General features: G+C 39.7%; 6 protein-coding genes across 8 annotated transcripts in view; 5 read left to right on the top strand and 1 right to left on the bottom strand.

The window, feature by feature from the left end:
* ube2ia (ubiquitin-conjugating enzyme E2Ia) overlaps positions 1 to 4,204 on the bottom strand; it is a 19,056-nt gene extending 14,852 nt beyond the window's left edge. The window contains exon 1 of the mRNA XM_017454866.3: positions 4,048 to 4,204. The gene's annotated coding sequence lies outside the window, so the exon portion shown is untranslated. The remainder of the gene's footprint in view (positions 1 to 4,047) is intronic.
* A 3,830-nt stretch (positions 4,205 to 8,034) lies between these two features.
* il21r.1 (interleukin 21 receptor, tandem duplicate 1) lies at positions 8,035 to 17,808 on the top strand. Its single transcript, XM_017455066.3, has 10 exons — positions 8,035 to 8,103; positions 8,993 to 9,229; positions 9,540 to 9,683; positions 9,822 to 9,930; positions 10,157 to 10,344; positions 10,490 to 10,644; positions 10,995 to 11,178; positions 11,976 to 12,048; positions 12,691 to 12,790; positions 15,151 to 17,808. The coding sequence occupies exons 3-10, from the start codon at positions 9,626 to 9,628 to the stop codon at positions 15,823 to 15,825; spliced, it is 1,542 nt and encodes a 513-aa protein (XP_017310555.1). The 5' UTR covers positions 8,035 to 8,103; positions 8,993 to 9,229; positions 9,540 to 9,625; the 3' UTR covers positions 15,826 to 17,808.
* Positions 17,809 to 17,988: 180 nt separating this feature from the next.
* il21r.2 (interleukin 21 receptor, tandem duplicate 2) lies at positions 17,989 to 25,410 on the top strand. Of its 2 annotated transcripts, XM_047150508.2 has the most exons (7): positions 17,989 to 18,212; positions 18,536 to 18,962; positions 19,749 to 19,900; positions 22,383 to 22,548; positions 22,737 to 22,815; positions 23,490 to 23,574; positions 23,672 to 25,410. In XM_047150508.2, the coding sequence occupies exons 4-7, from the start codon at positions 22,395 to 22,397 to the stop codon at positions 24,248 to 24,250; spliced, it is 897 nt and encodes a 298-aa protein (XP_047006464.1). In that variant the 5' UTR covers positions 17,989 to 18,212; positions 18,536 to 18,962; positions 19,749 to 19,900; positions 22,383 to 22,394; the 3' UTR covers positions 24,251 to 25,410. The 2 variants fall into 2 exon arrangements, with proteins under 2 accessions (XP_047006464.1, XP_053531399.1); XM_053675424.1 differs by lacking the exons at positions 17,989 to 18,212; positions 18,536 to 18,962 and having other exon boundaries at positions 19,011 to 19,900.
* Positions 25,411 to 28,521: 3,111 nt separating this feature from the next.
* On the top strand, positions 28,522 to 43,069 carry pdpk1a (3-phosphoinositide dependent protein kinase 1a). Of its 2 annotated transcripts, none has more exons than XM_047150442.2 (14): positions 28,522 to 28,710; positions 35,292 to 35,489; positions 35,598 to 35,640; positions 35,767 to 35,904; positions 36,029 to 36,173; positions 36,314 to 36,411; positions 36,776 to 36,851; positions 37,771 to 37,839; positions 38,594 to 38,690; positions 38,795 to 38,968; positions 41,172 to 41,389; positions 42,213 to 42,270; positions 42,450 to 42,602; positions 42,780 to 43,068. In XM_047150442.2, the coding sequence occupies exons 2-14, from the start codon at positions 35,343 to 35,345 to the stop codon at positions 42,891 to 42,893; spliced, it is 1,530 nt and encodes a 509-aa protein (XP_047006398.1). In that variant the 5' UTR covers positions 28,522 to 28,710; positions 35,292 to 35,342; the 3' UTR covers positions 42,894 to 43,068. The 2 variants fall into 2 exon arrangements, with proteins under 2 accessions (XP_047006398.1, XP_017310534.1); XM_017455045.3 differs by lacking the exon at positions 28,522 to 28,710 and adding an exon at positions 28,739 to 29,034 and having other exon boundaries at positions 42,780 to 43,069.
* Positions 43,070 to 52,699: 9,630 nt separating this feature from the next.
* On the top strand, positions 52,700 to 63,444 carry kctd5a (potassium channel tetramerization domain containing 5a). The gene is made up of 6 exons (XM_017455157.3): positions 52,700 to 53,007; positions 54,576 to 54,684; positions 54,830 to 54,921; positions 56,132 to 56,227; positions 59,472 to 59,597; positions 61,078 to 63,444. The coding sequence occupies exons 1-6, from the start codon at positions 52,783 to 52,785 to the stop codon at positions 61,105 to 61,107; spliced, it is 678 nt and encodes a 225-aa protein (XP_017310646.1). The 5' UTR covers positions 52,700 to 52,782; the 3' UTR covers positions 61,108 to 63,444.
* A 4,830-nt stretch (positions 63,445 to 68,274) lies between these two features.
* Positions 68,275 to 97,385, top strand: usp31 (ubiquitin specific peptidase 31). Its single transcript, XM_017454788.3, is given in 17 exon segments — positions 68,275 to 70,158; positions 71,966 to 72,097; positions 77,950 to 78,044; positions 78,132 to 78,224; positions 82,578 to 82,713; positions 86,015 to 86,162; positions 86,414 to 86,588; positions 88,245 to 88,356; positions 88,468 to 88,562; positions 89,965 to 90,042; positions 90,341 to 90,470; positions 90,950 to 91,069; positions 92,451 to 92,676; positions 92,786 to 92,944; positions 93,126 to 93,278; positions 94,028 to 95,467; positions 95,470 to 97,385. Coding segments are annotated over 17 exon segments (3,840 nt in total). The 5' UTR covers positions 68,275 to 69,636; the 3' UTR covers positions 95,496 to 97,385.
* Positions 97,386 to 144,179: the final 46,794 nt, after the last annotated feature.

Here is a 144,179-nt window from a genome sequence, read left to right as displayed (position 1 = left end):
TTTGTTTTAAAATAAAATAAAGTCAAAGATATTGAAAATTTGATATTCATAGGCGTCAGATTCATCCTGATATAATCTTGATACTTCCTGAAGTGTCACCTGGGACCAACCGGAAGGGTTGTTTGCGTGATACGTGAGCCGTTTAAATAAACACAAGCCGACTTTGCCTTCGTGTGCTGCTCGGACAGTCCAATTTCTGACTCGCGGAAGTGTTTTTATTCAAACATGAGCTCGTTAGTACAGAGAGTGTGTGCGCACCGGTGGGTCTCATTCAGTCCCTACAGGATTTTGTGATCGCAGAAATTAATGCAAAATCAAGCAAACTCAACAATATCAAAATTACCGCAGATTCGGGCCGAGACGCGTCGTGATGATGTCACATGACATTTCAATCAGCCTAAGACCTCTTCGATTCTCGTACATCGAACACGAGTACAGCTAAAAACTTTCATTTACCAACAAACATAACCGCAAACAACCATGCACAACAATTTACTGCGATTTCACCAATTCATGTAATTTTCTGAAAAAATAAAAACAACATTTGCATCACAAATTTTGAAAGAATCTGCAGCACAACTCGAGCATTTTTGGCCACAACAGTCACAAAAATAACCTCTGTGAAATCCTGTAGACTGGATAGTGAACTGAGAAAGTGTGTGTGCGCGCTGTAAGATGCCATTTACTCTGAAAAATATGATTCAGTTGGTCAGTAAACTTGACGATTACTGCACATTATTCTGTTTAGTGGCAAAGTTGAAATGAAATCAATTCGAATAAATAAATAAATCAGCCTGTAACGTTGTGGGCGTGGCTTTGAACTTGATTTGCATACGAGTCTGAGGAACTGTAAAATGATTTCAATTGGAGTGTTGATTTCAATATTTCTTGTAATGTTTTGAGAGTTTTCTTCTTGCGTTTCAGTATGTGTGTGTTGAATTCTTCACGTTATAAAGACCGAGGTACTGCTCATACACAGCATACTGATCATACGTGCAGTTTCATTGGATATAAATTAGACACAGTATTATCCGTCTGATTTTTCAAATCATTTATCGCTATTAATGCTAAACGGCCAAACACTCACACACACACGACTGAGAAAAACAATGAGCGTGCACTAGGAAAACTTTAATATTGTAAAGCATTTGAGTTTTATAGGAGTTAATATAAACATAAGCAGGGCTTGTGTGTGTAATAATTCACTCATTTCCCCACATGAAGTTTTTCTACCGTTGGTAATTGGTAAAGGTGCCAAGTTTGCAATTCTTCCGGCACTGATGGGGGCAGCAAATATGCGCAAGTGTTTTAGTCGGTCCACAAGTGGTGAAGAAGAAGAACGCCTACAAGCACATGGGAAAACTACAGAAGATGGCAACAAGTTTAACTCCGGCCCGACTCGTTGAGAGGAAAGGTAGCATTGGTTGCCGGTGTGCATCGGTTGCTATCGTTCATTTCAAACAAAGTGAGGAAACACCTGGAATGTGGCGAAGCACCTGAAAGACGGTCCTATATTATGTTTGTTTGAGGCAGCTGGCATTGTGTCCGTGAAACCAGCTAATGTTATGCTCCATGTAACGTTTGCGATAGCCAGTTATTTGTTAAAGATGCTAACACATTACGATGTTATAAACTACTTCCTAATGGGCCACCATGCATCACCATTCAGCCCCTGTCCTGTCAGCTCAATGCAGCCTAATGTCACTAATAATTATTCACATGTTCATGCTTTTAATAAATCGTTTTGGCCTGCCACCATATCAGTGAATTTAATCACATCACATCAGTGATGTCCTCCAGGAGAGTTTTTAATTATTTTTGTTTTGTTTTTTTAAACCACACCCTGGTATCGACTTTGGTATCGAGTATCGTGTACTTTTGGTGTTATCGGTACCGACTACTAGATTTTTTGTATCGTGACATCCCTAGTTCACACTAGGGATGCCACGAGAACCGATACTTCGGGACCAACATTCTTAAAACATGACGGTACTTGTTTTTCTGCATTTCCGTTGGTACCGATTGTTACGGAAGTACCAAGGTTGCGATTCTTCCAGACCTGATGGGGGCAGCAAATACACGCAAGTGTTTTAGACAGTCCACAAGTGGTGAAGAAGAAGAGGAACGCCTACAAGCAAACTGGAAAAACTACAGTAGATTAGCTTAGCTAACAAGTTTGGTTCCGTCCCGACTTGTTGAGAGGAAAAGAGAGGAAAGCTAGTATCGGTTTCCGGTGTGCAACCGATGCTATCGTTCATTTCAAACAAAGCGAGGAACCACCTGGAATTTGGTAAAGCACCTGAAAGACGGTTCTATATTATGTTTGTTTGAGGCAGCTGGCATTGTGTCCGTGAAACCAGCTAACGTTATGCTCCATGTAATGTTTGCGATAGCCAGTTATTAACGATCCTAACACATTGCGATGTTATAAACTACCTCCTAATGGGCCACCATGCATCGCCATTCAGCCCGTGTCCTGTCAGCTAAATGTAGCCTCATGTCACTAATAATTATTCAAATGTTCATGCTTTTAATAAATCTTTTTCGCCTGCCACCATATCAGTGAATTTAAACTAATGCTTGCATTCAGAGTATAAGGTGTGTGTGGGTACGTGCTTAGGATTGCACGTCCACGCATTATCAGACAGTGTTTGACAACTAAAATACCCCCCCCCTCTCTGGATGTCCTCCAGGAGTTATTTTATTTTTTAAATTTTATCACACTGTGGTATTGACTTTGCTATCGAGTACTTTTGGTAGTATCGGTACCGACTACTAGATTTTTGGTATCGTGACATCCCTAGTTCACACGTAACTGCTTTTTCATTTAACAAAAAATAATTACTAATGAATAAATACATACATACATACATACATACATAAATAAATAAATAAATGAATGACAATGTTCCACCCACAACCACCTAGGCCCCCTGACAATCCTGGTCTACTTCTAACAAACATAAGGAAGGGAGGAAGGATGTAAAAAGAAAGTAAATAAGGAGAAAGGAAGGAAGTACTTTATTGATCCTGAGGAACTTTGGGGGAAATAAAGCTGAACCCCAGGCAGTGGTCCAGGAGGTCCAGGATGAAGCCCAGGACCAGCCAGTAATGCTACAGCAGTTTTATTCTCATGCGTCAGTCTGATTAAAGTGAAAAGCGTTGATCCATGACATACAGCAGCACATTCCACTTATTCACACGTCTCATCATCATGAGGAGATTAAATAAGTGGTGAAGTGAGTTCCCGCGTTCACACAGAAATATAAGTAACTCCGAACTCTTCTGGACTTCTGCAGTAACCTGACCATGGGGTTTTAAATCTCTCAACACTGAAATAAAACCTCATCTTTAATCAGGCCAGTTCCAATCAAACTAATACAGATGTGTTTTATTTCCTTCATTTATTTTAATGTGTCTTTAAATATTATGATTTCACACGTTTTTAATTCTTATCTTTATGCCACTTTTATTTATTGGCTCTGTACTGTAACGACGATTTCACTCTGTCTGTGTGTGTGTGTGTGTGTGTGTGTGTGTGTGTGTGTGTGTGTGTGAGTGAGTGAGTGAGTGAGTGAGTGAGTGAGTGAGTGAGTGAGAGAGAGAGAGAGAGAGAGAGAGCGAGCGTGTGTGACAGTGTAAGTAATGGGATGTATGTAATTGTATGGACATTTTGGCCAGGGCTCTCTCACAAAAGAGAGATTTATCATCTGAAGAGATTTCCTGGTTAAATAAACAAGGAAACAAACAAAATAAATATATAAACAAATAAATATTTCTATCTTACACTGTGATCTCGTTCCTTCGCAGTAAACCGAAAGGTAATTGAACTGAAAAATGACATGAAAGAAAAAAGAGAATTTGTCTGTTTTTGTGTGTGTGGGTGTGTACGTGTAAACAGGTAGCTCACTAATGAAGATGCTCAAATACGGTTATTCCAGCGCTAACAGAGAGCTAGCATCCCGGCTAACGAAATTACAAACCAACCACAAGCACCCGTGAACTTATTATTATTTTCATTTTTTTAAACATCAGTTTCATGCTTACCTTTAATTAGATTTTTAAAACCACCGTATTTTCTCCTGACAACTGTTTTTAAAGAAATGTGAATCAAACTCCAAACAGTTTGTAGCTGTAGCCTACTGGATAGCGAAGTTTCCCTCCTGTAAAAACATAGGATCACTAGGACCCACGAGGAGACCTTCAAGTGCCTGAATAAAAATATTCGTTAATTGTCGGGATTTATCACCGCAAACTGGGTTTTAAAAATAATATTTATTTAAGTAAACCCTGACAGAAGTAAACTGTGGTATCTATTCATGCTAAAGAAAAAGAAAAGGAAAAAAAACAAACAAACAACGAGATCCTAAGGAACGATTTGGAGGGGGTGGTATAAATAGTGGGGAAACTCGTTTTTTTAATTAATTTGTTTAATTAAATATTTTATCCGTATAATATGGACTTTAATCAGGCAATAACTCGGGCCACACACGCAGCTCGCGCAGAAATCAAATCTGTTCAAAATGGCGCCCTGAAAGCCGTAAACCCCGCCCTTTAGTGGCGTCATCGACGTGCACGGAAGCGCGAAAACGTTCAGCATTTTTAACCGTCACTCACACAGTTAGCAGGGCGTTAGCTTGTGTGCTAGCTTATATGCTTAAGTTTGAAATCTTTGTCCATTTGAAGATGAAATAAAGTTCAGTGCAAATGATATAGCCTGTAGCCATTTTTATTGTTAGTGCTAAAACAGAAATACACAAGAAAATCTTAACAGCACATCATACACTGTTAATTTAAACCTCTGTTTTACATTTCAATTGGCTGTTTTCTTTCTTTTTTATGTCATGTAATTAAAGAGCAATTCCACTCAAATGACGACAGCAGAGTACTTTCACACCTATTAGTCTGACTTCAATACTTGTGGTCTGTGTGCTATTTGGTTTGGTTTCTCATTGCAGCTAATAATAAAACTAATATGTTTGTGTGTGTGTGTGTGTGTGTGTGTGTGTGTGTGTGTGTGTTTATTTGCTCTTTTTGGTTGTCAGTCCAAATCTCCAGCACTACAGCTCTGTCCTTTGGCTCAGTTTAGCAGCTCATAATTACATAAATGTCATCCACAACCCAAAACACACAGCATGTTCGGTTCACTTCCTGTATTTGGGCCGCTTCAGGATCAAATCTGCTTCTCACTGTTATTGAACCGTGCTAGAGTTCGATTCGAATCATATCTAAACTACCTCACAAAGATAGTCTTGGGCTGGTGCGATTGCTGTATTCTCACATGCACAACGGAACCACACTGAAGAGGAAAATGCACCAGGGTTCGATTCAAACAGACTAAACACTGCATATGCGAAAGCACCCACAGTTACTATGGGAAAACACAGTTGTGATCACAGGAACAAAATTACGTTTAATAAAATGTTGTTTGCTCATATTCCAATGTATTTCACTTCTCTGGTTAAATTCTACAGAGAAAATTGCATAGTTTATACATCAACTATATGGAGTACTGGTTCAGTTTCAGACACATTTTGTAGGAAATGTGTCGTCTCCCACAAAAGATGGTCTGTTTAATGTCACCGCGATAAATTGCTATGTATTTGAAACATGTTATGGTACAGTGCCCTCCACTAATATTGGCACCCTTGGTAAATATGAGCAAAGAAGGCTGTGAAAAATTATCTTTATTATTTACCCTTTTGATCTTTTGTTTAAAAAAATCACAAAAATACTCTGCTCTCATGGATGTCAAGCATCTGCAAACACAACACAGGTTTATCAAATAAAATAACTTTGTTGAATATGGGTGTGCAACAATTATTGGCACCCCTATGAATTCATATGAGAAAAATATACTTGAAGTATATTCCCACTGATATTTTACATTTTTAGTACACCTGGGTGACTAGGAACAGGAAACTGTTCAACCATGAATTCCTGTTTCACAGGGGTATAAATATGAGGTAACACATAGCTCAAAGTTTACACATGCAGTGCTGTCATGTAAAATACTCTTACTACTTTATACTTTGACCATTAGAGGCCTCTAATGGATACACTAGAGTGGGGTTTCACAATTTTTTTTGGCCAAATGACCCAGGTGGACAGCCTACAATATTTTTTTTATTCCCTATTTATAATTTAGGACTGCTGTAACATTTGAACATTTTACATGTAACGTAATTGACAAAATTAACCAAAGGAATATTTCTTGCACTGATTTACCAGTCTAATGGGAAGTGTTGTGTTGTTATAGGAAAATAATCCACACTGGGGTGGTGTGAAATGACCTGATGTGAAGCAGACAAGCCTGATTCAGGCCTATACGTAATCCATGAATTTACAAGGATGAATTTAGAAGCAGTATCAACACAACTGTTATCTTATGTACAGGCATAAGATTTAAAAGTGACATTCACTAGATTGCACGTCAGAGCCAAAACATCCCTGTCCATCAGGTTTCCAAGTCAAACTGTAAAAAGTTTAGCGATTTCATGCACAGCGATGTTAAACACAATGACCAGCTCTGTCTTTCTTAAAACTTTTCCCTGTCATCGTGATTGTTGTTATGGGCTGCATTTCAAATGGCTTCATGTCGGTAGGTTTGAAGGCTACATGTTGGTAGGTTTGGTAGGTTTGAATGCTTCATGTTGGTAGGTTTGAAGGCTTCATGTTGGTAGGTTTGGTAGGTTTGAAGGCTTCATGTTGGTAGGTTTGTTAGGTTTGAAGGCTTCATGTTGGTAAGTTTGGTAGGTTTGAAGGCTTTATGTTGATAGGTTTGGTAGGCTTGAAGGCTTCATGTTGGTAGGTTTGGTAGGCTTGAAGGCTTCATGTTGGTAGGTTTGGTAGGTTTGAAGGCTTCATGTTGGTAGGTTTAAAGGCTTCATGTTGGTAGATTTGAAGGCTTCATGTTGGTAAGTTTGGTAGGTTTGAAGGCTTTATGTTGATAGGTTTGGTAGGCTTGAAGGCTTCATGTTGGTAGGTTTAAAGGCTTCATGTTGGTAGATTTGAAGGCTTTATGTTGGTAGCTTTGGTAGGTTTGAAGGCTTCATGCTAGTAGGTTTGAAGGCTTCTTTGGGACCTGTTCCCATTAGCAGAGCAAAAATTAAACAAATTATTTGGCTATTTTTTATCTGAAATGTCAGTTGCTCCAAATAAATATTTCTATTTATTAAAAGGTTGTATATATACTCAGCAAAAAAGGAAGAAACATCCTCTCACATTCAACTGCTTTTATTTCCAGCAAATTTCTTAACATGTGTAAATATTTGTATAACATAAAAAGGTTCAACAACTGAGTCATAAACTGAACAAGTTTCACAGATGTTGCACGAACAGAAATGGAATAATGAGTCCCTGAACAAAGGGGGCTGGTTAGGGTTAGTGTTATCAAAAGTTAGTATCTGGTGTGGCCACCAGCTGCTTTAAGTACTACAGTGCATCTCACCCTCATGGACTGCACCAGATTTGTCAGTTCTTGCTGTGAGATGTTACCCCACTCTTTCACCAAGGCATTTACAAGTTCTTGATCATGTCCGGGGGGGGGTTAGCACACACATGGTTACATGTAATTTTCCACTGCAAGGAAGATCAGCTGTCCTTCCTGTCTCCCTGTAGCACCATCTTAGGTGTCTTACATTACATACATTACAGTTTATTGCTCTGGCCACATCTGCAGTCCTCATGCCTCCCTGCAGCAGGCCTATGGCATGTTCACGCAAGTGAGCAGGAACCCTAGGCAGCTTTCTTCTCTTGTTTTTCAGAGTCAGTAGAAAGGTCTCTTTAATAATAATAATAATAATAATAATAATAATAATAATAATAACAATAATAAAAATAATAATAATACATTTTATTTTAAATTATTTTAAAAGCGTCTTTCACTACACCCAAAGTCACTTCACAAATACAAAACTTATGTAAGGAGCAGGTGCTTGAGCAGCCTCTATCTGCACATGTGCGATTTAAACGGTTGATTGTATACTGTTCCCCTGGGAGAGGGAGGTCCTCTGGCGTGTGCCCCACTATAGAGGGAAACAGCCACAGAACTTTATACAGTCAATGGATACAGCAAAAACAAGCACAGTGTCATTAAACCCAGTAAGTATAAGCGGCTTTAGACAGATGTTGGAATTATAAGGCTGTAAATGTCATAAATCTGTTATTTACCTGTACACTAAATATATGCGACCAAAATGTATTAGAAGTATGAAGTTGAAAAGTTTCAACAGAGAAAGTGTTCATTTGCATACCTGTGGTCTGCCAATATGATGCATAATATTAATGTCCTGGATTTGTTTGATTTAATGTTTATTGTTGGCACAGAAATTAGTTGTGTTTGTGTCAGTTTACAGTATGTTTGATCTCTCCGTTCTCATAAAGCCCGGTGGCTTCTCATACCTCGCCTTAACCACCAAGCCCATGTTTGTGCAGTATGTGTGAATATACCAAAAAAAAGTGCACGTGCATTGTTTTATTGTCACTTCCTGAATGCAAATTTTTCTGTTAAACGTTAAATAATCGTTGGACAGGTGCATGCCTAAATCACGAAACACTCTAATGCCTAATGTTAAGTTATGTCAGTTAGACATGTCTTTAGTCTATAGTTACAGATATTGTATGACCTCTGCTCTACAAAAAATAAGCGACAGAAATACACTGCTCAGTTCAAAACTGGGACTGCACACTGAGCTGCAACTTAAAAGACGAGTGTGTAACATAGTTACATGATTCTACCTGAAGGACAAGCTTCCTTCACTATTATGACATTAATCTTATGTTCAGGGAAACTAATCTAGAAATATGATTTTTCTCTGAAATGTATTTTTTTTTTTAAATTTGAGAAAAGGAAGCAACTGTTGAACATCAGATGTTTAACTTGTTACCAGTTAACGATGAGGCTGCAATTTTTTGTGACCTTAGAAATAAAAAAAAAAATTAAAACGTAGCATATAGAAGGAGGTGCTTGACATTTCAGCTTTCATTGCAGGAGACCACAAAACCACATCCTTCATGTCATGATGCCCCAGACGTCATCTGTTGAATGAACCTGGCGGGGAATAGAACAGCATTGATAGCTCAGTATATGCAGTATAAACCATCTTTGAAAAGTAGAGAAAAAAAATGTTTGCTAAGACAAATATAGCGGCGGCCTGATCAAAGCCTCGTTTGAAGATTTGGATATGTTTGGTGTAAAAACGTCGCTAGGAGTATTAGAGCGGTTCAAGTAAGTCAGGAATTCTTTCTTCTTGCTTTTTCTTAACATGTTTACGAATTGCTTCTAGTGACATCAAAAGAACGTTGTTTGTTTCTTCTTCTTCTTCTTCTTCTTTTTCACTTTGTATTTTCCTCTTTTTTAACAGAAGTGAGATAGGTGAGAGAGAAAACGAACTAAAAGTGAATTCTGCTTCTTGTTCGTTTTCTGTTTCTGTCTTCTGGCTTTTTGATTACAACGAAAAATATCACTTCCTTTTTTTTACTGTACAGACAGTTATCATGAGGTTTATATCATTGGGGGTTTTTTTATTTATTTGCAGATTTTGTTTTTGTGCTGCCATATGAGCAACTGAGCTGAGCTGAGCTGATCTGAGCTGGACACTGAGTTTGTGTGTTCCTCTTTATAATGGCTACGTTATACCTGGACGTTTTGCTGCTCGTCTTCTGCGGGATTATTCGGCAGAGTAAGTCTGAGTTCTTCTAATGGATATAGGTTGTTGTTGTACCTATATTTTATGTTTATGTCAGCAGATATTATGCAGTGCTGGGCACTGAAACTACAGTAGGAACTGAAATGAAATGCCCATGTTGTCCTTTTGCAGTAGATGGTGTGGGCTATGTAAGCTGTACCACGGACTATATCTCAACACTGAACTGTACCTGTTCAGGCTCGGAAAACACACTGCTCTGTGAGATCCAGGCAAACTGCAGGTATCAGTTGATTATGTTTTTTTGGGGGTTTTTTTTCTTCATTGCGTCCATTTTGTCCTTTGAACACGTCTCGTAATTCTGTACTTCCACTCCTATGAAGATCATCCCATCAATGAACATTTCGTTGACAACTTTTACTTTCCAAGCGCATTGAAAGTGTCAGATGAAAGTACTCCTTGCACCTTGCCTGTTTATTTCTCACCATATTGTCCTTTCGTGTTTTCAGCGACGCGGCAGGTTCCACAGATGGTAGATGTGTCATCAGACCACCACATAAGTGGTGTACCATACAGCCAGACAACTTTTTCTTGATAGCAAACCCTGACACGTCTTGCACACTCAACGTAAGACATGTCAATCAACAAACCAACAGGGAAGAGTACGCTTCAAACGTCATGTCGTTGGACCAGATGAGTATGTGTCTGGATTGATTTTTGCTACAAACTCTTGATTCCCACTCAAAAGAGCTTTTCATGATCAAATGAGCTCATCTATATCCTCTTAATTGTCAATGTGTTTCTTCCATCTCTCTTTGTTTTTTTGTTGTTTTTTTTTGTAGTTAAGCCACAGCAGCCTGCAAATCTAACTCTTACTAAAAATAACAACGAATTCAACCTCTCCTGGGAGATGGCCTATAAAGACTATGAAAATGTCGACCTGTTTGGTTATTTGATGTACAGAGTGCGCTTAAGACCAAAAGGCATCATGGACGAGGTAAAGAAATTGCATTGCATTGCATTACATTACACCTCACAACATTATACATCACAGAGTCTGTGATGGAGCACCAGTTTATCATGTTACACCATTAATGTTATGGATGACGTTACAAATAAATAAATAAATAAACCCCAGTGTTGCACATTTGTATAACTGCAACAAGATTTAAAACAAGCAAGCCAATGGAAAATGTAATAAATAAATAAATAAATAATGATAAATAAATAAATAAAACCCCCTAACACTGTAAGATATTGAACACTATGAGCTGTATGCGACTTTCTTGTTTGTTAATTCGCACACAACAATCTTGTTTTCTGATGATTATTTTTTACGCCACGCAGAAGCACTTCAAGGTGTATAACGTTGGAGAGGACCGCAGGTACCAGGAAATCCAGTGTGACCTGCTCTCTCCAGGGAAGGTGTACACGGTTGATGTTCAGGCCTCAGTGAACTCCCAAATGAAGAACCTTGATGGTGAAACCGAATGGAGCGAGTGGAGCGCCAGCGTCGAGTGCACCTGCCCTGGTCCGTATATGATATTAAAAACAAACAAACCAAAAAAAAAAAAATCCTCATAGGCCCGGCTTTACTGGAATATTGTGTAAGACTTTAATAACGGAATTTTATTTTCAGTTCATGAAAATACCAGGTTGTGAAAGTTGTTTGAGTTCGAATGTCATGTTGTGCATGTTGTGGAACAAATCTCTGCTCGTGGAAGGTTGAATTATAAACAAGTCATGTGCTTCAGTCTCCTTTACTTTATTTTCGAAACAGCAGACCTGCACTGACTGATTAACTTATAAATACAGGAGTGTTTTGATTTTTTATTGATTTATTTTTAGCTGTTCAGCATTGAGACCTAACACTAATTAATTCTGCTGCAAACACAATCTGCATGAATACTGTACAACAGCAAAAAAAAATATAGCTATGTTGTATTTTAAGATTTTTTTTTTTAATTATGCATATTATACAGACTGTACAGATGTCCATAACTACTTTAAGAGTTTATATTTTAGACTAAACACCGTTTGAGCTTCGCATTACACAATTACTTAATTGTACCTCTGCATTTGTCACTTATGCAAATTATTTTGCAGAGTTATTATATTTTGGTATTGACCAATTGTTTCAACCACAAAGACTGAAGAATATTATAAACGTTGGGAATTTTTTTTTTTTTAAATGTGGTACGGGTTAATACGGATTAATTAAGACATGACTTTTCTATGTTTAATTGATTGCACCTTTTGAAAACTGTAGAGCAGTAAATTATGATTTGGATTTGTCACATCTTGCTTTCCATTTCACACACTTTACAGGGAACTATGATCCTTTATGGTACTTCTTGATGCTGCCTCTTGTTATTGGACTCATTGGGTTTTTTGGGATGTGGTGAGTATCTTTTTTACCTATGTACATTTAGAAAACATATTAACAAACGCTGACGATGCACTGACTGGGTTTTTTTTTTTACTGAGACAGTCAGAACACAACGAATCACATGTTAATCATAATACCATTATCTTTATTCTTTATTCCAGCGATTCTCTGCAAGTTATCTCTCATCGTTCTCATGATTAACCGAGGTCTTAGGTACTTAATAGACAATTGGGCTGATTTTAAACATCAATAGTGCCTCCTCCTTTTCCAGTAATTGATATCAGTCGTTTTACCGTATACGCACCGTCCTTTCGTGCCTCCTACATACATTCACACAAACCACAAAAGGCAGCAAGAGTTCTGCTTGCAGGCGGCCTTCGGTTCACATAGGCAAGAAAGCAGAGGAAGTCAGATGTGCAGTGCTGCTGCTGCATCAAACACTTCACCCCTTTTCAGTGCATCAGTTCTCTTCAAATCAAGAAGGCTCTTGTTTTCAGTTCATTAATAATTGGCACACTTCTCGTGTGTGTGTGTGTGTGTGTGTGTGTGTGTGTTTGTGTGTGTGTGTGTTGTTCAAATCCTGATATATCACCTGATCAGTTGATATGTTGAAAGAATGCAAATTCTTAAGGCTGCTCTGTCTGTGTTCCTCAGCTACAGGGGGTTGGTTAAGAAGCCATGTCTGTTTCAGTATATCCCGGACCCCTACGATTTCTTCAAACCCCTTTATCACACATACCAAGGGGACTTTAAGGTAAGAGACCAGGAAGGCTGTGTTTTGAACATGTTGAGGCAGATATTTCTGATTCAGAGCCCTTCCAGCTGCAAATGTTAACCAGGGAGACAAAGACGACTTGTGTCAGAGGGAATTTTATCTGTGAAATATAGCAATAAGTCTTCTAACCACATGCAAAAGGGGACCCGAATGAGTCAGTCTACAGGGGCTTCAAAAAAACACTGGGAGGTCCGTGGCACACACATCTGGGTGGACCTGAGCTACATGTGCAAAATGAAAGTAGCGCTTTTCCCCTCTAATGGAAAGTACTCTGATCTCAACCCTGAACTCAGATTAGGTGGGTAGTTATATATAGATGTTTGTATCTCAAAGGGAAATTTTATGAAGTTTCCACTGGATAAAGGAGGGGAGCCCTCAGTCTTGAGCTCACAGAATCTAGAAGATTTCAAAGCTAGGGTTATGTTTTGATCTCATGTCAGTGCGTAGCCGTGGTTTGCGGCTGTAGTGAGAAAAAGAAATGAAAAAAAAAAATTTCTCCCCTGGAGAAATGTTAACTAACTGTGTTGGAGGTTCTTCCATGCAATGATATATTTAGTGTAATAATTCCAGTGGAAATGGTCACGATAATGATGACAGTCTAGCACAAGAGAAAGATAATAAATGTATTAGATGTGTATTTGAGACAGAACATTGCCCTGTTGAGGGGATAAAATGAACGCAAAGTGTGAAATGTCTGTGTTCTGGGTGGCTCACTGATCTGATCTTCCAACTCAGCTCTTAGTTTGCACTCTATCTTAGTTTGAGAATGAGTCATTAGTGTTGCTAATGAGTCAGAAAGATGACATTTAAGACATTTAACCTGATATGACCCTTGATTTTATATCAAGAATTAAGCTGTTTAAAGATCAGTCTATTTTTGTTCATGTCTTAAGCAACATTAAATCCATCGTTTTATGTTAGACATTGGACGCAGTGTTCGCTTTTTTTTCTTCCTCATAACCCTTGCTGTGCCCTAGCTAAAACAAATACACATTTATGAGCGTTTTTTTCCGAAGTGATGAAATCATATTCTAGTTTCATAATTGGAGTACTGATGGAGGTTTAGATATTCATTCTTCATTTTACTAAGGTGAGAAGAAGGCTGAAAATGATACACTAAGTTTAAGGCTGTTCATAATCACTGCCACTGTGGATAGCCAAGATCAAAACACATGCATGTGAGCACTAGATGTTTCGGCAGGACTGTTGTTTTTTTTTTTTTTTTCCCTTTTATCCTGCTCTCAAAGAAATTCTGATCAATCCTTCTTTCTGCTGCAGTTATTAATTTTGCTTGCATTTGCCTGGACTATATACTCGGTTCTTAGATGGTTCTTCTCCTAAAAAACATACGCAATTTAAATTTTGTCAGTTTAAAATATTTGAGAAGGTGTCTGATTCCCGATGATGGCCAGGAAGCAAGGAAGTGAAACTTCACATGCTGTTTGTGTAATGTGGCAAATTCTCTCTCCCATGTGAATCACAGTGACAGTAGCCAATCACAGGTGCTTGTTAGCTCATCTATGCAGAAAGGGGTGAATACGCTTTCCTCCCAGTGTGCTACACGCACACGATACAGCATGAGTGGCAGTTCAAAAACATGTGGTTGACTGGCTTCACATGTCTTGGAGAAAGCACTTTATAATCTCCACCCTCCCCAGTTGGTACAGTTGCAATCAAAATTGCAATTCCTCATGATTGCAACTGTAGCTGTCACATGATAGGCAAGACCTAACTGGTGGGTGGGAATTGGCCAAAACTAATAACAGTAAATAAATATTAGGCATTTAATCCCCTTCCACCATGACCAGGAGAAAGCAGTTACCAAAGATGATTACACAAATTGTTTTAAATGTGTTACACTTCCATGTCAATCAAAATGTCCTTTCTTTATCTCGTATGCTTTATATCTGCATAAGGGTAAAAACCACCAGCTCCCGAGACCTTTTGTTGGGTCCCATGGGGTTCCAGTCCTGATGCACACCTGCATACCAATTGTAATGCTGTAACATTACAATTTCCCTTTACTGGAACTGAGACCTCAACCCCACTGAACATCTTTGGGATTAATTATAACATGAAGACCTCCTCACCCAACATTACTACCTGATCTCATTAAGAGTGGAAGAGTGGAGGTTATTATAACAGCAAAGGGGGAATTAATCCAGAATGGGATGTTCATCAAGCACATATGGGTCTGATGGTCAGGTGTCCACAAAATTTTGGCTATACAGTGTATGTCTGTGATACCCAAGATCAAAATACATTTTCCATTTTAGCTGCGGAAATGACTCAGGTTTGTCCACATCCTAAATATTCTATGTTTTATTATGTTTTTACAGAAATGGGTTGGACCAGTGTTTACGTTCAGCAGCTTTGACGTGCTGGAGAAGAGCGCTCCACTGCAGGTGCTGAGTGAGAAGCAGCAAGCTGCTGCGCCGCTCCAGATGCCTCTTCTCCGCGATCAAGGAAGTGGAGGCAGTAGTCTAGGAGACTGGAGTCTTCTCAGCTTGATGAACCCAGACTTCTCCAAGCGTTACTTCCTTGGAGGCAGCAGTCTTGGCCTTGCTCACTCTGGTGGCCACATTTCCATGGATACCGTGACCGTGTCTGGGCAAGAGGGCGCCATGTCAGATTTCCAAGAGACTAATCGGAACGCAGTTGAGGTTCCTGATGAGGATCCGGCGTCGGACAGCAGGGGGAGGTCAGAAGGACAGGGTTTCGATGATTGGCAGCTGCAGGCCAATGATGCAGAGAATGGTGAAGAGCTCTCACTGGATTCATTTAGCTCCAACGAACACTCCGATTACGGTTATCCTCAAATTGGCCTTGACTTGGACACCATTGACAGTGGATTCTTGGAATCAGACTGCTCGAGCCCAGTGGGCTCCGAATGCGAAGGAGGAGAACGAATGGATAGTGCTTTATTGGGCGGCCCTGTGGGGACCCATTCAAACTATGTCAAGCAGTGGGTGGCTTTTGTGCCAGGCTCAGGAGAAAATAGCAACTCTTTGTAGGAGACTTCTATTTCTGTGAACTGCTACACTGACAGACTGTCATGCAAAGGGTCTTGGGAACTGTCTAAAAAGTCCTCATTGCATGTTTAGCCATGAATGGCTACAGACAAAATGACTGTTACAGGAATGTCTAGCACAGTGGCACCTCTCCCATGCAGAATCAATAGACTTGGACATGATGTTGACTTAATTCTTGGTGTTTGCCTCTGCGTGAATCCTCAAAAAGAAACTTTGATGGTATAAATTTGTACAGATTTTGTTTAAAAAAAAAAAAAGAAGAAAGCAGAAATGTACTGGCAAAACAAGAGATGGTAAAGATTATTGCCAGCCCTCAGATAATGTCCCACATTGTAGTTTACTGAAGAGGAAACTGAGCATGCAGAGATAAAGCAACCAGGGCATTCTTCTAAAGCGGAAATAATCTGATAGTCACTGAAGTGCAAAATATATCAGATCATATAGGTGTACGACTAAAGTTGCTGATCTCAGCTACTGACCTTTATCCATCTTTGTTTAACGCTCAGGAGAAGTATAAAGTCACATTATAATGTCATATCCAGCTCACTTTTCGCAGCGGATTTGATGTTGTTTATCGAAGTTTAGTCCAAATGGTATTCATGGCACTTAAAAACAAAAGAACAACAACGTTGATTTATTTGCAGTAATCAGACAGTACCGAAGCTAAAACCGACAGAGTGTTTTTGTTTTATATGTACAGTATGTGCAGTATTAAGCTCAGCTCATGAGCTTCGACGCCCACGAAGTGCACTGGGCACATACTTTTACGTCACGGTAGAAGTGTCTGTCCTTTTTTATTTATTTCTTTTTGCATATCGGTGTACTAGCACTTTTTTTTTCCCGTAAACAAACTGACAAGAAAAGAAATGTTATCTTTCACCCATCACATTACGAAGCCCCATTTAAAGCTTTTTAATGGAAAAAAAAAGTACCAGAAAAGTCATACATATTTACACTGCGATGCATACAGATTTGTTTTTGATTATTGTTGAATTCACTAAGATAGAAAGTATGTATAAACTCTATTTTATTCATGTATGCAGAAGATCTTGACAACATCATCTCAGGATCTCTAATGGGCCCAGTGTAAGAATAACTAAAAGAAAGGGGACACTAAAGAGAAATGTGGAGCGTATTACTTAAAAAAAAAAAAAAAAATGAGTAGTACGTTGCCTACTCTCACGTCCTACGAGTTATTATTTCATGAATTACCTTTTTTTTTTTACATTACAAAGAAGAGATTTCCTTCCTGAAACTCATTTCTTTGGCTGAAATCAAATGCAGGTCAATGCACTCAAATCCAATCCAGTCTTTAATGTGCAATCAAGTGTGAGAAACTCTACAGAAGGCAGCTATACCGTTATAAAACAACATGACACATTGTACATGTCATGTCAGGGACAAGAACTTCACCTTCCCACAATGTTTTCAGTGTGTATGCAAATGATGTGTTCCATGTACCATGGTAAATGTCATGATGGATTTGAAGTTACACCAATATTTATGTCTCGTGTCAATTAGCACCTGTTTACTTTGGTTTTTATGACTAAGAGGACACTTTATAAAGTGTAGGCACAGAACAAAATGACTGAATACTCTGAAATGTTCAAAAGTGCAAAGCACCAAACCATATAAGATACCTTCTTCAATAACTGATGAAAGATCGGAGATAATTCTGAGGTTTAGGCCGGAACAGTCTGTGTATATAAAGCGAAGTACGCTTATCACAGAGAGCTTATTCATCTGCTAATGCTTTACCTCACAAGGTAAATACCATGCTTTATTTCTATCCTGTTTTGCAGTGAGCTTTTGTTACTCTTTTAACGTTTATGTGTGTATATGCAAAAGGAAAGCTTAGTATTACTAGTGCATACGTTTTTAATTCCATGTTTTATCTTGCTATTTTTGTCTTTTAACTCGACTGTTACAATGCTGATTAAACATTTGCCTGGAACAGTACAGTAATCATGTACTTTATCTTTGTTTTTTTGTTTTTTAATAAACCTATTCAGTGATTTTTTTGAGGGGGGGTGTTGGGGGGGGGGGTCTCTAAAAACACTTCTTAGAATGTAAGACTTTTACGTAGGATTACGAACATTATCCCTTGCGGCTGCGTCTTCGGATCTTCATCTACATATGAAATGATCCTACTGTTAATTTCTAGGGTTTCACATACTGCATCATGTCATGTAGATGTGTGTTTATGTATTTACTTTATCACAGGTTTACTGACTCTAAAGATCAAGGTTCTCCAATCTCCCCAGGCTAGTTTTTACTGAATGTACTGTGTCATGTGAAAATGGTGCTCCAGTTTGGATTTCTCTGTGCATTTCTGAGCTTTACGCAACTATGTATAGCTGAAGAGCGAGGTTTGTCATTCATAATTTATTCATTTTCTCCCCATAATCTGTTGATGAGTGTTAAGGAAGTGGTTGTGGGTTTTCTCAACTAGCTGAATTTGGAAACTATACATGAAAAGACATGAATAAGTTGGCTAAAAGTAAAAACAACCATTACAAATTCTTTATTGTTAAATACGTTATAATGTGGAAAGCAATGAACTGTGCAGCTCTGCTTTGGGCTCATCAGGACTGAAGTAATAGACTCTGTGATATCATATTGAGTGTCATTCCCCATATCAACTATGTTTCTTATTTTACAATTAACAAAGCCTTCCGTTTTCATTTTTCAGCTCTGAACAGCTCAAAGTTGCTCGTCTGTGAGACAGATTACTGGTTGAACATCAGCTGCTTTTTAGATTCCATACCCATTGCCAACAAGACAGAAAATATTACATACCATCTGGATTTTTACATGAATAATGAAAAGAAAGTATTTATTTATAAATATTCTGCACCATTTCCATAAACTATGTGATGATCAGTTTCTACACAAAGGTTAGCAGCGTTCATAATGTAACTTACAATCGTTCCTTTCTTTCCCAAACAGAAACGGTTTCTGTTCACTTTCAGTGGATAAGGATGGCTACAGCTGCACATTTACAGCAAAAGTGCATGCTTATCACTCCACATTTACGGATTACACTGAATTAGATATAAAGCTGTGTGAACTTAACCGGTGTACGCTTTTGAACTCCAATTACAAGCCAGCACACCACAGTGAGTGGCCATTGAAATATACTCATTTTCATAGCATACTTGATCGGTAATATGGTAACCAATGCTACTTTCATTTATATTACTTTACATTTATGGCATTTGGCAGACGCCCTTATGCAGAGTGACTTACATTTATCTCATTTATACATCTGAGTAGTTGAGGGTTAAGGGCCTTGCTCAAGGACCCAACTGTGGCAGCACTGGAGTTTGAATTCGTGACGTTCTGATCAGTAGCTCAATGTCTTAACCACTGAGCTACCACTGCTACCCTCCGACTTACCTCGGAAGTCGGTACTTCAACAATCCAAGCCAACAAAAAGTGGGAACAAACCATGGATGCCCCCATGTTTGTCTTTTGTTAGCAACATACTAGCCAGATAACTGTAACATATGATGTATATTTACCTCCTAAAAACAGGGAACTGTAGAGTTGGTGTTATAGATTTTAAATGTGAATATGCCTGTAGGTTGGCTGATCTAAAGTCTAACTACTATAACTCATTTAAAGGTATGACTGATCTACTACTACTGATCTGATTGTATATTTGCATTTACAATTATGTCATTTTTTATACAACTGAGCAATTGAGGATTAAGGGCCTTGCTCAAGGGCCCAGCAATGGCAGCTTGGCAGTGCTGGGATTTGACCTCATGACCAGAAGTCCAATGTCCTAATCACTGAGCTACCACTTCCATATATACAGTAGTGGCTCACGGTTAAGGCTCTGGGTTATTGATTTGTTTCTACAGCAGAGTAACAGTCTAAATAATATTTTCCTTTCACAGTCAAACCAATCACTCCATATAATGTGACAGTGCAGTATGAAAATGGGAACTATACCTTTGCATGGAGTAGTGGATATGAGAAACACAGCTATGTTTCAGTCTTGCCTTTTCAGTACATTTTGAGATACCACCAAGTGGGACAATCTACAAAGGTAAGTCTCAACCCAGTTAAAAAACAAACAAACAACAAAAACAAATACACACCTATATTTTGCAATTTATCTGCAGATAAATGTGTGGTGGAATGGGAAAACCCGTAAGACTCTGTCACTGCAGCTGAATTCTAGAAAGATTGGGGTTTGAACAAAGTTGCTCTGTCTTTAACATACATGTACTTTGGTATTTCTACTTTAATCACTCACTCACTCACTTTCAGCAAGCACTTTATCCTGGCCAAGTCATAGTCGATCCAAAGTCTAGCCCTGGAACACTGAGCGTGAGGTGGGAATATACTCCAGGGGGCGTATTACAGAAACGTTCTAGCTTAAGTCTTAAGTTCCGTTCTGATCAGTTAAATTAGATCTGATCGGTTAAATTAGGACTTTTCACAAAGTCGTATTACAGAAGCAAATCTTAACTTGATTTAGGATTCTTATCTTATCTTACAATTAAGAGCCCGAGTCATATCACCCTGCAGTTTGGTTGCTTCTGGAAGTGATATTAGTGAGGCCAGCAGGGGGGCGCTCACCCTGTGGCTCTAATGCCCCAGTATAGTGACATGGGCGCTATACTGTAAAATCAGCATGGTCTTTAGACCACTCTCTGTGGTCATTAGAAATCCCAGGACACTTACCATAGAAGAGTAGGGGTATAATCCTGGTGAAATTGGCACTTTTCTATCATGGGCCCCCTAATAATCCCTATCCCTGAATTGGCTACATCACTCTCCCCCATCCACTAATAGAAGGTGTGTAGTGGATGTTCTGGCACAATATGGCTGCGGTCCAGGTGGATGCTACACATTAGTAGTGGTTGAGAAGAAGCCACCCCCCACCCCCCCATTTACTATGTGAAGTGCTTTGTGTGTCTAGAAAAGCACGCAAAGTGTTAGTTACTTATATAAATGTAACTAACTAACTACAAAATCTTATCTTATGTCTAGTTAAGAAATCTTAAACTCAACTCTCAGGTCTGTTACCAAGCAACCAACTACAACCAAGAACTGTAAAGTAAACTTTCAATTAAAATGGAGTATGTTGAATAGTAAAATCCCTTGCACTAAGACTGGTGATGCTCCGTGACCCTTCGCTGGCTTCTGTAATGTTGGCCGCAATCCTTGTTCTAACTGCATTATAATATTTCAGGGAAGTCTGTAATTATTTATCAGTGTTTTGTTGTCAAAGCACAGAACATCATCTAGGTACTCCAAAAGTCTTTCCACCATCAAACATCACAGTTCTTGTATCATTAATACACATAACGCCATTCTCGGACATGGCTTTTGTAATGTGACTATTATTGTTGGCTTACAAATAGGTTTTAAGTTACGACACCAGTGAGGATTTTTTGTCATGTTAGGATGCTTCTGTAATACCCTTATCCTATCTGTAGTTAAGATTAGATAATGCACTTAGGAAATGTTATTCTGTTATTCTGTAAAAGCTTTTGTCCTAAAGTTAGGATCTTTGTATTACACCCTCAGACCACCATTCACTCACACACACACTTATTCACACCTAGGAGCTAGCTCTATTTGGTTTTTAAACCATAAATGTACAGTAGTTCACTAAAACAATATGGAAATGTATTTATTTACTGCATAATCTTGACACAGTGAATGTCAGACAAGTTGTAGATGCAGTTTTTCGCAGATTGGTGAACCTCTGCCCGTCTTTACTTCTGAAATGCTCTGTCTCTCTAGGATTCTCTTTTTATACCCAGTCATATTACTGACCTGTTCACAGTTAACCTCTAACTGTTTCCTTTTAGTAACACTTACTTTCCCAGCTTTTTGTTGCCCCGTCCCAACTTTTTTGAGACCTGTTCCGGCGATCAAATTCAAAATTACCTTGTAGTTTTCCTTAAAATGGTACATTCTATGTTCTATTGTGAATAACATAGGGGTTTACGAGATTTGCAACTCATTGCATTCTGTTACTATTAACATTTTACACAGCGTCCCAACCTGTTTTGGATACGAGGTTGTACTTTAAGCCGAAATGGACAATCAGCCGATGTGTTAGAGTGTCTCAGTGAAATCTTTCAATGTAGAGTTAAATCTTAGTTTCTTTAGTACTTGTGGTTGAGTTACAGGCAAAAGAGCAGCACATTTCAGTTCAGGAAATCATATCATTTTCAGAACTTCATATAATAGAAAATATCAGGATTTTACCATGTGAAGCCACACAAATGTTAAACTTCAAAAGTTGCCCCAACTTAAACTAAAACTACACCAAATCAACAGAAAAATCTTTTGTCACGACCTTTCAGTTGACCTTCTCCTTCAGAAAGGGGGATTCAAACTGGTGTCATTTTTTTGTTGTAATAACTTACCTTGATAGATTAACCTACACTGTCTGTTATCTAATCATTTCTGTTATTTGTGATCCTACATGAAACCAAACACTATAAATATCTTGTTGTCCCTAACTTCAGTGTCTAATATCATCTCTTTCGCCTGCTGTGCTTCTTCAGAAGGACCTGCATATGACAGAAACCGTGTACAGGATCTCAGAGACTCTTTTTGATCCAGGGACTGAATACATCGCTAGGGTTTATAATAAAATTATTCCAAATGATAATTATCATGGGACAATGAGTCACGGGAGCGCTGAGATCAGATGGAACACCCCACAAGCAGGTAAATCTGAAGTCAATGTCACAGCTGGAGATATGAATCATTATGTAATGCTTTTATTCGATAGAAATAACCCTTTGATATCTGGCTTGTGCTGATTATTGCTGGTGATTTTATAGTTTAACATAATTCCATGGAAGTGAACCATTCATTATCTTTTTATTGTTGGTGTTTTTTTTTTTTTCTTACAGCAACAACTATGCAGGGAATCATGGTTCTGATTTGTTCGGCAGTAGGACTAGTGTCTCTCTTGTTATTCCCTGTTGCAAGGTAACCCCTGTGTTTTCCCTCTTACAGTCTCAGAAACACTTTGCTTGCTCAGTTGATGACTTTAACTGTGGCATGGATGTTGGTGCCAGACAGGTTGGTTTGAGTATTTCAGAAACTGCTGTGAATCTCCTGGGATTTTCACACACAACAGTCTCTAGAGTTTGCACAGAGAATGGTGCGAAAATCAAAAAAAAAAAAAAAGAACTAAAATGAAATAAATCCAGTAAGTGTCATTTCTGTGGGCGGAAATGCCCTGTTGATGTTCAGGCTCACTGAAACCGGACAGCTGAAGATTGTAAAAAAGACCAGGTGATGTTTTTTTCCCGTCTTCAGAGGTGGGTCTGTGCCTACTGTAGTGTCAGATTCTCGATGCTGGCTGACAGGAATGAAACCTTCTGTTGTCGTAGCCCATCTGTTTTAAAGTTTGGTGTTACCTATTTAACTTCCAACCAGCATTGTCTGTAGGACACATCGAGAAAATGACGTGCCCATCAATAATCGATATATCGATGTTTCATGACATCCCTAGTCCTAAAACATCAGATAATTTGCAATATATTCCATTACTCATAGCGAGAAAGCACTGAAACAGTGGGTATGCCTGATTTTGCGTCTATGTGTGAGCTACCTTTACGATAAGAGAGAAGTGTTATCAATGCCATTTTGAATTCCAGAATGAAGATTAAAAAGATCGCGTGGGTAAAACCTCCAGCTCCATCCATCTCGCCACTGAACCAAACAGCTCAGGGCAGTTTACAGGTAGGATACCTCTCTTCAAAACAGGCAAACGTGTTTGAAAATGGTTTCAGTATATGCACACGAATGACTTTTTTTTTTTACATCTTGGTTTCTCCAGTTTTCGCTGTCCAAATCTCATGTGCATCAGATTTACAGTGAGGAAATTTCAACAATCGACATGATAATAGAGATCACAGCCAGACAGCAGCTTCAAGAACATTCCTCAGTCATTTATTCCCAATGTCACACGCCTTACGTGGGTCCTTTAATGGAAGTCTGGGCGCCCTGCCTGACGCCCGACTCGCGCAACACTGCTAACAATCCTTGTAACGATCCTGATTTCCTGCCTGACGACGGTGATGTTGAAGAAACTCTTCTTTGCTTGAGCACGCCCACAGGTGTTGAAGGTGGTTTTGTGTCTTTGGATGACCTGGAGCCCAGCCTTGAGATCCGCAAGGACTCGGAAACGTTCACTAATACACTGAACCCTGCGTGTTTCTCTCAGAATTATTGCACTTTAACCAACACAGCTGTTGGACTTATTCCTACATTTTGCACAGTGCAGTGTGTTCCTAATCTCGGTTTAGAGCTAAACGGTCATACTTCACCTGATCTGTTCAATATGCAGATAGAGGAGAGTACACCAGAATTGGACACAGTGACTCTTGACAATTTGCAGCTGTCTGTGGATGAATGACTATATACTGTACATGCAATATGACCTGAATGAAATGCAACTTTCTGTAAATACTGCATTCTCTTATTCTTCTTCAGTTTACGGCATATTCTTAAGAGTTTCAGCGGATCACAGCCTTGTGCCATCTGTTGTGCCATGGTTCTGTGTTTGTCTTTCAGTACGTTCGACTTTATACAAGGGAATGTGCTGCCCTCTGCTGCCTGACCATATTTTTGTGGCAGGATCCCTCAGTTTTCAGCACAGATTTAATTCATGGATGCCATCCGACTAAGGTATTACGCAAACGTGTACTTATCTAGAACCCTTAGGACTTCTATGGTTCATACAGTTGTGCCCAAAAGTTTGCGTACCCCTTGCAGAATCTGCTCAATCTTAACACTGCTAACAAAATAAGAGGATCATAAAAATCCCATATTGTTTTTTATTTAGTTCTGTCCTGAATAAGCTATTTCACATGTTTACATCTAATGCACAAGACAAGATTACAGCTGAATTTACACAAATGAACTAGTTGAAAAGTTTACACACGCTTGAATCTTAATACAGTGTGTTGTTACTTGGATGGGCACAACTGTATCTCTAAGCAAACCCCTAATTACTATATGTAGATCCCTACAAAGTGTTTGCCTATAAGAGAACCTTCTGAATAGACCTTCTGGGAAGCTTAACCATCCAAAGAACCTTTAGAGGACCATTTTTTATTTCTTTATTGATGCCAATAAGAGTCAAAGACCATGTCACAATGTAGAGCCAAAAAAAATTATATAAAAAAGGTGTACTATAATACTTCTCAGTCCCCTGTGTGTCTCTTCATCACGCTGTGAGTACCGCGGGTCGAAGGTAGAAGTGAGACTGTTGCATGTACATATTTTTCTCAGCTTTTCCTAGGCCTGACTGACCTGCGTGGTCATTTCTGTGTAACTGTGGCTCTAGAGCAGAACGCACAGACCTGCAGACACTTGATGAAGAAAAATATATTATTTTAGGTTCCACAGATATTACTGCATTATCATGTGGAAATAAAAATGGCTGAGTAGCACATAGTAACGTAACATATAGTAATGTGTTACTATGAAAAAATAATAAAAAATATCACTTCATATTTTTGGGGGGCATTTTCCTTTATGAATGTAATGTTTTTTGTTTTTGTTTTTTTAAATAAAAGGATAGAATAAAAAGGTGTCCACTGTTTGTTTGTGTAGCCTGTGTGGATTTTGGATTGTAATATCAGTTCAGAAGTTTGCATCTCTGTCAGATTATGTGTCCAAATCTTTATCTAATAAAGCTCTGTCTGATGCACCACCTTCTTCAAAAACAGATCCAGAGGCTGACAGGGTCAGCGCCAAACCCACTTCCTGCTCGTGATCCTTTTAAATGGATTGTTTGTATGGGTTTGTTTCTGCAGGACACACTCACGCCTTACAATTCTTCTTATCTGCACATACACTGTGAAAAAAATTCTATTAAAAAAACATTGCAGTTTCCGAAACATTTACATTCAGGTTTAAATGAGCTTTGAAGAGAAGATTTGGAGAACATTTTACAGATATTTATTTTGTCCTATTCTATTTCTGTTTAGTCAGTTTATAACTTCACAAAGGATAAGGAGCAGGCAGGAACTGGCTCCAGTGTAACATAAACTTTAATAATAAACCAAAGTCAAACAGAACAGAAAACACAGACGAAACACAAAATGCACGTGCATCCCTCTCTCTCACTCTCTTTCTTTCTCTCTCTCTCTCTCTCTCACTCACTCTCTCTCTCTCTCTCTCCCTCTCTCTCTTTCTTTCTCTCTCTCACTCTCTTTCTTTCTCTCTCTTTGTCTCGCTATCTCTTTCTTTCTCTTTCTCCCTCTCTCGTTTTCTCTCTCTCTTTCTCTCTCTCTCACACTCTCTCTCTATCTCTCTCTTTCTCTCTCTCTTTCTCTCACTCTCTCTATTTCTCGATCTCTCACTAGCGCTACCAGCTGCTCCATTACATCTCTCTCTCTCCCACTGATTAGCCCAATCAGTGCCAGGTGTGCATCATCACAACTTGGCTTCTCCCTCCTCCCCGTTACAGTATTCCATTCTATTCTATTCTATTTCAGTTCTATTCAGTTTGACTCTGTTCAGTTCTATTCTAATGTGATCTATTCTATTCTATTACATACTATTATTATTCTACTCGTTTCTGTTTATTTGGTCCATTCAATTTGGCTCTATTCTATTATATTGTACTCTATTCTATTCTCTTCTCTTCCATTATGTCTGCTTATTCAATTACATTTAATTCTATTCTATCACATCCTATCCTATTCTATTTCTTTATTCAGTTCTATTCAATTTGACTCTATTCTATTCTACTCTGTTTCTGTTCTATTGTGTTATATTTTTGTTTATTCCGCTCTATTTAATTTGACTCTATCTATAATATTCTATTATGTTATATTATATTTCTGTTTCTTGGTTTCCATTCAATTTTACTTTATTCTATTCTATTCTTTTCTATTCAGTTGTGCTATTTTTGTTGCATTTCTGTTCATTCAGTTATATTCAATTAGACTCTATTCTATTCTGTTCTAGTGTGTTCTATACTATTTCCATGTATTCAATTCCATTCTATTCTGTTTTGTTCCATTATATCATGCGCTTGTCTGTTTTATTGTATTCTGTTTTATTGTATTTTTGTTCTGAATAGAATAGAATGGAATAGAAGTGAATTCACCCTTGATACTGAAGCTCTGATTCATGAAGCTCTGAGGTGTGTCATAAAAAGAAACCCTTTGCTTCAAAACACTGAATTAGTGCTTGATTTGTCCTACTAAAATCACCTGACCAGTGATGTCACGAAACCACATGACTGCTTGGGAAATGATTCAAAAGAAGCTCAAATCCTTCCAAGCAGTAATCCAGAGCCTTAACTGCCCCCAGAGATGGTCTGAATTCAGTTGCACTGGAACTGTGCCGCGATTCCAGTGAATGTGAACGCAACTCGTACTCGGGTCCGCACTTGCTCAGGAAGTAAATAACCTGTGCATATATATTATCCAATGTATTTTAGCCACATCATTAGTTTCCAGAACACACGTGTACCGTGAGTGGCAGGGGAATGCTGTTGGACACAGAAGAGGTCCAATTCTGTGCATAATATCTTCTGTGTATAACAGCACCAAAATAATAACAAACAAAAAATATGGTGAGTTGCGTTGTGTTCTCCGTGCACGTTTGTGATGATGGACAGTGAACGCAAATTATTCGGGAATGCTAAAATCAAGTGAGTCTGAAACCAGACCAACACTGCTGGGGTGCCAGGAACCACCTGAGAGTACCAAACCTGCTCCAGCACAACGATGCCCCTGTGCACAAAGCAAGCTCCATGAAAACATGATGTATTAAGGTTGGAGTAGAAGAACTTGAGTGTCCTGCACAGAGTCCTGACCTCAACCCCAGTGAACATCTTTGTTTCAATGCTTCAAAATCTAGTGGAAAGCCTTTTCACAGAAGAGTGGAGGTTATTATTAACAGCAAAGGTGACGGTCAGGTGTTTAAACATATAGTGTTTAACCCCATAAAGTTTCAGTAAAATTATCCTAAAATGCCTATCCAATTCATAGCCAAATTAAGATTAAAGCTGTTCTTGGACCATTTAGACTACATGCATGGTTTGGGTGTCTTTTGAAATGGGACACTCTGACATTTTGTCTCCATGAGTGAGAATCACTGTAAGTGCTACTGGTATTGAGTAATGGAGTTTGGAACACACTGAAACAGTTTTTTTTTTTTTTTTTTTTTTTTTGCATACAGATGCCTGCAGATTCCCACAGTTGGAAGCTATCAACTGGAAAACACAATTTGACCACAGCACAAAGACTTTCCTAGTCCAAGCTCCATCCATCCATTCAGCTTCATGGGGTATGCCCATGAGGTTTTTATACCAAAACCTTTTGGAGACTCCAAAGGGCTGTTGGTAACCATGTCCACATAACTAGGATAAAAAAAATCCTGCTACTCTTGATTTTTCTTAGAATTATCATATCACATATCCAACAATCTACAAAATGTATATTTATATGTCTTTTCATATGTATACTCATTCATACTTGGAGAAATGCACAGATGGAACTTAACTATAGCACTTGGAACTGCACTTCATGGTTTTAACCAACAGATGCCACTAGAGCGCACTGCCTTGAGTACATTTTGGAAGAAAGCTTCATTTTAATTTTTTTTACCAGCACAATAGAGAAGTATATAGTTGGATAGAATTGCAGACGGTGGAACAGACCAGAACTGTTCGATTATATTCTGTAGTCAGACAGTGAGGTTGAATAAAAGTGCTGTAGTTGTGGTGTACGGTGCGTGACGTCAGAGGCAGGGGACGAGGGCGGGGAATGGAGGCAGGGAGTCAGTGCTCTCTCTATAACATTACTAACAACAAACGCTGAGAGCTCGCATGGATTAGACGGGCGGCGAAATACAGTGAGTACACCGTGGCTAAATTACTCTCCCTTCAGCAGGAAGTGTGAGTGTGAGTTCTCAGCTCTGTCTCCCCGGGACGGATTACAGCAGACGGGCTGTTTTTAGCTTTAGCCCGGCTTTAGGAGCTAATCAGCGTGGGGAGTGGCGCAGGGTTTCTGTTTTGTTTTGGTTTTATTTTTTACAACACCTCACACACGTTTCGGGTGCGAAGTATTCAGCTGAAACACTGATTGTGTCTACAGAGAATCTTCTGTGATGCTGCGACGAAAACCTGGAGTTTTATAACCAGGATAAACTCGCTTGTTGATGAAGTTCAAAGCTAGCGTGAGTTATAAGGGTTTCTGCTCATGCGCACTTCAATTCTGCCCGCCCATAAATGTTTGTTTATTTACTTATTTAAAAAAAAAAAAAAAAAACGCTGGAGGCGTTTTTCTGATTTTTGTTTTCTTTCTAGTTTTATGCAGGAAGTCAGAACTAAAACAAAAATAAATAATAATAAAAAAGAAAAGTCCATGTTTTAGTCGAATCACTGTTAAAGTATTAACTTGTGTTAGTATCAGCGTAACATCTGATAAGGCGGCGAGATGACGTGACACGGTGTTTGTAAACAAAGCGCGCGCAATGTAGCGTCACTTGTTTACCTCCAGTGTAAACTCAGTCATCTCCTTAAAGGTGCAGTAGTCGATTTTTTAAAATTCCTTACTTGTCCAAATAACTTGGAAGATATGTATAGAACATGGTAGAATGAATTAAGCTGCAGGCTTTTAGCCAAAGTTTATTAAGTCACTGAGAGAACTTGTTTGGAAAGCTGACTTCCGATCCGGAAGTATTGGAACGCGTTTGGTTTTTGGATGCGCCTCTTGTCAGTCATTTCATAGACATTTTATCTACGGGTCAGTTTTTTTTCCGACTATGGGTGGGGATGAGGGGGAAAAAATCATCTCACCTGATAATGCACCATGTCAGTGTTGAGTATAATCATGTAACTGGGGTAATTAGGGAATTTCCTGGGTAGTAAATGTTTAACAAACAGTCCTGACAGGTCTGGGATGGGTGTAGTACATTGTATGTGCACAGAATGATGTTTGTGCAACAATCCTCTTTATTTTTGACATGGAGTTTTCAATTATAAAATAAGCGTGTACTAATGAATATATTTAAATTAGGGCCGCTCAGCTATTTATTTCCTGATCAAACACAAGCGACCGAATCTGCGCTTATGCTTTCCAGACGGCTCAGAGTCGGTGTTGTGTACATCAAAACTCAATTTCAAAAGCATTGTGCCCCTAAAATTTACATTTGAATGCTTTAGATCTGATTATTTCATCCAAAAACAAACTCAAGCGTCTTCGGTTTGACACTACTGGAACTTCAAATGGGATCGGGTTCTGTGGTCAGATGAAACCAAAATAGAGCTTTTTGGTAATAAACACCAGAGGTGGTTTTGGCGCACACAGAGAGGTAGCCATATGGAAAAGTACCTCATGCCCATGTTTAAATATGGTGGTGGCTCTTTAATGTTTTGGGGCTGTTTTTCTGCCAGAGGACCTGAACATTTTGTTAGGTTACATGGCATCATGGACATGTCAAATATCAACAGATATTAAATGAAAACCTGACTGTCTCTGCCAGAAAGCTTCAAATGGGCCGTGGTTGGATCTTTCAGCAGGACATTGATCCAAAACATACATCAAAATCAACACAAAAATGGTTTACTGACCACAAAATCAAGGTCCTGCCATCCCAGTCCCCTGACTTGAAAACCATAGAAAACCTGTGGGGTGAACTGAAGAGGGGAGTTCACCAGCGTGGACCTCAAAATTTGAAGGATCTGGAGAGATTCTGTATGGAGGAACGGTCTCAGATCCCGTTCCATGTATTCTCCAACCTCATCAGGCATTATAGAAGAAGACAGAAGTTAGCACAGACTGAACAAAGAATTAACTTTGTTACAAAACTTCCATCTAAGGAGAGACAGACTTGGAAGTGAAAAAGAGAGGAAAAAAGGAGGTGTACAAGACCTGAGACTTCACGGCGACGTACGTATATTACAATCTTAACCGATCTGCTCCGATCTGTAGTGGAGTCAGACACGTCACTGTATCGTTGGCAGTGAGTACTGGACGCACAAACACAGCTGGGGTCTTTAGAGATGTCTAACAGCAAGTCAGAATTTGTTTTCTGGAACGTCATGATGTCCTGTCGGACATCACAATTTGAAAAGTGCTCATAAACACGCTTGTTTTTACCGCATATCATCGAATCGGACACATTTCCAAGCCCACAGAAGACGCCGGTCGTGGTTACAGACAGTTGGGAAGGATAATCGGTTCGAGGAGCTGCGTCTTAAAATGCAGTGTCCGTTTCACCTCAGCTAACTATCATATCAGTGATGTTGGCTTGCTAATGAAGTATTTAACAGGCTTAGCTTGCTAGTTAGCCAACATGCCTGATTTATATTGCGTTCACAAACCTACATAGCTCACCTACATGTTACAAGAAACTAGCTAGCTAAGACTAGATATCCAGGTCTCGTCATTTCACAGGAGTTGCCTATAACAGACACGTTTAGCTAGCTAAATCTTTTTTTGGGCATCATCTGAACTTCTGATTTTATAAATCCGTCAAACGTTACATCCTGAACGTGTGCACAAATTCGAAATTTGAATTCCCCTCAGGTCTAAACGCTCCCGAGTTACAGACCGCCAAGCTATAAGGATCTACAGTTACAGCATTTTAAAAGTGTTAATTTAGCCGAATAGCACTCCTCTTGAAACATAGAACATTAGTTAACCAATATCGATCTGATTTCTAAATAAAACTCTTTTTTTAGTTTTAAGTTCCAGTGAAGGGGAAATTGTAAAGCTACAAAAATACAAAGACGTTGTATACAGTTGTGTGCCTCCACAGTTTATGCTAACAGTTTGGGGAAGAACCACATCTGAGTGTGAAGGTCAGGTGTGTTTATTTAACAAAATACTTCAGTTACATTCAGGGGGAAAATCTACAGTATGTGCACTAGTCTATAATTTTAGTATCATTTATATTAGTATGTTCTTTTAAAGGGTCCGTATTGCATTAAGTTACATACATTAAACATTTTGCACCCTTTAGGTCCTTTAATTCCGTCCCTGCAGCGATTTAGCGATCGCAGAAATGAACGCAAAACCGAGGAAACGCCGCAGTATTCCTGAGGCGCTTGCGATTTTTCTAAATTACTGCAGATTTTCCACAGATTCTGGCCGAGACGCGTCAGGTGACGTGATCACGACACGCGTTCAGACAAAGACCTCTTCGATTCCCGTGCATCGAACACGAGTACAGCTGAATGCTCTTGTTTACCAACAAACATCACTGCGAAAGACCGCGCAAAACAATTTTGTGCGATTGCACGAAGCACAAAAATGCCGCATTGTAAATTTTTGTAAAAAAGTTACAAAAATCACTGTACGGACTGATTTTGTGAAATTATTTATAAACCTGCTGGATTTTCTGGTATTGAGGTTTGAATTAAAACTTCAAGTGAGCTTAAAAAGCATGTAAGAATGATCAGAACTCGGTGATTAAATGTAATAACTTTGGTAGTAGTAGGATGTGATTTCCACCTCTGTAATAAAAATTTAAAATGGCGGCTCCACCAGAAACCATAGACAGGTGGGGATTTATTTATTCATTTATTTATTTATCCATTTATTTATTTATTTTAACATAGTATTTTTCTACGGAGAGTGCGTATTGCAGCAGTTTGTGGACACAGCATTGCCACATGTTTCTGCTTGGTTGAAGCCACTTCCTCACCTCTTAACTTTGTTTAATACCGAATTTACATTTCTGTACACACACACACACACATGCACACAGACAATAAAAAAGAATAATAAGGGAAAAAAAACCCAGTTGTTGTGTGTAATATAATCGTATCATTCAGAGATCTGTAACAAGAACGATGGTGTGTAGAGAGGTTCACACGGTTTGTGTTTGTGGTTTTGTTTTAGGTTTTTGGCAGTGCTACTGTGCGTTATGACGTTTTGTTTATTGGTTCTGTGATTTTGTCGAGTTTGTCTTGTTTACACGTGTTTTTTTTTTTTAAATTTATTCATTTATTTATTTATTTATGTGTGTAACGTGTTTAAAGCCCACCTGCGCTGAACCCGAAAAAAACAAAGAAAAAACCCCTCCTGTCGCGTTTTCGATGTTATTGTGCACGAGTAGTCTTTATCAGCTGAAGTAAACATCTCTCACCATCTGTACTTTTTCTTCGAATCATTTCTAGCTCGTCGAAGTCATTCTGAAATTTCACAATACCAAGAGTGAAACAAGGTTGAATCCACTCAGCTCCTGTGAGAAGCGGCGTCTGTGTGTGTTTGGTTGGGAGTTACAGGCAAAAAAGGGGGGCACAGGCCTCTCTCATATCTGTGGTTAAGTATGTTCAACAGGTTATTGTTGTCAAGTGATGCTTTCTGTGGCAGGTGCTTGGAAAGTACCGAGTCACACCAATAACAGAACCTCTCTCTCGCGCGCTCTCTCGCTATCTCTCTCTCTCTCTCTCTCTCTCTCTCTCTCTCGCTCCCTCTGTGTGTGTGTGTGTGTGTGTGTGTGTGTGTGTGTGTGTTGTTTTGCTGTACTAACAAACAAATGAGGAATAGTCAAGTCAAGTTGGCTTTGTTGTCCTCGCTCTCACCACAGACAGGTGATGAAATGTTAGAAATGAAATTAAAGTTTCACCAAAATGACCAAAAAAAAAAAACGGATTACAAGTGCACGATAAATACGGTAATATTTAATATATATATATGTATTATAGTATTTCTTGTGTATATCTCATACTAAATAGTTTTAGATCTTCAAACGAAATACGACAAAGGCAACCTGAGTGAACACACAATGGTATTTATTTATTTATTTATTTATTTATTTATTTATTTGCTGGAGCAAAAAAAACAACAACAACAAAAAAAAAAACACCCATCACTCGTGTGAAAAACTAGCTAACTATCCCCTTAAACATAAAATCTGGTTGTGCCACCTTTAGCAGCAATAACTGCAACCAAACACTTCTGATAACTGGAGATCAGTCTTTCACTTACTTCTAGGACTAGGACGTACTCCTATGCTTTTGATCATTGTCTTACTGCAGAAACCAGTTACACTTGAGTTTCAACTTACAGACTGATGACTGGACATTCTCCTTTAGGATTTTCTGCTAGAGAGCAGAATTAATGTTTCCCTCAATTATTGCAAGTTGCCCAGACCCTGAAGCAGCAAAGCTCCTCACACCATCACACTGTCACCACTATGCTTGCCCATAGGAATGATGATCTTTTTGTGGAATTCTGTGTTTGGATTACGGCAGATGTAACGGGACCCCTGTCTTCCAAACACTTCCACTTTCAACTCCTCAATCCACAGAACATTCTCACGAAATGTTTGAGGATAATCACGGTGTGTTTTGGCGAAATTCAGATGAGCCTTAATGTTCTTCTGGGTTAGCAGTGGTTTTCACCTCGCCACTCTTCCATGGATGCCATTTTTGCCCAGTGTCTTTCTGATAGTGGAGTCATGAACAGTGACCTTTATTAATGCAAGAGAGGCCTGTAGGTCCTTTGATGTTGTCCTTGGCTCTTTTGTGACTTCCTGGATGAGTCGTTGCTGTGCTCTTGGAGGAATTTTGGAGGTTCAGACACTTCTGGGAAGGATCACTACTGTGTCGAGTTTCTCATTTGGAGATAATGGCTCTCGCTGTGGTTCTTTGTAACCCTTCTCAGACCGATGTATTTCAATCACCTTCCTCCTCATTTCTGGAATTTCTTTCAACTTTGGCGTTAAATAGTGCATTATTGGGTAAGACCTTTTAACCAGCTTCATGCTGTTTAAAAAGTTCTATTTAAGTGTTGATTTGATTGAACAGGGTTTGCAGTAATCAGGCCTGGTTGCGTCTAGTCCAGCAGAACCCCATTATGAATGCAGCTTCATAGATTTGGAGAATTGGTAACTACAGGGGCAAATACATTTTCATACAGTCCCAGTTGGTACTGGATAACTGCTTCGATAAATAACAGTATCATTTAAAAACTGTATTATGTGTCTACTTTTTATACTTAGTTAATTTCTTTACACTTGCTGATTGAAGGATTTTTTTTTATGTTTGTGTTTTTTCTCAGATTTTATTAATGGTTATTTTTTTGTGTGTAAACGAGATGTTGTAAACACATTTCACACGTGGCTCATTTCTTGTTGTCAGATTCCTCTTTTCCATTCTCTGAATGACTGAAGGTCTGCTCCCAGGCGTTGTCAATATGACAGTTAAAAAGCGCATAAAAGTAAACATGCAGGAAGAGGGAACGAAAAGCTCGATCAGCTCAGCTCTCCTTGATCCTTGCGGAAGAGTTTAGCACCTGTAACCGCACACGCAAACAAACAAACTTACACACACACACACACACACACACACACACAAACAAGCCCAGCCCCTGCGAGTTTATCAGCTGCTGCTTCACCGCTCTGAGCGGCTTCTAAAGTTCCTGTTTGCGACTGAGACGAGTCTCTCCTTTACACTCTCTCTCTCTCTCTCTCTCTCTCAGCGTGATGCTGCCCTCGTCCAGACCTCGCTGTGTGCCTGCGCTCCTCTCTCCATGGTAAGCGGACAGCGCAGGAAGCTCAAGGCGGCCGAAGGTATGGAGGCCCCTGTTTCTCAGACACAAACTTTACACACCCAGCACAAGAAACGACCCGAGGACTTCAAATTCGGCCGAATCCTCGGTGAAGGCTCCTTCTCAACCGTGAGTTGAGTCATAATGCTGCAGTTCACATATTTCACAGCAGGTGCTTGCTTTTCTTTTTCTTTTTCCCCCTGAAAACATGACTTTTTTTTTTTGTTGTTGTTTCAGGTGGTTTTAGCAAAAGAGCTTTCTACAGGAAAGGAATATGCAAGTAAGTAATGCCTTCTGCTTCTGCTTCTTCTGCTTCTTCTTCTTCTTCTTCACAGTGAAGTCTTTGGCACAATTGTATCCGTAAAGCACTTGTTTCAAATGTTGCTCCTGTGTCCTGTAATTTCAGTCAAAATTCTGGAGAAGCTGCACATCAGGAAGGAGAATAAAACACACTATGTAAAAAGGGAGCGGGACATCATGTCCAGCATAGATCATCCCTTTTTTGTAAAGCTCTACTTCACATTTCAGGATGCTGAAAAATTATGTATCCTATTTGTTTCTGGTGTTGAGAAATGTTTAACCTGATACATGTTTTGTTTGTTCTTTTGTTTGTTTGTTTTTTGGCACAAATCTCAGAATTACTCCTTGATTTCCTTAACGCCGGTCAGATTTTGGACTTAGTTACGCTAAGAACGGCGAACTGCTCCGCTACATTCGCAAAATAGGCTCTTTCGATGAGACCTGCACACGCTTTTACGCCGCAGAAATAGTCTGCGCTCTTGAGTATCTACATTCAATAGGAATCATTCACAGGTACGTCCTTGTCTTGCAGTTTTCCCGAGTAAACGTCCCGCGTCAGACGTCATTACACCGACTCTTGTGGGTTTATTTTTTTAGGTTGTACTGTCTTTTGTTCTTGTTGGCTTTCACTGCATTATGTTTGTTTCTTGTAGGGACCTGAAACCAGAGAATATTTTACTGAGCGAGGAGATGCACGTTCAGATTACGGATTTTGGAACGGCGAAGCAGTTTTCCTCCGATAGCTCTCAAAGTAAACCGTTCCCTCGTTCTCTTCTTCTCCTGCCAGTGTTTACTCCACTTTGTTGTGGTTAACTTACCTTAACCTTTCTGTAGGTCAGCATTCTGCCTTTTGTTATTTATAGATACGTTACTATAGCACAACATCTCTAGCACCCACCCCCTTCCCGCTCCCAAACATAAACTGTAAATATGGGATTTACTGTAAAAAAAAAAAAAAAATATTATAATAATGATAAAAACATATGATGACCTGAAAGACGTACTCTGTGTTGTAGTCATTTGTAAGCAGATGTGTTTAATGCTTACTGCAGATACAGGCACAGGTGGACTTGTCATGCATGTTGGTTGTGACTCATTTCTTTTATCCTTAACAGCGAGAGCGAACTCTTTTGTCGGGACGGCGCAGTATGTTTCTCCAGAACTGCTGACTGAAAAATCAGCATGTAAAAGGTACTCGGCATGAACGCTTTAATTAGAACCGACTCGGTTTCACTGTTTAATGTATATAAAAATGATTGATTTTCCTGTGTGTGTCTGTGCTGTTTTTTTTTCTTCTTCTTCTTTTCTGCCCCCCTAGTTTTTTGTACCCTTTTTCTTTTTTTTCTGCGGGAAACTACTTGAATTGGAGAAATCATATTCTCATGAAATTGTTTCACACGGTCTTTCACAGTGATGTTTGTTGGTAAACGAGACCTTTTAGCTGTACTCATGTACTCGCTGAACGCGAGTTGTGATGATGTCACACGTGGGAAATCTGTGGTGAACTTATTTTTTTTTTTGCAGTTGCAAGATCCTGCTAATATTGCAGAGTTTGCTTGGTTTTACGTTCATTTCTGCAAGTGAAAAATCCTGCACGGACTGATTTATATATCAAATAAAACATTTTAGATTTCCAAATATTTGGAAATGTTTTCCAACACAGAATGAAATGTTAGAGAAAAATGTTTTTGTGTCAGTAAAGAAAGCAGCGTATTACATAAGAGACACTTTTCAGACAAAAACACAATGAAGGCTGCTGGGTTTTGCTGCAAAAATAAGAAGCGAGTGCGACAGTCAACATCTCCAGAAGAACCGTGACTGGTTCTGCAAGATGCTCAATAAAACTTACAGCTCATTTCCTTATAAAACAGCACTCATTCTACCTGAGACTACTTAAAGCAAAGAGTCGTCACACCAAATACTGCCTTTCTTTCATTCGTTACTATTTACTGCTCTTATAGTATTTTATTTTTAAATGTAAAAATATTTCATTTAATTATTTTTGAAGACATCTTTGCTTTACAGCATTTCTTTACATGTACCTTTTGCACTGTGTGTATATATGTATGTGTAATGCTTTAACTAACATTCTTATATACTCTACTTGTAGTTCGGACCTTTGGGCTCTAGGCTGTATAGTTTACCAATTGGTGGCTGGATTGCCCCCCTTCAGAGCAGCGTAAGTCCCAACCAAACATTTCTTTCTCCTTGTTCTTGTTTGTTTTCTCAAACTTTTTTTTCCAGCTAGAAACCTCTAATATCTATAATATATATATCTCAATGGCCCCCCTGAACACAGACTTGTTTTCCGAAATATTAGACTAATTTAGACTAAATATTAGACTAAATATTAAATGTGTACGATATTTTTTCAGATCCTTAGAACTTTCCATTGACCGAACACATTAAGACCTGAACATTCAGCACAGCTTTAGGGATGGTTGGTTGCGATTTCCACAGCTATAACAAAACTATGAAGAAAAAAAAAAAATCAAATACCCCCGGAAGCCACTTTGAGACAAACTTACTGTATGACTTTGCGTTTCTGGCTGTGGTGCTAGAAAAGGACCACTGTCATAATAGTTTTTTAATGAAGTAAAAAAAAAAAAAGAAGCATGGTGTGAAATAACAGGAAGTAATGGCTTTGGTGTTTATGACTTGTTTGTGTAGAGAGCCTACAGGCTCTAAAAAGAAAAAAAAGAAAACCCAACCACTCTTGTCACATGGTCCGTTCGCCTCCTTGTTACATTTACTACTAACAGATTGTCTCTGTTGGTCGTACAAACTCTAACACTTTGTGACTGTTCCAGTTGATTGAAGCACTAAAAAAAAAAAAGATCTGATCACAGATTGGGGCCGCAGTGTTTTTCATAGCTCAAGCGGTGTGTATTATTTGTCTTTGTTTCATCATGTTTCTTCTTGTCTCTGACTAGGAATGAATACTTGATATTCCAGAAGATAATAAAACTGGAGTATGAATTTCCAGAGAAATTCTTTCCCAAAGCTAAGGATCTGGTGGAGAAGCTATTAGTGAGTTTGATTTATTTATTTATTTATTTATTTATTATTTGTTTTTCTCATCAAAAGCATTTCTAATGTGATTTATTTTGATTTATTTTTTTTTGCTTTTCCAGTGTCCAGACCCCACCAAGCGTCTAGGCTGTGAGGAGATGGGGGGCTACAATCCCCTGAGAGCCCACGCCTTCTTTGAGAGCATCTCTTGGGAGAACCTCCATCTGCAGACTCCTCCGAAACTCACCCCGTACCTGCCAGCCATGGCCGAGGATGAGGAGGAGTACTACGGCAATGTGAGCATGTTTCAGTCCTTAAAAACAACAGCTGAAAAAACAGTCCTTATAAAAAAACAGCTGAAAACAAACAGTGACTTTTTTTTTAAACTTGAATTCTTGTGTTCTGAGTCGCTCCGTTATTAATCCAATGGTAGCTTATCTTTCTTCTCCAGCCTATAAGTCATCTTTTCTGGTAAGAGCACTGAGCAGTACAAGATGTTTTTATAAAGGTGAAAAGTTACGATGAGTGGTGTTCTCTGTCCAGTCATCTGACGTATTTCAGTTTGATTTGGGCCGGTCTCACGTTCCACACAGTTCAACAAACCGAAAAAAGAAATTAAATAATTTAAAAATCAACGTTGGCTGAAGATTAAGTATGAAGGCACGAGGCTGAAAATGTCGTCGCAGAATATTCTTGTTTGTTGTTCAAAATATAACGACAGTAAACCCGTACAAAACCTGTTCACAGGCGCGTGTAGAAATGGTGGAGCATGGAAATCGTGATCAAATGACTTTACAGAATTAAGTAACTATTTTAAATCTAGTTTACATCTGGATACTTCCTGTACGTAGCACTGTAGTTCTGTCTAGAGGTGGGCGTTATGACCGTATTATCATATAATTAAGAAAACAGTAGTGTTGTCATTAAAAAAAATAAAACTGTTCAGTGCTTTATATAATGTCTACAACGATTAGTTACATTTTTCAAAACAACTAATTTTTATTTGGAAAAAAAATGGAGAAATGAAGACAAAAAAAATCTGTAATTTGTAAACATTGTAAGGTTAAGCATGAACTTTTAACATCAAATCAGCTGCAAACAGTCAGTTTGTTGTTAATTTAAAAATAATAATACTAATAATATCATTAATCTCAGAAAAGTGTATTGTGATATATTCGATCACGATATCGTCATTATATATATTATTATATCATCGTATCCTCCGGCTCTAGCACTATCTGTTAGCTGAGATTTGCACTTTGCCTATCAGGTTAGAGGGCAAAAAACGCAGCATGTTGCGTTCACTTCTCAGCGAGATAGTTATATTCTGCACCAGAGTGTGAGTGCTGAGCTCCAACGAACAGCACTATGGAGGTAAACACGCCAGGGTTTGATTCAAACAGGCTAAACACAGAATATGTACGAGCACTCCCGGTATTCTTTTCATGAACGTAAAAAGCGCCAAGTGTCCAAGGTACCTGCTTTCGGTCCTGAGATCGGGGTACTGTCCACGTGGAGCTTGTGTGGATGTTCTCCCTGTGTCTCCCAGGGTTTCCTGTGGGTTCTCCCGCCTCTGGTTTCCTCCCATCAATAGATACAAGGAAACCAGTGCCATTGGCAGTTGTACATGCCCACACCATAAAATGAGGTGGTACACTTCTAATCCTGAGCAGGTCATTCTGCTGCAAGTTGATCTTTGTCTCATCTGTCCATAAGATGTTGTTCCAGAACTGTATTGGCTTTTCTAAATGTTTTTTGGCAAACTACTGATGAAGGTTTCTCTTGGTTGTTGACTTTGACACAGATAGACCTACCTCCTGGAGTGTGTTCTTGATCTGGCCGGGTGTTGTGTAGGGATTTTTCTTCACCCGGGAAAGAATTCTTCTCTCATCAACTACAGTTGTTTTCCATGGTCGTCTTGGTCTTTTGGTGTTCCTAGATGTAGACAAATCTGCTAATGTTTTCACAGACGGGTTTGTTTTGCTTTTTCAGCCTAATGATGGTTTGCTTCGCTGGCAGTCACTGCTCTTTGGACTTCATATTGAGTTAACCAACAGATTGCACACTTGAATTGGTGAATTAACACACATGAAATCAACCCTAGAGTGATGTAATAAGTGAAATAATGAGAGAACAACATACACTTGGCCATGGAACAGCTGAGCAGCCAATTTTCCAGTTACATTTGGTCTCTTAAAAAGGAAGGAAACAAAGTAGTTGTCCAAGGTGACTGTCGTGTGTGCAGAACATTGGTGCAGCGACGATGCTGAAGTGATATGTTATTCAGCCCTAACCCACAGTCATCATGTGGTAATGATTACAGATACAAAATGGAGGATAAGATCTGAGACGGATGTCACAGTATTCGACCCCTGTTTCTTCACATATAATTATCTAGACTGGTGAAAATCATTTACACTCTCTTCTGGTACAGTACTCTCTGTGCTGATGTCATTTCACTCCATGTTTATGAACTGTTTGAAATTTCTCACTGGGCAGTATGATGACCTCCTGAGTCAGTTCAGCAGCATGGAGGTGGTTCACTCCAGTTCCTCGCAGGCTCTGTCGGTGCTGACCACGTTGTTGCCCCAGAGATCCACCAGCAACATCGAGCAGTACATCCATGACCTGGACAGCAACTCCTTTGAGCTGGACCTGCAGTTCTCCAGCGAGGAGAAGCAGCTGCTGTTGCAGAAGCAGACCAGCAGGAACCCCTGGTAGGTCACTCCATTCATCAGGCTTCACAAAACTGGCTGTGTCGTGTAGCATGCTCCTTCTGGAGAAAATTTCATGTTTGGAAAGTTTGATTGTTCCATCATCTGTTAGGGGTTGCATAGATTAGTCGATTAAGACATTAACTAGTCAGGGGAAGAAAAGCAGTAGCGAGACATTATGTCCTCACTTATGGGCAGTCCATTTAAAGGGATATAAATCGCCTCCAGTTTGCTCGAGATCATTACTGTCATTTAAATTTATTTAATTAAAATAAAATCTATTCAGTCATGATACTGATTTCTGCTGTTCGATTTGCCATTTGTAGATCTGTTTGCAATTCTTTATAAATCTTCTAAACAAAATTCTAAAATAAATAACATTATTTGTGTCAGACTCCAATGATTTAGTTAATAAATAAATAAATAATTTACCTCCAAAATCAGCTATATCACACAACAGTTCAAATAGTATTTATTTATTTATAACTCATGGTTTTCCTACATGTTGACAATCAGTTTCTTTTTTAATATAAGTGATATTTACATGCAAAGTAACGTGTAAAAAAAAAAAAAAAGAAATCTAATAATCTAGATATGATCAGTACAGAGCCCCTAAGGGGACATTGTGATTGGAAAAATGATGAGATGGGAAGAAAATTTATATTTCAATGCTTTTGCGTTCTCTCAAGCATATTTTGCGTCCACTTGTAAAACTTGTTGTTTGAAAAAAAATATTTGATTGAGGTCTTCAGCGAACTGAAGCTCAGATTAGGAAGAGATCGTGCTGTATCTCCTAACTGGTCCTTTTATTTCTTTCTGTTTTAAGGCACCAGTTTGTTGAAAACAACTTGATATTAAAAATGGGACCAGTTGACAAAAGAAAGGTGAGATTATATTATTTTCCCCATAAAGTAGTCACCTATTTAGTCATATGAACTATATATAGCGTATATCAGATGTTCAAAAGGGTGTGTACAGTTTTAGTATCAGTCTCAGAGCGCCCTCTGTAGTCTGGGTGTGGAGCTGCATTAAAGAGCACAGTGACTCTCTTCTATCCACACAGGGCTTGTTTGCTCGTCGAAGGCAGCTGCTACTGACGGAGGGGCCGCATCTTTACTACGTAGATCCTGTGAATAAAGTCCTCAAAGGGGAGATCCCATGGTCTCCTGAGCTGCGACCAGAAGCCAAGAACTTCAAGACTTTCTTCGTCCACACGGTAAAACCGGTTTTATTTCAAAACGTGTCCTGTGTTCATTAATACAGAGCGAGCAAGAGCTGTGTGTATCCTATATCTTCAGATATAAACGTGGAGAGTGTTTTTGTTTCATCGCAATAAAAATGAAAGTGCACTTTCTTATAAGTCCTTATTTATTTCTGATTCTTCCCCATGCAGCCACACAGGACGTATTATTTAATGGACCCCAACGGCAATGCGGACAAATGGTGTAAGAAGATCCAAGAAGTCTGGGGAAAGATTTACCACAATCATCAGAATACAGACATGTAGAGAGGCGATATGAATGAGAGAGAGAGAGAGAGAGACAAGGCACATCCTCGTGAACTGAGCCTTTTAGTAGTTAAGCACTTCTAAAGACTTTGGCAAGACCAGCATTTTAGGATTAATTTAAACGTTCATTCGGCAGTAGGCTTGTGCGATATATATATATATATATATATATATATATATATATATATATATATATATATATATATATATATATATATATATATATATATATATAAATTTTTACCCCTAATTGAGATTTTCTACTTGAAAATTTTGCGAATAACGATTTAATCATTTCTGTTTCTGTTACTCGCTGCCTTTAGACATATTATTTTAATTCTGTTTACTTTTGATCATAATGTTTTAATTAGACATTACAGATCTTACTCGCGCTACACTCTGTATCACAGCGTCTGCACTGCCTGTGAGGAGCAATGCGGCCTCGTTACTAACACGTCACTTCCGTTATAATAAATGACAGAAGTTACATTGATGCAGCATATAATGACAATAAACTTAAATTAAATGAAATCTTTTAAGCAACTCGCGACAGCATCACTGTCGTGCTTCCATGCTGCACAAACTCCGCTTTATAAAGTTCTCTGCAGTGTTTAATATAAAATGCTCCCTTGCCTTAGAGGACTTGGAGGTCGCACACTTTCTTCCTCAGTCACGTGACGATTTCGCCTCCGTCTGATGGAGACTGAGGTCATGTTGGGAATAAAAGGTAACGGTGACATAAAGAGTAAACTGAAGAAAGTCACTGTCGGTGACTCTAGGTATTAGGCTAAAGATGACGTCATGCATCACTGACTAGGAAGCGACTTATACTTCCGGTTAGTAAAAAAACGGCTAGTGTTCCATTTGAGATATTACCTTTCTAAAATCCACACACTAGACGGTGGAGTATACAGTGCATAGGGTAAGTGTATAGTACTTCACACAACTTTAGTATTTAGTCTCCAAAGCGTGTTTTCGGAACAGAAGTAACGTAATGAGTTAATATACCCTGTGCCGCGGGCAGACCGACTAATCGATAATGAGATTCATTGACAACAATTTTCATAATCGATTATCAATTTTATGAATTAGTTGTTCCAGCTCTAATTTATATATATATATATATATATATATATATATATATATATATAATATATATAAATCACATTTATAGGTAATCCTTTTAGAAATTGGTTCTCTAATGTGCCATGTGGACATTATAATATATATACAACATTTTCTCAGTTGCTGTCGCTCACAATGCATATTTAATCACTTGTTAATTTACCCCTAACAAAGCATTTGATTTGACACTTGACGACGTAGCCCGCCACCTCCCCGCCCAGATTTTTCTGTGACATCCTTAATAACTATTGTTGTCTAATATAGCACTATTCGGACAGGATAAAATTTTCACCTGTCCCTGTCCGATTTTGTTTCTCTCCGTTTCGGACATGTCTTTTATTTTTTTATTTATTTATTTTTTTATTTTCTCCGTCCTCCTCTGAGAAAACTACAGGCCTACCGCTCGTCTGAATTTTTCGTCCGTATGTTTCTGTAGTTTCAGTGTATTTTGGAGCGATAACGCAGTGTTTTTGCCGAGAACACAGAACGCGTAAAAGTTGGCAGGTCTGATAACATGAACGTAACCTAATATCACGTAGAGACGATAATATTGTAATATCGCACAAGCCTGAAGAAATCCACTGATGTTCTGCTCAGTGCTCGCGAGCTGTAGTGTTGGGCACATTTACAATCGAACTGTAATTTATACGGATAAGAGCCAGTGCACCACTAGCGTAAGTCTGCACATAGCTAAAGGCTCCACATGCATCAATTTGTGTTCCCTTTAAGGGCTGCAATCAAGTTCAACACGGCTGTCTGTCGTATCAGGACGTACACAGGTACTCGAATCATTTTGAAAGTTGGTGGAGGAAGAGAAACGCCAGAGGATTGCATTTTGCACTGAACTGTACATAAAGGCAGTACGAGTGTATTTATCAGCGTACGACTGCTGTAGATGTTTTCGTTGCACCTTCCTCATCCGAGGATTTTTTTTTTTTTTTTTTTTTTTTCCACCATGAAAATCAGTGCCTGTTCTGTTGGACTTATTAATCCCAGACTCCTTATTTATTAAAGCGGGAGTATACTGGGAGTATACTGTACCCCCCTGTGTTTCTCTTCCTGTACATTTATTGTTTATACGTTTGCGCTATCAGGGAAGTCCGATGAGTGACGGTTTGATGCCTGGGATTACAAACGAGACGTCCGGGTTGTTCTGTTGCCACAAAAACAACAACTACTTTTAGCAGTTCCGTTAAGTCCTGCATTCAGGAGGCTTTGGTGCTGCGTTATAAATTTAAAAGACTATAATTCTATGCTATTTATGCAGAATGGTATGGTTCTGGCGTTTATAGTGGCATTTTATTTGTACTTTTGTGGTTGTTGGTTTGGTTTTTTTGGTTTACAGATCAGATTTAGATTTTTTTATTTTTTTTTTAAATACTGATTCTTAAAGTGCACCTATTATGGTTTTTCAAATATTACCTTTCATGTAGTGTGTTTATATATGTAGCTGTTTGTGAATGTAAAAAAGTTTGCAAAGTTTCAAAAATCAAAGAGCACGACGAACTGAGTTATCGACTCCCAAAAGAAGGAACCGATTCTGAACAGCTGAAACGAGTCGTTACTGATTCCAGATTTTACTCCGTGTACTAACCTACATAGGTTTGTAACAAAAAACCCCGCCTCTGGCCTTCATTCACTGCTCACTGACAGCCGTAGACCAATCACAACAGACTGGGACATCTGACCAATCAGAGCAGAGTATGCTTTCTGAAAGAAGTAGTTTAGAACGAATCTTTTAGAACGGATCATTTAATGAGTTGTTTGTGACACTGCGGGAAAAAATGTAATGCTGCAATTTAAATTATGAGCACGTTAAAGTGTTTTTTGACCTCGGATGCACGTAAATCTATTGTATGAGAGTTTTAAAACAAAATTAGGCACGTTTCGAAACCATGATAGGTGCGCTTTAAAAATCAGAAAAGGGTACACTTTATTTGCTACACATTTGGGTTTTTTTCATGTCGTTTTGTGGAATTTAGCAGGGTTTTTTATGTCTTTTTTTTTTTTATATAGATTTAGTGAAATCCTCTGTAAGATCTATAAATGCAGTCTGAAACACAACGACATGCTGTATCAGTCATAATTAACACGTGGATGTGGGTTTCTCCAGACGGAATTTGTACAATTCTACCTGCTCTGTGGCCGAATACAACTGTGATGTACAGATATTCAGAAAGTAACTTAATGTTACAAAGATACAGCTTTTTATATTTTTATTCTTCTATAAGATTATTCGCTGACCATGGTTCAGCCTTACTGTTGTTTGTGTTTTTAATTTAAATTCTAATATATGGATGGTGTTTTGTTTTAAGAGATCGCGCGAGTTCAGGGGCCGTCGTGTATGTCCTGAGATGTTAAAGCCTTTGAATGTGAAAAAAAAAAGAGTTGTAAGCTGTTTATCTTTTGCTACCTTCTCATTTCATTGTACATTTTCTGTTTTGTTATTAAATTAATTATGTCCAATTTGGGTTTTTTTTTTTTTTTTTTTTTAAATGTTTAATCTCCTGGGTTTTGCGTGTTATTTAAAGATTGATGTAGGAATGTGTCACGTGACCACATGGCGACTCCTGTAATAAAGGCATGTACAGTATGTTTATTATTTCTGATTATTTTTAACGCAGTATTAAAGCCGGAGTTTTCCTCCGTAGGTCTCGTATTTAACTGGAAAAGTGCAGTTCCTGGAAACTCTACTGGTCCCTACTGGTAATTCTATTGGTGGCATGTCATGTCTAGTGGATACCATTATGGACCAATAGAACACTTTTTGACATTTGGTAATGGTTTTTGTAATGTAGTTTGTAATGGTATTTGTAGTGGAAAGTGTTAGCATTTCTGTGATGGTTTCTATCGTGTTTTTTTTTTTTTTCAGGGGCAGCAAGTATTGCTAGAGCATTCCTAGGCAGTTGCTATGGGATCCCAGGTGGTTGCTAGGGTGTTTCAGACTTGTGTAAAACAGGTATTTCAATTTAGCAGTCTTAGCAAACAACCTCAGAATCTAGTCCTGAATATGGCTTTGAAGTTGTGTGCAAATACATCCAATACATCCTGTGTTATAGCTGATTGTGTAAAAATTAAGCTCAGTTTTTTACAAATAATAATTAGTGATGGACAGACAGAGACTTATGAGTAATGTGACGCCCTGGGTTTTTGAAAAGATACCCCAAAAAGATGTTTTTAAATCCTAGGATTAGTTTAGTAGAAAAGTAGGTTTTGCATATTATGCAAATTATCAGAAATTTTGCTGGGCGGGGCTAAATGGCCTAAAAGAAAACCACATAAATAGCAGCAGTTTGATTGACGTAATTTTTTTTAGTCGATCTCTAGAGGATCCATTCAAGTTTTGGATTCATATTATAACGACGATGATGGTCACACGATGATACCCCAAAGAAGTCTCGCTCTCTCTTCAGTGGACAACAAACCTTGATTCTGTCCCCAAGAGCTGCTGCTGGGATCACTGTAAACTAACTTGCTCATCCTGAACGGTGAAATTTCCCTCTTTTAATTAAGGGATTTTTAAAAAGTGAGCTAGTACTGTTCGACTTTATAGTATACAACTGTGATAGAGTAATGATTTATAATTCCACGATCTGCTTTCACACAGAAGAGTATGAGGTTCCAATCAGGATTTCTTCCTCGTGTTGTTCCAGGGATTTTTTTTTCTCTCCTTGAACCCGTTCTAAATCTGAATTTATTCCCAGATTTCTCATTAAACATTGTTCGTACGAGCTTTTACATGGGAAATTTGGTATTCATGAAAATCCTGTGAATTGGTCCAAAACAAACATTTTTCCTCCTCGTCCTCCTGAATGCGTTTACGCATAAAAAGACTAACTAATGCAAACCTCGACTTGTTGGACTTGATGTCGAACAATCTGCATGGATTACTGCGCTTTTATTATCTGGACTATACTGTCAAGTCTAAATTGTTTATTTTTTAATTAAGTTTACAGTGTTTAGCAGACGCCCGTATCCATAGCGACTTATAGAAGAGCTTTGGAGTCTCTATCAAAAACACCTCCTCATGCTAGTTCACTCGGTCAGGGACTAAAAGCACCGTCGAGAACATTTTGTGAAAATCTGTTGTTTTATTATTATTAGCATTCATTAAAGAATGTGAAAAATACATAATGAGCGTGATTCAACACAAACCCATTAAATTAAGACGAATAAAATTAATAATTCAAACTGGACTAAAGAAACATGAACAAAGAAGGCTGTGGGAAATTGCCTTCGCTGTTCAATCTTTTGTTCAAAAAAGTCACAAGAATATTCTGCTCTAATGGATATCAAACAATTGCAAACACAGGTTTATTAAAAAATATATTTATGTACGGTTGTGCAACAATTATTGGCACCCCTGTGAATTTATATGAGACAAATATATTTGAAGTATATTCCTTTTGATATTTAAATTTTTTTTGTTCAACCATGACTTCCTGTCTCACAGGGGTATAAATATGAGGTAACACAGAGGCCAAATTCCCTTAGTCATTCATAACAATGGGTAAGACCAAGGAATATAGCTGTGATGTGCGGCAAACAGTTGTTGACCTTCACAAAATGGGAAGTGGCTATAAGAAAATAGCAAAAGCATTGAAAATGCCCATTTCCACCATCAGGGCAATAATTAAGAAGTTCCAGTCAACTGGAAATGTTATGAATCAACCTGGAATCGGACATGTGTCTATATTGTCTCAACGCACTGTGAAGAGGATGGTTCGAGTGGCCAAAAAATCTCCAAGGATCACAGCTGGAGAATTGCAGAAGGTAGCTGTGTCTTGGGGTCAGAAAGTCTCCAAAACTACATTCTGAAGTCACCGACATCACCACAAGCTGTTTGGAAGGGTTTCAAGAAAAAAGCCTCTACTCTCATCCAACAACAAACTCAAACGTCTTCAGTTTGCCAGACACTACTGGAACTTCAAATGGGATCGGGTTCTATGGTCACATGAAACCAAAATAGAGCTTTTTGGCAATAAACACCAGAGGTGGTTTTGGAGCACACAGAGAGGTAGCCATATGGAAAAGTACCTCATGCCCACGGTTAAATATGGTGGTGGCTCTTTAATGTTTTGGGGCTGTTTTTCTGCCAGAGGACCTGGACATTTTGTTAGGATACCTGACATCATGGACTCTATCAAATATCAACAGATATTAAATGAAAACCTGACTGCCTCTGCCACAAAGCTTAAAATGGGCCGTGGTTGGATCTTCCAGCAGGACATTGATCCAAAACATATATCAAAATCAACACAAAAATAGTTTACTGACCACAAAATCAAGGTCCTGCCATCCCAGTCCCCTGACTTGAAACCCATAGAAAACCTGTGGAATGAACTGAAGTGGAGAGTCCACCAGCGTGGACTTTGAAATTTGAAAGATCTGGAGAATTTCTGTATGGAGGAATAGTCTCAGATCCCTTGCCATGTATTCTCCAACCTCATCAGGCATTATAGGAGAAGACTCAGAGCTGTTTTCTTGGCAAAAGGAGGTAGCACAAAGTATTGACAAAAGGGTGCCAATAATTGGTGCACACCTATAGTTAACAAAGATATTTTTTTTATAAACCTGTGTTGTGTTTGCCATTTGTTTGATATACATGAGAGCAGAGTATTTTTGTGAATTTTTCTAAACAATTTTCACAGCTTTCTTTGCTCATATTTACCAAGGGTGCCAATATTAGTGGAGGGCACTGTACAATACCCTATTTCTGTTTCTCCAACACACCATGTCACCTACAGTCTGCATAATAATTAATAGATTATACCGTCAATCCAATGCAGCAGCTGATCCGCAGCGTAAAACAATACATTAGTTGCAGAGGTTCAAGGAATGCACCAATTACTGGTGGAACTGGCAACCCTGGACCATGCGTGGACTTGTTTACAAGCAGATCTTCTCAAAATGAGGAACATCTCCCAGCAATCAGAGGGTGAATGATGGGATGTGGAAATGTGTGTTTCATTTCCAAAAAGAAGAGCCTTATTTACCTGCTGTTTTTGGGAAATCTGTGTGATTCTTACAGAGTCTTTGGTTTGTAATGAATACGAGTTCAAACAGATGAAAAACATGGAAACGTGTGAGAAAGAAATGGTGAGAGAACATTTTCCTGCTTAAGAGAGAAGTGGAAGAAATATTTTTTAAATATTTTTGAAACTAGTTTCCATGGCACCCTGCAGTGCGTCTGATCACGTGGTAGGTTTTTCCCAAAAGTGGTGTGACAAACTGGTGGGCCGACCTCTCACACACACAATCACATACACACGGTCACACACTCATATGCACACACATCTACACATACACATCCATACACATGGGGTGTGGCCATGAGAACTGAAGGGACTTCTGCCTATACTGACTATAATTTAATTAGCCTAGCTAAGTATTTAGCAAACATAAATGAAATGAAATGAACATATCTCTGCTGGAAAAAAACGAAAAAACAATAGAAACCGTAACATAAATTCTAATGATTTCCACTACAAATACCATTACAAACCATCAGCTAACCATTAAAACCATTACCGATCCTTAATGGTATCCACTAGCCATGACATGCCAGGAATAGAAGGCAATAAATTACCAGTAGAGACTCAGGGATCATTTCCGTTTCCATTACAAATCCAATACAATTCCCATTATAACCATTACAAATTCTATGAGGGTTTCTATTGTTTTTTTGAGTAGGGATTTATTAAAAATTCCTGATTTTACGACTGACAGACATGCCCCTTAAAAATTTTCAACTAAAAGGAAAAAAAGGGATTGGAAATTGTTATTTGTCAAAGTGAGCTGAATAAACCAGGACGTGGTTCTTCCAGTGGTGCAGTGATTTTCTGCTGAGTGACTCATCGACTTGGATTGCAGCACTGAGTCACAACACAAACATGTAAAGAGACAAGTACTTTCAATCTGAAGCCCCCTCTTCTTTTCTCAGCTTCAAAATGGTTTGCTTTTCTCCCATAGACAGCACTCTGATCTTCATGTTGTTTTATCCTTTTTTTTTTTTTTTTTTTTTTTTAGCAATAAATGCAGTCTTCACAGGAGAAACTGAAGACTAAAACCAAGATTAGATGTTAAGAGCTATTTATTGTTCAAGCAATCAATCTAACAGGTTACACCTGGGTAGCAAGAAACACTTGTCAGTCACATGTCCCAGTATTTTTCATACCTACATATTGGGTGATCTGATACAAAACGTGCTATGTTCTGTGTCGGGTGTGTGTGTATATATATACACACACATTTATATAATTATATATATACACCAGGAAATAAAAGCTGAAATTCTAAACTCTCTTCTCATATTCATCTTTTGATCTCAAACCCAAATGTCTTCAGTCTACAGCAAAACAGTGGCCTTGCAGTGATTAGTACCTACCAAAAGTGGTTCAAGGAAGGACGTACGGTGAACTCGCGACAGGAACATGGGCACCCAAGGCTCACTGATGTGCATGGGGAGTGAATGCTAGCCCGTCTGGTCCAATCCCACACAATCGGATCAGAATCGTTATGGGAAATGGGTGGATGGATGGATAATAAGCAATAATCCTCTACTTTAGTAAAGAAAACAATTATGACAATATTGTTGTAATAAAAGCGAGTGGTGTCCAATGATTAAATGCAGTCTTTCTTCATTGTGAAGAGGGAGAACCCAGATATTCCCAAAGTTTCTGATTCCAGTTTAAAGTTTAAATTCCAGTTAAGCTGCTTTATTTTAGGGGTTTAGTGAAGGCGGGTCATTTTTGACCCTTAGGGCAAGAGTAGTGTACATAACCTTAAGACTACACAAGGGATAAAGTTCCCGTGACGTGCCTTAAAAATGTGCAGCGTTATTCGATGTGTTGAGGGGCGGGACAAATTGAGTGGTCCCTCCCCTTTTTAAATAGCTAGTATCAACAGCCTGAGCTATAACGTGAATGGATTCAAGCTACTTACAGTTGGAAACGGGAATAAAACACGCAACCGAACAGCCAAAGAAAGATTTACGACTCGCACTTGCAGATATGATTTCTCTCGCTCAACCACTTCAACAAGGTGATTTTTATATTTTTGTGGGCGGGACACGTCTGATTTTACAGAGTATTTGATTGGACAATCTGAAGCTGAAGTGCAGAGTGATGTCATCAAAACTGCAAATAGAGAGAGAGAGAATTTTGAATCTGCTAAATGTGAATTTTGTCATTGTTTTGGAACGCACTAGTTTATAGATAACCTTAAGGTTCATACTAATATTCATAATAAATCCACAAAACTTCACTGGGGCCTTTAACTGTGGTGTGTCATGTTGTGTCGTGTCGTGGTGTGGTGTGGTGTATCGTGTTGTGGTGTGTTGAATCGTGTTGTCTTGTATCATGAGGTGTTGACTTTGGTGTTGTATCGTGTTGTGTTGTGGTGTGTTGTATTGTATCATGGTGTGTTGTATCTTGGTGTGTGTTGTAATGTGTTGTATCATGGTGTGATGAATCGTTTTGTGGTGTGTTGTATCATGTTGTGTTGTATCGTGTTGTATTGTATCATGGTGTGATGAATCGTGTTGTAACTTGTGTTGTATCGTGTTGAGTGTAGTATCGTGTTGCGGTGAGACATCGTATTGTGGTTTGAGCCGGTTAATGCAACCTGGCAACCGTTGTCTCAGTGGGCGTGGCCGCGGCCGGATTGAAGCGGATCATTTCCGGCTTTTGAGCTCAGTTCCTGTAGCGGAGGAAGAGTAGCGCGGAGCAGAGCGGAGGGAGAAAGACAGAGAAGCGGAGGTGGCATGGCGGAGAAGAGCCCTGACCCGAGCGGCTCTGTGGCCCGGAGGTGTCCCGCCCTGTCTGCAGTTGACCGAATACACTCAACCATAAGTGCTTCGTTGTCTAAGTGGGTTCGCCTTAACGTCGGCGGCACGTATTTCCTCACCACCAGGCAGACCCTGTGCCGAGACCCCAAGTCGTTTCTGTACCGGCTGTGCCAGGCCGACCCCGACCTCGACTCCGACAAGGCGAGTTAACCGCTAGCTTTCCGCTCGATAGCTCACGCCACTGCTCTGAACAGAAAGAACAATACTCTTCATTTTTCATTTATCAGTTTTGTTAACAGTTTAACAGCTCGCTTTATTTGTTATTTTTATAACTTACAAGGACAAAATAAATACATTCCGGGACTGATGTGATGGCGATAACGGTGTGTGGAGAAATGTTAGCGGTTAGCTAGCGGTTAAACTCCAGCACCACTCAACAACGTCAACCGCGGATTTGATTAGCTGTTCATTCATGTCCGAGTTAAATAACCACACTTACTCCACATTATTATTATTATTATTATTATTATTATTATTATTATTACTGAAACTCGAAAACCCAGCGACATTTTAAACGCATGTAACTTTAGCCTGCTTGCTAACACTGGCGTTAATGAGTCAGTGACTAAGTGCTAACTTGTTTAGACTTGTTTAGTTCAATAAAAGTCTCATTTCTCTTCTTTCTTTTTTCCGACAGCGGTTTAAATTAAAACTTTGAAGCCTAGACATTCAGCAGCTTGCCTAGACTTTAGTCTGAATAGATTAGTTAGAACCAGCAAAGTTGTAAACTATTATTTATATAGACGTACGTCATTAAGGGTGCCATCGTTTTTTTTGTTTGTTTTTTTTTAATCATTACATGTAGATGTAACAGAAAATGTGTAAAATAAAATATAAATATTTAATCCGCGTGCTTAGTGAGAAAATGTATCAAGTCGCTGAGAAAACCCGTTTGGAAAACTGGCTTCCGGTCCGGAATACTTGTTTACGTCCGGATACGGTCCGGAAGTTTGTTTACGTTGTGGTGTCCCTCCTGTCAGTCAGTCATTTCATAAATTGTGGCCTAGCTTGGTCGGTTTAACAAAAAAAAATTCAAACTGTTTTCGTGTTTAAACGTTCAAATTAACAATTTATTAGTGTATTATTAATAAACAAGTCCTGTTTAACCAAGGTTTAAATACTTAAAAAGAACCGACAGTGTCTTCCTCCACTTTTTTTTTTTTTTTTTTTTCTGAGCTCGTCCATAACTCCATTATGGGGAATTTTTGTCTCGCGTAATGTCCAATGGTTGCACACTGCAAAATCTCACCGGGAAGCAGTACATGATCCGGGTATTCCTCACCTACTGAGAATTCGGACATACTGCCCCTCTGTACAGCGCTGTACAGCCCGCAGCTGTACGTTCACATGCGGTTTGAGACACTGCACTTGTTTGTTTTAGTGGCGCGAGATGGACACCGCTTATCGCTGAACTACACAAGTCAGGAGAGTGAAGAAGACTACGTTAGCACGTATTCAATTCAGTAAACCCGGCTTGTCTGAATTTGACTCGTGGCACTGTTTCCAAATCCGGCTCTGAAACGTGTAACGTTAAATTAAACAGAAGAGCAGATTGTTAGACGATTTTTTTTTTTTTCTTTCTCTCAGACCTGGAGTTATTCACGTGATCGCCAACCACCATGATTGAGTCAGGATGTAAAATGGCTTGTTCTAACCTTTTCAAGAAACCTCTTAAAATTTTCCTTTTTATCTTTCGATCCGAACTCTAGGATGAGACGGGCGCGTACCTGATCGACCGAGACCCCACGTACTTCGGCCCAGTCCTCAATTATCTGAGACACGGAAAGCTGGTGCTCAACCGAGGCCTCGCAGAGGAAGGTATGATGGGAATGCTCTGGTCTCCTGTCTGGACCTGCATGTTTGTTTGTTTTTTCCCTCCTGGGCTCTCAGTGAAGGCTTTCTGTTTATTTATTTGTTGCACATTGTGTCGATTGATTGTTAATGACCTCTTATTGTTGACTAGGTGTTCTGGAAGAGGCGGAGTTTTATAACATCACCTCGTTGATAAAACTAGTGAAAGACAAAATCAGGGAGCGGGACTGCAAAACGTCTCAGGTGAGTAAAGTGTGTGAGAACAGATGGGAATTGATTATGTTATAGAGTGGAAATTTCTGCTGTTAAGAGCGATCACCTCTCCAGTTATAACACGTTTTGACGGGTAACGCGGTTATTTAAAGTAAAGTAGATATTATCTCTAACTATTTGTTTTAGACGAGATTTTGTCCGTGTATGTTGATTGCTCTAGAGATAATGCTTGTATATACGGTAGAGCTCCTTTAAAGGTAAGAACGGGTGTGTCTCAATCAGCTCCTGAGTTCAGTAGTTCAGAGCACCGATCAGGGTGTCGGCCATTTTAAGGGCTGTCTCAATCCCAAAATCCTTCCAGTACGGTGGAACGTTCTCTCCTTTAAAAAAAAATCTTAAAAACCAGGGAGCATCGATGCTCACTATGTTCCCTTACTGGAAATGAGCATCATGTTTTCTGAAGCCTCTCAGCCCGGATGAACTCCTGGCCAACTTCGTCTACAAATGTACGCAGCTCGTTCTCGTCGTTGTGGCTTTTAGATTCTTCACACTGTAGCTGCGGTTTGTTTGAGCGAACAAATTTGAAGTGTTTAATGATTTTTAAAAATCCACTATCCAGCCTACGACTCAAATTTCTTTGACATACAATGTCAGAAAGACATCGGTCCTGCCCGATAGCGGTGACGTTTTACAACGCGAGTCCGTAGACGTAGTCCTCTTGCTGGAAGTCGAGTCATCAGTGTAGTGAACGATGAGTTCTGGGTTTTAGTCGAGTGCAGTGTTATACCACAGGTTTCTATTAAAGCACTCGTTCTAATACGTTGCGGTTTCTATAGCTTGTAGTGACAGTTTCTGAGAGATTTACGAAAGGAGTCTCCAGTGTCAGTGCAGCGTAACAGCGTGTAGGTTTCCAGGAGAAACGGCCGTTCATAGCGAATCATCCACAGACAACACTCGGTCTTTTTGAAGCGCTCGTGATTCTGATCTTATCGGTTGCGCTGGCTCGGTGTGTTCATGCCAGTCTGTTGAGCTCAGTGGGTCAGTTAGCGCAGTCCGCCCACCAAATTTAGCCTCCCGTAGGAGTAGCACTGGAATGCTAGCGTGCTGGGGCTGGAGGGAACGATTCAGCACCATCTGTCTACACATGAGTTCACCACCAAACACCACAGCCATGATTTTGGACCAGAGGTGCCATTCATCCTGACACGCGAGACTAATTCCGCTTTTTGTTTCTTTCCAGCTTCCTGTAAAGCACGTCTACCGAGTCCTCCAGTGCCAAGAGGAGGAACTCACTCAGATGGTCTCCACCATGTCGGACGGCTGGAAGTTTGAACAGGTAAGCGCAGGTGGTGGTGGTGGTAGGTCCGGGCGATATGACAAAAATATCGTATCATGATACTCGAGGACGATGCGTATCACGATATATAATTCAGCTACAAACAGTAGTAAAATAAAAAACTGAGGTTTTTTTTAATGCCTGCAAATTAGTGTTTGTGTTTTAAAAAAAAAACAAAAAAACCCCTTTAAACCTCCTGAAAGATCTGTAACCTGAGTGGGAAAAACCACACCTGTCAGCGAGGCATAAACGTGCCGGCGATCGAAACGAAAGAAACGATGACAGTGTATGAACAGTGTACATAAATGTGCTATTAACGTAAAGATGTTCATGTTTTTAAAGTAAACTGCTCTGGTTAGTCACATCAGTGTGTGCCAAATAATTATATTTTTAAATTTAATTTAGTGTAGACATGTAAGATAAAGCTATACTAATTAAAATAATCTAAAAGTTATGTAAGTGTTAAACATGACTAAAGATAAATGGTACAGAATCACAAACAAAAGCGTAAACATAGTTGTTGTTTTTTTTTCTTCTCTCTTTTCTTGGTTTAACTCTAATTTTGAAAAAGAAACTCGAGCCCAGTTCTCTGATTGCGGTCCAGTTTGCAGTCTCTTGACCTGCGATAGTTTCTAAACTGCCCTCTGTCTCCAGGTGTGGTATTTCTTCTGGAAGTGTGAAGTGAATGAGCAGCTGTTCGTTCAGGATCAGCAGATCGTCCGCCTGTAGCCGCGGCCTACAATCACGTCTTTCACCTCGCTTTGAACGTCTCATGTTTTGTTGTTTTTGTTTTTTTTTTCCTCCTCCTGCGTCAAATAAGGAATTTTGTCAGAAAATCACCAGGCTGTGTTTCGGTGTAGCAGTGCAGAGCACGATGGGTAATTAAACGGAAATGGCTGCTGGTTTAATAATGTTTATAATTCCGTGGGAGAATAAGAGTGCGCGATGGTTAGTGCAGGAGTAATTAATTCCTCTATCGACCGCTGCAGGGTTTCCCTCAGAACGACAAGTTAAATCCAAGTAATATTTATTAATATTGTACAAGTAAAAAAAGCAAAATCCATCAAAACCGTTCATACTGCAGCCTTTTATTGTGAGCTCATGAGTGGAAAGCGATGGAGTTACTCGTGGGTCGTGGCACTTGATAAGAGTTCACCGCCTGGGGGAGATAAAATGACGGTGTTGGACAAGGTCGTATTATCCGTATATGGGATTGGGCGAGTGATTAAGATAACGAATATACCTTTTAAATAAATATGTAAAGTGTGGTCACGCTACAGCACCACGCTCTGTTACTCCCAGCCTGGTGTTCGCTAGATACATTATTCTTCTCGTCTAAAGGCATCTTTATTTAGAACTCTTTAAAATTACTTCATCGATCTTTTTATTTATTTATTTATTTATTTTTTATGTGCAGTTGTGTGTAAGTGTTTGAATAAGCCAAACTGAACTTATTTCTTTTACGTATTTAGTAATGCTTTACATACGTGTGTGTGTTTGTGGATATATAATGCAAAGCACGTTCCCGGTACAGCTCATTTGCATTTTGCGACGCCCACAAAACTTGATAAAAGGTCAAATGCAGAGATCGCCTGGAGCATGAAATGACTAGTAAGGGTAAAGTGGAAGTTGTTTCGACTCACTTCTGTGTCAGTAAAAATATTTAAGTCTGTTTACGGCTCTGCGCTGACAGACCGACGCCCTCAGGAGCACGAGTAGGATACGAAGGTTTTTCTGCGTTTACAGGATTTTCATGAATATAAAAATCGGTGTGTAAGGCGCAGGGTGATGTGACGACATGATCTCGGTACTGTAATAAACCGTGTATACGATACCCATGATATCTCAGAAAAGGGTTTCATGAGAACTGGTTCTAAACTGATTTCTAAGCAGGAGCAGCTGATTTGATGTTAAAGTTCTGTACTGTTTTTTACGGTACAGAAAAAAAACTGTACTTTTTTTTTTTTTTTTTTTCCCCACATTGGCAGTTTGTGAGCAAATCAATTAGAGTTCGACAGATTTATTGTCTTTTTTCCCGGATTCATCAGTACCGATAAGTGACCACTGGAATTATCGTATATCGGCAAAAATCCACACCGATAGTGTTTTCTTTTTGCGGAGCAGCTGAGAAGTGTGTCCGCTGTCATTATACTGTGCGAGAGCGGCCTCTAGAGGTGAAATATAAACAATCACTTGATTAATTTTGTTGTCATTTGAAGTGTTTTTATTATTCATTTTCTGGGTTTTATTTATTATTTGGAGTGTTACTTTTCGTTTCAGTTTGGATGTATATCATTTATTTACTTGAATGTTTATTAATAGTTAGTATACATTAATATTTATATATTTATTTAGTTTAAAATAATACAGTACATTTTCATGGTACAGTTAGTACTGTTTAATTTTCTACTAAAGTTCAGCAGTATTCTATTTTGTTATATTTTCCTTCAGTATCGGGTTTTAAAAGCTATCGGTTGATTAATTGGCCAAATCAGTTATCGGTATCGATAAAATTCACAATCAATCGACGTCTAAAACTAACGCATGTCGTGAAGCGTGTTGTGTATTGTAGAAATGACTTCACTAATTGGGATATGAGACTCTTTGCCCAAATCTAGTCTGTGTGTAGGTTTCTGATCAGGACAGGACGAACATGGTCCATATGTATATGGACTCAAGGGCGAGTGGTTGGACGTAAGATTTGTGTAGAATTATTATTGTAACCAGCCGGTGAACTGATTTAGATTTTGGAAAAGATCCAAACGATGTCAAATGTGTGAAATAGTTTATTGACGATAGAAATGAAACTAGCCAATTAACTGTAGATATTTATCTAAAATACAGCAAAGCGTGACGACACCCACGGCTTCCGCTGTGTTAACGGTCTTCTGTAAATATAAATATATAAACAAACTGCTTTGCACTCGACGTTCTCCTTGTCGTTCGCTCCCGTTACTGCAGGATGAAACCCTCTGGTCTCCTACCCTGAGGGAGAAGGGCGAGCAGCTATGCCTCGCAGTCACTTTTGAACATTTAAATCAGATTAGTCTGGAGGTGTGCATCACGCCCCACTCAAACGCAAAACCTACCATTTGTTTGTCCACGTCGGAGTGGGATACAGAAGTATTCCGTTGGTTGATGAGACGTTCGTTTAGCTTGTTTCTTTATAAGATTGTCAGAAACCCGTGCGTTGTTCTCACTCATTAACGGGCTGTGCCGATCTAATTTATTTTTGTTCCTCCAGCTGGTCAGTATCGGCTCCTCATACAATTACGGAAACGAAGACCAGGCGGAGTTCCTCTGCGTCGTGTCCAAGGAGCTGCACAATCAGTCATACGGCACAAACAGTGAGCAGAGCGACAAGGCTAAGGTAAGCGTCACTGTAGCACGCTGCTACACACACCTGAGACGATTTGCCGATAGTATCGTGGCTCACTGGTGGATTCATCATGTAAGTCGTAAGATTTAGAAAACGAAACGGCGTGTTTATCACGGTGACGTCACTGTTCGACACGGCGCACACGAAGTTAAAATATTATTATTTACATTTTATAACGAGCTTAACCTTAACGAGTTAACTGTATTTATTAATTCAGTTAACAGCTAATTAATCACAAAGAAAAACTGACTGAATGCTAATCACAGCAGACTCGTAACCAGCTTCCGGTATTGTTTTCCGGCGTAACGATGAAACACGTTCATGACAGACATCGCATATATCTGGCCATGCCCCCTTTTTCCCTCCGAGATGAGATGCACGTTTAATCGAATTCTGAGTAAATCTTTCACATCGGTGTAATATTGTTCAGGGTACGTCTGAAGCGTGAGCAAGAACGTTTTCCCTCGTTGCATCCAGAACGTTCCGTCGTTTACAGACGAGCTCGCGTGCCGAAACGCTTTCAGACATGGTGCCTTATAATAAACACTCGTCCTCTGTGTTAAAGCTCTAAACGGCGAGTATCAACGCACACAAGCACGCGCGTGCTCCATGTTGACTGTTTAACAAATTCATTCAAGGAGAACTACAATCGTGATAGTGTTAATGTTGTATAAAGGGTGAGGATTTCAGCCTGAGGGATCGCTCGCGGTACTTCCTCTTCCTTCTAACACACTCCTGATGAACACACAGCTTTAGAAGAAACCCAGCTTTTATTTGCCATGTAATTCACTAAGTTCCTGTGTGGGTCAAGCGACAGCGCCTCCTAGAGGACGACACACTCACATGCTTAGTGCAAGTGTGAATACTTTCCACCTCCGTGCCCCACCTCCACTACCCCCGGATCTAGCCGCAAGAATGTTTTCAGCCCTTTTTTTTTCTTTTTCTTCAAAGTCCGAACTCAACATAAAAAAAATATACACTAAGTACGAACCATTTGTTCAAAAGTGTAAATTCTGCATGTGTATGGAGACTTTTGGGACACCCTGTAGAATTTTAAACTTTTTTAAGAAGCCCAGGTCACGTCTATTTATCTCGTTCTTTTTTTTTTTTTTTAAGTCTATGAATGTTCGACAGTTTCTCAGCAGTGCCATGAGACTTTCAGCTCATCCAGAAGACAGAGTTAGTGCTGGAAAACCTCAATATTTCAGCACTTCATCCAGCAGCAAGACCGTCTTGTCCCCGAAAACACCCTCGCAGCCATCGATTTCACTTCAACTCTCCTCTGCTCTGGCTCGTTCCATCCCATCGTTAATGTTTAATGCCATTCTCATTATACTTCATGTTCTTGGACAGAATAATTGAAGCATTTACGATTCAGTCGTACTTTAGTGCGCTTGCATTCGAATGCCTTTTTGTTTAGTTTTTGCGTTTTAAATTTATTTAACGTACGCTTTCTGTCTTACTTTAACAGATTCTTCAAGAACAAGGCTCTCGAATGTGACTGTGAAGCGAGCCGGGTCCTACACAGCATGACACGCACAGGATCAGGAGAAGAAAAACCGCAGAGACGGAAGAGAGGCTGTTCATATCGGAGGGGTTTTACTTTTAAAAAATATTATATAATTGCTTTATGTTCATAGAAGAAACAAATCAGGAATATGCATGTCAGTTTCAAGCATAAAAACAAAGGGCAGCGTTTATATCACGGTCCAGTTTCCTCAGGGTCTCAGCTCGACATTCTGAACACCAGTCATTACGTCATCCGCTCCAGTGAGCAGTTTCTTATTCCGAGACGAAATGATAAGTGTATGATTTAAAATTTTGTCACGGTGATAAATTCGCTGGTCAAAAAGTGTACAGTTACCGTGTTGTGCATTGGAGGTGTTACCATGGAGACCGATGCGTCGGTGTTCACCAGTGGTGTTTACTATATAAATGCTTACAAAAAAGACATTTTTTTAGCTTTCATTATGATTTACTTCAAGGTTACAGTAACAACCAACTGTTTGTTTTGTTTTTTTGTTTTTTTCCTGAAAGAAATACAATAGATGCAAATGTCGAAAGGCGGTGCTGAACTTCGTCTTCCAATGTTGGATTCGCTCCAAAAGTGTGTGTGTGTATGTATGTATATATATATATGTATATATATATATATATATATATATATATATATATATATATATATATATATATATATATATATATATATATATATATATATAATTTTAACTTTTTTAATTTTGATGAGAGCTTCTCTTTTTTTCCAGTTTACTTGCATAACTGCAAACTTACATTTATTGTGACCTTTTATTATTATTATTAAGTTATTTACCTTTATTTTTGTTGCTGTTTAAAAAGAAACTGCTTTATTATTATTGACGGTGACTGTTATTAGGTAGTATTTTTTATTTGAATTTTTTTTAATGTTTACTGACAGAAGACACTGTATAATTGTGTCTAAAGTATGATCACACTATGGGTGTATACAGTAGACGCAAAAGATGAAAAGGATTCTGTCGGCGCTATATAAAGATGCTTACGTGCTGTTTTTGGAAAAAAAAAAAAGTTTTTTATTGAAATGCATTATATTTCGTGTTGGGTTTTTTTGTTGTTGTTTTTTTTGGTTTTTTTTTGTTTTTTTAAAACGGTATCCATATACCCCTAACCGGCGCCACGGCGTAGTTCATCATCGTAACGAATCGTAACCTGAAAACTGTAGCAGTATGCAATCAAGGTTTTTTTTTTATTTATTTTTTTTTTAAATTATTTTTTAATTTTTTTTTTTTTACATTCATCTTAAGATTCGCAGTCGTTCGAGTCAGTCCTGTTTTTTTAAGTTTTAATATCGGTATGATGTTTTCTGATGCCGTTGCCTTTACGTAATACACGACCAACAAAATGTCTCAATTCCGTTGCGGTCTGGGACACGCGAGCGAACCGCTTTGCCGGGCTGCAAGTGTATCTGTATATAAATAAGTAAATAGACAGTCGTCACTAGTGCACGCTAACTTTCCCTACGTCTGTCTGTCTTTCACACGCAAAGGGCTTTTAAAATCAAGGAATAAATATGAGGTATAACGCTCGCATGAGGTCCAGGCGACCTTGATCTCGATCTCTCTCTGTACAGCCTGATCAAGGCTATGTTTACATGCCTAGTGTTTTTATAAATCAAAAAAAAAAAAAAAAAAAACTTGTTTTTGTCCTTTTACGTTTACATACACGGACACCGTGGCACCATAGCGCAGTTTGTCGGATTTCAATACTTCTGTTTACGTAACGTCCCGTTCTCGTACTAGTTACTGTCCTGCCTGTGTCTTGGCAATCAGAGAACCTTTTGGTCCTCACCAGTGGAGCGATGATTACAGCTCACTGTACCAGGGTCTTGTGATGCCTTCGTTCACCGAAGCTGGAAAGTGGCGCTGTACTTTTCTCCCGAATTTCCAGGGAGGTGTAGCCTTCCTCACACATGCACTCCGGCGCCTTGCTCCCTCTGCACGTCCACCCATGTTGGTTCCCCAGAAGTCTCCTCCTCCTCCTCCTCCTCCTTTTTTTGCGTGCAATCTGTAATTTTTTAAAAAACGAGCAGAAACAGGTGCAAAATGGCGTCTGCTCCACTTTGCCACTGCTGTTCCTATATTACTCTTCAAATGTTTTGTTTTTTTTTTGTATTCATATTTTTATGCTTAAAATTGTACTTGTTGTTTATTATTATTATTATTATTATTATTATTATTATTATTATTATTATATGTACTTGCAAGTTAACAACTTGGGGAAATGCATATGACGGTAATGTAGATCCAGGACTATCTTAATAAAAACCTTGTTGAATTGCAAACCTTTTGTGGCGCGTTTTAACACAAAGCTGTTACGTGTGACGAGATCAAGTCGTTCTCTGATTAGAATAGGGTTTAGGAAATGGGCTGAGATGGTCATGTGGTGAATTATAACTTGTGTCTTTTTGTCAATACAGCTGAAATGTTAACCAGCGTCCGCACGTCTTCCCAGAGATCTGTGTAGGACAGCAGAGGGCATGCTTAGACTACTTTTAGACTCTAGGCACTATGGGTTGTTATTATTATTATTATTATTATTATTATTATTATTATTATTATTACTACAGCTCTGAGAACTCATACTGCTATCAACTGTTTAATGAGCAACTCTTGCAGTTGTTTCTAAAGCAGATTTTAAAAGGAAAGAAAAACTTGTGAAAAACACTGCTAGTCAGTTTTGGTGGATATCCTACAGGCTTTAGGATCGTGTTCCAGGTCGATAGTCCACGAGACAACACAATGTTTATATCTTTATTTATTTAAAAAAAACAAAGTGCTAATTTAAGTACTCCATGAAAAGGTAGGTCTAGGGGGAGTTCATTCCAATACCTGAGCGCCCGAACAGAGAGAAACCTTGATGCACAGTATTCTTTATACCGTGTGAGATGATTGGACCGGTCGAGCGGTGCTGGAGGTTCTGAGGGAGTGGGACGTGATAAGTGCTTTTAAGGTAAGGTCCATTTCTGGCTTTGTAGGCAATCAGGAAGCCACTGGAGGGAGTATAGCCGTGCTCTGTTAGTGTGGGTCAAACCACAAAACAAGCCATTGGCTAAACGAAATGGTCCATAGACCTCTGAGACCGTGTATTAACTGTGTATTTGAGTGGACAACATTTGTCTCGTACCTCCAGGCCCACACCCACTGCGTGTGCGGAGTTTGCATGTTCTCCCTGTGTTTTGGGGGTTTCCTCAAGGTATTCTGCTTTAATCGAACAGTCCAAAGATGTGTTGTAGGCTGATTGACATTTCCAAATTGTCTGTAGTGTATGATTGGTTGGCAGACTGTCCAGGGTGTCCCCTGCCTTGTGCCCAGAGTTCCCCAGGATAGGCTCCAGGCTTCCCCGCGACCCAGTGGAGGATCAGCAGTATGGAAAACAGATAGCCGGAGATGGTACCATTGACACCCCTTGTGCAGAATTTAAGCCAGAGGGAGTTTTTCCTTGCCAGCCTTTCCTCTGGCTTGCTCATTAGGGATATATAAATGAAAATTTTTTATCCGGAATTGAAGTATTTCTGTAAAGCTGCTTTGTGCCCATGTCCATTGTCCCTGTACAACTAGAATTGAAGCCTAAAAAAATCAAAGTTAGTAGAATTGATTGAGTTTGCACAATAGGTTAAAACTTGTGCCAGACCATGCGCAGTAGATACAGTGGGTCCGCGTCTCGTCCACCCGTACCACTCGTTCTTCATGCTGGGAGCACGGATGCCGAGGTGTGTTCCCTGAACTTAATCTGGCTCAAACTACTGCGTTATTTATTAATATGTAAAACGATCAATTGTAGATATTACTGTACGTTCTGTGCAAATGTATCGTTTTCCTGTTGAGGCTCTTGACGTGTTCTGTAGCAAATCCACGTCTTATTCTGCGAGCAAACCAACATGCGGTGAATGCGGTGATGGCACAGACCGAGGCGTCGAACACTAGCTGGATTTCATAACTATTTACTGTCGACTGTATGACCTTAGCGGACACTTGATGTAGTTTGGTAAGGTTGGTCATTCACTCCAGCAGCAGAACACGTGGTGCATAAACCAGCCCTTCTCCATTCAGATGTGTAACTTACTGCAGGTGACGGAGGAAAACCGAAGCTCTGAAATCTTTTCCTGACAGAAAAATAACCAATATACTTGTGCAAAAATCTATAGGCGATTTATCATCTTGCTTATGAATGAAGTACTACCACTTTGAGCTAGCGTTCGATGCACCATCTTGAGTTCAGGTAATATCCCTCTGCGTGCGCGCTCCCAACGGAAAGAACGACTGATTACAGGTGGACGAGAGGCGACCCACTGTATCTACTCTGCATGGTCAATTCCACCAAATTTAGGCTCCAAAACTGCACAATGAGAGTCAACAGCACCATGTTGTCCACTCATATACTGAATGTACAGTCATTTCTTGAGACACAAATCTGTGAAAGGTACTGAAACTGCAGCTTTGAAGAACCCGGAGAGCACAGTGATGGCGTCCATCCTTCTTAAATGACCGCCATTCAGAACTTCTGAAGGATTTTTCTGAGAGCTGGTTGCCAAGACGTCTACAAGTCGTGTTTAGCCTTTAGAAGGCGAACCTGACAAGGGCGTCTCTGCAGTACTCCACCAAAACTGGCCATTTACGTTCGGAACCACGACCCGGTAAAAGGTGCACGACGGCTTGCTTGGAGGACTTCATGGTCGCTTTAGATAAGACTTTATGGTCTGATGAAAACAAGATTGACGATCTGATTGACGAGCAGTGAGGAAACCAGGCACCGCTTCTCACCAGGCCAGCTCCGTCGCTGTAGGGAAGCATCCTGCAGTGGGGATGGGTTTTTTTTTTTTTTTTTTTTCAGGTACAGATACTCAAAGGTTTGTACTTCACAGGTGGAAATGAAAGATGACCAAATGACCTCAAAGTGAAACACCACAGTGATTCCAAACACACAGCCAGAGCTAGTACTACTGTATAATTAGAAACAGCAGTAATATTAATAATGCACATTATACTGGAATATTAGAAATCACACAATTTCACGTGTAGTTTTGATTATTGTAGGATTAAAAAAACAAAACCCTTTAAACTGCTCCTCTAAGGTCTAAATACTATGTGCATGATTATTTTAATTACTCTCCTGCCATAACCTGTTTTTTTTTTTTCAACTGTTTATTATTTATTGCATGCCATTGCATTTCCGTTCCATTTACTTATCTGTAAGACGTGTGCTATGAACTGTCTCGCTGCACAAAAAGTCCATTCAACGTTCTCACGACGATTGATCTCCTTACACATTTCCAGTGTAAACATTTGGATGAGATAAACGGCGTGTGCCGTGTGAGAACCCCCTGCAGCTACCCCGCCTGGGCAATTTCCCCACTAGCCTTAAACATGCCGTGACTCATTTGTTGCCTTTTTTGTGGTGCACGAGTGTGTGAACTGCTCGGTGCTCAGCACGCTTTCGGGTTCTTTCTGCACTTTAGACCATAGCAACAAAGCAACCAATCGAGTGAAGAGCTCAATACTCTATTAGCAACGAGGAGTCTGGGTCTGAATTCGGAGGGGTAGCGTTTGGCAGAGATGCAGCGAGTCAGCGTTGCTGAGAGGAAGCTTCCCAAACAACAGATCCCACAGTATCTTAGCTCTCCATCAAATGCCAGGTGTCTGAGACAGAAACACACACACACACAGTATTATCGAAAGTGCTGTACAGATGAATTCAACACCACAGGACTATACGGCTTCGTAGGAGGAACTCCTTACAGTCTCCGGACTAGTTCAGAACATTTTGTTCCGGTTCACTAATCTGATTGGACGAGCTGCATTCCACTTAGTTCTCCCTGTGCTTTGGGGGTTTCCTCCAGATTCTCCGGTTTCCTCCAACAGTCCAAAGACATGCGTTGTAGGCTGATTGACTTTTCCAAATTGTCCGTAGTGTGTGAATGTGTGGGTGATTGTGCCCTGCGATGGATTGGTATCCCGTCCAGGGTGTGCCCCGCCTTGTGCCATGAGTTCCCTGGGATTGGCTCCAAGCTCCCTGCGACCCCATGTAGGATAAGCGGTACGGAAGATGGATAGATGGATGGATGGATGGTGTGTCACGAAGTGGTTCAGGAATTGCAGCCTCTCTGGCATCTCTTATTACGCTACTGCCCCAGCAGCTGACCTTGCTTTTCCATCGATCCTGCTGTCCTTGATGCTAGGCCAGATTTAATTTTTTCTGTCATGTGTGCAAACCACCGCAATCGATACTCCCCTTCCTCCTTTAAAACTGCATATTTGAAATGGAAGTACAGTATATCAACCGTATACAATATGTATACATATACCGTATAGCTGAAGATGTTTCTGCTTTGTGCTCCGAGGTTTGAAAGGAAATGTTGATTATGAGAGCACAGAATGCCAGCTTCGGTTCGGGGTGAAATAAAACGGGACACTAAACAATAACCAGGGAACATATTACTACTGCTACTACTACTACTAAAAATAATAATAATTATATAAGTGAGCCAATTCCTGTAGAACATGCCCAGGCAAACCCACAGATACTTTGGATCATGAGCAAGTTAAACATCATCCTACACTTCAGCCAAAAGTTTGTGGACACCTGACCATCACAGCCATAGATGCTCCTTGAACATCTCGTTCCAGATGTATTCGCTATTTCCTGTTATAATGCACACCACTCATCTGGGAAGGCTTTCCACTAGATGTTGGAGCATGGCTGTGGGGATTCGTGTTCATTCAGCTACAAGACATGAGCATTAGTGAGGTTGAGATCAGGGACTGATGTTGGGATGTCGAGGAGGCTCCAGTTCCAGTTCCAGTTCATCCCAAAGGTGTTCAGTGGGGTTGAGGTCAGGGCTCTATGCAGGACACTCGAGTTCTTCAACCTTCTTCCGATCTTCGTGGAGCTCGCTTTGTGCACAGGGGCATCTTCATATCACAGCATACAAGGACCTTGGTGTAGACAAAGGTGTAAAGAAGTACATATGGGGGTGTGATGGTCAGGGGGGTTAAGGAGGGGGGTTAAGGAGGGGGGTAAAGCAAAAAGCTGTATCAGGATAGGAGAACCCCACCATCAGGAAATACTGGCTTTACCTGCTCAGATTTGCCATGCCGTGACGTCATCAACCCCAACGCCCCAATGCAGTGTCAGTGATTTTACAGAGAGAGAGCAAGCGGCGCGAGCTCGACCTGCTCCACGGACTCACACTGACAACCAAACAACAACGAAACAACAACAACTAAACAACAACAGGTGTCTTTGTGGACGTTAGCGGACGCTGGAGCGGTGGTGGAGATGTTGCGGGTGCGCTGTCGGGGTAAATCGCAGTCGCAGGTCTCGCCTAGCATTAGCATTAGAGTTAGCGTTAGCGTTAGCATGGTACACTGACGGTGCATTGCTCTACCGCTAAATAAGTCATAACACGCCGGTGTTAGCATTTCTTAGATGCGGCTTGCAGTGCGTTGATGCCGTGATGCTAGCTAGCTAACGCTAAGTGAGGGATAAAGTTAATAATAGTGTTTTATTTCTGTGTATTAGGATGGAAAGTGACACTTAAAGGACAGGTCAGGACAGGACAGGACAGGCTGTACTCTCGGCTGTACTGCTGCAGTGCTTGTGCACTGTTAGCATTCATTTAGCTCCAAGCATTTAAAACGATAATGATCCAGTCTATCTAATGAACTTCAGTCTGTTCTGCTGTTTGTGTTTAGATAGACGAGGAGCTAATGAAAAGCGAGGCGCGCTCAGTGCTGAGGAGGATTTTAGTCAACATGCTAGCGACATGTTGTGTGTTTACATCTTCTCTCAGCGCGGTTCTGGACCAGGTTCTCACAGGTATGAGCGGAATATGGGCTGAGACAGAGCGAGCATCCGGGCTGGACATGAACAAACTGTGCTACAATGGCCATTTCCAAACACACTACCGCTGCGCTGTCCCTCCTAATCGTGTGTTTTACACCCAAACAGCTTTAAAGCTACAGTAGTGGATTATTTAACACCTAATTAAATTAAATTCCTTATTTGTTCAAACGAACTGGAAGATATGTAGGGGAAAACTATAGTGTGTGTCGTGGCCTTAGCGAAAATGTTTTAAGGTGCTGAGAAAACCCCTTTGGGAATCCGATTCGGGCTGGAAGGGTTGTTTATGTTTGGAAGTGCTTCCTGTCAATCAGTCCTATTACTGTTATAAACATTGTACTCTATTGGACGCTCTGGATCCTGGGGGCTGAGCTTCGTGAACATGGGCGGGAATCATTCAAGTGGAAAGACCTGATCTTGAAAAATAATTTTTTTTTTTTAAGACTAATCTTACTTAATGCACCTTTAAATCAATGTCGTAACCATGGTGAAGTGATTGATCAGCAGAGCTGCCACCATTAAACAGAATAAAATATTATGGCGGCTTGCAGACACTACTGAAAGGTTTGTTTGGGGTTCTTTACATTTTTAAAAAATTATTATTCCTTAATAATAATTGTGCAAGTCGTCCGCCATGTCGAGCAAAGCCTCGAGCAAAGAGAAGAAGTCCGGCCTCGGGAAGAAGCTGTTCCGCCGGGGCTCGGTGCGATCTGTAGGCAGTTTTATGAGCCGAGTGCTTAAGACCCTGTCCACTCTGTCACATTTCGGATCCGAACTTCAGCCGCCCGAAGGGGAGAAGGACGACGGAGGATTCGCGGCGTTCAAAAACGAAGGCAAGGGATCGGTGGCCTCGGATGACAGTGACTGCGGCAGCTTCCTCAGTCGGGACAAAGTGCCAGGAGTGGCCGGTCTGAAGAACCATGGTAACACGTGCTTCATGAACGCTGTCCTGCAGTGTCTGAGCAACACGGAGCTCTTCGCGGAGTATTTAGCACTCGAACAGTTTCGCGGACAAACCGAGGAGGAAGATAAGCCCAAGGCCAACGGGGTCCATCCTCCCAGGAAAGAGAAAGGAGAAGTGACGGAGCAGCTGGCTGGACTCGTCCGAGCTCTGTGGACATTCGAATACACTCCTCAGCAGAGCCGAGAGTTCAAGGTGAGTCAAGGGTTCGGGGTTATAATGTTATGCAGATTTAGGCCAAAAGTATGTGGACATCTAACTATCACACCCATGTGGTTCTTCACCAAACTGTTTCTACAAAGTTGGAAGCACACAATTAGATAGAATGTCTTTGAACGCTGTAGCGTTACAATTTCCCTTCACTGGAACTAAGAGGCCCAAACCTTTTCCAGCATGATGATTCCCCTGTGCACAAAGCGAGCTCCATGAAGACATGGTGTGTTAAGGTCGGAAGAAGGTGGAAGAACTCGAGTGTCCTGTAGAGAGCCCTGACCTCAACCCCACTGAACGCCTTTGGGATGAACTGGAAATGAACTCTCCTCACATCAACATCAGTGTCTGATTTCAACCTCGCTAATGCTCTTGTAGCTGAATGAACACAAATCCCCACAGCCACGCCCCAAAATCTAGTGGAAAGCCTTCCCAGAAGAGTGGAGCGCATTATAACAGCGAAAGGGGAATAAATCCGGAATGGGATGTTCAACAAGCACACATGTCTGTGATGGTGAGGTGTCCACAAACTTTTGGCTCATACAGTGTATCAGAAGACTATTTTGTAAATTGTTATTTGTGATTGATATTCTACAAAGCTGTGAAAAAGTCATTTTTTTTGACGCACGCAAAAAAACATACTGTTGTAGTGTAGCCAGATCTTTTCAGGGGAAAGTATCTAGAAATCACCAGACTAATTTGCATATTCATCTGTGATCAGTGATTGGTTGATGGGAACAATGGTGATCAGTGATTGGTCAGTAGGGTCAAAAGGCTGTGCGATTAATCGAATTTTCTATTTCGATTATGGCCTCCGACAATTATGAAAAAAAAAATCGAGATAAAACGATTCTGCAATGTTCTGGTTTTCTTTTTTAAAACCGCACAGCATTTTTCTTTACAGCGGTGCGCCCCTCCCTAAAAATCCGAACTCGCTCCCCGCCAGGCTGTGGCATTCTCAGTTCCGATCGAGCCGAGATGACAGAAAGAGAGCCTTTGGTCGACAAGAAAGATAAAACTGTTTCAGCCGTTTGGAAACAATTTGGTTTCAAGGAGTCTGACGTGGAACAAAAAGAAATAACATTTAGTTATCTTTGTATAGCTCATTTCCTCTCGCGTCATGGCAGCTAGTATAAATATGCTCATTTCCTTTCCAGAGGTCACGAATGGTGAGAAACTACAGGCTGATCTCAACCAGGAGACAGAATTTCATTGGCAAAGGAAGTTCAAAGCGATTTCTGGTGACGCGATTGGTCATTAGAAATAATGGTGATCAGGGATTGGTCATTACAAATAACGGTGATCAGGGATTGGTCATTACAAATAACGGTGATCAGGGATTGGTCATTACAAATAACGGTGATCAGGGATTGGTCATTACAAATAACGGTGATCAGGGATTGGTCATTACAAATAACAGTGATCAGGGATTGGTTGATGGGAACAAGGACCCAACACCAGTCAACCAATTCAATTAAAGTGACCAGTCAACTCTCTCTCTCTCTCTCTCTCTCTCTCTCTCTCTCTCTCTCTCTCTATTTCTCTCTCACTCTCTCTATTTCTGTCTCTCTCTCTATATATTTAATTCTGTCTCTCTCGGTCTCTCTGTCTATTTCTCTCTCTCTCTCCATCTCTATCTATCTCTATCTCTCTGTCTGTGTCTCTCTCTTTTATAACACAGCTTGTCATGTTACAGAGAAACCTGAAAGCGCAAACTAAATTGCTGGAATAAGCATTTCTGTCGTGCCGTCAGGTCTGACCCTGAGTAACGTGTCACATTTGTCTGGTACAGAACGCCGTGGCGAAGCGTGCCATGCAGTACAAGGGAAATGCTCAGCATGATGCTCAGGAGTTCCTTCTCTGGCTACTGGACCGTGTGCACGAAGACCTGAACAACATGGGCCATAACAGACCTTCTATAAAGGTAATTTGTGCTGGAATTTATTTCCGTGTGAAATGTGTTGACTAAAAGCCAAAAGATAAGAACTAGTATTGAAGGTGCTTTCACGCCTGCAGAGTGGATAAACGCCTCAATCTCTTTGTGTAGTTCGGTCCTGTTTTGACATGCCAGGTTGTGATGAAGTTGATCTCTTTATTCTGTTGTAATTGATGCATATGAAAACACTTTACGTTAATAAAAAAAATTGCACTACTACAGCACATAATGTTATTTATTGAAGCAAAAAGGTTATCCAATACCAGCTGGGCCGGTGTGAAAACGTATTTGCCCCGTAGTTACTAATTCCCCAAACATATGAAACTGCATTCATAATAGGTTTCAGTTCAGTTTGTTTTTTATTTTTAATAAATTTTCAAAGATTTCAAACAAACTTCTTTCACGTTGTCATTACGGGGTATTGTTTGTAGAATTTTGAGGAAAATAAAGAATTGAATCCATTTTGGAATAAGGCTGTAACATAACAAAATGTGGAAAAAGTGAAGCGCTGTGAATACTTTCCAGATGCACTGTAGGAGTAAATCCTAGTCCTAGAAGTAAGTGAAAGACTGATCTCCAGTTATCAGAAGCGTTCGGTTGCAGTTATTGCTGGGGGTAATTAGTAATTAGTTTTTCACACCGGTGATAGGTGATTTTTTTCTTTTTTTTCTTCAATACATTTTTTAAGTAAAAACTGTATTGTGTATTTACTCAGGTTGCCTTTGTTTTATGTTGTATTTCATTTGAAGATCTAAAACTATTTAGTATGAGAGACTCAAAAACAGAAGAAATCAGGCTAGGGGCAAATACTTTTCAAATACTCACAGCACTGTACATGACCTGCAAACTGGAAACAAATCCTCACCGACGATCACGTGCACACACACACACACACACACACAGAGACAGAAAATTCCCGATTAGTCAGTGAACACTCACGCGTACAAACAATTTCACACGCTTATGAATCGTCACATTAAGAAACGAGACAATCAGTCAGTCTCTAGTCTTAAAAAAACATGCAAATGAACAATATTTCAAACAAAACATGAAGATTTGACTAAGTGTGTGCAGTGGTAGTGCACAACTAATTTGCTTTTAACTAAACATCCCCTGTTAATCATGACAGCCTGGTTTCCCCTCCACGACTGTACACGATGATTCAGGAGATAAGTTGCTAGAATGTCATTCCAAACATTTTACATGTCCTCTTCCTACAGCGCTGTCAGAGTCTCGAAGCTGATTGGTTTTATGTTTTGTACAGTAGGGCTCGGAAAGTAGTTCGGGCCGTAACACGAACAATATTAATGTGCTCATTCTAATACGTTAGTGTTGCTATATTAACCGCACATGCACAGGGACCTGTACAGCGAACACTCCACGTAAACTAAGACTACTAAGAAACCGCTATTATAAACGATGTGTTTAATAAAGTCAAATGTTTAGAGCGAGAGCGAGAGCTATAGCGAGAACAGGAACTGTCTGAACTCTCAGACATTCCGCAGCGTTAAAGCTTAAATATAAACCGTTAAAAAGCGCAACGTGTCTTTCATGAATAAATGAACCATTAATTATTTGCAAGTCGCTGTGGTATAAGCGGAATAACACACTCCAGACTTTACGGAAGTAATGCACTTGGAAGTAGTAACAGTATCGCATCACCCTGGCATGGATTTAAAACATTTTTGATATTGAGTAGTCGGAGTGGCCAAGTTCACGTCTTAAGAGCTTAAGATCAGAGAGACATTCCACATCATTTTCGACGCACAGACGTACTTTGAATATCCCATATGATTTTAGATGAATACCCAAAGTAATGTTTTCGTTTGCCTTGATATTAAAGTCCACCCTCTCCAACTCATCACTCATTAAATGCCAGCTGGAAATGAACTCTGTGCATGTAATTGCTGTGAGGAAACATTGTTGTTTTGTTTTGTTTTGTCTTTTTTAATATATAATTATAAGTTTGTGAAAAAGTTATAGGGCGATATGATGATAAAATACCAATATCGTGATAAATTATGTCAAGCTACACATATCTGTTATCTTGTGGATATCTTTTTTTATTATATTAAATATTGTTCTGATATTAAAAAAGAAATGATTGCAAACTCGCTTGAAGCAGCTGATTTGAAAAGCATGTAGTATTTCAATCTTTATCATTGTAAAATGTTGCCACAATGATTTTTTTTCCTCCTGTCAGTGTTTAAAATTAAATTTTTTTTCTTTTTATTTAGGGTTAACCTTGTGTAGAAAATTCCGACGCTTTTATTTTATTGCCCAAAGCGTCTCAAGGTTGAAGCAGGATACAACTAAGCTGAGTCGAAAGTTACTTGGCAACTTGTTGGTGCTGGGATTTGAACTCAATGCTTTAACCACTGGATTTCAGCAAACGAGTCAAACAGAAGGCTTACACTAATGACCCATCTCATGTTTCAGAGTAGTGGATAATGATTGGATTGGATTGGATTGGTGGGGGTTGGGAGTTTGTGAGGTTCACTGCATTCTCGTCTCAGCCACAGATGCTCTAGAAGTCTGGCCTGAAAGATTATGCTAAACCTGAAATTTCAGTCAGACGCTTTCACTCTGTAAAAGTAGGAGGTTTCTTGGCCACACTGAGTGAGTGACAAAAAACGAGCACGAGTCCAGCTTGGACAAGTTTCTTTATCACACGACTAGATGTAAATAAACATGTTGGTTGATACGTTGACTTAATAATCAAACATTGTTGAAACTTTATGCTTCGATTCTTTTCTGTAGTTGTATTAACAGTATGAACAGTATTGCGCTGCTTTTTCCTCTGTACTCTGATTATTATTTTGTTGAGTTGTCTTTCTGGTTTTGCCTTACAAGTCTGTACAATAGACCAACAAAGAAAAGTAGAACGTCGGTTATCCTGTAATTACAGACGAAGACACGGTGTGTGTTTGGCGACGACAGAAGCACTCTACATTTGCATTGATTCTTTTTTTTTTTTTTCTTCATTCAGAGCCCGAGAGCTCAATCAGCTGAGTAGCTGGCAAACGAGCCTGATTTACAGTCCAGCTTGTGCCGGAACAGCGCTTGTAAAACAGAACCGTGTGTCAGCCATCAATCTGTTCAGACCAAACGGCGAGGAGGCAAGCGCTCCGTTCATACAAATACGGCATAAATATACTTCACTTTCACCACACGTACACGCGCACGCAGCCGTTACTCGAGCAGCGTTGTTCGCACGCTCGCTCGCGTATCACGGGGACATCTAGCGCAGTGTTTATCAGCATAGTGGTCCGTGGCATAATTACAGGGGGTCCGTGGGAAAGTTTTTAAATAATATTTTTTGTATATGTGTAAACTTACGAGAGGTAGACAAGTTCTAGTGTCGCATTGACGGATAAAATAAACAAAAGATCATTCAGAGTGTCAAATTAAACAACAATAAAATGTAAAAAATAAAATCTTGTAATGTTTTGGTTCAATTTTAAATGTCCAGTGGTCATATTATTCACGTTAAATATTAATAAAATAACGTAACGTGTATATATAATTGACTGTTAAATATGTAGCCTATAATTGTTGTGGCGTGAAGGGGGTCCTTGTGGATTGTTAGAAATTTGCTCGGGGTCCAGAGCTCACAAAAGGTTGAGAACCACTGGTCTAGAGGGTTCAATGTGCTGTCCGGTAGCAGGCGTGTCCGAGTCGAACCGTTTAGCGTTTGCATGCACGGTGACATTAAACAGACTGGCAAGTGCCGCTTCTCTAAGGCTGTGTCTCAAATGGATAACTTTTACATTTAAAAATATTTACTACGCTAGTATATCCAGAATGGTATTTAGTACTCAACTTAGTTTAAGAGGTTTTTAAAAAATCAGACAATAACTGTAACAGGAAAGCCGTTAATGTTTGTGCTCAATAACGCTCTAGAATAGTACCAGAGTCTGAAACATTGAAACGTTTTCCTCCACCTGCCACAGTGGCTGGTCTTTTTTTATTTATTTAATTATTTATTTACTTGCTACTCAGAATTTCTACCAGCCACCTCACAAAAACAGCAACCAACATTCGCCTCATGGTTCGACAGAGTTTTGAGAGTTCTGCTCTCAGTGTTCGTACAGCATGGTTATATGAGTTACTGTAGTCTTCCTGTAAGCTCGAACCAGTCTGGCTGTTCTCCTCTGAACTCTCTCACCAACAAGGCGTTTCCTGTCACAGAACTCGCTCTAAGCCTCCCACCCTCCACTAATTTGTGTAAACTCAATATTTCTGAAACACTCAAACCTGGCACCAGAAACCGTTCCACAGTCACTCAGATCAGTGAGATCCTGCCAAGCTGAGGTTTGATTTATGTGAACATTAATGGAAGCTCTTGTAGATTGCACTGCTGCCACATGATTGCATTATTGGATAATTGCATGAATGAGCAGATGTCGGAGTGATAGTGGGCAGTGTAATGCAACGGACACTAAATTAAACTCATTTGAACTCTTCTGAAATGGTTCAATGTTCAGTGCTTCGTTTATCAGTGTGGGGTTTTTTTCCCCTGGAAGTGACGTACCAGAAATTGAGCAACATTTTCAGTAAAAATTGAAGAAAAGTTTTGGCTTTGTAATAAATACTTTCTTTTGTAGCGTTGTCCATATTTCCAGGACGACTCCGCTGCTAATCATTCTGCAATCTGTCTCACCCACACTGTTCAGAACCGGTGATTTTTGTAGCAGTAAACTATAATTAATTACTTCTTGTTCAGTGATTTAGCTAATGACAGATCTTAAGCTGATTGTTAATTCCTGTTTTAGGTGTTTCCTTTATCGCTTACCCACACAGCGCTATGATGTCTGCAGTCGAGGATGGATTAAGACAATTAGCAACAATGCATGGAGATCTTACTTTTCACTAGGGATCTGCCTTCTGATTGGTGGAATCAGTGGAACACTGGCTTTTTTCCCCTTCGTTTAGGACTTTTCATCTGCTCATTTGATTTCAAATCCTGGTAGTGTGTAATGGTAACGGATAAGTTTATATCTGAAAGTGTTTCTATCTGAAGGTTTTATGGTTCCTGTCATGAACTAAAGATTAGGATAAGAAATAGGGGTATAACAATACATCGAGACACGATGAAAAATTTTTATTAATTGTGCATATAATGCAGTTGAACAGTTTGAACACTAGAGGTAAAACCCATAGAGATAAAATATGCATAGAGGAACGCTGGTCACATCATCGTGTTCTTTCGTGGAGAGTCTGCGAGATCTGTATTCATGAATTGACTGTTAGCCAGAAACCCCCATAATGCACCAGCCAACGCGTGACATACGTTACACGATTATACAGCCACATTATAATGGTTAAAAGCGCTCTTCATTAGCTTTCAAATGCCACCAGAACTCTGGCTCTGAGAGCTACAGTGCCTGAGAAACCGGACACTTTACCCGACTTTGGAGCTCTATCTCTGCTCATTATGTATCATTTGATTATTTTTATTTCTAAATGTATTTATTTATTTTAATTTATTTATTTTAATTTATTTACAAAAATGCTCGTTGTTTTGCACTGAGATTTTCCGAGAATTGAATGGAATCGAATCATGAGCACAGTATTGTGAATGAAATCGAGTCGAATCGTGAACGGAGTGCGTCACATAACAACCCTGATTGTTTGCTAATAGCTAAATCTCCAACATAACATCCTTCTAAGTGAGAGTTTTCAGTTTAAAAAATCATTAAAAGTAAAGGGTTTTAAATGAAACGTTTATTGCTTTTCTTTACTCCTGTAAAACCCAACGTCCGCTGATATTGTACAGTCCTCTGATTCCTGAATAAATATGCACCTACGGCACTATTCTTGTGTTCGTCCTGTCATAGCCGCCCATAGAGGAAGACGATGGAGCGCTGGAGGGACCTTCACCCCCGCTGTCGGCTGGCTCTTTTGTCCAGGAGCTGTTCCAGGCACAGTACAGGTATAATAGCGTTAATAGCGTTTTGTATTGCTGTTTTTCAGCCAGTCGAAAGCCTTCACTTGTCGTGTTCTCCTCTTCAACATGCAGATCTTCACTCACGTGCCCACACTGCCAGAAGCAGAGCAACACTTTCGATCCGTTTCTTTGCATCTCGCTTCCCATCCCGTTACCTCACACTCGGTAAGTAAGCACCTTCGCTCGTGCATTCCTGTACTGTAAAGCAGGATGGGCTGGCTATAATGGGCTGCGTGCACTCACACGGGCTATGACGCATTTCTGTTTTTTGTTTGCACCCGTCAGTACGGTTTGCCCTTCGTAATGCAAACAAAACGAGTGCAAGGTATTTAAGACTATATCACGAGCGCTGACGTGCTCCTTGTCTACGCAGCTCAAAGAGATCTTGGGGGGTAGCAAACCTACGTCCTGACCATATCACCTTTTCCGTCCATACCTAGGCCTGTAGCAGACGTTTCACACCAGAAATAAAAGCACAGATGGCCGGCATAAAAAAAAAGAATAAAGCTCAGTGCCGTTGCTCTTCAAATGGAGTGGCTACAGAATTCAAACACCATTGTGAGAAAATCACAATAATAATTTCAACTTTCAAATCACAAGCTACTTTGTAGTGGATGGCGTGGGCTAACGTTAGCTTGTGTGTTCGTTTCTGTTATTATACTACCATCGTAGTTGCATATTTATGACGAAGCATACAGTTTGAAGCCTTTCTCCGGCTTTAGATAAACGGATAAACGTCTTGCAGAGCGTAGGGAATGAGCCGGAAACCGTTACTGCAAGTAGCTCGTTATCGAGAAGTCCTGCAGTGTGGTGTTTGAGATTGTAACGCTAACCGTGATTTCTCCTTTCTTTTGTCCCACACTGGTTACGCGACTGTGATAAGGAGACGGGTGTGTGCTCAGGCTTGGGGGAAGAAGACAGGAAGCAGGAAGTCTTGACCTTTATGCGTCGAGAAAGTTTTATATTCAGACCTGTTTTTCTGCCAGCATATCACTTCGTAATACTGTGGACAAACAGGTCTTCGAATGAAGCTGCGTTTGTTTTGCATTGCTTCCTTTGTGATAAGCTAGCCGGAGACGGCGGGTGGGTCTCATTCGTTATGATACTCACCGATTAGCGTGACCTCTGTATTACTACAAAGGGTTTCAGACAGTGCTCAGGAAGTAAGGTAGCCAGCTGTACTACTTCTTGTTGAACTGCTGTCCTTGAAGGGATTTGTTCCTCTTTTTAAAGGAAGCCTCCACCCTGTATTTGTGTTATTCGCGTGCTGTGGTGGTGTCACATAGCTTCACATAGCATTTTCACAAAACTGTTTGTGAATGTAAAAACGTCTGCAAAGTACTTCCTGTACTAACCTACATAGGTTTGTAACAAAAGACCCACCTCTGGTCTTCATCGGCTGCTCGCTGACAGCGGTAGGGACAGACTGGGACATCTGACCAATCAGAGCAGAGTATGCTCTCTGAAAGGAGGAGTTAGAATGAAGTTATACCGCACTAGAGGTCAACCGATCGGCACTGATAACTGATCGCTGGAACTATCAGTTATCGGAAAAAATCCACACCTATGGTTTTTCTCAGTTGCAACCTTTCTGAGAGCGCCCTCCAGAGGTGAAATATAAACCACCACTGACCAATTTTGTCATGTTATTTGAAGTGTTTTTTGATTCATTTTGGTCGTCTCTATTTTTTTATTTGTTATTTGGATTGTTACTTTTCAGTTCAGTTTGGATGTTTATCTTTTATTTACTTTCATATTTATTAATAGTTAATGTATACTAATATTTATATATTTATTGCATTTAAAAAATGAGAAGTACATTTTCATGGTACAGTCAGTACTATTTATTTTTATAAAAACGTTCAGCAATATTTTACTTCAAGTGTTGTATTTTCATTCACTATCAATTTAAAAAAATCGGTTGATTTATCGGTTACTTAGTTACCGGTAAAAATCCACTATCGGTTGACCTCTACTATACACATATTAGCTTTTGATCCATCAACATATAGACGTGTTCGTTTGTTAAATCTATAACACTGACTCTACAGTCCAGCTTGTCGCTAACAGAAGACGAACACTGAGGCGTATATGTTTTCTTTTCTTTCCCCCAATTTTGTAGCTCGAATGCACAGATTTCGAAAACGACGCAGTTCTGACCTCTGACTTTGCGCTTCCGAGGTAACTCGAATGCAGCGTCGTTCTCAGCAAGTAGTCGAAAGGCATCATAGGATACCTAGAAGTGAGCACAGACCAACATGTTGAAAACAGACTTGGAATTTCATTTCAAAATAACTCGTGCACTGCACAGAAGATCACGTTAATTAGTTCATTATAAAGATTAGTATGTTATGAAGTTATTCAGGGTGGAACCTTTTTTTAATTTTATTTTTTTTTAATTTGTGTGTGGTTTTATCCAGTCCAGTTGCACTCGTTCTGACCTAAAAGAAGTTTCTCTGTTTGACGCACGTTCTATTTTTAAATTCCTCAATTTATTACTAGGCATTAATGATTAAAGATGTCGTAATATTAGGAAAGTGATTAGTGATTTAGTGCACATTATCCCTCCAGTACAATGAGGACACGATCCATTACACGGAAATGATGATCGGGTGAAAGGGACGGCCGTTTAATTGAACAGGATCCTGATGTACCGAAGGTTCTCAGGCCGTGAGCCACGTACCTAAAATGATGGTGGTTACAAACCCACAGTCATCAGTGCATTTCATTTCCATGGCTGTTGTCTCAGTTGTGAAATGTCTTTTCGTGAGCACACCGAGGTTCAATTAGACACATGAGGTGGGTGAAGCCGCTGGTTTAATTGCTTCTCCTATGCATGTTTTTCGACATCGTTTGTGTGAGGTTGTGCTTCTAGAGCAGGCGTCGTCAGCTTGCAGACGGTGGTTTGGAGGTCTGGATGCGCACGCAGAAAAAATATGTCGCCGCACGAACTGCTCTGAGCTCTCAAAACATACTGTACTATACTCTGCAGAGTGAATCTGTTCCAAAGAAGGGGGGGGGAAGCACAAATTCTGCGAACGTATTCATCACAACATTCGTTTCTGACCTCTCGCTAGCCTATGGAGCCCCTGAAGGGATGTTGGGCGAAAAAACAAAAACAGAACAAAAAACAAACAAACCCATACGTAACACATGACAGTTATCATTTGTCATTTATGAGATTTTCCTGAAAGAAAAAAAAGGAAGGAGTTTCGAGTGCCAGCTCTTTTGTGAGAGTCCCGGTGCTGTGTAAAGTTTTCCAGCTCAGGACAGTGGCGTTTACACGTTTCGCTTTCTCAGTAAAATGACGAGCTCCGTTTATTGACAAAAGAAAAAAAAAACAGAGCGAGAGTGAGTAGCGATGGAGCGACTGTTTATCGTGGCTATAAAGTAAGTGAGAACAGGAACTAACTCGTCTCTTGGATGTTCCAGAATATTAAATCTAACTGTAAACCATCAAAAATCCATGACGTGTCGTTCATTAATGGATGAAAGATTGTAATCATTGGCAAGCCCGTGTTGTATAAGCAGATTAACACACTCCAGACCGCGTGGTTATATGAAAATAATCCACTTTGGGGCATCGTGCAGCATCACACCATCCCGGAGTGGATAATTTTTGTATTACAGCATGGTCTGTCATGTTATTCCTTACATACAACACTTCTAACTCTAGAGGTGACACTACACACAGCACGTCTCAGCAGCTCATTCACTTGTTTAGTAAATATCGTGTACAGATATATATATGTATAAGATTATCGTAAAATTGCATTAACGTTGTGATCACAATGAAACTTAACCAAGGCAGGTAGAAACCTGAATTTTAATCGACACTGCTGCACTGAGCTGACGTTTCTCTCTGCTTTCAGCAATTTGGTTCATTATTTCATTATAATATGTCTTTCAAACACATAAATGTCAGTATGGCTGCTGACATGAGGAATGCTTGGTTGCAGTGGAAAGGTGACGTTTGATTATCCGACATTTTCCCCATCTCCCAGCAAGTTAACCTAACCGTTCATTAAGCTCTTATTGATATTTGAATGTCACAATTAGGCCACAGTTACAATTAGTCTTAAACCCTAAACGTGTTTCCAGCACTCCATCTCCTATGTTGAGGGGTTATAGAGCATCCAAAGACTTTCTGACGCTTATTTGTCTGAAGAGCGCAAAAACATTTGTGCGATACATGTTTTCTACAAACGTAACCTGAAGCATGGAAAACACTTGAATGAACACGGAAGTGTAGATTTGAAGATGTTTTGGGAACGCATCGTTAAGAAAACCGTGCTGTTATGGATGTTGTGTCTGAACCAGTACTCCATATGTTTGATGCATAAATGATGCATTTGTCTCTAGAAATCGAGCAGAGAAGTTAAATAGAGTGAAATATAAGTGAAAAGCATGAGCGAACAGTTTAAAAGTTCCTGTTTTCACAGCTTGACATTCGCATGGCCACTGCTGAATAGTTTCTGCTGTGTAACGTGTGACTGTGTTGGTGTGTTTGTTCCTCAGGCCTCTATATGTGACAGTGGTGTATCAGGGCAAGTACTCTCACTGCATGAGGATCGGCGTGGCCGTGCCCCTCAACAGCACCGTCTGTAGGCTCAGAGAAGCTGTTTCACGCGAGACGAAGATTCCTCCAGACCAGGTGTATATTCAAAACCCTGTGGACGAAATTTTATTGTACATTCACTGGCAGAATTTTCATGACATGCTTTTCTTACTATTACTACTGCTACTAACTACAACTACTTACTACTTACTTCTACGTACTACTATTACTACTACTGCTACTATTACTACTGCTACTACTATTACTACAACTACTTACTACTTACTTCTACTTACTACTATTACTACTACTATTACGACTACTACTTACTACTACTGCTACTATTACTACTGCTACTACTATTACTACAACTACTTACTACTTACTTCTACTTACTACTACTACTACTACTACTTACTACTATTACTACTACTGCTACTAACTACAACTACTTACTACTTACTTCTACTTACTACTATTACTGCTACTATTACTACTGCTACTACTATTACTACAACTACTTACTACTTACTTCTACTTACTACTATTACTACTACTATTATGACTACTACTTACTACTACTGCTACTATTACTACTACTGCTACTTACTACAACTACTTACGACTTACTTCTACTTACTACTATTACTACTACTACTTACTACAACTACTTAATACTACTACTACTATTAACTAATACTATTACTACTATTTACTAATACTTACTACAACTACTTACTACTTACTTCTACTTACTACTACTACTTACTTCTACTTACTACTATTAATACTACTTACTATGACTACTTCTACTTACTACTACTACTACTTACTACTACTTGTTACTGCTACTATTACTACTTACTACTACTACTACTATTTATGTATTTTAATGAAGTTTCACATATCTGCATATTTTAATGAAGTTTCATTAATACGTAACTATGTCAAACTAAGTGACTGTGAAACTACATTGAAATATGTGACTGTGTGAAACTGTTAAAATCTGTAATTACGTGAAACCAAATGACTGTGAAATTACGTTAAAATACGTCACTGTGTAACTATGTGAAATAGTTTATTTGTAACATAATAAATACGTTGCTGTGTAACTAAGTAACGATTTCACATTGTTACTTAGTTACACAGTAACGTATTTTAACATAGTTTCATGTAGTCAGAGATTATTGGTGCCTCTGGTAAGTGTATGTCGCTAATAGTAGAATCTCTCAAGGAAGCCCACTGATTACAGTGTTGTTTAATTTGTGTTTAACTAGTTAGCTTTAGCATTTACAATTTGCCAACTAACATTTCTCATTGGAAATAAAAAAACAACAACAATGCATCATGCACGCTCAAAAGTGGGGAAAAAATACAAATGAGACAAGCAACTTTTGTATTAGGTAGTTTGAATGTAGGGTTAAGTCCTCTGTAGCTACTCTCAATGAAATGGCAACAAAAAAATTCTACTGTGCTCATTATCATGCAGCTCATTGTCACAGGAGAGGAAAAAAGTGAAAGCCTGCTGGTGCAGCTTTGTCCTCTGGCGCTCCTTTTTAGCGAGACCAGACAGTGGGCTAGTGACATACAAATAACGTAGGCACAAACCTACAATAATAGCCAGCCAGCCCAACCAGGAAGGGTCACGAATTGGTGTAACCAAAACGGTGTAGACGTTTTTTTCTCGAGATATTTGAGTCAAGGGGTTCTGCAAATATCCTTGTCAAACGCAGTGTCGAATAAAATTGAGCCACGCGTAATCGATCGAGCAGTTCGTTAATGTGAGGTATTGGATATGCGTCAAATTTAGACACCGCATTAACTTTTCTAAAGTCAACACAAAACCGGACTGTCACATTGGTCTGGGCTGCTCCAGCTACTGTGAGATTACACCCATGTCGAGCAAAGCCTTGAGTTAGAACGAATTACATTTTTTTTGTGGTCAGACAGCCGATAGGTGCAGCTGCATGGTTAAGTAGGTAAACCTGCCACACCCGTCTCTATCCATTCACCTTACTTCATAGTCGACATTCCTGACACGCCGTGTGACTTCAAAGGGTCCTTGCCACTTGGCGAGTAATTTAGAGCTCAACGTGGATATCGAAACGAGCACTTTGTCTCCCGGTGTGAACTCTTGTAGCTGAGCACCTCTGTTAATACAGCCAGGATTGACGTTATTGCACCTGTAGCAAATTCTACTGTGTTGTGTGGCTTAAGGTGTGGAGTTTTGCTCTCAGGTCAAGAATTTTACATTCACTGTTGGAAGGTCCCCCATCCCAATTTTCCTGAATGACGTCGAGCACGCTGCGTGGCTTGTGTCCATACAATAATTAGAACTGGGAGAACCCCGTATCCCAAATATTGTCCCAAATCCGTGCGTCATTGTGAATGAATTTATGAATCATGTTGTTAAGCGTTTGATTAAACCGATTGACCAGCCCGTCTATGGGTGATAAACGCTTATGCGAATTGATTTAATCCCCAGCAGTTCGTAAAGCTTGCATAGTGTTCATGACATAAAAGATGTGCCCTGATCTGTCAGGATCTCTTTTTGGATCCCGACTCTGGAGATATCGAGGAAGAGTGCCTCCTGAGATATCATGGCGAGGCACTGTTTTTGGGTGTCCTGTGGTGTAGTCCACTAGAACTAACACAAAGTGATGCCCTTGTACAGTTCGATCTAATGGCCTGATGAGGTCCAGCCCAATTCTTTCGAAGGGGACCTCGATTAATGGGAGGGGGTGCAACGGCACTTTTGGGGCAGCCAGCAGATTCACCACCTCACATTCACAACATGCCACACACCACCTGTGAACATCACCGTGAATGCCCGGCCAATAAAAGTGGGCCTTAAGCTGGTTCATCGTTTTTTCCTGACCTAAGTGCCCCGCCACTGGACTATGGCGAGCTGCCTGTAAAAACAATTCCCCATGGCTCTTTGGAACCAACAATTTAGTAGTTTCTTCCTATGTATGAGTGTCCTGTGTCACTCAATATAACCTATCTTTAATAATCGAGAAATAGGGGTGGGAGAGTGCACCATTGGGCTGAATTGGCTGACCATCGATTACTCTCACTTGGTCAAAGGCATGCCTAAGGGTCTCGTCGCACGACCGCTCCAAGGGAAAATCCCTGAGGGGAATCCCTGCCAAGAAGGGAGGAGCAGAGCTCCCTCTGCTCTTGATGTCTCCCTGACGTGGAGCTGACGGCCCCGGCACCGCCTCCCCAAACAATGCTGCGCACATTGCACACCGTTTTTTTACTACTGCAGGACCCATACACAGACCTTCACCAAATGTGCATGTGCTTATTTTGAAATAATGAAAGTACACTTTAATTTAATTTCATCCTTTGGTGTGAGCGTAAACATGTGTAAACACGTCTGTTGCTCTTAAAGTTTGTCCTGACTGAAATGTACTACGATGGTTTCCACCGCTCCTTCTGCGACGACAACGACGATCTTGACATCATTCAAGAAAGTGACTCCATCTTTGCATTCGAAACCCCGGAGACATTCAAATTAGAAAGCCTTCGCTCCAAAAGAGGTACCTTAACCCTAGACCAGTGGTCACCAACCCTGTTCCTGGAGATTTACCATAATCCTACCCACCTGACATTATAATCATTGCATTAAGAACTTCTTGATCAGCTATAACGGGTGTGTTAGGTTTTGGAAGGAAGAGGGTTGGTGACCTTCCCTAGACCTCATTGTAAATGAAATGCGTCACAGAATACACAAGATAAATTAGAGATAAGAACCTATTTTACATCACTAAAGTCTTGTTTATCTTCTCAGGGAGCCTCCTCGCAAACCTCAATCAGAACAATCTGAAGTATGGCAATGACAGCACTCGCACCCCATCGTTCATGCAAGGGGCGGTGAATCCGGCATCACCCAACAAAAACACAGGCGCTGACAAGATGATCCTGCTGATCTGCAATAGAGCCTGCATTGGCCATCAAGGACGGAGGTAGTCACATAAACATCAGTTTCTCAGCTGAGCCGAACCCAACCGAAACGAACTTGACTGTTTGTTTCCCAAAGATGTCCCAAATGGGTGCTAGAGTTGAGGCCAAAAGTTTACATATACATCTAGGCTAAAGATATTCAGTCTCAGTTTTTCACAACTCCTTACTTTTGGCAAGTTAATTACAGTTAATCTGCTCTGTTCACATCAGAGATCATTTTAAAGCAATTGATTAGAGACTTATTTCAGCTTTATTTCACTGGTTCAGAATTCCAGCAGTTCAGATATTTATATAAACATGCATACAATTTGGGACTGGTGCAAATCAGACCAAGAAAATAGACGGCATCATGAGGATGGATTATCTGGAAATAGGTTTATGTAAACTTTTAAGAGCATGTATGTGTGAAAAGGAAAATAAAAATGCAAAACAGTAACTGAAGAATATGTTTTGTATGTGTGGTGGCTTTGGGGGGAAACCCATTGGATAAAAACAGCCAAAATTATGAAAAAAATAGTTTTTACCAAAATTGAGTTTTTTTGCTGGTAAAAAACTTCAACATTTCTACTTTAATGATATGTAAATGTTTTTTGTTTTTTTATTTAGGCTGTTTTCTAACTTTTCCCATGGTATCTTTCCACACACCGAGGATCAAGTTTTAAAATGTTTAAATAAAAAGACTTTAGTAACAAAAAATGTAGCGAACAAAATGGACTGACTTAAACAGCGATTATTGAATGGGCAGAGATCGTTGAGGCTCGTGTGTAACTGCGTGTGACTTTTCCACGCAGGTGATGAGACAGAGCCCGATGTGGAAGATATTGATTATTACAGTTGTAACTCAGTTCCCGTTGTAAACGTATAATTCTTTAAAACTTTTGCGGTTTTGTTGTTTCTCTGTCAACAGACTGTATTACAAGCGTAGAGGTAGGCAGGGCGTCTTTCTCTGGAGTCGGAGTGAAATCTTTTTGTGCGGTTTTTCACTTGTTGGGGTGACCGCACTTTAAAATGCTGTAGTTTTATTATTGTGGTTGAGATAGACGATATAGAAAAACACATTTCAGTTCAGGAAAGCCAGCACTGCATCCCAATTCACCTCCTATCCGTCCTAAATAGCATCCGAGATTAGAATTAGTGTGTCCCAAACCATAGTATGTTGAAACGAGTATCCCAAAGGTACCCGGATGGTCTATAATTTCCGGTAGATTTTCGAAGTGTGGATCTGTGGACAGTTCTGTCTACTAATATTGCCCACAAGTCCTTGTGTGAGGGAGGGAGGAGAAGTTTTGTGAACGTACATGTCAAGCACTAACCAAAATTTTTTGTTGTCACGAGAAAAAAAAAAAAGCCGAAATGCAACGAGCAGTTTGTTTACAGTGATAGTGTGCGTAACTAGGCAACAACGTTCTTTTCTTTTACATGACGTGTTAGTATGTCCCAGTACTTGCATACTCTTTTGCTACACACTCAAAAGTATTTACTTTTTCTTCAGGGAAAGGATATATATTTTTAGCGTATAGTATAAGTAGGCGAATTGGGACGCAGCATGGGTTTTCAGCACTTGTAGTAAAATTGACCACAAGTTCTCACAGGCCACCACACAAATGTGTTAGAAATGTTAAAGTGTTTATTTCCTGTATCCGTTTATTTCCTGTAAGGTTTGGCCTTCCCTTCGTACTGTACATGGAGCGCACTGTAACCTGGGATGTTCTTCAGAAGGCGATTCTGGAGAAGATGCATCATCTGCTAAGACAAGGCGTTTACATCCAGGTCAGCATGCTGAAATATACTGTAATAATATATTATTATTACAGTAATTTCTTCTTCTTCGTATTATTATTATTAAAAGTGAAAATTGAAAATAAGGCGTCTTTGTTTTAGGTGGGGCCCTTCAGCCTGCGAGTGGTTGGTGTGGTGGGGATCACATACTTGCTACCACAGGAGGAATTTCCTTTGTGTCACCCCACTGTTGAGAGGTTGGGCTTTGACCTTGAAAGTAAATTATAGTCCAGATGTTAGCTGCTTAACTAAAACTGCATGAATCTGTCTGACTGTTTACTATTACAGATGGAACAATAACACTTTTCCTTTCCTAAAACCACAAGGCTCTCCCGATACTGATACCTATCCGATAGTGTTTTCTTCAAACTGAAAAGCTTTAAACTGTCTAAAATACCTGAAGAAACACTTCACAGTTAAATCCTTTAAAAAAAAAAATCACTTATATAGTAAACCTAATAAATGTAAAGCATAAATATAAGAAAATTAATCTTTACAAAAGAAAAAAAAAATAGTCAAGTCTCTTTTAATATGTAAAGATTTCCAGTTAGACGTCTTTTCCAAAAATGAATCCCATTTGCTACAGGATCTGATATCCGATGTGTTTTTTCCAATATCCGAGCCACTATTTTTTGCCCAGTACTGATACTGGGTATTAAATTGGTGCCACGTGTATATACACACACACACACACACACACACACACACACACACACACACACACACACACATACAAATTTGGGTTCGAGATCAAAAGTTGGGAGTTTAGAATTTCAGCATTCATTTCCTGGCAATTTTTATATATATATATATATATATATATATATATATATATTTATACACACACACACACAAGACACAGAAGATGATATAGCATGTCTTATATCAGACCACCCAATTTTTAGGTGAGCAAAAATATTGGAAAATGTGACTGACATTTGTTTCTTGTTACCCAGGTGTGTCCTGTTAGATTGATTTTTTTAAAACAATAAATAGCTCTGAACGTCTACTCTTGGTTTTAGCCTTCAGTTTCTCTTCAGTTTACTGCATTTGTTGTTAAATAGGTTAAGCCAACATGAAGATCAGAGAGCAGTCTATGAGAAAATCACAAATATAGGGGCTTCACCACAAGATGCAAACCACTTACCAGCAGTAAGACTCGGAAAATCAGATTGCAATTCGCAAAGAAATACTGAGATGAGCCACAAAAGTTCTGGAACCAAGATTAACCTCTACCAAAGTGTGGAGAAAGAAAGAATCTGCTCATGAATCTTGGTGGAGGTAGTGTCATGGCTTGGGCTTGCATGGCTGTTTCTGGAACAAGCTCACTAATCTTTATTGATGATGTAACCCGTGATGGTAGCTGCAGAATGAATTCAGAAGTTTACAGGAACGTTTTGTCTTCTGATTCCTAAAATCCTAAACTCTCTTCTCATATCCATCTTTTGGTCTCAAACACTATTGTCTTTGGGGTATAGCACAAGCAAATGAATCAGCCATGCCATTATAGTAGTATTGAAGGGAACTGTGTGTGGATTCAAACTATGAAAGAAGGCAGGAGCCTCAAACTGTTTCCCTGACCTAATGTGTGTTTTGCAGGGCATACAAATCCTGTGGTGCAGGAGGCCCTCCTCATGTCAAGATCGTAGTGGAGTGGGACAAAGAGACCAAGGACTAGTAAGTGTTTTTTTTGCCTGAACAACCGTTTCTGCTCGCCTGCAGCTTTTTGATATTCTCTCTGCTTAAATGTAGCCCTTAGAGAACTGAAGAGATGTGTCACAGCCTGCAAAATATGGAACAACGTTCCACCATCTCAAAAAAAACAAAAAGCCATCTGTGTAATCGCCACAGGGATTCTTGCAACCACAGTAAAATTACGGTCCTCTAAGACACAGAATAAAATGTAATTGGCTTGCAAGCAGTAATCATAGTTTGAGTGTTTTGTTGATGGTTTTGTTACGGCTCGTCCCTGCAGTTTATTTGGCCACACGGAGGAAGAGTACATCCCTGATGCTGAGAGTGTGTACCTGCACCGCGAGCAGCACCATCACCCCCAGGCTTGTACCCTCGCTCAGTGCTTCCATCTCTACACCAAAGAGGAGCAGGTAACGACTAGGCCGCTCAGCCGACCGAGGGAAAAGTTTAAAAAAAAAAAAAACGGCTAAAAAACGGCCTCAAACTCACATTTCCTTTGCTTTTCTTCCATTTGCTTCAAACCAGATTTGCTCAAACAGATGTCAGATGGCGTTGAACCAACATTTCTGCTGTCTGTGCTATTTCATAAATTGTTCCGTTCCACAGAGACGGCTTTAACCCCGGAACGGCGCCGCACACAGCGTAAAAAAGCCCTGTGGTTAGCCCATTTGGTGGCTGTTGGTAGGGCGGTTTGAAGCCTGTACTGCTTAAAGTGGTACAAGGGCACGATTGGGAAAGTGTTGTGTTGAAGGGATCCTTGAAAATTGCTCACTGAGTAGCTCAGCATGAGCGTGTGTGTGTGTGTGTGTGTGTGTGTGTGTGTGTGTGTGTGTGCGCGCGCGTGCGTTTGGTTATTTATGGCCGTTTCCTGTAACGTGTGGTGTTCCAGCTGGCACCAGATGATGCTTGGCGCTGTCCGCACTGCAAGCAGTTACAGCAAGGCCGCATCAAGCTCAGCCTTTGGACCCTGCCTGATGTTCTCATCCTGCACCTCAAGAGGTTCAGACAGGTATGTATCAGGGCCCGGGTTCTCCACGTTATTCACACTTCAATCTCCAATTGCTACAAGTATTGTTTATGTTACTAATCATTTTAGATATGAAAAATATAGTATACCTTAAACGGTCTTCTGGAATGGTCAAACCTGATTGGTCAGAAGGACAACAATGCTGGCTTAAAATAATACAATTATATTAAAGCGCTCATTGTAATACTTAGAGTTGATTCTGTAGTAACAACTCTTACACAGGGACTTGAATGGCAGGCAATCTACGAAACCTAAGCCTAATTATGAACAGATTACAATAATAAAAAAGAGATGTTTCTGTAAAATGTATATTTAACATCAATGGTAAGAGACTCCAGCGTTTGTAATAGTCAAAAATAAAGCCTTATGTTTTCTGGCATGCAAAAGTCTTTAGGACGGAGAGGTTTTCTCTGTAATGTGACAAACTGCATATTTTTTTGTCTTATTAACTTTGAGAGAAAAAAAACAGAAAAGCTTGTGAGGGATGAACTATTTATAAACTGCTATAACTACTAAGTGAGTTCCTATCATCACTTATGTTCATGCTTCACATCAGGCCTAATCACACCACAAATTCAACATGGTGGATTATTTTCCTCTAACAGCACACCCTGTTGTGTTTTCTTCCTTATCTGGTCATTGTAGCATTAAGAGATTGCCTGGGTCAGACGGAACACTGGGGTACCCGGTGTAAAGTTCGATTTGGACAGGATTCAATTAAAAAAATTTGGTCCTGGGGTCATTTTCCTGGTTTACTGGAGTTCCTCTGTGATTTTATTTCCGTCTGGATTGGCCGTGTCGACGTTTTCCTCCATCCTCCTCTGAGAAAATTACAGGCCTACTGTTTTACCTACAGTCTTGTCCGGATACACGTTTAGAAGAGGCACTCGACCATGTACCTGTTCTGGGTGGTCAAACCTCGACTACGCACGCTATCTGGGAAAGCATCCAGCTCCAGTACTCCAGTTTCTCTTCAACCGCCGTGAAGAGGACGCCGCACGGACGGCGTGTCGTGAACGGAGCGTGATCATGTGACCATGTCACGCAAATATCCATGTTCATAGAAAATGCAACCTGCTAGAAACTCGCTCCTCGTGAAGGAAATTATTTCTGTTCGGGTGTGAGAGTTTTGTCACCAAGGAGACGTGTTAAAAAAGAATCATCTGTATTATAGATTCCTTTCTGAAAACCTGATCCAATCCGAATAGGGCTTAAGACTTCACTCCTGTCCTTCTTTCTTAGAGCCTAGTGACTGTTATTTCCATTATTGCACTGCTCACCCTACTGGGGTTTGGTTTCCATGATACTAAGTGATCTTCACAAACTGTGAGTAATGTGAGAATCTGGTGTTTGGGTCCTGCAGGAGGGAGATAGGCGGGTGAAAATGCAGAACATGGTGCGCTTCCCGCTGGTTGGTATGGACATGGCTCCCCACATGGTGAAGAGGAGCCAGAGCAGCTGGAGCCTCCCCTCGCACTGGTCGCCCTGGAGACGACCTTATGGTCTAGGCCGTAACCCGGATGACTACCTGTATGACCTGTACGCCGTATGCAATCACCATGGAAACATGCATGGAGGGCACTACACAGGTAACGCCCTACATGTTGTTGGGCTAGCTTTGGGTTGGGAGTCTAAACTTTTTTGCACTACATTTGAACAAACTGGATCATTTCCAAATCTGTATATTTCCTCGTACAGCATATTGTAAGAACTCTGTTGATGGGCAGTGGTACTGTTTCGACGACAGCGAAGTCCAGCCTATGGCTGACGAGGACGTGTGCCAGCAGACAGCCTACATTCTGTTTTACCAGAGGAGGGCAACTATACCTTCATGGTCTGCTAACAGCTCTGTCGCTGGTGAGCTTCTTTACTCATTGACTACAGCTACAGGATTAATTCTAGCCTCTACCTATTGCACAAACTATTTTGCAGCCAGTGACACAATAGTGCAATGTAAATCACATCCGCTGTGCTTTTGCCTCCTTCAGTGAGCGAGCTGATAATGCGTTCTGTACATGTGTTGCTTTGTTTTGGTCAGGCTCCACCAGTTCCTCTCTGTGTGAGCACTGGGTTAACCGGATTCCTGGCAGCAAGCCTCCTAGCCTGGCCTCAGGAGCCTCCTCACGCCGGACGTCCCTGGCTTCTCTGGCTGAATCCATGGAGTTCCCTGGAGATCGCAGCGAAGACGACGGTGAGAAGCGCGTTCATGGCGCTTACTGTTCTGCATGGTTCTTTAGTCTCTTTCTTGTATATTATGTGCACACTGCATACTTATTGCACCTTTCACAGTGTTTTTATTTGTAATTTTGGGAGGTGTGGAACTTAAGCAGAGGTTTTACAGCTGGGAACAGTAGAACTATAAGCTGATTTGCATACAAAAAAAACCCCACAGAAACTGCAACTGAGCAGTTTTATGCTCTTGTGGTTGTTTAATTTCTTCTTTTTTTGGCAAATCTATGTAAATTACAGTTGCATATACTCAGTTAGGGCTGTAAAAATAAATTAATAAATTAATTGATAATTTTATATATATATATATATATATATATATATATATATATATATATATATATATATATATATATATATATATATATATATATATTTGACTCTCAGCAGTCTAAATAACTAGCTTTCAATACCTAAATACATTTGGTTCCTGTTGGACAGCAGTTAAACAGCCTCTGTGTAAAAACTCCTGGAATATTATGGAAGCACTGTGAAACAGTCATGGTTTTTTATATATATATTATAACTAATAATCTCTAAACGTCAGCAATTGTCTCTGTGATGACTCTCTTTACTTTCCCTCCTCTAGCTTTCTAGCACTAACACGGGAATCTGTCTCCTCGCTCAGTTAAGACAAAATGCATGTTGCTGCTCTTTCCATTCAGTCTGGTATCAGCGCATTAGTTTAAATCTCTCTCCCTTTTCATTAAGGAGGATTCTCCACCCGACCCTTTGTGAGAAGCATTCAACGTCAGAGCTTGTCTTCCAGATCCTCCATAGCTAGCCCGCTGACCCTCAGCGAGAACGGGATGAAGCCGTCCTGGTCGTTGTCTGCCAAGCTCCAGATAAGGTCCAACTCGCCCTCACGCTTCTCTTTAGATTCGCGCTCCTCGCCACCGCTGGAGAGGATCGGAGAGGCCTGCGACGACAAGGTGTCGACGTCATGCTTCGGGAACTATGGCAGGCACGAGCGCCAAACCGGCAGCAAAGCCCCGCTTGCTATGATGGAAGGAAATAGCAGTGATGACGGCAGCGGTAAAAGGAACACAGATGAGGTCTACTCCAGGGCTCCATCAGTGGCTGACAAGAAGAGCTCTAAAGCAGAACCATTGGACAACAACAACCAGATCACTGCTGTGGACCAGAATGTGCATGGGACTCCTTCCAAGGAGCCGAGGCACAAGAGCTCAGGAGGCACTGCGTCGAAGGCAGAGGTGTCTGGTGCCAAAAAGACCTCAACCAAGACAAAGGGGGACCAAGAGAAGCCATCTAAGAAGCGCCAGAGCACTTCTTCTGCCCAAAAGTCTCCTTCTTCCCAAGTGTCTTCCAGCTCTCAAGGGAAAGGTGCCAAAGTGACCAATTTGAAAGAGAAGAGTGACACTGCCAAGGCTAGAGGCGCTCCTTCTGGATCCCCAACAAAGAAGAAAGAGCCTTCCCAGTCCCAGGAGGCAGCACCAACATCTGGAGCCACAAAAACAAAGCAGCGCCTGACCCCTACCCCTCAGTCCTCCGCTTCCCCCTCACCCACTGCCAAGAAGAGCTCTTCAGCTGTGGAGAGGAGCTCCAGCTTGTCATCGAGCAAAAAGAAACTGGCTGAGAGGACGTCTAGTCGGGACTTGACTCACGCCAGCCCCCTGACGGATCGACCTCGAGTCCCGCTGAAGGGTGCAGAAGGAGGCCGCCCTGAGCGGAGGCCAGTTAGGAGCTCGAGCAGCAGCTCCTCACTCACCAGCCTGCGATCACCCAGCATCTCTTCCAGAGAGCTACGATGGGCCAGCAAGTCCGAGGACAAGGGGCTCTCCTTCTTCAAGAGCGCCCTGAGGCAAAAGGAGACACGCCGCTCAGCCGACCTGGGCAAGAGCGCCATTCTCTCTAAGAAGGTGGGTGAGAGGACAGCTAGGTCCGCCAGCCAAACCAAACTCAGTACAGAGGACGGTGAAGGCGACGGAAATTCTTCTCCTGCCTCACTATCTAGCAAGGCTGCCAGCGACGACAAAGAGACGCCCAAACCCTCTACCCCTCTTAAACGTTCTCTGTTACCTGTAGGCAAGTCCAAGTCTTCCAGTTCTGACGCCATCCTCCAGTCCCCCGTCAATGGGAGGAGGCCTCTTGAAAAGACAAACTCGTCTCGAAAGCTTTCCTGCAGCATGCAATCCGGGCAACAAAGACGCCTCAATAATGTTTAAAATAGTAGTTTTGTTATTTTCTGCAATGCAGCTATTTTTGATGTGCCTAAGATATGTATACACACTCTCACACATCTGTGTGTGCATGTGTGAGTGAAAGAAATTATATTATACAACTTTTACTTTTCTCAAAGAAAATGTGTACATTATCAGAAGCGCCTTTCTACCCTGCCATGGAGCCAATTCGATGGCAAGGTGTGGTGTACGAATTTACTACTGTATAAACTGTATGAATAGGATTGTTCTGACTTAGCACTTTGTATATATTATTTTTTGTTTCAAACCAGGCGTACTCGAGAGACTGTGTAATATGTTTTTCTTTTTGTTTTGTTTTTTTAAAGATGTTAGCCTCTGGTTTTCTTTAGAGAACTCAGTAGGGTCTTCGTATTCCTGGCCGAACAAATTGCTTCACTTCTACACTTGGTGCTATATAAAGGGCGACGTCTCCGTGTGGAGAAACACGGAATTGCGGTCGAGGCTTGACATGCTAACTAATGGTTCCCGTGTGAATGTACGTAGTTTTATGCAGAAGGTCCAAAGTAGAACTTGTCCTGAGCACCCATCCAAAACACTTACTGTAGGACCCCCATACTATGGAATAATGAATAAGTGTTCCAGTAGCGTCGCTGCCCTTAGAAGTAAGTGTACGCAGCATTGCCAACTGTAGACCAATAGTCAATCTATAGGAATGAGCGATCTTTTCAACAGTAATTAGACAACCTTTTTTTGTCTCAAGGCAGTGTAGCTCTGCATGAAGTTCTGTTTTTTTCTTCTTCTTTTGGTTTTGTTTATTTATTTTTATATATTAAGAACCACACAGTCATACTTGAGCCATTTCCCCCTTTTTTTGCCAAATCAAATGCCAGCAGCATTCATTAATTTTAGCTTAGCTAGCTTTGAACCAGGGCCAAACCCCTTTGTGTGTCCATTAAAGCGTGGATTACCAGTGCAATAGTTTGCAGATCTTTGTAGATGGGAAAAAAAAAAAAAATTATATATATATATATATATATATTTACTCCTGTATTTACGAACTATAACGTTGAACTTTGTCTTTTCCCTACAATGATTTTTAATGATAGATATTTTATGTATGCGATAAAGATGAAGATGAGAAGAAGAGTTAATTAGTTTAATACGAGGGATATTATAATGCTTTGAATGCTGTGCCATGTCAATTCATGGGATTCCTATATATAAATTTTTCACTTCAGAGCCTTTTTCTTCCAACATAAGAGCGATATTAATGAAATATACCATCCCCCCCCCCCGACATAATTGAGATCTTATATACAAATACTGGAATCGTACTCTTGCCCTGTTTTTGACGATGATGGGAGATCATAGGAGAAAGTTTACGAAACGACGGCTTGGTCACATCTGAGGAAGACACAAGACACATAGCCTTAGTTTACAGATACAGCATTTGGCAGACGCCCTTATCCAGAGCGACTTACCTTTATCTCGTTTATACATCTGAGCAGTTGAGGGTTAAGGGCTCATCAAAGGGTGACGGGACAGCTTAGTGGTGCTGGGATTTGAACATCCAATCAGTAGTCCAACTTTTTAACCACTGAGCAAACCACTAGTTAAGCAGTGCACGCATTGGTGTGTCAAACTAACAAACCAGTCTTGTACTATTCACAATGGTTTCCGTTTTCATTCATCATCCTCCCCGCTCCCACTCAAAATAGATTTTTAAAAGTAGCTGCGATACGTTCTCCCACCGACCCACGTCAGTCAGTACTACATTGACCAATGCGTAAATGGACCAAAATCACTTGTCATAACTTGCTAGTATAATTACTGTTAATAACTGTTATAATTAGAATTGATGTTTCAAAATTGCAGCTAGTTTCAAGCTTTTGTTCAGTCACTCGGGGGGGTGGGGGGGGTTGGTGGGGGTAAGGAAAGATACATCTATATATATATATATATATATATATTTATATTGATGGCTATTTATACTGTGGAGGACTGATATAAATACTTGGTGCAGATTTTCCATTATAGTTCAGTAATGTTTCTAACTGCAGGTCTTTTCAAGCTGTTTATACGATTTTATTTCCATTAGTTAAGTCACTGTGGGGAAAAAAATTATATATAACTTGTATCAATACATATTATAATTCTATTTATGCTGTGAGACAAATATGGCATACTGATATGGTACTATTGGTGCCTCTCTCTCTCTCTCTCTCTCTCTCTCTCTCTCTCTCTCTCTCTCTCGCTAATTATTAGTCAATAATCTAAGCTTACGTGTAGCTTTATTTCTGCAACAGCACCCTTTTTCTGTCAAATCAGTGCACTAAAGATACCATTTGAAGAATAACGGCAAGCAGTATTGCATGATGATGATGACACTGATGCATGCACATAACTATGCAAGTGAATGTTGCTTAAAAAAAACACACACACAAAAAAATATCCTGTTTATCAATGTTTCTGTATTTCTAAATGTCAGTAGTGGAAAGCATGAATTGCCTTTTTTTGTGTAATTTTTTTTATTGCTTTTTTTGCACACGTTTGTTGTTTCCTAAAAGGTGATGATGGATCATTACCGGTAAGCGTTAGGTTTAGCTCACGTTCAAAATAACAGAAACTCCTCATGATAAACTATATATATATATTTTTATTTTGACTTCTTGTCCTCTCCTCGCTGCGTATTTTTTTTCCACACATGTATAATTGACCTCATATTTTGTATGTTGAATGTTGTACCACTAATACACGAATTCATCACACACACCACTCCCATCGCTCATGACGCGCTTGTCGTCCTTGCCATTTTTTTTTTGTTACGCTAATTACGAAGTCTTTCACGTTGTACCATGAGTCCTGTGGCAGCGCATTAAGAAAGCCACTTGCCAAAAATCGGCGTTTGTGTTTCAGCGATTCTGGACATTTTAAATCATATCAGAAACATCCCAAGTGCAAATAACATGGTAGTAAACTTTAGCTTAGATTAATTTCAAATCAGAGATCGTTTATGATTATAATCAGGGCTGGACAATATAGCAGAAATATATTTGTTCGGTTCTTGAATTTAGTGGTTGAGTTTTGACATACACGTTTTGTTTCACGTGTATGTAACCTGCTTACTTTCCAGTTTGTACAGGATTTCGCCTTCTTTTTTTGTGATTGTTGCGGCCAAACATGCTCGATTTCACTACGGAAAATTACTCAAATTGGTGAAATCACAACCTGTCTTTCACAGTGATGTTTGTTAATAAGCAAGACCTTTTATCTGTACTCGTGTTCGATGCACGTGAATCGAAGACGGCTTCGGCTGAACGCACGTCGTGACGAGGTCACACACACACACATTTTATATATATATAATATATAAAATACTGAAATAAAAGTGCATCATGACATCATTTATCATGATATCGATATATTTACCAGCCAGCCCTAGTTATAATTATTCGCTCCTGTGAATATTATTGTATGAAGTTCTTCCTCCTGGTGTAGACACTGGACTTGAGGAGTTATTGTATGGAAAAGGCTGCAAACAGCATCTTCATGTAATCTACACTACATAAGGCAGATGTAAGTACGTCGAGTCTTTCTTTCTTTCTTTTTTTTTGAAGAACTTTACTTGTAGAAGGTTGCCCAAAAGAAGATCAATATTAATATCTGGGGGAAAAAAGAAGAAAAGAAAATACCATGTTACTGTTTTGATGCATGAGAATGGCTCAGTGGCTTTGTTAATTTATTTGTACATTGTGTTAAATGTGTATGCACTTTTAAGAAGATTTTAAACTTTTTTTTTTTTTTTTTTGGAAGATTACATTTATTTGAGGAAATCATTTGTATTCATGACATTGGTTTGCCAATGTAAGACAAATGTAATTAAAAGACAGGCCTACATTACGAGGTCCGAGATCAAACCGGTTTTTGGTAGTTTACAGTCTTTTGGGAAAACAAAAAAAACAAACGTATTTTACTTTGTGATTTAAAACGGTCCACTAGATGGAGCTTCTCACCTGTGTTGTTTCAGGATCACACTCTATGGAAGGTTGAGGTTTGCATGCGTGTACTCTTAAATCTTGCTATAAAAAAATGTGCGCAGTGGCATGGTGTCAGTATAACGCTGAATAATATACGAGGAGATCAAAAGAACACACTTTTTTCCATCAGTCTTCTTCATGCAGAGTTATTCCACCAGTTCAGGAATTATACATCGTATAACAGATTCATCCTGATATACAAGTAATGTGAAGTAAAGGTTTTTTTTTTAAATAATTTTTTTTCTCATTTTTATCCCAGCAAATTTGTGCTTGCTCCTCCATGAGCACTGATTTAAATTAAGTTCTCTTTGACACCTTCGTTATAAAAAGACATCATAAGAGCAAGCTGATTTTTTTTTTTCCTCACCTTCACATCATTTTCTGGCATCTATGCTCGTGTGTGTGTGTGTGCGCATGCGGAGGCTGGAGGTTATCATTAGCAGGTTTTTTTTTTATGATTGGAAGGTGTCTCGGTGGTTGAGAGTGAAAAGTGAATTTCTGCATTAGGCCGCATCAGTAATGTCACTGGAGAGGATGTAAGGCAAGTGCGAGCTTGGTTCTCTGTAATGTGATTGTTAAAAGTTAGAACATGGCTAATTAAACCGTCAGACAGAATTTCTGGGGTGTGCAGCCCTGGGATATCGGCGCACACTAGTGTCGCTTTTCAGCTCTCTTGGGATCTAACAATCGCCCCCTCTCTCTGCTAATCCTCACAGTTAGTAGCCACTCATCTCTCTCTCTCTCTCTCTCTCTCTCTCTGTCTATCTTTTTCTCTCTCATCTCTCCACCTAATCATCCCTGAATCCTGCTATTAGCCCCATTCAGCCTCACCGTGTACAGTAGACGGATGATGTTGACAATTATGCCCGAGTCCCTCAGAAACCATTAGACTTTATCCCAGCATGATCTCCTCTCTCGCACCTTCCTTCCCTCTACTGTGACACCACTCACCTTCTTCCATACCTCTGCAGGAAGCCCTTGGTAAATCACACTGCTTGGTCAAACACTTCGAGAGGGATCAATGTGCCCATCCATCCATCCAAAGTATATGGACAACTTAACTCTTTGCTGTTATAATGTGCTCCAATCTTCTGGGAAGACATTCCACTAGATTCTGGAGCGTGTCTGTGTGGATTTGTGTTCATTCAGCTGCAAGAGCTTTAGTGAGGATGAGATGTTGATGTGAGGAGGCTCCAGTTCCAGTTCATTCCAAAGGTGATCAGTGGGGTTGAGGTCAGGGCTCTGTACAGGACACTCGAGATCTTCTACCTTCTTCCAACCTTTTCACACCATGTCTTCATGGAGCTCGCTTTGTGCACAGGGGCATCGTCACGCTGGAGCAGTGTTTGAGCCTCTTAGTTCCAGTGAAGGGAAATTGCTACAATAATGCTAAAGCGTATGAAGACCTTCTAGACCATTATGTGATTAAAACTTTGTGGTAGCAGTTTGGGGAAGGACCATATATGGGTATGATAGTCAGGTGTTCACATACTTTCGGCCATATGGTGTATCTCCGAGCAAGACTGAATAATATTTATTTACTATGGAGGGGAAAGTACTCCGGGCCTCTAGTCAAGGGCAGGAGAATGCTGAACCAATGGAAAAAAAAAAATGTGTAGAATACTGATCACCCAAATCCTCCCTCGCGTACGCATTTGCCCTCAAGCTTGTGTTGTGGGCAAACAGCACACTGATCTCATTAGTGAGCGAGGGGGGTAAAAAAACAAACAGCAAAAGCAAGGTAACAATTTCATAAAACACAAGTAATTGTACAGAAATCTTGTAAACATCACCTCATCTGCCTTTAGTGATCTAGCATGCAGTTCATCATTAGAAGTGTACCGCGTGCTCCTTCTTATCTGTGCTGTAGCTTTAGGCCGAAGTGGCAGTTTCCTGCTCAAGTGTTATCATTTTCAGGTTTGACTGTGATATGAAAAGATGATCCCCCTTCTACTGTTCGACTTCTGCTGGTGTAGATAATGATGTTACAACTTAAAAATAGAGCTATGTTCTGTCGATCTGAATTCCTGCACTGTTTCAGTAAACTATCGAACAACAATCGAGTCCCTTGAAATTCCTTAAACCAAATAATAGCCCCAAACCCAAATTTAAAAACCACCTGAATGCCAAAGCCCAAAGATAAATGCACCCCTCCAACCTCACATATAAATACCCCTATAACTGCTAAATTCCCCTATCAACCATAAATACCCCATGAGTGCTAAATAAACCAAAAATAAATATACGAGAATGTGAAATCTCCCAAAACAAAATGTAAAGACCCCCATAATCTTTCATTGGCTGCCACTTGCCTCATGTTACGACACAGGACTCGAGACAGGAAGTAAGCACATAAACTAAGGAACAGGAAAACAGACAGAGCATGGCAACATCACAACCTGGCACCATTATTCATTCCGTCTTCTTCTCTGTTAGTCCTGTCACCATTAGTCCTTTCTCTAATTCACTTTACTTTAACACTTTAACGATGTGTGCAGCAACGCGAGGGGTTTAAGTAACCAGTCTCGACAGCTGGCAACACTTGACACAGCTTTAGCGTCCATGTGCATTTCAAGCACGTGCAACTGCGCGCTCTCAAACCGCTCGTGCATGTTGTCACCACAGCGCCATCTGCTGGCGGGACCATAACACCTCAGAAGTAAATGCTCGTGTGACCTCTAATTGCCCCAAACCAAAATATAAACTTTCTCCTTCCTGCAAATCCTAACCCCCTGCCAAAAAAAAAAAAAAAAAAAATAATTTAATTGCCCTAGACCTAAATATAAATAACTTCCTGTTTGCTAATTGACCCAAAATCCGGTCAGTTAATGAATACATGCTGGATACATCAGTGATTTCTGATTGGCCCTGAAACCCAAACATAACACGCACCCTGTCCGCTATTGCACCAAGGACCTAAAATAAATACACGTGTAATTTGTAATTTCCCCAAACCCACGATCTAGTTTAATCTTTGTCCTGGTTATTCCTGTTATTCACCTGTGGTTTTATCCCCTTTTGTTCCTCTTCCTTCCCTGACTCGGCTCTGGAGAGTGCAGGGGGAACTTCATAAGAAAATCGATATTAATTGATTCTTCCAAGGCTGGTGTTAGGAACACCTCTGTTCAGTGCTCAGCAGTGGAGGAGTGACATGAAGAGAGCGTTCAGCTTAATATGTGTGTTGTGAGCTTGTTAAAGGTTACCAACGTGATGTGTTTAAAAAAATCAAAAAATGAAAAATAAATAAATAAATCAGATTATCAAAGAGGCCGTGCAAGTGCTTACATCCTTGTGGAGAATAATAACACGACAGGCCGTGCGGTTATAGGAAATAATCCACGCATGTCCACGAGAGAAGTTAGTTCTTATTCTCACTTACGTTATAGTGGCGATAAACAGTCGTTCCCCTCACCAGCCCCTCTCTCTCTCTCTCTCTCTCTCTCTCTCTCTCTGTGCTGGGAAACTTTACAAAGCGCTGACCCCTGAGACTCCTTCCATAACTGTTCATCAAATCTCTCCTAACATAAAAAAATCAGCACATCAGAGATGATATGTTTTACTTTGTTAAACAACAACGTTTAATTATTACTCTTAGATTGTGTGAAGCATCAGCTGTACTGATACAAGTTCCTGTGTATGAGCTGTTACTATGGAAACAGTAACGTATTAGAACGAGCGCACGAATATAAAACTTTCATTAATATTACAGTGGGAACTAATTTCGGAGCCAGAAATAATCCACACCTTCTGACCAATCCGATTTGAGAATTCAAATCACGCTAATATTTTATGCTCTTCATTGTTCTTCACTGCTGTTTCCAGACTTTTGTCAGAGGTTCTGTTTTGGAAGAGTATCACTTCTGTACTGACCATTTTGGACCATAAAACCAACCATGATATGGCATCTGTGTTATTTATTACCTCTTCTACCACAGCGCTGTTGAATTCTTGAATCTCTTAGGTCAGAAGGTGTTGATTTAATTTTCTGTAATAGTGGCGGCTGTGATGTTAATGAGCTTGTTCTTACACGATGATCGTTTCTATAGTAACAACTCATTCACAGGGGCTCTGCATAAAATAAGCCTAAAAATAAATAGAGTGAAAAATGTTTTATTTAACAAAGAAAAGCGTACAGTCATTGCCATGATAAAGCTTTCAGTAAGGACATGATTATCTAACATTTATGAAATGACTCTTGGGTGACAGCGCTTTGTCGTTTCTTGGTAACATGAAAAGCTGCATTTCTTTGTCTTGTTCATTTCAAGAGAAAGGTAAAAAAAAAAGAGAGGCTGAATAGTGACTTGTTGTTTTGTTCTCGTGGCCGTTCAACAACGTTAACAGGAACTATAAATGGTTCAAAGTATGCTGTGTCTTCCAATAAATTAAAAATGGTTATCACTGGCAAATGGCTTTCGTATAAGTAGAATAACCCTTGGGGAAGCATTGTGATTGGAAATTGATCCACTTCTGAATGGATCTTTATTCACACGACTCGATCTTATGATTTTTTTTCCTGTAGCAGCATGCCCCGTAATGTTTTATTCCTTACCTGTGTTAGGATGCGTTTTGTGTGTCTGATCAACCTTTGGGTAAACTGCCATAAACAATTAACCAAGATGCTTTGGGCAGCTGAGGCTCAGGTGGTAGAGCGGGTTGTCCACTAATCGTAGGGTTGGCGGTTCGATTCCTGACCCACATGACTCCACATGCCAAAGTATCCTTGGGCAAGACACTGAACCCCAAATTGCTCCCGATGGCAAGTTAGCACCTTGCATGGCAGCTCTGCTACCATTGGTGTGTGTGTGTGTGTGTGTGTATGTATGTGTATGAATGGGTGAATGAGACACAGTGTAAAGAACTTTTGAACCGCTAAGGTTAAAAAAGTTCTCTGTAAGTGCAGACCATTTACCATTTCCCATGCTTGAATACTGGACTTGGAACCTGTTCAGTTTTCACTGCTGCTGTGATTTTCCTTTTCTTAAGACTTGTACCAAAGTGATGGCACAAATATCAAATGGCACTTTTCCCCTCTTTTCTGATATTGTTCCTGTACTGCTGTGCCGGTAGCTTCCGTTTTCCTCGTTCGTTTCTTACCTATAATTAATCATATAATGTATAATTGTGTCTAAGAGTTACTATGTGGATGACTCACTTTGGAAGACTCTAGCTACTTCGATCATATATATATAATATATATAATATATATAATATATATATATATATATATATATATATATATATATATATATATATATATATATATATATATATATATATAATATATAATATGCACACACACACTGAAATTGCGGGAGAAAAACAACGTGGATCCTGACAGCGACAACTGCTTAAAATGCCATGAATTTTTTACAAACTCTCCCCCCCCTCGTCTGGCACCAGTTGACCTTACTTCCCCAAGGCAACTTAGTCTGAGTCTCTCTGGATAACGTGAAGAGCAAAATGGCAGTGGACACCCACCAGCCAGAGCACATCTCCAGATAAAGAGGACCGGATCGCATTCTCCCCTCGGCTAGGATGGGGTTAGTTGGGTTGACAGCTCGGAGATTGATGCCTGTGATCCTCTCGGCTCAGCACGGTCTGCCAGGCAGAAAAGTGTCGGACAACATAAGCAGTCGAACACTACTTTTGCTGGGAGCACTGGAAACCGGGCTTAGTGTACTCCCCTGAACGAGTCTTGGTCGAGTTCTACTTAAACTGACTGCGGTCCATCTACTAGAAAGCACTTTTTTTTTTTTTGAGGAACACAAAAGAAAAATGGCATGTTTCTGAAGCTACTGAGATGGTGTTGGTGTAATTTCCTTTTGTTTCCCTGTCAGATCCTATCTATCAAAATGAACACAGAGATGAACTGGCGCAGAAACAGAAGCGCACTGTTTGACCATGATTCCTATCTGAACAAATCCAAACCCCCTGGCTTGATTTTTAATATAGATTCGCAGGCTCGTTCGTTCAGCCGCGGAACTGGATGGCAGAATGCCACCGGTATATCATGCACCTTTCTGGGTGGGTTATTCCAAGATAATGCTACTCAATCAGTGCCTCGCTGCATCTAAATGCATTATCTGTTTGAATGATTTCCACCTGACTTTATATTGTAATGTCAAGAAAGAAAACATTCTGTCGTTACTAATGGCTAAGAGTTTGTGGATACCTGAACATCACACCCGTATGTGCTTGTTGAACATCCCGTAACAGTTTTGTCCCCTTTTTTTTTTTTTTTTTTAATTCTGGGAAGGCTTTCCACTAGATTTTGGAGCCTGGCTGTGGGGATTTGTGTTCATTCAGCTACAAGAGCATTAGTGAAATTGGTGCAGTCGGCATTCCGGTTCATCCCAAAGGTGTTCAGTGGGGTTGAGGTCACTCAAGTTCTTCCACTTTGGCATAACCATGTCTTCATGGAGCTCGCTTTGTGCACAGGGGCATGGTCATGCTGGAACAGGTTGGAGCTCCAGTGAAGGGAAATTGTAATGCTACAGCGTACAAAGACATTCTATACAATTGTGTGCTTTCAAATTTGTGGCAACAGTTTGTGGAAGAACCACATATGGATGTGATTGTGAGGTGTCTTCACGTCTTCTCTCAGACTTGACAGTGTTTGGAGCTGGTAGTGGTTGGATCAAGGGGTTTCTGTGCTGATGTATTAGTGGCTCTTTGATCAGTAATCAAATGAAGCTGTGTGCAGTACTGACGCTCGGGTTCTGCTCCACGCCAGACTAACCTCACTCATTAGATCAAGCTGGCACTGGCTGTAGATCAAATGTCATCTGCTGCTTGGGGAGGCATACAGAGATCCTGTCAATTATCTCTCTCTCTCGCTCCCTCTCTCGTTTCTTTTTCTGTGTGCATGTGGATGAAAAACATGAGGTGGACCTGCTTTTGATCCGCTTTACACATGCAGATTTGCGCGCTCATTTAGCATGGCAGTAGACGTCTTTTATTTTGACAGAGTCGTGAGTTGCTCCAATCACAGCTGGCAATTACGTGTGACTGGGGCTCAACACTGGTGTCAGATATTTTTGACGACCAGATTTATATAATGCCAAAATAACAAGTGTTAAGCTTTGTGTCTATCCCTTTCTCTCAGTATACCTCTCTGCCTTGCTTTATTTATCCTGTTTGTTAAAAAAAAAGTATTATTATACTGCTCATACATTTCTCCTCCTCCAGTCTCGAGCTAGGTTATATTTCAGCTAAACCTGTGGGTCAGATGTGCACATTGCAATAATGTAATATTACAGAACCCGCAGTTAGCCCTTTCACACAGATAACCACATATTTTACTCGGCCCTGTGTGATAAATGAGGTAATTACGGTACACACACTACAAAACAACAAATAACACGTAGCCTCATTTCGCTGTTCCAAACTTTAAAGCCTGAACATTTACCCTTTCTTTTCAGAGTGCAGTACAACGGGGCATAGACTCTTTATATTTTTTATTTTTTAATTGGACAGAACTTATGCCCCCCCCCCCCCCCCCCCCCCCCAAATATATATATATATATAAATGCCCTTTTTTATCATGATGCATTGCTCCTAAAAGAGCTAATACAGGCCTGAAAAACCAGATGCCCTCATAAGCTGCCTCACCATTATTTATTTATAGATAAATTTGTTCAGACCATTTTAATATTTCTCAGCGCTTAGGAACAGGAAGTAATATTTATGTCGATCCTTTGTTTTCATTATAAAACGTCAGGATGATGTAGGTGATGCATCATACTCATAGTTAGACATTCATCTAATTTTATAATATTTCAGACAGAAAAAAGATGAACTAGCTGAAAGGATGATGTTAAAATGATTCATTTTGACAGCTAGCTCTTGCCTTATGTGTGAGTGTGGCTATTTACTTTCTGTTTTGTGCATGATTTTGTGTGTGTGTGTATATGTGTGTGTGTGTATATATATATATATATATATATATATATATATATATATATATATATATATATATATATATATATATATATATATATAAATAAAATGAATAGAGAGGGATAGGCTTTGTATTCGGTGCAGTGTTTAAATAGTGAGAACCGTGCTACTTTAACTAAAGTAGCTTCGCTCCTAAAACTGGCTGACGTTAGGAGGATTCTTGCCTCTTGCCATGACACGACCCTGTGGGACATATAGGATAGCTTGTGCTGTTTAAAAACCTTTAAACGTAGACACTCAAAATGCAAATGTAGCCCCATTTCCTGTTAATGACTATATCGTCAGCCCCTTCCTTCCCAGTACTTTGGCATCATAAATATCACCTGCAGCACTTCTGGAAAGTAAATTGGTACTTTAATAGATTTGTCAGCAAGTGGGATTTCTCATTACTTTTATAAAGATGCAGCTGCCGGCTTCTTTACTGCAGCAACAAGAAGAATGAGAGCGAGTGACCTACAGAGATGCACAATAAATCAGCCCATATTAGCTCTGTCATACTTACCTTAGCTTAGCTTTGCTGTTTGGAAGAAATAATTAAACACATAAAACCCCTTGAAACAACAGTGAAAAGCTTCCCTTAGTTTGTATTTTTGCTTACGTTAAAAGGATTTTTTTCACAATTGTTTGCAAATGAGATGCACTCATGTACCCCTATACATGCATCATGGGATACTGCATCTAACAAGCAGCTGATGTCAAGGCAGTTCTTGTCAATACAGTTCTTTGTTGTGATGTGCCACTTGAAGCAAGTAGACAAAAATAACTCATCAGGTTTTATTCAGAGGTCAGAACCTGAGTGGCAACTTAAACTAGCTAAAGCGTTATAATTTCCCATTCACTGGAACTAAGAGGCCCAAACCTGTTCTAGCATGGCAACATGCACAAAGCGAGCTCTATTAAGGCATGGTGTGTTAAGGTTTGAGTGGAAGATCTCGAGTGTCTTGCACAGAGCCCTGACCTCAACCCCACTGAACACCTTTGGGATGAGCTAGAACTGAAGTCTCCTCACATCAACATCAGAGACTGATCTCATCCTCACTAACGCTCTTGTAGCTGAATGAACACAAATCCCCACAGACACACCCCTAAATCTAGTGGAAAGCCTTCCCAGAAGAGTGGAGCGCATTATAACAGGAAAGGGATAATTAAAGGGATTTTAATTACAACCTCAAGTACAATTTCCTGTTTAAAATCAGCTTTTGTATTTAATTGAGCAGAACCCCATTTACAGTCATGGGGGAAATTTACACCCTCCTTCATTTCACTGTTTTAATTTATTATCATGGCCTAAATACCAACGGTGTGGACCTCACCAACTTCTATACACAACCAAATAACCTCAGGTGACAAAAAAAAGATTTCACTGTGTAGTCATTTTCCCCCAAAACGTAAAGCAACATTCAGAAAATGTTGGGGGGGGAGGGGGAATAATTGCACCCTTCCTACTTCCACAATCATAAAGCGAGTAATTATAGCGTATATAAACTAATGTTTGGCAGTGTGGTGTTCTAAACTGTCTAAAATGTCTATATCATGCCAAGAAGAAAGGACATCAGCCATGACCTCAGAAGCAATGGTTGCTGCTCATAAATCTGGGAAAGGTTATAAGGCCATCTCCAAACAATTTGAAAATTCACCATTGTAAAGTGAGAACGACAGTTACCAATCTTCCCAGGAGTGGGCGACCCAGCAAATTCAGCCCAAGGTCAGACCATTTAATGCTCAAAGATATCAAGCAACAGCCAAGACCTGCATCATGTGACCTACAGGCCTCTGTAAGCACATTAACTGTTTAGGTTCATGACAGCACACCAGCTCAGAAAAAGACTGAACAAGTATGGCTTTCGTAGCAGTATGGCTAGGAAAAAAACCATTGAAAAATGTGTGTGTGTGTGTAGGTGTGTCCACCGTCCACTTTAATAGGAACACTTGTACACCTGCTCACTTATGTAGTTATCCAATCAGCCAATCGTGTGGCAGCACAATGCATACAATCATGCAGATACAGGTCACGAGCTTCAGTTTGATGTTCACATCAAACATTAGAATGGGGGGAAATGTGATCTCTGGGACTTTAACTGGGGCATGGTTGTTGGTACCAGATGGGCTGGCTTGAGTATTTCAGAGACCTCTGATCTCTTGGGATTTTCACACACAACAGTCTCCAGAGTTTACACAAAACAAACAAAACCCTGTCCTGTGAGTGACCGTTCTCTCAGTGGAAACACCTTGTTGATGAGAGAGGTCAGAGGAAAATGGCTAAATTCATTCGAGCGGTCAGGAAGGATATAGTAACTCGTATAATCACTCTTTACAACTGTGGTGAGCAGAAAAGCATCGAACCTTGAGGTGGATGAGCTACAACAGCAGAAGACCACATCAGGTTCCACTCCTGTCAGCCAAGAACAGGAATCTGAGGCTATCATGGGCCCAGACTCACCCAAACTGGACAGTTGAAGACTGGAAATAGTACACAGAGAACGTTCTGTTGTCTTTATCCAATTACAGCAATTATCAGTATCATTTACCCCTTAGATTTCCAACATGTGTTCTGTTTGACAGATAAATCCAAATTTAGTTTCCGGTAAAAATGGCAATGCATTTAGTATGATGTCTCCATGTTTGAATAGTTCATTTGGATTTCGAAGCAGAGTTCAGGAAACAAAAATCAATAAAATTTTATTTATATAGCGGATATACAGAACAACGGGTATTTTCACAAGGCTGCTCTACAGAACTGTAGATTTTAAATGACGTGGAAGAAACCATGAGAGGAAACCATTAAACCATTCATTTATAATAAACTATAATATAAAATATAATAAACGGTTCCTGTATTATGGGTCAGTGCCACTTCTTGAGCAAACCGAGTGCTCTTAATGAAGCAGGAGTTTATTAAGCACACACAACTTCACATAACTAACAATCCACAAAATAAAGCTGATTTATGAACAGGTTTGTACGGGTTTTTATCTATCCTATCCTTTTCCTATAGAGACTGTGATCCATCATAATGTTTATATAATACAAGCCATTTACAGTTGCGTCCTAAAGTTTGCATACCCCTTGCAGAATCTGCTAAATCTTAATTGTGTTAACAAAATAAGAGGTTTATAAAAATCCCATGTTTTTTTTTTTATTTAGTTCTGTCCTGAATAAGCTCTTTCACATAACTGATGTTTACATATAGTTCACAAGACAAGATAATAGCTGAATGTATAAAAAATCACCCCGTTCAAAATGTTACATACCCTTGATTCTTAATACTGTGTAGTTACCTGGATTATCCACGACTGTTTTTTTTTGTGTTGTCATAGTTGTTGTGTTCATGAGTCCCTTGTTTGTCCTGAGCAGTTAAACTGCCCACTGTTCTTCAGAAAAATCCTCCAGGTCCTGCACATTCTTTGCTTTTCCAGCATCTTCTGCATATTTGACCCCTTTCCAACAGCAACTATATGATGCTGAGATCAATCTTTTCACACTGAGGACGACTGAGGGACTCGTACACGACTATTACAAAAGGTGCAAACATTCACTGATTCTCCAGAAGGCCACGCAATACATTAAGAGCCAGGGGGGTGTAAACTTTTGAACAGGATAATCGGTATAAATTGTTATTTTGTTTAAAGATGCCCCCCCCCCCCCCCCCATTTAGTCCTGCCCGTCAGACACTACATAAGATATTTACATCTCCCAGAAGACAAAATACTAACAATTTACATCGATCATCCTGTTCAAAAATTTACACCCCCTTGGCATTCAGTTATTGTGCTTATTAAATTTTAATAGGTACCATTATTAATTTTTTTGTGTGTGTGTAATAGAGGGGCACTTGCGCGGTTTCTCTAACAGCAACGAGTATGCTAACGTACGTTCCTGAGCAAATAATAAATTGCACCATTCTCAGAAGAACAATATGAGCCCTTTTTTCACATCAATATGTTATGAGAGCACTTAGCTACAATTTCTTTGCCTCATCCAGAATGCTTTGAGGTTCTCACCAAAGGATTGCGAAATATAGCGGATCTCAGTTCCAGAATATGAAACGCTGTGTAATGTTTCTCTGCACTCACACACAAGGGGCGAGAGTTTGGCAAGAACGACACGACGTAAGAGTGTGCAACGTCTTCAAACGCGATGCGCTTAGAAGGAGTTACAGTACGAGAGATCTGTAGGCAGAAACTTTGCTGGAGTCAGAGTAGTGTAGGGGGGTAAATTCGAGGTTACGTGCACCACAATGCCGAATTCACTCAAACTTCGTCCTGATTGGAACTGTTCTCCCGCCGAGGATTCCCCTGAGGGAGCGCGAGAGCTCCAGGGAGCAGAGCATGCAGATGATGAAAGAACGTTCGGTATTGAGATTTGCTGACAGAAAGATTGTCAGAAATCTAGCATCTGTTCCTGTTAAGCCACATTTCTTTCTCCTTCTACTTTTCTCCACATATGCTTTTCTCAGGGTGTTTTTCTTTAATAAAAGCACTTCTGCTAGCTTTGACACACGATACCTTTCCTCTATAAATACGACCGAATTAAAAACGCAAGCACACAGTGACAGGTGCTATGGATTTATCATAGACTTTATCTTCCTTTCTTGTGATTAGAGCACATCTGGGACCCGGCCTCCTGTTTTCGGTCTGCTAACATACATGTACTAGTAGTTCATTTGGGATATGTGGAACGAGGAGAACACCAAAGAATGCGTTATTATATTATATTATATTATATTGTATTATATTTCCAATGAACATATGCTATAGGTACTGGTTCTCTGTTTAATACATGGTTAATGTGTTGGTTCCAAAAAAAAAAAAAAAAAAAAAACTAAAAAGTGACTGTGAACTTTACAGAGTGTAATCTGGAGGCAATTTACAGCAATTTAGTAGGGTTGGAATTGAGCAGGTCCCTCGGGCGGCTCTTTTATTTTCATACAGGATGCGGCGACAGTAATGAATCATAGTTAAGACCGTACTGCAGTGCGAGCTCGCTGTTTATTAAACAGTCGGGCGCTCATCGCTTCGGATCCTCAGGAGTGTTATTGTAACAGATTACGGTCAGGCGTGCTGACGTTTTAGCCGTTACCGATCTTCCTCAGGAGGCGAGGAGAAAACGAGGGAGCGACAAACTCGAACAAACAAACCTACGGACAGAGCCGGGAGCGAACCGTGCGAAACCGTGTTGTGACCTTGGCGCGTTTTCAGCCTGTGTGGCTAAAGGGGGTAAATTTAATCATCTCCTAGCCTCATGCCTTACTCAGGCAGGTTCTCTCTCTGACTTTCTTGCGAAGGGCAAAGAGGAAGTTGGATAGAAAAGTGTTATGATTCCATTCTCCGCATTTTGACCTTGCTTACTTTACTTCCAATTATGATGGTGTTTTCAATGTGCTTTAGTTTGACAGGTGCTAAACAAGAACTTACTCTTATATTAAGCACGGAGAGTAAAATGACGCCATGGTACATCCACGTAAGGAAGAGAAGAAGGAGAAAAAAGAGGTGATGAGATCTGCCGAGTCGAACGCTGCCAGGTGGGCTGTGCAGACGGGTGCTATGAAACACCCAACGCTGCTAACACGGAACCATTTGCATTATGTAACATGGCAGCTGCCGTTTCTCTCCCGTTCTGCTTCAGTGTGAGCAGACCCCCTCAGCTAAGCTGCGGAGTGTGAAATAAAACCGCCTTAACAGCACAGCTTTGTGCTCCTGGCTATGCTCGATGCCCAGGTGTCTGTTCTACATTACAGAACACAGAGCAAGTTAAAAAGAGACAGAGAGAGAGAGAGAGAGATTGAGAGAGAACTTATCTTTCAGTGTGTGAAACGCTACATCTGTTGTTTCCTCTCATTACAACTACTTATAACTCTTATAACCTTTAAGATCACACTTACTTCTGTCACAGACTTTCATCCCATTACACGTTTAGCTGATTTAATTTGCACCTATTTGAAAGACAAAAGACACCCGCCGTCATTTCCAATCCAAACTGACACCTACACACAGCACTCCTGCAAAGTTTTAACTTGAACTTATTAACTGCAACAAGCCTCGATTAAGAGCCTGATTCATCCCAGTGGACCAAATTCTCCTGCATATATTTCTGTTGCTCTTTGTCAAGTATGTAAGTCTGTTCTGCTCTACAATCCTTCTCAATCTCAGACCGTATCCCTATACCTACTCCTTTCCTAGCAGTTCTTGTTTTCTTCGAGGCTTGCAATCTTCAAGACGTGTCCACTCAGCACAATGCCCGTGTTTGCTTGAGCCAGGAGATTGCGGAGCTCGAATGCAGGAATTCTCGGTGAAGAGCAATTTCAGCCCACGCTATTTCCAGACATCCTGTGAAAGGAAGCTGTATTCTGTACTCTGGCTTTTCTTCAGAATAGGTTTTCTCCTCTCGGAAACATCAGAGCCACGTCAACAATTAATGATCATTTTCCAAGGACAGAACGCTTTATACGTTGTAGATCGGGTGCTTCCAAGATCTATACGTTGTAGATCTTGGCACTAACATTAACCCTAGGCACAACCGTCTGGAGTGCGCAAGAACGACTCTACACGACTTACTGATGGACAGCAGTTTTCCAAAAAAATTTGAGGTCACTGAACATACACAGAATACTTTGTTTTTAGTGCGGGCATTCCCAGAACCTTGAATTAATATTACCCCATCGTCCATGGTAAATGTGTGTAAATATATATATATATATATATATATATATATATATATATATATATATATATATATATATATATATATATACACACACACACTGATCAGCCATAACATTAAAATGACTGACAGATGAAGTGAAAAACATTGATTATCTCGTTACACCTGTCAGGGAGTGGGATATATTTATTAGGCAGCAAGTGAACAGTCAGTTCTCGAAATTGATGTGATGGAAGCAGGAAAAATGGACAAGCATAAGGACCTGAATGACTTTGACAAAGGACAAATTGTGATGGCTGGACGACTGGGTCAGAGCATCTCCAAAATGACAGGTCTTCCCGGTATGGGGTGTTCCCAGTGTGCAGTGGTTAGTACTTACTAAAAGTGCTCCAAGGAAGGACAAGTGCAAAAATAGTTCAGGAACGGTTTGAGGAACATGACAAAGGGTTCAAGGTGTTGACTTGGCCTTCAAATTCCCCAGATCTCAATTCGATCGAGCATCTGTGGGACGTGCTGGACCAAACAAGTCCGTTCCATGGAGGCCCCACCTCACAACTTACAGTACTTAAAGGATCTGCTGCTAACGTTTTGGTGCCAGATACCACAGCACACCTTCATAAGTCATGTGGAGTTCATGCCTCGATGAATCAGAGCTGTTTTGGTGGCACAAGGGGGACCTACACGATTTTAGGAGGTGGTTTTAATGTTATGGCTGATAATTCCATAAAACCTCCAATATCAATTTACATATTTTGATATAAGCCTTTCATAAATTCTCCAGCATTGCTTTATAAAATATTCATGCAGTGCTTATGAATGTGTTACAAAGGCACTATGTTCACACTCGGTACCCTTCAAATAAAGTGTTATCATTCCTAACTATACTGCTGCATGCAATATACCTACGTAATAGTTAAGATTAGCAAATAATCCTTACAAGCATATATTTGTACCTTACACTGAACACTGAAACAGTTATTGCTATGTTGATGTAAATGATGTATTGTCGGAACATTTTAGCTGCAAAACTGTCCTCTATTCCAATAGTGATACTGAAACCTCGAGTATACCAAAATATAATAAGATGAATCCTAACAAGAAAACCATTTACGTCTGATTATATATAAACATTTCCAGTTCCAAATATTATAGTCTTTTACAAATCCAATTCCAATCTTTGCTGTTTGTTACAGGATCTGATAGAAAAAAAACCCAGGTTGCTCTCTCTCTCTCACTCACACACACACACACACACACACACACACACACACACACACACACACACACACACACACACACACACACACACACACACACACACACACACACACACACACACACACACACACACACACAGCTAAAGAGAAAGTGCCTCTTTAGTAGAAGTACTAATGAATGTGCTGGAAAAACAAATCAACAATTCATCATGGGAGGTCTTTCATACTGCATAGTTACATGCATAAAAAAATAAAGCAAAGAGGGACAAATACACTTTTTAAAGCTCATTAATGTAGTGCTAATTAGCTGAGGATCTTATTTCTACATTCAACAAACATTGAAATCCTTCCCTGGCAACTAAATATATTATTCTAGCAATTTATCTCTCTGAATGCTTTTAGTAAAAGATATGAAGAACATTTCCATCAGAGAACAGTTGATAACTTTAACAAAACAGACTTCATGTGAAAACTATAATCACTTTTCCTGGTTACACAATAGCATTTTTTGACCATGTAGTGCACAGTTCTAGAAGGGATGAGGATGGGTTCCTCTGGTTCCTCATGTCGTCTCAGGGAGTTTTTCCTCACCACCGTCGCCTCTGGCTTGCTCATTAGGGATAAATTCCTACATTTAAAATTTACATCCTGAATGTATATGTTTCTGTAAAGCTGCTTTGGGACAATGTCCATTGTTAAAAGCGCTATACAAATAAAAATTGCTTTACACAACAATTTATAAGAAATTCATGTCAAGGAAGTGACATTTTGGACACAATATGGCCATTTTTTTTTTGTTTATTTTTGTGGAAATAGATCCCAAAGAAACCACACTCACTCGGCTGCCCGCTCGTAGTGATTTGTACATTCTTGTTAAAGGTGCTTCCGGTAAACTTGGCTTGCATTGTTCTTGCAATGTTCTTGTTCTTGCATACTCCAGCATGTTAGGAAGTTGGGGTCAGAGCGCAGGGTCAGCCATGATACAGTTCCCCTAGAGCAGAGAGGGTTAAGAGCCTTGGTCAAGGGCCCAACAGTGGCAGCCTGGCAGTGCTGGGGCTTGAACCCCCACCCTTCCGATCAGTGACAGAGCCTGGCAGTGCTGGGGCTTGAACCCCCGACCTTCTGACCAGAGCCTGAACCACACAGCCACCACTGAAAAATGTCAGTTTGATAAAAAAAATTGTAAAAGTTCACGCCAAATCAGATTTTGTGAAAGTAAATGATGTAAGAGAGAAAAAAGACAGAAGTCAAGTGTTCAGTTCTTGTACTTTTACTGAAATATATGGAAATATGCTGATACTGTATGTTGGAATGTGTAGTAATTTACTGTACAGTAAATTGCTTTATATATAGACGGGTAACACGTTATAAAATAATAATATAATAATAATAATTTTTATTTATTTATTTATTTTTTAAAGTGGCTTACATCAATTTCATTCTCATCAAACCATTCAGTGAGCTCTGTGAATGGTGATGTTGGGCCTCATTTATCATTTTTTTTTTTTTTTAGTAAAGTTGTGTGTAAATGTTTGCATAAGCCAAACCAAACTAACCATTTCCACCAGATTTACAAAAGTTTCAGAAACACTGATTTTCTTTGCACTAACATGTGAATGTTGATCACTCGTAAAGTGCAAAGCGTGTTCCTGATAAAGTTCGTTTGCATGTAGTGATGCCCACAAGACTCAATTGACCTCATGTGGCTCATCTTTGTATTTGTTTGCGAATTCCATTCAGGCTTTCTGATTCTTAAATTTCTGCTCTCAAAGTTTTCTTCGAACAGTGGATTGTGGTACCTTCACCCCTGCCCTGTGGAGGCAATTGGTAATGTCACTAACTGTTATTTTGGGATTTTTCTTCACAGCTCTCACAATGTTTCTCTCATCAGCTGCTGTTGTTTTCTTTAGCCGACCTGATCTATGTCTGCTTGTTAGTACACCAGAGGTTTCTTTCTTTTTCAGGTCATTCCAATTTGTTGTATTGGCTATGCCTGATGTTTGTGCAATGCCTCTGATTGATTTTCCCTCTTTTCTCAGCTTCAAAATGGCTTCCTTTTCTCCATAAACACCTCTCTGGGCTTCATGTTGGTTGATCCTTTTTAACACCAAATGCAGTCTTCACAGGTGAAACACAGCGCTCAAACAGAGGGCACACCTTGGCAGCAAGAAACACCTATCAGTCATGTATTCCAATATTTTTGATCACTTGAAAAAATGGGTGGGTTCAAACAAAAGGTGCTATGTTCTTAATTATTTAACGCATCTAGATGTAAATATCAGGAAATGAAAGCCGAAATTCTGATCTCTCGTCTCATATTCATATATTGATCTCAAACCCAAATGTCTTCAGTGTACAACAAAAACAATAGAATTGGCCTTGCTGTTCCAATACTTTTGAAGGGACTGTAGCAGTGTACCACCACCTGAAAAGGTCAAAATCTAGAGACAAATTACAGAAAAGGTGAATTAAGTGAGGTGGAAAGAAAATGGTGTGACATGAAAACGTAGGAGAAAAATAATATCTACATTGTACCCAGGTCATCCTGCATTTTAGGCATGGTGGAAGTGTTGCACAGCGTTAAAAGAAAATGCTGTGCAAACGGAAAGGATTTATAAGCCAGATTTTGTCCTCTGAAAAAAAAATCATACTGGTCTTTAAACATCCTTTCCTCACTAAATCTTCAGTCAGCTGAGGTGTATATTTACAGCTTACGGCTATAAGCTGTAAACATACAGTACAGACTGTACAGACCGGTCCGTCCTCCATTTATACGCCAACATTTCTTCTGTCATAATTAAATGACTCATTTTATTTGTCTAAATGTATGCTTTTTTGTTGTGTTGCTGCGCTTTCTTTATTTTTCATATTCTTAATTAATGGCAATACTATTAACAACTAGCATGAGGATGTGTTTGGGATAGTTGATCAAGTTGAGGTTTACATAAGTTAGTCTTCTTATGTGTAAATGAGCACACGTTCAGAAGCACGAGTAGATCACGAATTTACAGGTTTTTCATGAATACCAAATTTCTTATTCTGTTTCAAATCATGAACTGATAAATGAGGCTTGTTGCCTTCAGGATATTCTGCACTTATATAGCACTTTTATTATTATATTTTTTTAACCTTAGCGGTTCTACAAAGCGCTTTACACTGGTTCTCATTCACCCGTTCACACACACACTCCCTCACACCAACGGTAGCAGAGCTTGCCTAAGGACACTTCAGCATGTGGAGTCATGTGGGCCGGGAATTGAACCACCAACCCTACGATTAGTGGACAACCCGCCATACCACCTGATCCACAGCCGCCCCAGCTGACTGATCATGAAGGTGATCAGAATAACTTTGTATTGATTTGCAGTGACGCATCCCTCTGTGTGGACTCAAAGCATGTAATGATTGAACAGAAAGAGCTTTAACAAAAAAAAAAGCAATCATTTTTAATCTTACAACTATACTTAAACTAATATTGTTCTTGCCGTAGGTATGACAAATGTATCTTGCCTCCTAATATTGTCCCAGCGTTGGTGTCCATCGTTATGCAGTTACGAGTTTCAGATGATCAGATGATCTATGAGTACAGTGTGGATTAAAAAACACCAGAGTTATTACTCGAACGAATGCAAACGACCTAAAATAGAAACAAGGCAAAATCTGAACTTTTTGTAAGTCCAACTTTGAAATCTTGCTCAAGATGTAATGGCTGAGGTTAAAAGCTTAGGAGTAATCCTAGACTTTAAGCTGAGAGTTAGAAACACATCAATAACCGTACTACTACAATGTTCTTTCATTTATGAAATATTACTTTCATATTACATGATGTGCAAACCGATTGAGGCTTTTGTGTTTTGTAAATTATATTGCTGTGACACATTGTTCACTGTTTTGCCTGGAAACACCTTCTTGCGTAAAACACAGCTCCCAGTGTACTGACGCAGAATAACAATGTATACTCTGTATTACACGACGGTGCTGTGCTTTCACTGTCATTGCACTGATTCCATTTAGAATGGATTGTAAAGCTTAGTTGCAGATCGTTTTTTTTTTTTTTTTTTTTCTGCAGAAGCACTTTACTACCTGTCTACTTTACTACCTGTCCTTCTCCAAACAGTATACTTTTAGCTTTGAATTTGAGCTCATTATTTTTTTTAAAAAAATTGCCATTTTGGACATTCTTTATCCCTCAGATTGTACTGTGTTTCAGTCACTAGCTGTAATACCTTTTTTTTTTTTTTTAATGAACATTATTTAAATGTGCACAATAATCTTTTGTCTATTTAGAGAATTCTATTCCTGACAGAACACATTAGGTCCAAGTTAACATTATTTATACACCAATGAGCCATAACATTAAAACCACTGACAGGTGAAGTGAATAATATTGATTATCTCATTATAATGGTACCTGTCATGGGGTGGGATATATTAGGCAGAAAGTGCATCACAGCTTGCTGAGTATGTGGCTGTGTAGCTGCAGAGTACCGATGCTGACCCCTGTCCACTGCTGAAGGCACCTACAATGGGCACGTGATCATGAGAACTGGATCATAGAGCAATGGAAGGAGGTGGACTGGTCTGATGAATCATGTTTTCTTTTACATCATGTGGTGTGTGCGTGTCATTTATCTGGGGAAAAGAGGGCACCAGGATGCACTATGGGAAGAAGGCGAGCTAGCGGAGGAAGTGTGATGCTCTGGGTAATGTTGTGCTGGGAAACCTTGGGTCCTGGCATTCATGTGGATGCTACTTTGACTCGTACCACCTACCTAAACACTGTTGCAGAACAAGTACACCTCTTCATGACAACAGTATTCCCTAATATCAGTGATGTCTTTCAGTAGGATAATGTGCCCTGACACACTGCAAAAATAGTTTAAGAATGGTTTGAGGAACATGACAATGAGTTCAAGGTGTTGATTCGGCCTCCAAATTCCCCAGATCTCAATCCGATCGAGTATCTGTGGGATTTGCTGCACAAACAAGTCCGATCCATGGAGGCTCCACCTCACAACTTATAGGGCTTAAAGTATCTGCTGCTAATGTCTTAGTGCCAGATACCACAGCACACCTTCAGAGGTCATGTGAAGTCCATGCCTCGACGGGTCAGAGACGGACCTACACAAAATTTAGCAGGTGGTTTTAATGTCTGCATTCAACTAAAGGTCGTAACTCATAATCCCCAACCTCCGATCAGGAAAAACTGCGAACTTAGACTTCCTACTTGGGAACTCGAGGCGGTCTCCTCAACCCCGAGTTCAGCAAGTGGCGTCAAATCAAAATGTCTGCTAACGACATGAACAGTAAAAAAAGCATCACTTTTCACCTTGAATAAGTTATAATGTATACACAAATATTAACTTTAGATCAGTCAACTTGTCAAATCTAGAGCACTGACTCTACAGTTCACTGTTTAGATAATGTAAATATGCACAGTTAGCTGGCTAGTATGCTGCTAACAAAAGATGAATATGGAGGCGTTTATGTTTGTTCCTGAATTTGAGGTCAAAAATGACATAATTTCTATCTCAGACTTCCCACTTCTTGAGGCAAGAGGAATAATGCAGCATAAGCACCAGCTTTGGGAGATGCCACTACATAAAGAGTTGTGTATTTGGCATGGGTTTAAATAATTAAGCAAGCCTGCTGTAAAGGTACGGGCTAAATGAAGAACACTGAAGAGGCGCTTCTGGTGTTAGGGTGAATGCACTTGACTATTCTTTGACTATTCTTTTTTTCTGAGGGACAGCAGGGGTTCATGGAGGTGAGGAGAAGCAGTAAACGTCTGTAATCAAACACTGTCCCACTGAGCGGAGAAGAAGGCGCACTAAACTAGACTGAGTGCACCACTTTGACTCCACGCTAATGTAGTCTGCTGGTCACATCCGTTACTGCCTTTCTGCGGTTGTAAAGAGTTTACGAGATTAGAATGATCAGGATGGTCTAATTTCCCCAAAACCTTGTGCCTTGCTCTAATTGAATACCGTACAGTGAATGTGATTTAAGAGCCTGACTGGCAATACTGATGTGTGCAACGTTTGTATCGATGCAAACATAAACGACAGCGCCCATCCAAATCTTTGCTAACACACATTGTATGTACACAACCAATGTTCTTACATTACTGTGGAGGTTAAAACGCTCAGTACTCAAGAGGGCGATAGAGAGTCTTTAAAGCTTTTTGAAACATTAAACAGTAACTACTGAATCAAGAAAGCTGGAGTTGTAGTACAGTTTTTTCTTAAATCAAAGGGCCATCTAGGCATTTCAAGAATAGCAGGATAGCTGGACATCCTTCTACCTTTTCTCTCTACATTTTCTCTTTTGTCACAACTAACAGAACACGCAATTTTTTACGAAACAGTTTCTATCGCTGTTCAATCGACGACGTATCATGTATACGTTTCTATGAATGAACCAGCTCTGCAAGAGACTCATTAAAGTGCTTCTCTGCCATGACAGTGACAGAGAGAGACTAACCTCTGCCCTTAACTGATTATAGCGCCCTCTTGCTGTGACACTCAGAATGCACTGTATGTTAGCATTAAAAATTTAGTCATGACATGTAAAAAAAAAAAAAAAAGAAAAATCTACGTTTAAGCTCAAAGCGTATGTGAAACATTCAGACACATACATAGGGTACGTTTCAGTCCTAAAGCTTCAATACTTAGAACAATTTCTGGTCCTAGCGTTTTAGGACTCTAAGCAATGCAAAATGCTGCATCAATTTCGCATTAATTTCGTGTCCTTGTTTGTTAACGATGACAACTGTGTTGCAGTTGTGTTTAACTTTTGCCGCTCGTGTGTACCGTTTTTGCAACAGCACAGTGCATTTAGAGTTTTAGTGAGTGAGAGTGCATTTAGACTTTTGCAATAATACTGGATGAGATTTGCCAGTAGTGTAGAACTACCTGAACTTGTTTAAGGTTTTGCCAAAAGCATGATTGAATCGACAAATCGGTTTAGGCCACTGAGCATTTGGTTTAAAGAATGGGGTTTAGTGTTTTAGCAAATAAGAAAAACTGTAATATATTCCACCCCCTGACAGGTGCCAGTGTAACAAGATAATCAATGCTACGCACTTCACCTGTCAGTGGTTTTAATATTATGACTGTTCGGTGTATATTTGACTGCCTGTGCCTGTTTTTAGAAAAGTACTAGGCTTATAATCTTAATTAAATGATAAATAACAATTCAAGTGTACGTTATTACCTGTGGGGCCTAGCACTGTGTGTGTGTGTGTGTGTGTGTGTGTGTGTGTGTGTGTGTGTTTGAGGTTTAGATACAGGAAGTATCAGCACTAATTAGAGCATATGCAACTCACTATATATAAGCCTTACAAAAAGTAGAAGCATGCTTCATTTTTATCACTGTTTGGTGTGCAGGAAAACATTAGTCAATGTCAAGGTTGGAGTGCTATTGAAGGGACGTTTTCATTTGGCTGGTAGTCAAGGCATGAAATATGCAACTCGGCGACGTGAGAATCTATGTAGTTATTTATCACTGCTCTCTCAGCCCCTCCCTCTCTCTCTCCCTCTCTTTCTCTTTCACACACACATACACACACACACACACACAACGTACGCGCCGAGTATTTGACTTTTATCCGAAATCCGCTGAAAGCTATGTGTATCAGGCATCTTGACAGATAGCGATAGCTTTAGCGTTGTGTGGTGGCCTAACAGAGGTTAATTAGAAAGCAGACGCTTCAGCAGTTTCAACATGAAATCCTGTTGCCAGCCGTTATTGACATAACCATGAATGATTCCAAGGGCGATGACAGAAAACATTAGCACCATTTCTCAAACTGAATCCTGTCTGTCACATTCCCCATTCTTCCGGCCCTGGTACGGCTCCAAGTTTTGTTTGTTTGAGAAACAGATGGTTGTGTCATTTAGTATGTATGAGCTTTTCAGTTTTTATGGCATATCATAACTCATGCAAATAGCAATCTTATTTCGAGAATATCCATAAATACAGGAAACGAATTACCAGTCAACGATCTCTCAGGGTTGAAATATTCATTGATGGAAGGTGATATGACCCTCTTGGGTGGCAGCGATTAGGCAGGATTAGGCTGGAGCAGCGGGACTAACGCATCGTTTGTTTGATTTTGAGAAACATGGTACTTCCTGCAGGCGATAACAGCCTGGCGAGCTGTGCATAAAATCTCGCCTAGACGAGACGAGAACGTGTCGAGTGGAATCAACGCTCAAGTTTAATTGCAGGCGTATATTGATTTGAATAAGCCCTTCACATCCCATGTGAAAATGATTTGAAGCTGCCTATACAACACAAGCACAAAAACAGAATACCAATGAAGCGGGTTTTTGAAAAAACAACAACAACAAAACAAAACAAACAAATAAACAAACAAACAAAAAAAACAGGTAGAGGATTGACTCATTTTGGTGCATATAAGGAAATGAAGCGGTTAATATTCTATATGATCTGAGAAAGCAGTGCTGTGCTTTGATGACTGATAGAAAAGCACGTCGAAAGAGGCCTCCTGGATGCTGGTGCCTGTCGAAAACCCACTTGAGTGTTGCAGTGTACCTGACAATGACACGCAGAGCCAGCACGCTTTGATTGTCAGATTCGGGACTTTGTAATTCTGCCGACTGTCTAATAACAGCTTAAAACTTCACCAGCTCTCGTCATCCCTGCTCAGAACCTAACCTTGTTCTCCACACAGAACAATGTGATGTGATTCGAAACGATCCAAAAATAAACATTGCTTTTTTTTTTGTGTTTTTTTTTAGGGAGAAAGTCTGCAAATCACAAATCGCTGCAGATAATCTGATGCTATAATTATGTCTGGAACGGATGTGTGGGCGCAAAGTGTCTGGATCATCTCTGAGGAATTGGCCGGCCTCCCTTTAGGCCCGGGTTTCTTTGCCAGCATGCTTATGTATCCTTTCCATTCCTCCTCCACTAGCCTCACTTCTCATCTTCCCATGCCTGCTTCAGTCTTGCCTCACCTATGAAGTCACTTTAGAATCACGACTCTGGAGTAACCGACATGAAGGAGCAAAGAGTGCTTCAAAAGCATTTCCTACTGAGAGCTGCTAAAGAGTTTATTTATTTATTTATTTAATACAGTAAAAGCCCTATTTTCTCTGGGTTCGACGAGAGCTTTGGAACAGCGGCTCCTCGATACCTTATCAAATAATGAACCAGTACGAGAAAACGTTTCCTTTGTCATGACAGGATGTAGACATATTGACATATTCATTTGGTTTATTGACTGTGCACACCTTCAGCTTTTCCCAAGAAGTTCACGTACAATTAGCGGCTAGCAAGAACGGTTCTTTCATTTGGCAATTAAACCTTTTATGTATTGATTTCCGTGTCTTTTTCAAACCAGTACTGCTTCCTCATGGGCCTCGCTCGTGCTCGTGTGTAGAAAGGGAATGTGTGTCTATTTTCCTTATGTGATATATTCTAGCATTACTGCAAGACTGCCTCTTACTATTTACCCAAATCTTTCAAACTGCATGTCTTTGACTTTATACACAATTACTTTATAAAACATGACTTTGTATAAGATTTGTTGAAAATAGCAAAGCTTACAAAGCTCTCTCTCTCTTTCTCCCTTCCTCTCTCTCTCCATCCTACACACACTTTTTAAAATGCTGCACCATTCTTTGTCTTCCCCCTACAACAGCAAATATATCTCAGGCACAAAGCAATACATTTTCAAACACCCCAATTCCTTTATTCTATTTCTAACCTTCAGGTCAATGAAAACTGACGTTAGAAATGTGATGCCCGCATTAGTGGAGAACGAGGAGATGTTCCAGCCGTTATGGCAATACTACAAGAGAAATTGATTTCAGCTTCGGCACATTACTTGCAGGATATAATCTCAAAATCCCTGACACATCGGAATCATATTAAGCTTAAAAACACCAGATCTTAGCTTCCCCTTAAAGTGTTTTGTGAGAAACAGTAAATAACATTCATCTACTTATACAGTCTGTTTATGATTCCATGATCTGCTTTGATTTTCTCCCTCGTCAGTTCAAGTGGCGAAGAGCGGGAGGGCGAAGATGAGCTTTGATCTGAGTTATGGGTTTAAGATTAAACTTTTAACAAGGTTTGCCTTTGTTACTGAACTGATGGAGATCGCAATCGTCCATAATGAACGAGGAGCAGAGTCGGGACGGACGAGGCCGCAAGCAGAACGAGAAGGTGCGTGTCCTTTCGTTCACCCAGGAGAGATGCTTTGTACTGCGTCATTAAACTTTCATAACCAGGTAGTGAATGTTAGCAAAATTCCATTCCTTCAAGCCAGATATGTTTAGAATCACAACCATAGAGTATCGTCAAGGCCAGGGTAAACATACAGTATTTAACCATTAATCTCATATTACATTACACACAACTAAATTCTAAAACTCTAGAGAATGTTGTATGTGAAAATCCCAGGAGGTCAACAGTTTGTGAAATACTCATCATGAACATGCAGTCAGACATGATGCTCATCAAACATTGAAGGTGAGTTGCTGCCCAATGCATATGATACCTAGAAGCAGTTTTTTGTTTGTTTGTATATGTCAGTGATGTTTTCAATCAAATTTAGTTGGTTCTGTTTCCCAAAATATAAACAAACTAGTTTGTAACTAATTTAAACCAATGGAACCCTGACCAGGCAGTTACTAACTCGGCGGCTGTGGCTCAGGTGGTAGAGCGGGTTGTCCACTAATCGTAGTGTTGGCGGTTTGATTCCCAGCCCACATGACTCCACATGCCGAAGTGTCCTTGGGCAAGACACTGAACCCCAAATTGCTCCTGATGGCAAGTTAGTGCCTTGCATAGCAGCACTGCTAAGATTGGTGTGTGTGTGAATGGGTGAATGAGAAACAGTGTAAAGTGCTTTGGATGAAAGCGCTATATAAGTGCAGACCATTTACTAAGGATGAATGAAGGAACCCTGGAAATACATCAGGCAACAACTCACCTTCAGTGGTACTGAAATTCCTCTTTTTTTGTCACATGAGCATCATATCTGACCGCTCACTCACACCTATATGAAAAGTACTGTGCCTCCTACTTGTATTCGCATCCGTTTAGAACCCATTATTTATCCCCCCCGAGTAATAGATTAGTATTCGGTCACATCCCTAATTGGTGCTTATGGGGCGAATAAACACCTTAACTCAAATTATTTTGACAAGTTTCAATAATTCTAGAGATATTGTTCAAGCTTCTTCCACTAGGTGCTGGAACTATAAATACACGGGTCAGCAACTTCTTGTTAATGTGATATCTCAAGAACAAGTGGTTGCATGTACTATGACCAACAGGTTAACTTATTTGATTTAGGAATTTATCTAAACAGGATCAAGGTAAACAGGATCAAGGCACACTCAAAAGCTGTTTGGCGTCTAGTTCTACTTTCAGCTGTAATTAAATTGGACACTATTATTATTATTATTATTATTATTATTATTATTATTATTATTATTAGGTAAATGTCCGGACTAGGAATTTTCTTATATTTGACCTGCAGCAAGACGTTATAAATGAAATGATCCCTGCACTGCTGTAGTCTCAGCTCAGTGAACACAGCCCTGTCTGGGACGATGTAATCATGTTCAGGCTGCTCTTTTGGCTGCAACATAGCACAAATAGCATTTCCATCTCATTTGGCCCACATAGGAACACACACCATGCCGGAGTTGACTCACCGGTGTCATGGTGTGAGGATATGCAGGATATACGTATGCATATGTTGGTGTTTTTTTGGCATATAATTAGCTAAATGTGCTCAACTTGCATTCATGATGACAATAAGAACATTGTAATGATTTACTTACAATTATTATAATTTTTTAAAACCCTTACTGTTCAGGTCAGATTTGACCCATTTTGACATGTAAAGGATCTGGAACAAACCTAAATACATTTGTGGATTTGAAATTCCATGGTCCAAAAAGTCTCACGTGCAATCAAAACATGGTGTTCAGAAAATCTTAATGTTTTTCTCTGTAAAATGAGACAACCCCGGTATTTCTACACCTTCTGGTGGACTTTTTATATTAGATCAAAGTTGTAAAGATCATTTTCAGACACCCTGTGTTACTAAGAATAGACTCCTTTAGGCTATAGTTATAGGAGAATCTTGAAAATGTGAAACAGTAAAATTACGACTGGGATTACAGTATACGCTAACATACATTAGTATGTTTGTTTGGACTGGAACTTGTGGAGATATTCAATAAGGTCTTATAGACACTGTTATGATGTCCCAAGGCATTCCTGTGGGAAAAAAAAAACCCAACCCAAAAAACAGGCCCTTTCAGGATCTATTATACTGTACTTTCAAATACAAATGTGGTAGGAAGACATGGAGATGTAATTTCTGATCAACACAAACACAAGACTGCAAAGCAAGCAATAACGTGCAGCAAGTGTGGAAAATACATTACACAAAGGTCATGGTCCAAAGCTTTAGGTTGTTTTCAAACAGTGACGCTCTTAGCTGGTGGAATAGAGAGTGAGTGAAGAAATGTTTATGGCATGTTTACCAAATAATACAATGAATTAAAATAATTACATTTGTTATTTTCATGTATACCCAGGGTATTTTGACATAGTGTAGTGCTTTAGTTAAAACAATAACCAAAAAAATACATTAAACCAGGGATTTAAGCAAAAACATTTTTTAGCATCACACACCAATTTATTGTTGAGATTTATGGGTGTTCCTGGATAAAAATAAAAATAAAAATTATTGGAGTTCAAAATTTGGCACAGGGACTATGCTAATCCTGAGGCTTAGAATGTGAACAGGATATAATTTCAGTCTATAATGTGAGTAATAGGGTCGTACGTTTAAAGTGACTTCATCAGTCAATATCACTATATTATTGGAAATAAAATAAAAAAAATAAAATAAAAACAATGAGAACTTACTTCTTCCCATGATCTTCAGGAACTTGCAACTTCCTGTTGAATATGTACAGAATATTTCAAATATTCCATATGGGTGAATATTTTTAGATTAACAGGGTTGAGTAAATGTACAAAACTAAAATTTCTCATAACTGATGCCTAATGGAAAAGAAGTTTTTGGATTATATTTCAGTGATTATATTTAAACAATTATATTTCAAAGTAAAGTGTACAGTAGTAATAGTAGGCAGAGACAGCAACACGAATACATTACGGTTAGCAAAAGAGTAAAAGGAATACAAACAGGAAATATTACAGTTCGCCTCCTAGAGTTATTTTTTAAGCGAGAGAATTTTAACCTTCAATGGTTTATGTGATGTGAGCACTCAGTGAGGTAATTTTAACTGGTTTTGTAGCGGTATAAAATGAGGCTCATTATTATTTGAATGTATGCACTAAATTATTTGAAGTGATTGCATTTTTAAAGAATTTGATAAGCCTGCTATGTAGCACTGTGACAACTCCTGCAAATATTGTGATACACACTTATAAATGTTAAATGCAATAAAGTTAAACTCATGACAGGTGTTATTTACAATATTTAGAAATGTGTGAAAGGAATATTTGTTATTCACTGCTACAATACAACCTTGTACTTACATCTGGCTAGACATCTGGGTCAGAGCATTACGAAAACAGCAGGTCTTGTGTGGTGTTCCTGGTATACAGTGGTTCATACCTACCAAAAGTAGTCCAAGGAAGGACAACTGGTGAACCAGTGACAGGATCATGTGCACCCAAGGCTCATTGATGCACGTTGGGAGCGAAAGCTAGCCTGTTTGGTCCGATTCCACAGAAGAGCTACTGTAGCACAAATTGCTGAAAAGGTTAATGCTGGTTATGATAGAAATGTGTCAGAACACACAATACATCATAGCTTGCTTTGTACAAGGCTGCATCGCAACTAACCGGTCAGAGTGCCCATGCTGACCCCTGTCCCCTGCTGAAAGCACCTACAGTGAGCACATGAGCACATGAGCATCAGAACTGGACCATGGAAAAATGTAAGAAGGTGGCCTGGTCTGATAAATGATGTATTTTTTTTTAAATCATCTGGTTGGCTGGGTCTGTGTGTGTGTGTGTGTCGCTTACCTGGGGAAGAGATGGCACCAGGATGCACTATGGGAAGAAGACAAGTGTGATGCTCTGGGTAATGTTCTGCTGGGAAACCTTGGGTCCTGGAATTCATGTAGATGTTACTTGACACGTACCACCTACCTAAACATTGTTGTACACCCCTTCATGACAATGTTATTTCCTAACAGCAGTGGCGTCTTTCAGCAGGATTATGCACCCTGCCACACTGCAAAAATAGTTCAGGAACAGTTTGAGGAACATGAGAAAGAGTTCAAGGTGTTGAATCGTCCTCTAAATTCCCCAGATTTCAATCCAATCGAGCATCTGTGGGATGTTCTGGACAAACAAGTCTGATCCATGGAGGCCCAACCTCGCAACGTACAGGACTTAAAGGATCTGCTGCAAGCATCTTGGTGTCAGATACCACAGCACACCTTCAGAAGTCTTGTGTAGTCCATGCCTGAAAGGGTCAGAGCTCTTTTAGTGGCACAAGGGGGACCTAAAAAATATTAGGCAAGTGGTTTTAACACAAGAGACCAAATGGATTTTAACAATGACAGGCGAAAACGTTTCACACAGTTTCATTATGTGTTAAGTACTACAGTGTTCTGGCATTTTGCTTTGATAAAACACAGGGGTGATAATATTCTCTTTAAAAAAAAAGTTTTGAAGGTTAGCAGGCAAATTAAATAGCAGTTTTTAAATTATACTTTGTACGCTCTGATTTGCTAAATATGGCTTCCCTGATATGTTGAAGCAGGTGAAGGAGTTTTGCGTTGCTGAAATGGCTCGGCTCTGTGTCAGGGTTTAATTTTCCTCTTTTGTTTCTGTTTCAGCCTCTAATTTGAATGGTTAAGGCTTCATTGTTCACAGAGTCACTTAGTGCCCCTGGCCAAATATCTGTAATTGGGTTTGACCTTATACTGGGTCTGCCACAGAAATGAAGCTCAAAGCGAGTTTGACTAGAAGACTTTTTTCCTCACAGCCACTTAAAAAGGCAGTAAATGCAGTTCATTCTCTTCAGTGTAATAATGTAATAAGTGCAGTAATGAAGATGGATTAAACTCCATCTCAGCTCCAAGTGGATAAATATTCTATTATTGAATTTTTTGCTTTTTCTTTTGACACTGGATGTCAGATGACCATGCCCTTCTTAATGTGCAAACCTATAAACATAGAGGCCTGTGGTTACTAAAACACTATTTGAACATGTGTGTTGTTTTGCAATTTATAAATAATACAAAGAAAAGCCACCCTTACAAAGCACTGTTAACATTCACCTAATAAAATTTCATTAAAATTGAGTTGCGTGATATCGTAATTGAGATTTTCTGTTATTTGATCTGAATTTTTGAAGAAACTCTGGGTTGTTACATATATAAAAATGTTAGTATATAGACCCTCTTTCAAAAAGACATAATTACATAATTAGAAGTCATTTTATGTATAGATTAAAAAAAATAATAACAATAGCCAACATGGAAAAAACAACAGCTGTATAACATGTATAACTGTATAATACACTCACAACGAGTTGAAACTAGTCCCATGCAAGTGTATAGAAAACATTACTAACACTAATAATGTATTGTATATTTATAATGTAATGTATGTACATACACATGGTGAATAAACATATGGAATATACTGTATACTACAGAAAATGATTTATCATAGCAAGTAAAAATATCCTGAAGATAGGCATATTTATTTCGTTTTTACTATTATAAGACTACAATAAACCCAATATAAGATTGTTAAACCTATTTAAAGGCATTTCTAATATCATTTCAAACTTGAAATAGTCTGGTTCTATTTGCAGATCATTTTTAAAAAAATAGGTTTAAGCTTTTAAGATTATCTTCCAATAGAAAATGTAAAATGTAAAGCTCGAAATGAGCAAAAGCATCCAAAAAAAAAGTGCCAAATATTCTTAGATGTAATTTATAATAATCTCATAATAAGACATTTTAGATAGATTTGCCCATGTTCACTTCACTGCAAAAAAGACATCTTAGCAATTGGAAATAGCTTGAATATAGTCACATTTATTGAGTATTTCTTATTATGAGATTAGAATAAACCAAATATAAGATCATTAAACCTAATTTGTATTTTTTTTTTTTTTTTTTAAAGTTTGTAATACTGTACTCTTGTTCTATTGGCAGATCATTTAGCTCATTTTAAGCATTTATTGCTAGAAAGCAACAAAATGATCTGCCAATAGAACAATTAAACTGCAAGCTTGAAATGAGTAATAATGTCTAGAAATAAGTTTAATTATCTTATATTCCGTTTATTGTAATCTTATAATAAGAAATACTAGATAAATATAATTATAGTCAACATATTTTCATTTGCTAAGATGCCTTTTTTTTCAGTTTTGCTAAGATATAAATATATTTTGGACTTTTTTAGGGGGATAAAAACGCACATGTTTTCAGCACCATGGCCCACAGATTTGATGGTTTTAACTTATGAGGGATCTTGGAGTACTTGCCTGGTAGTCACACGTTCTTTGGGAAGGTCCGTAGAGGAGCTGACAGCTTGTTTTGATTGATTTGTCAATAAGGATAAACGAAGGGTGAAAAGTTAACATGATATTTATAGTCCCACTGCCTTTCAAATGCTGGCAGTAATGGTTATAAATGCCTGGGTGTGAATGGGATTCCAGCTCTATTGAGTTTAGTCAGTCACTCATGACACATTTCACAGTGAAGTAAGCATTCCCCTCCAGCCTAAAACGCCAAGTGCTATGAAATTGCTCTAATCAATTTTAAGCAGGCCTAACTTCACTTGCGGTAATATTTTCACCAAAGCTTTCGTCTTTGATAATGTGAAAAATGAAGTGTGGCTGTAGATAATTCAGGTGAATAAAAATTATGCCACGATGTAACTTCATCGTTTCGACTAGAGCTATTTCTAGCACTCTCACTCTGTCCCGTAAATAAATTGACATTCTCCTGTTGTTCCCAGCCCATGAGTGAACAGACTTGGGTGGTTTGGGTGGAAACACCATGTCCCAGATTATAGCACTGACATCAAAGTGAGTTGTTGTTTTTTTGTTCTATTTTGTGCAACTTGTATAGCCTATGTATAATATCCTTTAAAAGAACGACAATATAAATGGTTTCTCAATTCAAGACACTTGCTTTTAAGAATACGCTGAATGACATTTCAGAGAAAGCCATGTCCATTAAGAGCTGGAGTGTGAGCTGATTTCCTGCCATCACCCGGCTCCTGTAGTCCCTCTTTCGTTCACACTAGGTCAGAGGGAGTGCAAGGGCTGGCAAGTTGTGTATATGTTCATACAGATAAACAGCTGGACTATTGTTTTGAGCTGGTCTTGTATAAGCTGTCAGAGACAAAGTTCTTCTGTAATGATCATTAAGCCAATGTCACATTAGATTTAATTGCAGAAGGCTTGGAATGAGATTTCCAGCACAGTTGTGTAATTAAGAATTTAATTATAAAGCCAAGAGATAAGTAAGCGCTGCTTTATAGCAGAATCTGGGAAGTGAATTTAGGGCTTTACTTGGTTGCATTAGGATCACGCAAAACACCCATTCATTTTAGTAAACTTGCTACACTCTCAGACATGCAGTGTAATTCACTGTGAAAGTGTGAATTAAAGAGGGACTCTACTGTCTTTTTATTCCAGAAGAGTTTTATTGCTAAAGTGTCAGTAAGCTGTAACCACATGAAGAAGTGATAGTCTTAATTACACTCATATATTATGCACCTCCTTCCCTTTTCTTTACATTCTCTTATAGCCATGTCCCTGAAAATCAATCAGTGCCCCTTTGCAATTTATCATGTTGTCTGAAAGACGCCTCTGAATCCAGTCTCGCTCGAAGACAGATCATTTTAATACACTGCAGGGTCTGTATAGCTCCAGCCCTCTCATTCCGATTCCTCTCCAGGTCCAGGTCTCACATGAGCTAGCACTTTATCAGTGGAGTGTAGCAGCAGATCTGAAAAAGCCTACATTGTCGAGACCTCAGCAGGAGCTGCTTTTTTTCCTCACCACCTGTCACATGGCATGCCAGATGTTGAATCCAAGCGTGAAATCATTTCAGCCCTGACACTGACCCTGCCAGTGATGGGCCTCTTCGACTCGTTAAGTGTCTTCCCACTCTGATGGTATGCAGAGCAGGATGGAGAGGTTGTGTCAGCAGTTGTCGGTCAGTGTTCACTTTCCTCTTATTGCACCGTGTGACCCCCTGCTAGGGGTATGCGTTCTGAATGCCTAAGAGAGTGTTCTGATATTAACCACCATGTTCTGCACTTCAAGGCTGAGACTAATAAAGGGAAATGTGGTGGTAATTGCACAAGGCTATATGTGAATATATGCTATAGTATATGTCTTGCCATTTCTCAGCCTACCCACTAGTTAAATCTCCTCTATCACATGACAGCTACCAACTGAGGTGGGCTGGACAAACATGTGCTTCCTCTGAGATGCATAAAGCCAATGTTCACTTCTTTTTTAGAAATGCTGCATCACAGGGCTGCGTAACACACTTGGAGGAAAGCGCTATCTGCCCTTTTACGCATACATGACCTCAGAGATGCCTATGATTGGCTAGTAGAGGATGACCCTCCCACCCAGAGATCATGTCCAACTTTACTTTCTTGACTCCTGGCCAGGGGGGCACGGTGACTTAGTGGTTAGCACATTTGCCTCCGGAGTTCGGGATTCAATTTTTGTCTCCGCCCTGCATGCGCAGAGTTTGAATGTTCTCCCGGTGCTTCAGGGGTTTCCTCCGGGTACTCCGGTTTCCATATATAAATATATGTATTGTAGTCTGCTTGGCATCTCTAAATTGTCTGTAGTGTGTGAATGGAGGTGTGATTGTGCCCTGCGATGGGTTGGCACGGTGTTGCATGCCTTGCGCCCCAAGTCCCCTACGTTAGGCTCCAGGCAGGAAAATGGATGGATATATGGACTCCTGGACATGGATGGCTGTGGCATCATCAGGATTTGAACTTGCGATCTCATGACAAGAGAACAAATGCTAAAGGGGGTTGTGGAGGTTACAATTACAGTAGTTTTTCAATCAGTAACAGGGAACATATTCAGAGCTGTGCGGAACACGTGCAATCAAGCAAATGGAAGGACAGCAGAACAAATAACAGAATTGTGTGTGCTTTTCGAAATTTACACTCTAAAAGGCCCTGGCAAAGTTCTTGGTGATTTCTCAAGTGATAAGCTCCCTGTTCTATAAGGAAGGTACGTTCGCTGAGAAAGTCTGCTCATCAGGACTTCATTCAGTCTCAAACATAGATGCATGCCAAGCCTTTAATTGCAAGCCAATTTTATGTGGATGGATGTGTGTTGGAATGCTGGTTCCTGCATCTGTGGGGGTGGAAGATGTTTCTCATGTGCTTCCTGCTACTTGATGTTGCTAGAATATTTCTGGGAAGATGCAGACCTTATGCCAATTCCCACTGACTGTCAAAGTTGTTCAACTTTAGATTAAACTTGAGAGTAGAGACAGAAGATCATGCCAGAAAAGTAGTTGAGAGAAAACATATTTGAGATGCAAGGCATAATCTTCTCTCCTTGCAGAAATAGCCTCACTGCCAATACAGTGGATTGCTGTATGGGGCACTTGCAGTAATCACCAATGATATGAGTGAATTAGATAGAGACAGGAGCTAAAGTAGAGGTTCTTTTGATGTTTGCATTTGAGTTGTGGGCAGGAGATGCATTTCTACCCAAATAAATCTGGGCATATGGGAAATTAAGTGATGCATAAACGTAAGCCATGTGAGCTCTTTGATTAATATAGGCAAATAGCTTACAAAACATTTCTCTCAACAGCTATCAAATACTGTAGAACTGTGTTTATTTGGTATCTTAGATTTGTAACAAAACACATTCGGGAACATAATCAGAGTTTTATCAGGACATTTGTTTATCTAATCAGCAACTACATTAACTGCTAATGGCATAGGCATGTATCACAGGAAACTATGTTAATGACCTCTATTAAAAAGCTATCATAATCTGAGGAAGTAAATACAAAATATTCTTTCAACTTATCACTTTTATGTGAGCATAGCTGGGAGCAACCCAATGTTAAATACAATTGAATGGATGACAATACTAATAGCTACAACATGGGCTTATTTATGTGTGCACTAATGAGTAAGAAGGATGTGCCAATACGTATTTCAGTGTCTCAATCCAAACCTTGGGACAAAAAACTACTGGACTGCTGGGTCAGCTTATGTAGAGCTGGATACAGAACATTTCAGCCTTCTAGGGCAATAAATATTGTTGAGAACCCTGGCTCACAGGAAGTGGCGATGGTGACCAGGCTCTCATGAGTCATTTGTACTGAGGTCATGTGCTATCGTAGCAATCGAAGCAAGCTCATAATGTCAGTTGGGCAATTTAGATCACTTAATAGCATAGTGTCGGATTGACTTCCTGCCTGTAAATGCTGATGGCTTGAGATTTTAGATACCTGTTTTTTTATGGAACCAAGCAGGCACTGTAGCACTGTTAAAGAAAAAAAAAAAAAAAAAACAGTCAAAAGATTGGCAGCTGGAGTGCTGATTGAGGACTGTCAAAAAAACTTACACATAAACCGTAAAATATGCTAAGTAACCTTTCAGGAAAATGGACAATTTATTATTTTTATTTCACAGTAATTTCCATTTACATGAGTTATTCATTGTCGTTAATTTTCATTCAATTTGATTAATAGTAAGAGTTATTGACTGTTGCTATTCAAATGGAATAACCTTGAAAATAAGATCGTACTGAAATCATTCTCATGGCTGGATCAGGAAGCTGTCGCAAGCTTGCGATGGACTCTAAAAGGAAACATGGTAAGCGCATCACACACCGTGACACTGTCGGTAAACTTATTACCAAATTCAGTAAGACTGTACATGTTGAAGATCGACCGAGAAGTGTTACGTCCACGAACATCCACTGACGAAGGCACAACCGATGTGGTGCTGGAAAACATAGTCCCTTTTTACAGAGTCTTTTGGGACACACTGTAAATACAATATAATATAATACCTACCTGATGTAACCATTGATGTCTGAAGCAAAATGATTTGGAAGAAGACTAGACAGATATCTAATACATATTCTATTTGTCTGTTTATTTCATCAGCAAATGCTAAGACTCATATATTAATATATTCATTAATGCGTGGTGCCCGTTCCATCCAGGCTCCAGATCCACCATGACCCTGACCAGGATGAAGCGCTTAGTGAAGATGAATGGATGAATTTATTATCTATTGTCGACTCCAGAGTGACTCCACCACGTTTTTTTTTTTAATAAGACATTCTAAAGCTCCAGTTTTTGACACGAATACATTTGTCTGTTAATTACTAATATACAAAACCCACAATTTTCATGTTAATATGAGTGGCTATATCACTGCACTTTGAGTACCTGACCTATTGAACTTGCACAAGGATGAGTTTTTGATCGACACTACAAAACACTTCTATAAGTCACTTTGGATAAGGGCATCTGCTAAATACTGTAAATGTAAATCTAAATCTAGATCAAAGGACTAAAATATTATAACCGGCCCCATGGGTGGGCTCGGTTGTAACATGGTGTAAGGTCAATTGTAATATCTCAATTCTTTAAGCCTGTATGTAGTTTTTCAATGTTTACTCCAGATGAAGCATGTTCTTTGCTCAAATGCAATTCTTTAGTGGGTGCATAGACTTTGAGCACAAATAGCGCAAAGAACTCCACTCTTCTGGGAAAGCTTTTCACTAGATTTTGGAGCGTGGCTGTGGGGATTTGTGTTCATTCAGCTACAAGAGCGTTAGTGAGATCAGGCATTGATGATAGGTGAGGAGGTCTGGGGTGCAGCCAGTGTTCCAGTTCATCCCAAAGGTGTTCAGTGGGGTTGAGTTCAGGGCTCTGTGCAGGACACTTGTGTTCTTCCACTCCAACTTTGGCACACCATGTCTTCATGGAGTTCGCTTTGTGCACAGGGGCATCGTCATGCTGGAACAGGTTTGAGTTCCAGTGAAGGGAAATTGTAACACTACAGCATACAGAGACATTCTGGACCATTGAGTGAACCACATATGCATGTGATGGTCAGGGGTCCACATACTTTTGGCCATATTGTTTAGCATACATCAAACACATGAATAACAGCTGACATGCTCAGGCCTATACATGAAGCTTTCTAGAAAGGAAACAATGAAAATAACTTGAATGTGATCACATTTATCTGGTATTTCCTATTATAAGATTACAATGAAACAGACATACGATTATGAAATCTATTTCTAGATATGTTTTTATTCATTTCAATCTTTAAATTTTAATATTCTGTTGGCAGATCATTTCGATTCTTTCCGGAAATAAATGCTTAAAATGAGCAGAATTATCTGCCAGTAGAATAACAAAGGCTTGAAATGAGTACAAATAGGTTTAATAATCTTGTATTTGGTTTATTTGGTAATCATATAAAAGGAAATACTAGACTTACAGTATTTGACTACGGTATATTCAAGATATGTTCACTTGCTAAGATGTCAGTTTTTACAGTGCGCTGTAATGACTGACCCCATGCTGTCAACTCTTTTGAAATCTGACATGCTAGCTACACAGCTTAGCACTGCTAACTGTCAATCATGCTAACTGACAGTCAACTAGACAGTCATCACAACAATTTTGCTCTCATTTGTGTACAAAATGAAAATGTTCATTTTCAAAATATTCCCCAAATTACTTTCATATCTCAAAATCTGACTTTTGATGGTGAATTCTTCAGCACTGTGATTAAGCTGCTGTTCTTTTGCAAACAGGAAAGCAACTGATAATAAATTATTGGGAATGATCCTGTGGAAGGCTTGAAAGCAACATAGTTGTTTTATGCTTTGTAATATGCTTTTTATTCGCTACCAAATACTTTCTTCCTAACAATCCTAATAACTTTAATCAGTTTCTCTAGTACAATCTAAACAAGGTAAACAAGCTAACCAACACGCTAACCCAAAACAGCATTTAATTCCCCCCAGTAATGTTATCGTAGCCAGTTAAGCTACACAATGTTAGTGAAATAATTAACTTATGCAGAGAGAAGAAAAATAATTTCAAACAATATTATTAGACCGAAACTCCAACCTGTTTTGTGAAAGTAAACTTGTTTTGGCTAGACCACATATAGCATCCAGGCATCAAAGCAACGAAGCAGGTCATAAGTTCATCCTTACCAGTATTTTTTTTTTCACTCTCTTTAGGTAATTTTTGTCAAATTACTGTATTCTACATTTTATAGGTCTTAAAATCGAATGCGACAATTGAAACTAATTTCAGTACATATTACATTTTCATATTACATATACATATTCATGAGCAAGTCTTTTAAACACTGTTTTTAAAAATGATCCCAAATACCATAAAATTGCAAAAAACAAATTTCACTTAGCAGCTATTTATACATTCTAGTTGTTAATTGAATGATTTGAATGATCAATGTTATTTAACCATCATAAAATTGGTTAAGAAAATGCTGAGTGAAAATTACACTGAAACCTTTAAACTTTCATTGCAGACATAATAATTCAAATGAAAACACTACCGCAGAACACCAACGTAAGCAACTGCAGATGTTAACAGCACTTTTATACTCCTGTATAGTTCTTAAGTACATTGTGTGAGTGTGAGTCACTACAGCGTGACCCATTCGGTGCATCAAGTCAATGAGCCGCTGAATGAACAGTGTGATTTTCTCCCATTTCTATAGAACAGCTTGCATCGGGTGCTACACTATGTATATTTCATGTAGAAAGTCACATCAGTCACATTAACATGTTCTGCATGTTCTCTAAAAAGTTAAATGGAGGAAAAGAGAGACCGGATCTTAAATGATTTGAACGATCTGCGCTACGAGTTCACCTTGTGGAGTCTCTTACACTATACTGCTCACTGCACAAGCGGGTAATAGAGTTTTTTTAATAAGGGAAAAGTACACAACTCATGACTATGGTCATTTATCATTCATTCATCTTCAGTAATTCTGCTCATGTTCGCGGTGGATCTCCCGGGAAAACTGGACATGAGGCAGGAAAATTTACCCCAGACAGGAAGACAGGCCACATTCACACCTCGGGGCAAATTATAGTAGCCAAACCACCTACTGGCATGTTTTTGGGAGGTGGGAGGAAACTGGAGAACTCAGAGGAAACCCACATGGACACAAAGAAAACATTCAATGAACTAGCTATAGTTTCTCATAAAATGTTACAACATTACATTGAATTTATTGTCTATTCTCTCAATCCCTGCTCTCAACTAACATTCATCATAGATAGATAAATATTAAGTATCGAGTGTACAATGGTACAATGTTTTTTTTTAACTAGCTTTACATACACAAACTTCAAAACATCACTGGGAAAAATGACATCTTGCTGGAGGTCTTTCCACATCATTTCTATTGGATTAAGGTCAGGACACTGACTTGGCCATTCCAAAACATTAACTTTATTCTTCTTTAACCATTCTTTGGTAGAATGACTTGTGTGCTTAGGGTCGTTATCTTGCTGCATGTCCCACTTTCTCTTGAGATTCAGTTCACAGACAGATGTCCTGACATTTTCCTGTAGAATTCACTGGTATAATTCAGAAGTCAGTGTTCCATGATTAATGGCAAGTCGTCCTGGCCCAGATGCAGCAAAACAGGTCCAAACCATGATACTACCACCACCATGTTTCACAGATGGGATAAGGTTCTTATACTGGAATGTAGTGTTTTCCTTTCTCCAAACATAACACTTATCATCCCACTGATTGAAAACACCTGACTGTAAATTCACCTTCAAATTAACCGCTAATCCTAGACGTTCACGTTCCTTTGTCACTCACAAATATGTAATATTGGATTATTTTCCTCTAATAAATAAATGACCAAGTTTAATATTTTTGTCTCATTTGTTTAATTGGTTTCTCTTGATCTACTTTTAGGACTTTTAGAAAATCTGATCATATTTATGCAGATATATAGAAAATTCCAAAGGGTTTACAAACTTTCAAACACCATTGTATTTTAGAATTTTTTTTTACTCATGCCAAGCTTTAAAGTTTCTTATTCTACTGGCAGATAATTTCGCTTCTTCCCAGAAATACAGTCATGGGAATATGAAAGTGCACCTTCCACCAATTCTATGTTTTAATGATCTGGGCCTAAATAACTGTGTGGTCCTCACTTACTTCTATGAACAAACAAATAATCTCAGGTGACAACAAAATAACACATCATATTTCAATATGTAGTCTTTTTTCCCCCAAAAGGTAAACCAACATTCAGAAACTAGGTGGGAAAAAATAAGTACCCCCTTCCTACTTCCAGAATCATTAAGAGAGTAATTAGCGTTATGTGTTGGAACGGCCAAGTAAAAGTCCAGACCTTAACCCCATTGAGATGCTGTGGCGGGATCTTAAGAGAGCTGTTCATGAACAAATGCCCTCAAACATCAATGACTTTAAGCAATCTTGTAAAGAAGAGTGGGCCAAAATTTATCCAAAAAACGACGTGAGATACTGATAAACTCCTACAGATAAAATATACTTATTAATGTTAAGTTATTGTTGCTAAAAGTGGTTCTACATATTACTGAATTATAGGGTGTACTTATTTTTTCCCACCTAGTTGCTGAATGTTGGTTTACTTTTTGGAAAACAAAAAAGAATACATATAGAAATCTATTGTGTTTTTTTTTTGTTGTTGTTGTCACCTTAGGTTATTTGTTTGTTGATAGACATTGGTGTTGACCACACAATGGTTATTTAGGATCTGATAAATAAAAACAAAGAATTGCAGGAGGGTGTACTTTCTTTTTCACATGACTGTAAATGCTAAATATCAGCAAAATTTTCTCCCAAAAGAACAAACCTATAAGTGAAATGTCTACAAATAGGTTTAATAATCTTGTAAATGAATAAAGCTAGTGGTTTACTGTAATAATATGATAGTAAATACTTGATAAATCGAAATATATTAAAGATATTTTCACTTGCTAAGATGTCAGTGAAGGTAGAGCTTAACCATGCCCTAAATCTTTTTTATTTTTTGCCATTTTGAATCATGCAACTGTTCTGCTAGAATTTGTTGCCAGTCTATTTATGCTGTACTTTTTCAGTGTGAATGTAGTACCAAAGCATGTTTGCTTAGCCGTTCTGCTGAGATGCAGCCGAGGCCGGCTGCTAATGAGCCCTTTCCTCAGCGACACTGATAACACGTCACATGCTCCATGACAATGTGCAGCAGAGTGGCTCTGCGAACAGCCCAAAGCAGTGTAGAAAGAAAAAAAATCAGAAGATATTCCTGGCTGTAGTATTCTCCAAAGACCAAAGATATCTTGCATGATCAAAAGCTGCCCATAGCTGACTTTGAAACTGATGAAACCTCGTGAGTCATGTGTGAGTGATTCAGTGGCAATCTGTAACCTTCACATTGTTCACAACTGGTGTGACCAGAAATAATACCTTTTATTTTTCTTAAAAGACGGACTGGTATAACTGCAGCATTCGAGATGCTTTTCTGTCTTTAGTGTATATGGGACGGTCAGGATCATCCAGATGATAACCTGATTACATTGGAATTGTTCGGTGTGCACAGTAATAGGAAAAAAAGTAGAAATGCGTATAAAAACCGAGTGTCCCAACAGACCCCCTGCGTGCTGCGTGTAGATACGGACCTGGGTAGAATTTCAATCATGCTGTTGTGGGCGCCCCATGCGATGGCATATCATGATAACCTGCTCTATATTCTATGAGCTTGCAAACAGAGAAATGATAATGTCAGCAGTCTAGCAGGAGAAGCACCTCACTAAATAATTTCCCTGTGATGTCTTATCAGGGCTCTTTTTGGCAGGCTGGATTAAGCTTCCTGAACTGCGGAAATGAACGACTTATTCTCATACAATGGCTGCCCTTTTCTTGTACCGAATAAATGTGTGGAATAGAGCCGAGCTGGCTGAGAAGGGCAAGTAATATTGAGGAAAATTTCTGCAATGATTTCAGATTAACTGAACTTCCATTTGCAGTGATGACACCGGCTCAGGCCGCGGCGAACGGCTGCGTATCTCTCTTCGTACGTTGTCATTGGCTTTTTACAGTAACGCTTGTGACCTTTAAATGATGAAGCACTGAGAACCGCAGTGCTGACATGTCTCTCTGTCTTGGGAACATGTGGTAGGAAGTTTCTCGGCCCCTCCTCAGCGCAAGGATGCATGGAAGAGGCTTGGGGCATAGCAAAGGCCACTATTTATCTCTCTTACACCCACTCAGAGATTTAAAAAGGCCTCAGTTTGCAGACAGCAAAACTTCTGACTGCGTACATTTTTCCACCATAGCCTCAAGAGTCATGAAATCAAAAATATACAATTTGTCACTATTTGGTTTACATTAAATCCTTGAAAATACTGTAGCTTCTGAAACTGTTTGCTGAGAATGTCAGCTTCTGTCTTACCTAAAGTGTCCTTGAAGTGATGTAGGAGAAACGTCCAGACAGGAACAAGAAAGCTTTTATTACATTCTATATCCCCTAGAATGTTTTTCTTTTTTCTTTGAAGGGAACGGTACAATTTTACATGCCCAAACAAACCTGAGGTTACCTTGTCTTTAACAGACAAAACACTGCTTTCCCCCTCACTTTCCGCATCCCCTCTGCCCTTCCTTTTAGCGCAGGAACATTGGATTGCACTTTCTCCATCTGAGATGCTTGTTTATTTAAAGCCAGATCTGCATGCTCTAACTTATTCATGGCGTGTTTCATATTTCAGCGACTTGCCTGGAAAATTGAATGCCCTCTTTTCCTTTCAAACCCTCCAAAATGCTGGATCATTGCTGAAGCAGAAAGCAGGCTTTTCCTTTATATGAATAATGGTTTATTTACATTATTACAGAGTGGGCTATGATCAAGCGTCAAGCACACACGTAAATAAAAATAAAAGAAAGAAAGACAGAAGAAGCACTTAATCATTCAGATCTCGCTATCTGTACGTTTGTTCATGCTCAGATAGTTAACATTCCTCAATACTCCACATAATGGTACACCACAAATTTGCTTATGGCTGGAATGCGTTTTTTTATCAGAATTTATTAATTTCTGCCTGTCAGCAGAATATGATACAGTGCCCTCCAGTAATATTGCCACCCTTGGTAAATATGAGCAAAGAAGGCTGTGAGAAATTGTTTTTATTGTTTAACCTTTTGATCTTCTGTTCAAAAAAATCCCCCAAAATATGGAAATCAAACAATTGCAAACAAAACACAGGTTTATCAACAATAATCTTTCTTAAATATAGGTGTGTAAAAATTATTGGCACCCCTATGAATTCATATGAGGACATTTTTTCCCATGGATATTTAAAAATTTTTAGTACGCCTGGGTGACTAGGAACAGGAAATTGTTCAACCATGACTTCCTGTCTCACAGGGGTATAAATATGAGGTAACACAGAGGCCAAATTCCCTTAGTCATTCATAACCATGGGTAAGACCAAGGAATATAGCTGTGATGTGCGGCAAAAGGTTGTTGATCTTCACAAAATGGGAAGTGGCTATAAGAAAATAGCAAAAGCATTGAAAATGCCCATTTCCACCATCAGGGCAATAATTAAGAAGTTCCAGTCAACTGGAAATGTTATGAATCAACTTGGAATCGGACCTGTGTTTATATTGTCTCAACGCACTGTGAAGAGGATGGTTCGAGTGGCCAAAAAATCTCCAAGGATCACAGCTGGAGAATTGCAGAAGTTAGTTGGGTCTTGGGGTCA

The sequence above is a fragment of the Ictalurus punctatus genome, chromosome 24, assembly GCF_001660625.3.
Source record: "Ictalurus punctatus breed USDA103 chromosome 24, Coco_2.0, whole genome shotgun sequence".
Lineage (NCBI taxonomy): Eukaryota > Metazoa > Chordata > Actinopteri > Siluriformes > Ictaluridae > Ictalurus > Ictalurus punctatus.
This window is presented reverse-complemented; position numbering and strand designations above follow the sequence as displayed.

What these genes read in the sequence shown, in the direction of transcription:
- pdpk1a (XM_017455045.3), top strand. An exon ending in GAAAAATCAGCATGTAAAAG is followed by an intron (nt 36,852 to 37,770) that starts GTACTCGGCATG and finishes CTCTACTTGTAG; the next exon opens with TTCGGACCTTTGGGCTCTAG. An exon ending in TTGCCCCCCTTCAGAGCAGC is followed by an intron (nt 37,840 to 38,593) that starts GTAAGTCCCAAC and finishes GTCTCTGACTAG; the next exon opens with GAATGAATACTTGATATTCC.
- il21r.1 (XM_017455066.3), top strand. Translation starts at nt 9,626, where the DNA reads ATGGCTACGTTATACCTGGACGTTTTGCTGCTCGTCTTCTGCGGGATT. An exon ending in GAGATCCAGGCAAACTGCAG is followed by an intron (nt 9,931 to 10,156) that starts GTATCAGTTGAT and finishes TCGTGTTTTCAG; the next exon opens with CGACGCGGCAGGTTCCACAG. An exon ending in CAAAAGGCATCATGGACGAG is followed by an intron (nt 10,645 to 10,994) that starts GTAAAGAAATTG and finishes TACGCCACGCAG; the next exon opens with AAGCACTTCAAGGTGTATAA.
- il21r.2 (XM_047150508.2), top strand. Translation starts at nt 22,395, where the DNA reads ATGACAGAAACCGTGTACAGGATCTCAGAGACTCTTTTTGATCCAGGG. An exon ending in ATGGAACACCCCACAAGCAG is followed by an intron (nt 22,549 to 22,736) that starts GTAAATCTGAAG and finishes TTTTTCTTACAG; the next exon opens with CAACAACTATGCAGGGAATC. An exon ending in TTGTTATTCCCTGTTGCAAG is followed by an intron (nt 22,816 to 23,489) that starts GTAACCCCTGTG and finishes TTTGAATTCCAG; the next exon opens with AATGAAGATTAAAAAGATCG.
- kctd5a (XM_017455157.3), top strand. Translation starts at nt 52,783, where the DNA reads ATGGCGGAGAAGAGCCCTGACCCGAGCGGCTCTGTGGCCCGGAGGTGT. An exon ending in CCGAGGCCTCGCAGAGGAAG is followed by an intron (nt 54,685 to 54,829) that starts GTATGATGGGAA and finishes ATTGTTGACTAG; the next exon opens with GTGTTCTGGAAGAGGCGGAG. An exon ending in AGCAGAGCGACAAGGCTAAG is followed by an intron (nt 59,598 to 61,077) that starts GTAAGCGTCACT and finishes TTACTTTAACAG; the next exon opens with ATTCTTCAAGAACAAGGCTC.